Source organism: Rhinolophus hipposideros, assembly GCF_964194185.1.
Source record: "Rhinolophus hipposideros genome assembly, chromosome: 17".
Lineage (NCBI taxonomy): Eukaryota > Metazoa > Chordata > Mammalia > Chiroptera > Rhinolophidae > Rhinolophus > Rhinolophus hipposideros.
This window is the reverse complement of record NC_138063.1, coordinates 54386784-54530962: the sequence shown is the minus strand read 5'-3', so window position 1 is coordinate 54530962 and position 144179 is coordinate 54386784. Positions and strand designations below refer to the sequence as shown.

General features: G+C 37.9%; 1 protein-coding gene across 3 annotated transcripts; it reads left to right on the top strand.

Moving 5' to 3' along the window:
* The first annotated feature begins 56026 nt into the window (after positions 1 to 56026).
* Positions 56027 to 141408, top strand: PTPN2 (protein tyrosine phosphatase non-receptor type 2). 3 transcript variants are annotated; one of them, XM_081079138.1, is made up of 10 exons: positions 56027 to 56250; positions 81552 to 81642; positions 103237 to 103337; positions 109301 to 109399; positions 112294 to 112431; positions 120607 to 120816; positions 121746 to 121898; positions 127968 to 128149; positions 133212 to 133313; positions 141039 to 141408. In XM_081079138.1, exons 1-10 carry the CDS (start codon positions 56182 to 56184, stop codon positions 141058 to 141060), a joined length of 1167 nt encoding a protein of 388 aa, XP_080935264.1. In that variant the 5' UTR covers positions 56027 to 56181; the 3' UTR covers positions 141061 to 141408. The 3 variants fall into 3 exon arrangements, with proteins under 3 accessions (XP_080935264.1, XP_080935263.1, XP_080935265.1); XM_081079137.1 differs by lacking the exon at positions 141039 to 141408 and having other exon boundaries at positions 56068 to 56250; positions 133212 to 136539; XM_081079139.1 differs by lacking the exons at positions 81552 to 81642; positions 141039 to 141408 and having other exon boundaries at positions 56117 to 56250; positions 133212 to 136539.
* Positions 141409 to 144179: the final 2771 nt, after the last annotated feature.

Here is a 144179-nt window from a genome sequence, read left to right as displayed (position 1 = left end):
GGATGACATCAAGCATAGCAACATTTATATCATAAGGGTGTAAGTAGAAAAATAGAGGGAGCGACGGATTGAAAACTTATTAAAAAAAATAATGCCTGAAAACATCCCTAACCTGGTGAAGGAACTAGATATACAAGACCAGGAGGTAGAGAGTCCCAGAAAAGATAAACCCAAAGAGGCCCACACCAAGACATGTCATAATTAAATGCTAAAATTAAAGATGAAGAGAGAATCTTAAAAGTAGCAAGAGAAATGCAGTTAGTTACCTACAAGAAAGCTCCCATAAGACTGTCAGCTGATTTCTCAACAGAAACTTTGCAGACCAAATGGGATTGGCACAAAATATTCAAACTGATGAGAAGCAAGGACCTATAACCAAGATTACTATACCCAGCAAGGCTATCATTTAGAATTGAAGGAGAGATAAAGAGCTTCTCAGACAAGAAAAAGCTAAATGGATTCATCACTACCAAAACAGTACTACAAGAAATGTTAAAGGGACTATTTAAGAAGAAGAAGATTGTCACCCCAATAAATAAATAAATAAAAATAAAAATTTTTATATTGATTAAATATTGAAAGGATAATATAAAAAAGAAGATAAAAAATATGAATAATAAAATGGCAATGACTACATACCTATCAATAACTACTTTAAATATAAATGTTACAATAAAAAGACATGGGGTGGCAGAATAGAGAAGAAAACATAACACATACATATTCTGCCTACAAGAGAACCACTTCAGATCAAAAGACACACAGACTGAAGTAGTATGTCATAGAAATGGCAGCACGAGGAGTGCTTCTTGAAACCTCCTCTGGAAGATCAATTGTATCTTCAATTGATACAAATTGAACAGCTATAATTCAACAAAGGATTCCCTGTGAGGCACACAGGCACGTCTGACAGACCCACAAATCAAATCACCTGAAGATAGGCAAATTGGGCAAGTGGGGGAGGAGAGAAGAGGGAAGTGCAGAGACTAGGGCCAAAGGCCACAAGATGCAGACTAGAGCTCACTGCAGTCCGGAGCTTGCTGCAGTCGCAGAAGAGGGAAGAATTCACGCTGCGAGTGCACCCCATATGGTCCACAGTCATGCCTGAGTGATCAGTATGACTGATCAGCTGAACCCAGCATTTGCATCCAAGATCTCAAAGACTGAATACAGAAGGGTGAGAACAGAGGTTTAAACCCTCACTGCCAGACAGAAAACAAAGACACAAAGCCTGGCTGCCTCCCCTGGACCCTCGCAGAGCTCACCCCAACCACACCCTCCCAGGGTTAGAAGTGGGTTCCAGAGGGAATGGTAGCAGTGTCAGATTAAAGAACACAATATCTACAACCCTGACAACAGCAGTCCCAAAGCCACAGACTCACAGCGCAACTATTTCCATCAAAAGGGAAGAACTCTAGTGGCAAGAAAACTGCAGGTTGGTAGTTGCCATGGCTCAGAACCACCTCTCACAACCCACACTGCCCCCACGTTTCTGTGTGTATCCCTGCAGGAGCACCAGAGCCACTGAGACACACAGGCTCTGTATCAGGCTGCAGGGGGAGCATTGGGATTTCAAAAGCTCAGAACTCTATCACCCTCCTCATTGCCCCCATGGAGATGGTACTCTGAGACACAGGCAACCTGCTCACAGAGAAAACGAACACCTTCCAGGGAACCCCCCCATCGCATGACAAGCCAGAACAGTGCAAGAGAAAATATAATGATACAGCATTAAGAGAGAACAAAAGGCTGCAGCAGGAGAGAAAATAAAACATTCCAATACCTAATGGAATACAAAAGAAAGAAAGACCTCTTTATACAAATCTTCTGCAGAACCCACTCCTATAGATACCTAGGAAGAGGCATAATAATTCATTAATTGCCATGAATAACCAATGTAACAAGGCAGCTTAGAAAGAAAATGAAAAGACTCCAGAAAATGAACTTAAAGACATGGACATATGTGACTTAAATGACAGAGAATTCAAGATTGCAGTTCTGAAAAAAATCAACGAGATAGAAGAACACACAGACAGTTTAATGAACTCAGAAACACAATCAAAGAACAAAATGAACATTTTTTTTGTTTTCTTTTTTTTTTATTAAATTTATTAGGGTGACAATTGTTAGTAAATTTACATAGATTTCAGGTGTACAGTTCTGTATTACATCATCTATAAATCCCATTGTGTGTTCACCACCCAGAGTCAATTCTCCTTCCATCACCATATATTTGATCCCCCTTACCCTCATCACCCACCCTCCACCCCCTTACCCTCTGGTAACCACTAAATTATTGTCTGTGTCTATGAGTTTTTTTTTCTCATTTGTTTGTCTTGTTCCTTTGTTATTTTTGGTTTATATACCACATATCAGTGAAATCATAGGGTTCTCTGCTTTTTCTGTCTGACTTATTTCACTTAGCATTATACTCTCAAGATCCATCCATGTTGTCACAAATGCTCCTATATCATCTTTCCTTAACGCCGAATAGTATTCCATTGTGTATATGTACCACAACTTCTTTATCCATTCATCTATCGAAGGACATTTTCATTGTTCCATGTCTTGGCCACTGTAAACAAAGCTGCAATGAACATTGGAGTACATGTGTCTTTATAAAGAAATGTTTTCAGATTTTTTGGGTAGATACCCAGGAGAGGGATTGCTGGGTCATATGGTAATTCTATTCATAATTTCTTGAGGAACCTCCACACTGCCTTCCATAGCGGCTACACCAGTCTGCATTCCCACCAACAGTGTATGAGAGTTCCTTTTTCTCCACAGCCTCTCCAACACTTGTTACTATTTGTCTTGTTGATGAAAGCCCAAAATGAACATTTTACTAAAGAGATGGAAATTTTAAAACAGAATCAAATAGAAATTCTGGAGATTAAGAACTAAGTAAAAGACATCATAGGAATGGTGGCAGTGAGGTGGTCTTCTTGAGTTCTCCTCCGGAACTTACCGCAAATTGAACATCTATAACACATCAAAGGTCTCACTGCTCATCACACAGAACAGCTAAGAGACTCGTAGGATGATTACTTGAAGGTGGGCAAACTGGGCAAGCAGGGGAAGAGGGAAGAGAGTTGAGCGGAGACGCAGCCCACTGCCTGCATCCACAGCTGTGGAGACGCAGGGGGCCCCAGGACAGAACAGAGACCACGAGAGCCAGGAAGTGAGCTCTTTCCCTGCATCCCACATCTGATCTCTCCTCCCAAGAGAGCAGCATATCCAGCGTTTGAGGCAGTAATCTCAGCTGAGACATCCAGCTGGGCCCTAGGTTGGACAAAGGAAGTAAGCACCATACCTGGGCCCCTCCCCCACTCACCCAATCCTACCCCCACCCTTTCAGAGACAAAGAAACATGTCCCAAATAAAAGAACAGAAGAAACTTCCAGATTTGGAACCAAATGAAATAGAGGTAACCAACCTATCAGAGACAGAGTTCAGAACAGTGATGATAAGAATGTTTAAGGAGCTTAATGATGGCATAAAGAAGGATAGAGAAATCATAATGAACAACCAGCTAGAACTAAAGAATACAATAACTGAAATAAAGAACACACTTGAAGGAATTACCAGTAGGTTAAATGAGGCAGAGGATCAAATCAGCGACTTAGAAGACAAGTTAGCAGCGATCACCCAAGTGGAACAACAAAAAGAAAAAAGAATAAAAAACAATGAAAATGGTTTAAGAGACTTTTGGATGACATTAAGTGCAACAACATGCGCATCATGCTTCACCAGAAGGAGAAGAGAGGGAGCAAGGCATTGAGAACATATTTGACGTCATAATGACAGAAAACTTCCCTAACCTACTGAAGGAAACCGACATACAAGCCCAGGAAGTGCAGAGAGTTCCAACCAGGATAAACCCAAACAGGTCCACACCAAGACACATTATAGTTAAAACGGCAAAGGTTAAAGAGAGAATCCTAAAAGCAGCAAGAGAAAGACAGTGGGTTACATACAAGGGAACTCCTAGAAGACTGTCAAATGACTTTTCTACAGAAACATTGCAGGCCAGGAGGGAGTGGCAGGAGGTACTAAAAGTGATGGGACACAAAGGCCTAAAATCTAGATTGCTTTATCCAGCAAGGCTATCATTTAAAATTGAAGGAGGGATAAAGAGATTCCCAGAAAAGAATGAGCTAAAGGAATTTATTACCACCAAGCCAGCATTGCAGGAAATATTAAAAGAGAATCTGTAAGCAGAAGAAAGATGAAAACAATCTAACTACAAATAAAAAACGGCAATAACAATGTACCCATCAATAATCACTTTAAATGGATTAAATACTCCAGTCAAAAGACATAGGATGGCTGACTGGATAAGAAAACAAAACCCTTCCATATGCCATATACAAGAGACTCTCCTCAGATCAAACAACACACACAGGCTGAAAGTGAAGAGTTGGACTAAGACAGTTCATGCAAATGGAAATGAGAAAAAACTGGAATAGCAATAATTATATCTGACAAAATAGATTTTAAAATGATGAACATATTAAAAGACAAAGATGGACACTACATAATAATAAAAGGAATGATCCAACAAGAGGACATAACCGTAGTAAACATCTATGCACCCAACATAGGAGCACCTAAATATATAAAATATATATTGACTGACATAAAGACAGAGATCAACAGTAACACTGTCATATTAGGGGACTTCAACACAATACTGACAACAAGGGACAGGTCTTCCAGATGGAAAATAAATATGGAAACAGTGGTCTTAAATGACACATTGGACCAGATGAATTTAATCAATACTTTCAGAGCATTTCACCCCAAAGCCGCAGAATAAATGTTCTTCTCAGGTGCACATGGAACATTTTCCAAGATAGACCACATATTAGGCCACAAAAGAAGTCTTGATAAATTTAAGAAATTTGAAATTATACCAATTGTCTTCTCTAACCAAAGTGCTATGAAATTAAAAATCAACTACAGGAAAAAAACTGAAAGACACATATATACATGGAGGCTAAATAACGTTACCAAATAATGAATGTGTCAACAAGGGGATCAAGGAAGAAATCAATAGATATCTTGAGACAAATGAAAATGAAAACATGATAATCCAAAATCCATGAGACGCAGTGAAAGCAGTCCTAAGAGGGAAATTCATAGCAAGGCAGGCCTACCTAAAGAAACAAGAAAAATCACAAAGCAATAGTTTGTCCTTACACTTAAGGGATCTAGAAAAAGAATAGCAAAATAAGCCCAAAGGGAGTACAAGGAAAGAGATAATAAAGATCAGAGAAGAAATAAATGAAATAGAAACCAGAAAAACAATACAAAAGATCAATGAATCCAAGAGTTGGTTTTTCGAGAAGATAAACAAAATCGATTAACCTTCAGCCAGACTCATCAAAAAAAAGACAGAGGACTCAAATTAATAAAATCAGAACTGAAAGAGAAGTGAAAACAGACACCACAGAAATACAAAAAATTTTAAGAAATTACTATGAGCAACTATATGCCAACAAATTAGACAATCTAGAAGAAATGGAAAACTTTCTGGAAGCATACAACCTTCCAAGGGTAACTCAAGAAGAAACAGAAAACCTGAATAGACTGATTACCACCAGGGAAATTGAATCAGTAATCAACAGGCTCCCAACAAACAAAAGCCCTGGACCAGATGGCTTTACAAGTGCATTTTACAAAATATTCAGAAAAGAATTATCACCTATTCTCCTCAAACTATTCCAAAAATTCCAGAAGGACGGAAGGCTGCCAAACACTTTTCACGAGGCCACTATCACCCAGATCCCCAAATCAGACAAAGACATTAAAAAAAAAGAAAACTACACACCAATGTCCCTAATGAACATAGATGCAAAAATCCTCAACAAAATATTAGCAAACAGAATTCAGCAATATATTAAAAAGATCATACAACATGATCAGGTGGGATTCACTCCTGGTATGCAAGGTTGGTTCAACGTCCACAAATAAATTAATGTGATACGCCACATTAAGAAAATAAAACATAAAAATCATATAATCATATAAATAGATGCAGAAAAAGCATTTGACAAAATCCAGCAGCCATTTATGATAAATACTCTTAAGAAAGTGGGAATAGAGGGACCATATCTCAACATAAAAAAGGCCATATATGATAAACCCACAGCTAACATCATATTCAATGGGGAAAAGCTAAAAGCTTTTCCCCTTAAGGTCAGGAACAAGGCAAGATTGCATACTTTCTCCACTTCTATTCAACATAGTTCTGGAAGTTCTAGACACAGCAATCAGACAAGAAAGAGAAATAAAAGGCATATAAATTGGTAAAGAGGAAGTAAAATTGTCATTATATGCAGATGATTTGATACTATATACGGAGAACCCTAAAGACTCCACCAAAAAACTATTAGAACTGATAAATGAATTTAGTAAAGTAACAGGATACAAAATTAATATTCAGAAATCAGTTGCATTTGTATATACCAATAATAAAATCTGAGAAGTAGAAATTAAGAAAACAGTCGCATCTACAATTCCTTCAAAGACTATAAAATACTTAGGAATAAATTTAACTAAAGAAGTGAAAGACCTGTACTCAGAAAATTATAAGACACTGAAGAGGGAAATTAAAGAATATACAAATAGAGGGAAACAAATACCATGCTCATGGATGAGAACAATTAATATACTTAAAATGTCCATACTGCCTAAGACAATTTACAGATTCAACACAATTCTTATCAAACGACCAAGGATATTTTTCAGAGAAATAAAACATATAATCCTAAAATTTATATGGAACCCTAAAAGACCCTGGATAGCCTCGAAAATCTTGAGAAATAAGAATAAAGATGGAGGTATCACAATGCCTGACATCAAATTATACTACAAGCCTACAGTAATCAAAATAGTGTGGTACTGGCATAAAAACAGACACATAGATCAATGGAAAAGAATAGAGATTCCAGAAATAAATCCATGCCTCTGTAGTCATTTGATATATGACAATGGAATCAAGAATTTACAGTGGGGTAAAGACAGTCTATTCAATAAATGGTGCTGGGAAAACTGGACAGACACATGCAAAAAAATGAAGCTGGACCACCCCCATACACCATATACAAGAATAAATTCAAAATGGATTAAAGACTTAAAAGTAAGATCTGAAACCATAAAACTCCTAGAAGAAAATATAAAAAGAAAGCTTACAGACATTACCAAAAGTAAAACTTTTACTGTTATATCACATTAGGCAAGGGAAGTAAGAGAAAAAATAAAAGGATTACGTCAAACCAAAAAATTTTTCACAGCAAAGGAAACCATCAATAAAACAATATGGGATCCTACTGAATGGGAGAAGGTATTTGTTAATGATGCATCTGATAAGGGGTTAATAGCCAAAATTTATTTTAAAAACTCACTCAACTCAACTCCAAATAAACAACCCAATTAAAAAATTGGGATCAAAATGGTGGCGTGAGGTGAGCCTTTGTAAATCTCCCCTGGAATTTACAACTAATCGAAAAACTATAACTCCACAAAGGACTCCTTGCACAGCAGACAGGGAAGATGAAGAGGCCCACTACTGAATTCACCTAAAGGTGGGTGAATCGTGCGAGGGGGGTGGGGGGGGAAGAAGGGAGAAGTGCGGGGACGGAGCCCCGCGGGCGCAGGACGCAGACGAAGCTCAGTGCTCCAAGCTCACTTCTTCCCGGAACTACTGCAGCTGTGAAAGAGGGAAAAACTCAGACTGCTAGGCTTCGTTAATGGCCCACAGTATTGAAGGGACAGCATATAACACGGCTGAGACCTCAGAGAAAAGATTGAGGGAAGAAGGCTGAAAACAGTGGTTTAAGTTCTCACTGCCGAGAGCTCGCCCTGCCCCCACCTGCCCAGTGCTAGAACCAGAAGAGTAGCAGTGTCAGATCAAAAGAACAGAATATTTGCTATTCTGAGAACGGTGGACCTCAGACACAGATTCCCAGCCCAATTAGTTCCAGAAAAGGAGAGGGAGCTGTGGAAGCAGGATTGGCTGTGGTGGTGAACACCGCCATTGCTCTGGGCCACCTCTCACAGCTCACCCCAAACCTGGCCCCGCCTATCTGGGCGGATCCCTGCAGGAGTAAACAGAACTGCTGAAACATATGGGCTCTGAATCTGATGCAGGAAGAACTTTGGAATTTCAAAAGCTCTCTGCATACCCACAGGGACAATGCACCCTGTGACCCAGGTGAACTACTAACAGAGGAAAAGCCCATCTACGAGGGAATACCCCCATTGTGTGAGAAGCTGGAATAATGCAGAGAAAACATAGCACGACCATGTGTGAGAGAGAAAAAGGCTGCAGTCAAAAAGAAAATAAAACATTCTACCAATAAGTACTGGAAAACAAAAGAAAGACCTCTTCCTATCAACCTGTTGCAGAAGCTACTCCTGTAGATGGCTAGGAAGAGAAATAATAAATCAGTAACTGCCATGAATAACCAAGGCAACAAGACAGCTCAGAAAGAAAGTGAAAAGTCTCCAGAAAAGGAACTTCAAGATATGGAAAAGATATGGAAATTTCAAGATATGGAAATATGTGACTTAAATGACAGAGAATTCAAGATTGCAGTTCTGAAAAAACTCAATGAAATGCAAGAAAACACAGAAAGGCAATTTAATGAACTCAAAAATGCCATCAAAGAACAACATGAGCATTTTACAAAAGAGATTGAAATTTTAAAAAAGAACTAAATGGAATTTCTGGAGATTAAGAACTCAATAGAAGATATTAAGAATGAAATACCCAGCTTAGGTAGTAGAGTTGACCAGATGTAGGAAAGAATCAAAGACATCGAAGATAGAAACCTGGAAATGACATGGATGGAAGAAGAAAGAAACTTGAGATTTAAAAGAAATGAAAGAATTCTAAAAGAACTTTCTGACTCCATCAGAAAGAGCAATATAAGAATAATGTGCATACCAGAAGGAGAAGACAGAGAGAAGGGAACAGGCAATATATTCAAAGAAATTGTTGATGAGAACTTCCCAAACTTGTGGACAGAACTGGATATTCGAATCCAAGAAGCAAATAGAACACCTAATTACCTCAATCCCAGCAGGTCTTCTCCAAGGCACATTGTATTGAACCTGTCTAAAATCAACAAAAAAGAAAGAATCATCAAGGCAGCCAGGGAAAAGAAGATGGTAACCTACAAAGGAAAGCCCATTAGATTATCATCAGATTTTTCAGCAAAACTCTACAAGCCACGAGGGAGTGGAACCAAATATTCAAACTATTGAAAGACAGAAATTATGAGCCAAGAGTAATATATCCAGCAAAGATATCCTTTAGATATGAAGGAGGAATAGAGACCTTTCCAGCCATCCAGAAGCTGAAGGAATTTTCTAATACACGACCTGCACTACAACAAATACTAAAGAAGGCTATTAGACCACCATCAACAGGGACAACTTATGGCAACCAAAACATAAAAAGGGGGAGAGTAAGGCCTGAACTGGAATATGGGAATAGAGAAAGTAAGAGTGCTGAAGAAACTGGAATACTCTAAATATCAAACTTTATTTTACATAAACTTAAGGGTAACCACTCAAAAAAAACATCCAGAACTGAAATATATACTGTAATAAAAGAAGAAACAGAGAGAAACATCATAGAATGCCACCACACAGAAATAATAGACAACAACAAAAAGGCAAAGAAACAATGGAGACACAGCCTTACCAGAAAACTAAAGATAGAATGACAGGAAACCCTCACATATCAATAATCACCCTAAATGTAAATGGACTGAACTCACCAATAAGGAGACACAGAGTAGCAGATTGGATCAAAAAACTAATCCCAACCATATGCTGTGTCCAAGGCACACATCTCAGCTACAAGCACTAGCAAAGACTCAAAGTGAAAGGGTGGAAATTGACACTCCAAGCAAATGGCACCCAGACAAAATCAGGTGTAGCCATAATGATTTCCGATGAAACAGACTTCAGGGTAAAAAAGATAACAAGAGACAAAGATGGACATTTCATAATGGTAAAGGGGACTATACAACAAGAAGACATAACAGTCATCAATATTTATGCCCCCAATCAGGGAGCACCGAAACATACCAAGCAACTACTAACAGAACTAAAGGGAGAAATTGACCAAAACACAATTATACTAGGGGACTTAAATACATCATTGACAGCTATGGATAGATCATCCAAACAGAAGATAAATAACGAAATAGCAGCCCTAAATGACACATTAGATGAAATGGACATCATTGACATATATAGAGCATTTCATCCTAAAACATCAGACTATACATTGTTTTCTAGTGTACATGGAACATTCTCAAGGACAGACCATATATTGGGACATAAAATCAGCCTCAGCATTTTTAAGAAGATTGAAATCATACCAAGCATATTCTCTGATCACAAGACTTTAAAATTGGATATCAACTGCAAAAAGAAAGGAGGGAAAAACACAAATGCATGGAGATTAAACAACATACTTTTAAAGAACGACTGAGTCAAAGAGAAATTAGAGGAGTGTTCAAAAGATATATAGAAACAAATGACAATGAAAATACATCCTACCAAAATTTTTGGGATGCCGCGAAAGCAGTTTTAAGAGGGAAATTTATATCATTACAGGCCTATCTCAAAAAACAAGAAAAATCCCAAATAAATAACCTCATGTTACACCTTAAAGAACTAGAAAACGAAGAACAAGCGAAACCCAAGGTCAGCAGAAGAAAAGAGATAACAAAAAACAGAGCAGAACTAAATGAAATAGAGAACAAAAAGACAATAGAAAAAATTAATGTGACAAAGAGCTGGTCTTTGAAAAGATTAACAAAATTGACAGACCCTTGGCTAGACTCACTAAGATAAAAAGAGAGAAGACACTAATTAACAAAATCAGAAATGAAAAAGGGAAGTTGTCACGGACAGCACAGAAATACAAAGGATTATCCAAGAATACTATGAAGGACTATATGCCACCAAATTTAATAACCTAGAAGAAATGGACAAGTTCTTAGAAACATATAGCCTTCCTAGGGTGAACCATGAACAACTGGAAAATCTAAACAGACGGATCACCTGTAACGAAATTGAATCAGTCATCCAAAACCTTCCCAAAGCAAAGTCCTGGAGAGACGGCTTCACTAGTGAATTCTGCCAAACCTTCAAAGAGGATCTAATACCAATCCTGCTCAAAGTCTTCCAAAAAATTGAAGAAAAGACAATACTCCCTAACTCATCTTATGAGGCCAACTTTACCCTGATACCAAAACCTGGAAAGGACAACACAAACAAAGAAAACTACAGACAAATATCTCTGATGAATACAGATGAAAATATCCTAAACAAAATTCTAGCAAATCGAATACAACAATGCATTAAAAAGATTATTCATCTCAACCAAGTGGGGTTCATTCCCGGGCACAAGGATGGTTCAATATTTGCAAATCCATCAATGTGATACATCACATAAACAAAATAAAGGGCAAAAATTATATGATTGTATCAATTGATGCAGAAAAAGCATTTGACAAGATACAACATCCATTTATGATTATAACACTTAATAAAATATATATAGAAGGAAAATACCTTAACATAATAAAGGCCATATATGAAAAACCCTCAGCTAATCTCATAATTAACGGTGAAAAACTGAAGCCCTTTGCTCTATATTCAGGAACACGTCAGGACTGTCCCCTATCACCTCTGCTTTTCAACATAGTGTTGGAAGTCCTTGCCAGAGCAATAGGGCAAGAGAAAGAAATAAAAGGCATCCAAATTGGGAATGAAGAAGTTAAATTATCACTCTTTGCAGACGACATGATGCTATATATAGAAAACCCTAAAGACTCCATCAAAAAGCTCTTAGAAACAATCAACGAATACAGTAAAGTTGCTGGCTACAAAATCAACGTACAAAAGTCCATTGCATTCCTATATACTAACAATGAAATCTCAGAAAAAGAAATACAAAAAACAATTCCTTTTGCAATCGCAGCAAAAAGAATAAAATACCTAGGAATAAACTTAACCAAGGATGTGAAAGATCTCTATGCTGAAAAGTATAAGACATTTTTAAAAGAAATTGAAGACACAAAGAAATGGAAAGACATTCCGTGCTCGTGGATTGGAAGAATCAACATAGTTAAAATGGCCATATTACTCAAAGCAATATACAGATTTAATGCAATCCCCATCAAAATCCCAATGTCATTTTTTAAAGAAATAGAATGAAAAATCATCAGATTTGTTTGGAACCACAAAAGGCCCAGAATAGCCAAAGCAATCTTAAGAAAAAAGAACAATACTGGAGGTATCACACTCCCTGACTTTAGCTTGTACTACAGGGCTACAATAATCAAAACAGCATGATATTGGCAGAAAAACAGACACATAGACCAATAAAATAGAATTGGGAACCCAGAAATAAAACACATCAATATGGACAGACAATTTTTTTTTAAAGATTTTATTGGGCAAGGGGAACAGGACTTTATTGGGGAACAGTGTGTACTTCCAGGACTTTTTTTCAAGTCAAGTTGTTGTCCTTTCAATCTTACTTGTGGAGGTTGCTGTTCATCTTCAAGTTGTTGTCCTTTCAGTCTTAGTTGTGGAGGGTGCAGCTCAACTCTAGGTCCAGTTGCCGTTGCTTGTTGCAGGGGGCACAGCCCACCATACCTTGCCAGACTCAAGGAATTAAATTGGCAACGTTGTGGTTTGAGATCCCACTGGCCCATGTGGGAATCGAACAAGAAGCCTTCAGATTTAGGAGCATGGAGCTCTAACTGCCTGAGCCACCGGGCTGGCCCTGGAGAGATAATTTTTGACAAAGAAGCAAAATACAAACAATGCAGAAAAACAGCCTCTTCAAAAAATGGTGCTGGGAGAATTGGATAGCCATGTACAAAAGACGGAAACTGGACTGCTATCTGTCACCATGTACCAAAATTAATTCAAAATGAATCAAAGACTTAAGCATAAGACCTGACACAACAAACTGAATAGAAGAAAACTTAGGTACTAAAATTATGGACCTTGGGTTAAAAGAGCATTTTATGAATTTGACTCCAAAGGCAAGGGATGTAAAAACTAAAATAAACGAATGGGACTATATGAAACTTAAAAGCTTCTGCATGGCAAAAGAAACCATTGACAAAATAATGAGGCAACCAACTGAATTGGAGAAGATTTTTGCAAAGAGTGCCTCCGATAAGGGGCTAATATCCAAAGTATACAAGGAATTCATGCAACTCAACAACAAAATAACAAACAACCATTGAAAATTGGGCAGACGACCTAAAGAGACATTTCTCCAAAGAGGACATACAAATGGCAAATAGACATATGAAAAAATGCTCAACATCACTAATCATCAGAGAAATGCAAATAAAAACCACAATGAGATATCACCTCACCACAGTCAGAATGGCTATCATCAACAAGACAAATAGTAACAAGCGTTGGAGAGGCTGTGGAGAAAAAGGAACCCTCATACACTGTTGGTCGGAATGCAGACTGGTGCAGCCGCTATGGAAGGCAGTGTGGAGGTTCCTCAAGAAATTACGAATAGAATTACCATATGACCCAGCAATTGCTCTCCTGGGTATCTACCCAAAAAATCTGAAAACATTTATACATAAAGACACGTGTGCTCCGATGTTCATTGCAGCTTTGTTTATGGTGGCCAAGACATGGAAACAACCAAAATGTCCTTCAATAGATGAATAGATAAAGAAGTTGTGGTATATATACACAATGGAATACTATTTGGCGGTAAGAAAAGATGATATAGGAACATTTGTGACAACATGGATGGATCTTGAGAGTATAATGCTTAACGAATAAGTCAGGCAGAAAAAGCAGAAAACCATATGATTTCACTGATATGTGGTATATAAACCAGAAACAACAAAAAAATAAGACAAACAAATGAGAAACAAAAACTCATAGACACAAACAATAGTTTAGTGGTTACCAGAGGGTAAAGGGGTTGGGGGGTGGGATGAGGATTAGGGGGATCAAATATATTGTAATGGAAGGAGAACTGACTCTGGGTGTTGAACACACAATGGGATTTATAGGTGATGTAATACAGAATTGTACACCTGAAATCTATGTAATTTCACTAACAATTGTCACCCCAATACACTTTAATTAAAAAAATAATGATAATGAAACAACCATATTTGTTACCTTTAAAAAAAGAACAAAATAAACAAACAAACAAAAGCAAAGCAAACTCACAGATGCAGAGAACATACTGATGTTGCCAGATGGGAGGGGTTTAAGGGGCTGCATGAAAAAGGTGAAAGGAGTAAGAAGTACACATTGGCAATTACAAAATAGTCATGGGTGTGTAAAGTGCAGTATAGGGAATGTCAATAGTATTGTAATAACTATGTATGGTGCCAGGTGGATACTAGACTTACCAGGGGGATCACTTCATAAGTTACATATATAAATATCTAACCACTATGCTGTACAGCTAAACCTAATATAATATTGAATGTCAACTGTAATTGAAAAATAAAGATTCCAGATTAGAAATATGTTTGATCTTGAAAATGTGGACACTTGACAAATAAAATATATGAGAGCACACACACATACACAATACTTACTGTAAAGATACTATAATCAAGACAGTATGGTATTGACAATATAATATATAAATAGATCAATAGAACAGAATAGAGAGTCCAGAAATAGACCCACATAAATATAGTCAACTGATCTTTGCTGAAGGAGCAAAGGCATTAACAGTGAAGTAAAGGTATTCCTCTCAACAAATGGTGCTGGAACAACTGGAGATACACAGGCAAATAATGAATCTAGACACAGAACTCACATCCTTTACAAAAAATTAACTCAAAATGAATCACAGGCCTAAATGTAAAACGCAAAACTATAAAACTCCTAGAAGATAGTACAGGAGAAAACCTAGATGACCTTGGGTATGGTGATGACATTTTACATACAACACCAAAGGCATTATCTGTGAAACAAATAACTGATAAGCTGAACTTCACTAAAATTGAAAACTTCTGCTCTGTGAACAATGATGTCAAGTGAAGAAGACAAGCCACAGACGAGGAGAAACATTCGAAAAACACATGTGAAAAGACTTGTCCAAAAAAGATGTGATGATGGAAATAGAGATTTGAAGATGCTCTATTGCTGGTTTTCAAGATGAAGGAAGAAGCCGTGGACCAAGAAATACAGGAAGATGCTAAAAGCTAGAAAAATCAAGGCATGGATTCTTCCTTAAAGCTCCCAAAAGGAACATAGCCTTGCTGACACTCTGATTTTAGGATTTCTAACCTCCAGAATTGCAAGATGATAAATTTTCATTGTTTTAAGCCAAAAAGAAAAAAAGATTGTTGTCCAAAATACAAAAATAACTTTTAAAACTCAACAATAAGAGAACAAACAACCTGATTGAAAAATGAGCCAAAGACTTTAACAGGCACCTCACCAAATAAAATATACAGATGCCAAATAAGCATATGAAAAGATTGTCCACATCATATATCATCAGGGAAATAAAAACTAAAATAACAATGAGATACCACTACACATCTATTAGAATGGGCAAAATCTACTGACAACATCAAATGCTGGTGAAGATAGGGAGCAATGAAAACTCTCATGTATGGCTGGTGGGAATACAAAATGGTGCAGCCACTTTGGAAGGTAGTTCAGCAGTTTCAGTATATATATATATATGTGTGTGTGTGTGTGTGTGTGTGTGTGTGTGTGTGTGTGTGTGTGTGTGTGTGTGTATGTATATATGTATATATATATATAAAAAAATATATATATATATAATGTGGTATATCCAGAAAATATAATATTATTTAGCACTGAAAACAAATAAGCTATCAAGCCATAAAAAGACATAAAAGAAACTTCAATGCATATTACTAAGTAAAAGAAGCCAGTCTAAAAAGGCTACATACTATAATGACATTCTGGCAAAGGCAAACTTTAAAACAGTTAAAAGATCAATGGTTGCCAGGAAGGTCTTGGGGGAGGAGAGAGAGAGGGATGAATAGGCAGAGCACAGAGGATTTCTAGGGCAGTGAAAATACTCTGTATAATGCCATCATGATGGACACATATTACTATACATTTGTCCAAACCCATAGAATGCACAAGGTCTAACAATTAAGTTCGTCAACTTGTTGTAACAATGTTGCTAACCTTTTTTGATATCAGAGAAATTGTTCATTATAAATTTGTACCAACTGGACAGACAATTAACCAAGTTTACTATTTGGAAGTGCTGAAAAGACTGCGTGAAAAAGTTAGACCTGAACTGTTCGCCAACAATTCATGGCTCTTGCATCATGACAATGCAGCAGCTAACACGGCACTGTCTGTGGGAGAGTTTTTAGCCAGTAAACAAATAACTGTATTGGAGCACTCACCTGATCTGGCTCCAATGAGTTCTTTCTTTATCTGAAGATAAAGGAAATATTGAAAGGAAGACATTTGAATGACATTCAGTACATCAAGTGTAATACGACAAGAGTTGTGATGTCCATTCCAGAAAAAGAGTTCCAAAATTGCTTTGAAGGGTGGACTAGGCGCTGGTAGTGGTGCATAGCTTTTTAAGGGGAGTACTTCAAAAGTGACTGTAATTATATTCAGCAATAAGGTATATAGCACTTTTTCTAGGATGAGTTCCTGAACTTAATTATCTGCCCTTTGTATATCACCAAAAGTGAACCAAAATGCAAACTACAGGCTTCTGGTGATTATGATGTTTAATGTAGATTCATCCATTGTACAAATGTACCACTCTGGTGGGGCTGTTGATAATGGGGGAGGCTGTGCATGTGTGGGGTTAGAAATTTCTGTACCTTCCCTTCAATTTTGCTGTGAACCTAAACCTAAAAAAGCTCTTAAAAAACTGTCTTAAGAAAACAAAAACAAAAAACACTGTTGACTCAACACTGGATATTTTTTCTTTGCTTTTCGAAAACCAACTAATTTTTTTTAACAGTTTTGCTCAAATGGGGTTAGAAAACACTATCTGGTTGCTGATAAAATTTACCTGAAAATATCTTTAAAGCAAATGACAGACTTTGGACATGGCAAAAAAAGTTTTATATTTAGCTTCAAAGATAAAATTAGATTTATATTCCATTATATTGTTCAAAGGAAATTTTTATTTATTTACTTACATATATAAGAAACTTTTTAGCTGACACTGTTTTTTTTTTTTTTTTTTAATTAAGAATTTGGGTAAAGACCACTGCAAATTTGGAAATGAATTCATTTTATAAAAAAATAAAATAGCTTTGTATCTGCTTGTATCCAACAGAATTGTAGCAGCTTCAAACCTAAAACTGTTGTCTACCCACTACATACCTGTCTCACATGCCATATACATATGTGTTTGTACCTTGCTCTCATTGTAGAAAATATATTTACTTCTTATATATACTTTTAGCTGTTTATTCAAATCCTACAAATCTATGGCCTCCTTCATGCTGAGCGTAGTGAGCATGGTGGAAACTGCATTCTGTGGCAGCAGTTCTGTTTAGTATACCACCAGTTAAAAATTTGTTTTCTACGGTGGTAGCCGAAGACTTAGCTCTCTTAAAACACAACATCCTGGTCTCCCAATTTTTTTTCAAATCAATAATCATTGTTGATCTTATAATGATATGTTAAATATTGCCTATTGCTGAACCCTGTGGTATCTAATAATTATATTTCCTTTCTGTGACATTAATTTTTTATGTAGTTATTAATTGCATATTTTTAACTTTTATATACTCGTATAATACATATACCTATGTTTTGGCATGTCTGAAAACATATTTATTCTAACTATGATTGATAGTTTGAAAATCTCTGCTTCCCTCTTATGTGTGAGTCATTCTTCTCTAGCTTCGTACTTTCTCTGCTTCTCTGGTCTTAGTGGTGCAATATTGATATATTTTCATTCCATTCACCTGCTGAGACAGATCGGCTCAATTCTAAATTCCTGGGAGAAAGGTTCTGATTGGATCAACTCGAGTTTGGCATCCATCTCTGATCCAATCAGCTGCGCATATATTACTTTCTTAATGGAACAAAGAAATTACTTGTCACTATGTATAAAATCCTTAAATGCCTTTGTGCAGACACTATCCATAGTGTCTGTTTGTGTCTGCAGATCCATAGTCCACCCTTCTCTCCCTCTCCTGTGCTACAGAGTTTGACCTCTATAAACATCAGTGGTATCTTTGCCTCTACCTTCTTGTTTCTCAGCCAACAAGAGACATCAGCAGGATATCAGGGTCAAGAGAGAGAAGGTAGGGTATGTACAGCAGACAGAACAATGGTCCCCAAAGTGTCCACATCCTAATTCCTAACACCTGGCAAAAAGGACTTTTTAGATGTGGTTAAATTAAAGCTCTTGAGATAGGGAGATTATCTGGGTGGGCCCAATGTAATCACAAGGGTCCTTGAAAGATGGAATAAGGAAGCAAAAGGTCAGAATAAAAGGCTGATGTGACAATGGATACAGAGGTCAGAGCGATGCCATTGATGGAAGGGGCCATAAGCCAAAAAGTGTGGGCAAACGTTAGAAGCTGGAAGAGGCAAGAATCAGATTTTACCCTCCAATCTCCAGAAGGAATGCAGCCCTGTCAATACCTTGATTTTAGACTTGTAAAACACGTTTTCAGATATCTGACCTCCAGGATGGCACAGCTCACAATGGCCCAGCTCAGTGTTATTAGCACCATGCTCTAACCAACTGAGCTAACCAGCCACCCCCAAATTTGTGTTGTTTTAAACCACAAAGTTTACAGTAATTTTTTACAGCAACTGTCGTACACCAATACGGCATGTATTCCTACTGAAGTCAATGGATTGCAATGGTTGGGGTCCTCTGAAGAAAGCTCTCTCCTACCCACTCTCTGGGTTTTAGTAACTGCTCCTTCCCTTGTACCTTCAGACCTATAAGTGTAGCTAATTTAGTGTTTCACCCTGATTTATTAATTTCTTTTAATCTTGTCCACAACTTTGTAAATTGTCTTAACCTTAACCACTCTTTAATTACCCTTTCTGAGTGTACAAACTGTTTCCTACTGGGACATTGATGGACAGATTTTAAAAGATCAAAATAAATAAAAAGTCCTAGATTTGAAGAGTTAAGAAGACTTAAGAACCATCTGATATGTACAAAGGAATATAGTTGTAATAAAATATTAAAACCTAGTTACTTTAGAATTCTGGTCACAGTTACCTAGTTTTTGTCTTCCTTTACCTATTGTTTATTTTTCCTTCCCAGAATGCTTAAGGCAAAATTGTGATACATATCTTGCTGAAATGTTGAATTACATATTTATCTCCCTTGGGCAACTTCTCTTCCAAGAGATTTTTGTGCCATCTTTTGTCCTCCAGAGTGATTCAGTGTGGCTTGAGTTGCTAGAACCTTACTCCCTCCAGTCAAAATGTACCTGTTCGGCAGGGTGTAAGAACCGCAGTGGCTCCACGTTCTTGCAATTCTGGTTGGTGAGGGTTTTCTCACTGTAGATTTAATTTTCATTCTCTAGTGGCTAATGAGGTGGAGTACTTCTTCATATGTTTATTAGCCATTTGAATATCCTCTTCATAAAATTCTTATTCAGATTTCTTGTTCATTTTCCCATTTAGTTGTCTTTTACATACTGCTTTGTAGCCATTCTTTATGCATTCTGGACCTGAGTTATCTGTCAGGTGTATTCATTGCAACACTTCTCTCACTTTGTGGCTTACCATTTTCCTTTTTTAATATTGTGTTTGGCTGAACAGACGTTCTTAATTTTAAAGTAGCTCAATTTTTAATTTTTTCTTTGTTATATTTAATGTTTTTGTATCCCATTAAGGTTGTAAAAATATTCTTATTTATCTTTTTGGCTCTTTTACTTTCCACGTTTAAACCTTCAATCTGTCAAAATCATTTGTCGTGAATGGTCTCTGGTAGAAGGTCAAGATTCTTTTTTTTTTTTCTATATACACATTCAATTGACTCAGCCTCATTTATTTTATGTGTTTTTCCTTCCTTTTGACATGGTTATTAGGGTAGGGAGTCCATAAGATAGGGTAGTTGAATTCCACAGATATGTGTATCATTCCTTCATTCATTCAGTAATTAAATATTACATCAAAATATCAAGAAGAAAGTGTGAACTTTTCTTTGTGCAAAAGGTTAAATTTAGAAATGCAATTTTTAAAAATTTATTTATCAGAGTATCAGTCTGGGTCTCACCAAAAGAGGGAAGTTATACAATAATTTAAAGACAAAATTTAATATAAAGAAGTAACTATAAAAAGGGGTTGGAGTAACAAGAGATTTACTAGTAAAAACTACAGAGAATTGTAAAGAATATAGGAGTAGTAGGTATAAAAAGCAGCCATCACCCTTCTAACTAGGTATCCTCCACTGCCCTCTACTGACAAAGCTTACCATCATGTCAGCTGGCAGTGGTGAAATGTTTAAAGGGCCCAGATCCATTTTCACAGAGAAGGCAGAAGAGGAGACTTGGGACTTAAAGGCAATGAATTGATAACAGGCATATTCAGATGTCATGAGAGTTCATTTGAAAATCTACCACATATGCTGTGTAGTTGGGTTATGTAGTTATTTTTGAAAACATTTTTTAAATCATAATTTTTTTGGTGGGAGGCTATTACCAAAGCCATTTTTGGAGGCTGTGCATGAAGTTGCATAACTATTGTTGTGGCTGCTTGCTCGCAGGTTGTGAAGGCCTTCATGAGGCAGGTAGAAATACAGAAGGAAGATTTAGAAGATTTATTAAAATAAGAGGAGGGTAAGCTGGGCGGAGTCTGCTGGAGACTACTGCCTGGAGTATTTATTTCATCTGAAGTTTTATATTTTTTAACCAGGATGTAAATTGCTTCGGCCTGTAGTGGAATCTTCTGTTGTGTTTGGCTTTGTACATTGGAGTGGAGGAAGGTGTGGTTAAACTGTTTATCACCTTTTGCATATGTTATGGACATTTAAATTGGAGCCAGGAGTGAATCCCATACAGAGGCACAAACCTCTCCCAAGTCACTGGCCAGGCCTGCACGGCTGAAGTACATAGAAACATTGAAACTAGTATGAATAGTAAATGTATAGTAAACAAAATCGTTAAGTTTTGGTGGAAAGGAGGAAAAGAAAAGAAAGAAAAGAAAGCTTTCAAAAAGTCCTAAGCTAAATTACACTTGTGAAATCAAATTAAACCAGAGGTCCAAATCTCAAAATAGAACATTTAGTGCAGCATTTTTATTAGACACATTAATTGCATTTGATACAAATCTAGGCAGTAGATATAGTTTATGGCTTAAAAATATGAAATGAGTGAATCCCCATCTTAGTCTTATGAGCTATATATCTGTACTTTGTTATTGCTGGCAATTTAAGAGTGTCTAGATGCATTGTGTGGCTTTGGAAACTGTACACAGTCTTTCGCTATTTTCACTAGATGGCAGTTTATTAAATATCATGTGAGATATTGGGTGTAGTTTTTATTTCTAAATGAAACAGCACCATTAACTTTTATTTATTTAAATTTTAAAATGTTTATTGAGGTTAGCATACAACAATAAAGTGCAAAAATCTTAAATGTATAGCTCAATGAATTTCTACACACATACACACAAATATGTGTATATTCTATACACTCAGATTAAGATATGGAATATTTTCAGAATCCTGGAAGGTTCTCTTAGGCTCCTTTCAAGGCAACATCCCTGTCCCACCTCATCTGTTCTAGAAGTAAGCACTATTCTGTTGCTTGTTCTCCAACTTCATATAATCGTCATTTAAACATCTGCTACCTATTTATTAACTTAATATAAATGGAAACATATAGTAGTTACTCTTTTGGAACAAGCACCATTTGAAGACACTGTTATTTCCCCACTGTGCAAGTGTCAGCCTCTGAAACAAACACACATAAGACTGTATATGTGAGGGCCTATTGTAGGATTTTCTATTTAGCTCTACCGGTCAGCTTGTATAACCTTGCCTCAATACCACATTGTCTTTATAGTAGATCCTGATATCTGGAGAGATAAAGTCCTCCAGATCTTGGCTATTCTTGGAAACTTGTGTTTGTTTCTGCATTGTGTTCCATTTCATTTCTGTTCGTCTCTCTTTGTGCTGTTTTAATTATTGTAGCTTTAGAATGTGTAGAATTAATATCTGGTAGACGAAAACCTCCAGTTTTCTCTTCCTCAAGATTATTTTGACTATTCTTGGCCTTTGCATTTTTATGTAAACATTAGATTCAGCTTGTCAATTTCCACTGTTAAAATATTCAGACTAGGCCCAAAATGGAGTTGCTCTTGCTAAGCCCCACATCAGCAAACCAGAACTTACCTAAGTTTCTATACTTGGCTCTCAGAAAAGGAAGGCCTAGGTCAATCAATCAGCACTTGCTTGTTCAGCACAAGTTATCTGACCTGGCTCTAAGACTTCCCTTTCCTCTATATAAGGAAAGTAACTCTGCTTTAACCAATCAGCAAATGCCCAATATAGCTTCCTTGTTCCCAACTCACTTTGGTCTATAAGAATCTCTCACCTTGTATAGCTCCTAATAGATTCTTTCTTTGTGCTAAATTGAATGCTACCCAATTCATGAACTGCTGAATAAAAACCTACTAGTGCAGTAAATTGAGGAAATTTTTCTTTTAACACCACCAATAAAATCTGTGGTATTTTTATTGAGATTGCATTAAATTCAAGTTACTTTAGGAAGTATTAGTAACTTTAAAATACTAAAGTTTTTAAGCCACGAACATCATATAGCCTTACATTTATTTAGTTCTTTCATTTCTCTCAGTAATAGTTCATAGTTTTTCAGCCTAGAGGTTTTCCTAATCTTTTGTTAAATCTTTTCCTGATAATTTATATTAAACTTTAAAAAATTTTTCTATTTGTTTGTGGCTGTTATATAGAATTGTAATAGATTTTTTAAAAATATTAACTTAGTATTCAATGACATTGCTAAATTCACTTATTAATCTAATAGTTTGCCCATAGATAACTTTGGATTTTTCTATTTGTATAATATATTGTAATAATTTCATCCTTTGTATTATACTATTTCTTAAATTTACTCATTTGTTGCTCTGTCTGTAGAATGTTGAATATTAGTGATGATAGTGGGCATCATTGGTCTGTGTCCAATCTCAGGGAAATACAATCATTCAGAAAACATTTCAGCAATATATGGTAAAGCCAAACATACAGGTACACTATGACCCAGCACTATGACCCAGATCTATGCCTAAGAGAAATGAGTGTATATGTCCACCAAAAGACAAGTACAAGAATGTTCATAACAGTACTCTTCATGATAACCCCAAATAGGAAACAACCAAATTTAGAACAAATAAATAAATTGTGGTATAATCAAACAATTAAGTGCTATTTAGCAACAGGAATGAATGAACTATTTCTATATGCAACAATTTGGATGAATCCCGCAAACAACTTGAGTGAAAAAAGTTAGACACGAAAAAGCATACACTATAAATTTAAATAAAGTTCAAAAAAAGGCAAAACTAACCTGTGGTGTTAGAGAGCAGATACGAGTAATATTTAGGATGCAACTAGAAGGGTTTTCTGGAGTTCCTGCTCTTGACCTAAGTATTGGTATACAGCTGTGTTTACTTTGTAAAAACTTGCTGAGTTACACACTTGTGATTTGTGTACATTTATGTATGCATATTTCAATAAAAGATTTATTGAAAAAATATGTATGTCCTTAACTAACATTCCAGCCTCACTGTAAATTACACAACATAAAAAAATGTTTGCCCAGTTCTGTAAATGTACATCTCCTATACAGCAGTGGCTTTTAGATTGTATTTTGATATGTTTATCCCTTTGAAATTCTAGTTATGGGTGTTAAGTATTTGTTGTCACGCAGCAGCCTACCTGTGTCCCCTCGTACCTACCCCTAAAGAAAGGAGAGTCTGTGAGACTAATCCTTTCAGGGACTTTGCTTCACCTTTGTGCTTACACCTTATATCTCCCTGTTTGGCCCCAGGGGATGGCTGGTCAGCCAATGATGGGTAAGATTCCCCATGGAAGGGACAAACCAAGCCAGGCACAGCCGAGTGGGGACCAACAGGAGAACCCATGGGGTTGACAGAGGTGGGCATAGACCCCCACCTTTCCCCAGCTAAGGAGAGCTTCTGCCTTTGTGGCTGCATTCCCTCCCACAATCTGCTTAGGAAGAGATTCAATGATGTGATAACATCAGTTCTCCATCTATCCGTTTCAGTAAGTTTCAGCATAAAAGTTTTGTCCCTTGGGGATGTACATCCTGAAACTGACGGTTGACTGCTTGCAGGCATGGGTAATTAGTTCGAATCAGTTTCCTAGTATGATGTGTGAAATTCACAGACCGTGGAGAAAACATTGTTGCTTTCTTTTGTGTGCATCAATAAAAGCCACAAGGCGCCCTGATTAGGGGCTCTCAGTTCTTTGAGGCTGTGAGACCCTTGGCCCCCTGTTTCCTAACTTTTTTGATTTCTGTTTCTTTCTTAACCCTTCGCTGCCCCTTCTCATTTGCTCACTGCCTGTGTTGCGCTGGACACAACAAGTATTGTTTAAAAAGGGACAGCAGGCCCCAAATGGAATCACTTGTATTAAGCAAATGTTAACAAGCCAAGACTTAATATCTAACATAATTGAGTTTCAGCCTCTTCCCGGGAATGCAATATTAACTGGAGTTTCCTGGTCAACACTAGTTAGGTAATCCACCTGATATGCTCTTGTCATCCCCCAAAAGGAAGGTGACCTTGCCTGAAATAATCAGCTCTTTGCTATAATAACTTCCTTGTCCTGCCTTCTTCTGCCTATAAAGTCTTCCATTTTGCACATCTCTTCAGAACTCCTTTCTATTTGTTAGATGGGATGCTGCTTGATTCATGAATCATTGAATAAAGTCAATTAGATCTTTAAAGTTGAATTTTGAAAATTCAGTTGAATTTTGTTTTTTAACAGATTTGGTGGCAATGGTGAGATCTAAAGGACACTGCTAATGGTTTTAGGGACCGAGTCCCTGGACTGGATGGCTGAATGCCAATTAGCTTTTGACACAAAGAAAAATTAATGTCAGCCCCAGCTCTAGTTTTACCCAATCTCAGAAAGCCATTCAAGTTATACGTGCAGGAGAAAATGGGAATAGGGTTAAGAGTTCTTGTCCAGATACTGGGAGACTCACTACAACCTATAACCTACTTCTCCAAGAGACTTGATCAAAGGATACAAGGATGGCCACCTTTCCTGTGGGCAGTTGCAGCTACCTGTGACATCCTGCAGGAGGCAGAAAACTTGATTCTAGGTCATTGAGTGATGGTATTTATACCGCACCAAGTCCTGGCCCTGTTGGAGCAGAAAGGAGGGTATTGGCTAACTTCTGGGCACATGGGCTGACATCAAGCCATCTTACCAGACAATCCTTATGTGGTCCTGCAGACCACCATGTCATTAAACCTGGCCACCCTGCTTCCAGCTACAGATGCAGACCCTTTTTGGGCACACGATTGTCTGGAAATTCTAGATTTAGTCTATTCCAGCCAACCGGACCTCTCTGATCTGCCCCTACCAGACCTGGAATGGGAACTCTACGCCAATGGGAGCATCTGCATGTACAATGGACAGCGTAAAGCTGTATATACTGTAGTGACGCTGGGCAAGGTAGCAGAATCCCGTGCCCTTCCTGCTGGCATCTCTGCACAACAGGCCAAATTAATTGCTCTTATAAAGGCCCTAGAACTGTCCTAGGACAGATGAGCAAACATATATACTGACTCTTAATATGCTTTTATACAGTCTATGCTCACGGCACCATATGGAAAGAAAGAGGACTTTATCTCAGGAAATAAAGAGATTAAATATGCCAGAGAAATATTGGCCTTTGTCAAAACCTTGAACCTGCCTCACCAAATTACCATTGTAAATTGCCCAGGGCATCAGAAGGATGACACTCAGATCATTCAAGGAAACCAGGCAGCCGATAAAGCAGTGAAACAAACTGCTTGAGACACCCCGATGTTAGTGGCTCTGATGACCCATGTAAACCTATCAGAATTTAGGCCTCCATATTCAGAAGGAAAGGAGGAACAGCTCAGGAATGGGGAGTTACAAATACTGACCCCAACTTAATGTGGAAAATTAACACTCATGGCCTGATATTACTTCCTGAGGCCTTGGTATGCCCCCCACCTTTTTTTTTTGTTAAGGAGGGCGCAGCTCATGGTGGCCCATGTGGTGATTGAACCGACAATGTTGGTGTTATGAGCACCATGCTCTAACCAGCTGACCTAACCAGCCACCCTGGTATATCCCTTTTTAAAACATTTACATGAAGGAACTCACAGTGGCAGAGACGCACTAATGGACTTGATTCGGCCTCACTTGAAAGGACCGTGTTTGTTTAAGTCTGTTCAGCGAATTACTCAAGGATGACAATTATGTGCTAAAAATAATCCAAAATCCCTACTGAACAAGGGGTGCAATACGTCCAGGGCTTAGAGGTCTCCTGACAAAACTTTCTCCAGAGCTTTTTTAAGCCTGATTGTCTCATTTTACTTTTCCTCCAAGGTATACACCATTGGCAAGAAATAGGCTGAGTATGAACCGCAATCACATCTAGCATCAGTGGTTAAGACAGAGTAAGTGGCTCCTATATTAATCAGGAAATTAACAGACTTACCTGCCATGTCAGGAGTCACCCACAGTTCCACCCCTGTGATGAGCATGGCCTTTTTCTTCTTGGGAGATTGTCATGCGGGGGTGTCAGGTGGTGTCTCTTCTGGGGGGGTCTCTAGTCCCGCTCCCCGCATAAGAACACAGGACATGGTGAGGCCAAAAAGGAACACCCACGGAGCCATAGGTGGGGGAGTCATATCACTATATTCTCGCTGGAGGCTGGGTTGGAAAACCAGGAAGCAGGAGCCACACAATCTGCAACACACCGTCCATTTGTCTTCGCCAACCAACCTCACTTGCTAGCTGCAATCCTCTTCTCTGCAATCTGCAATCCACACTCCACCGCACCACACCTCGCCAACACCACACCATGCTGCTTAGCCATGGCACTTATATCAGTGGCTAATGGCTAACCGGTAACAACCGATGGCCAATTAGTCACAGCTGATGGCCATCTACTACCTGAGCCAGCACATTTCTATGTGAAGCCGAGAGCCTGGAAACTGCTCTCTAGGACTCTGTCCCCACAGAGATGCTGGGAACCTGTGGGGACAAAGCCCCAAAAAGCAGTTTCCAGGCTCTCGGCCTCACATAGAAAGGTGCTGGCTTGGGTAGTAAACGGCCATCAACTGTGATCAGATGGCCAGCAGCTGTGGCTAGTTGGCCGTCATCTGTAACCCGTAAGCCATTGGCCACTAATATAACGGCTGTGGCTACGCTAGCAAAAAAATAATGGGGCTAGCAAGAGCAGATTGCAGAGAGGCGGATGCCGCCGGTGAAAATATAGTGATATGATTCCCCTACTTACGGCTCCGTGGGTGTTCCTTTTTGGCCTTACCGTGTCCTGCGTTCTTATGTGGGGAGCGGGAGAAGAGACCCCACCTTACACCCCGCAGGCCACCCCGCACAACAGACCCTCAGGCCCATTAGTCGATCACAGCCATTTGTGGGGAAGGAGTTGATCCCTGTTCTCTTCAGAATGGGGGGCATCCCTCCTCCAGTGCCCTTTTAGTTTGCACAGGGGGCATGGCTGCTTTGGAGGATTAGGATACTCCTTACTCCAATGGTCTGAGCTTCCACATCCAAAGCAGACTCCTTTAACTGGGGTTCCTCTTCTGGGGCTACTAGAGTAGCCCTGAGGTGACTTTGACCTTGGGCTGTTGTCATGCGAGGCGTCTGGCGGGGTCTCAGCTCCTGCTCCCCACATAAGAACGCAGAACATGGTGAGGTCAAAAAGGAACACCCACGGAGCCATAAGTAGGGGAGTCATATCACTATATTCTCACCGGCGGCATCCGCCTCTCTGCAATCCGCTCTTGCTAGCCCCCATCCTCTCTGCTAGTGTAGCCACAGCCGTTATATTAGTGGCCAATGGCTCCCTGGTTACAGCTGACGGCCAACTAGCCACAGCTGATGGCCATCCAATCACAGTTGATGGCCATTTACTACCTGAGCCAGCACCTTTCTATGTGAGGCCGAGAGCCTGGAAACTGCTTTCTGGGATTCTGTCCCCACAGCTGTCTATATCTGCAGCCAAAAGTCTGGCTTATCTCAGGCCTTGTTTTTCCTGTCTTGGTTGTTAAAGACATTTAAATAAATTCCCTGGCCTTTTTAGGATCTGAGCCTCTTTATCAGGGATGTAACAGGGGGCCAGAACTATTATAGTACCTTGAATGGTTAGGGAAAATATCAAGCTAAGCTTCCTTGTATTCGCCTATATCTGACACTGAGAAGGGCACATGAACCTTAGCAGTAACAAAACTTAGTTCTTAGATTTAGTTTTCCTGAGTAACCAAAGACCTAATTAAGATAATATAAAATATAGATTATTTTGATAACACAGATCTTTGTTTATTAGAAAATGAAACTTTTTTATATTAGTAGCGCAGACCAATAGTCTAACAAACTTTGTCTTACCAGACAGAAAACTTAACTCTAATTTTATACCAGCTTACTTTTGATATTCAAGTTTATTTACTTAATTAATCCATAATCTTTAAAACCTTAATTTTTACTGAAAACCAAAAGCAAGCAATTTAGCATTTCTATTGTCTAATCCAAGAATATATTTTGTAACCTTCAAAAGCGTAGGCTTTTGCAATAAAATATAAGATATATTTATTAACAGATCTTAATCTATATTTTCACGGTACTGTGACAAGAAGCCAGAAATAAATGAACTTAGATCTATCTAATAATTAATATTTCAGCATTTCATTATTTTGAAATACATAGATATTTAATAATTTTTATTATTTAACACAACTTAGCAAAACTGAAATCTTAAGTTACCAACAGAAGCTTGGAAACTACGTCTAAGCATCCACATTATATAATTATTACTGAAAAGTTTTATCTAAAACTTCTTTTAGTTACTTCTTATTAGTTCTTTTTTTTTAAGATTTTATTGGGGAAGGGGAACAGGACTTTATTGGGGAACAGTGTGTACTTCTAGGACTTTTTTCCAAGTCAAGTTGTTGTCCTTTCAGTCTTAGTTGTGGAGGGCGCAGCTCAGCTCCAGGTCCAGTTGCCTGTTGCTAGTTGCTAGTTGCAAGGGGCGCAGCCCACCATCCCTTAAGGGAGTTGAGGAGTCCAACCAGCAACCTTGTGGTTGAGAGCCCACTGGCCCACGTGGAAATCAAACCGGAAGCCTTTGGCATTAGGAGCACGGAGCTCCAACCTCTTGAGCCACCGGGCCTGCCAGACCTAAGATCTTTTAATTGCCCCTAATAGGACAGTTTTAAAGAAGCTGGAACAAAAATGTGAACAAAATCTGGCTTGAGAGACTAGCTGTTTGTGTTTCTTTTTAAAAGTGCCTCTTTTTTTTTTTTTTTTTTTTTTTTTTTTTTTAAAGAGAGAGCAAGAAAAGTTTTATTGAAAGTCAGGCAGAGAGAGAGAGAAGAATTTAGATGGGGAACGAGTCACTGAAAAAAACTATAGAGAGTAGCCAGTGGGGAAGGGGACTGTGTGTCTTTGATTTGTGTGCCTGTCCGATGAGCAGTTCTTTGATTTGCGCCCGTCCCACCAGGCGCGAATCAAACTAGTCTTTAGTCCTGGACCATTACCAGGTCATCCAGTCACAGAAGACTTTTTAAAAGTGGTGGACGCCCTAGAGGTGTTTACATGTCTGTCCCATGCCCACTCAGAGTGCAGCCAAGGTGACTCACCTGTTTTCCAAGAAATAGAAAGGAGCCTCACACCGAGTTTGGCAATGGGATTCCCCAACTAACAGAGAAGTCCGACTTTTGATTCCCCCCGGAAAGTAGCCTGGAAACATCAATTTCCAACTCTCAAGGGAGGAGATCCCCAAGAGGGTCTGGAGAGCCCCCGGGGGAAACCCCAGGTGTTGGAGAGAACGAGGTAGAGTTGAACTCCCGGAGAAGAGGAGGTAGAGTTCACCTCCTGGGTTTCGGTACCAAAGTGTCCTGGTGTAGAATTACCCCTGCTCATTTGCAAAATTGAAAGAATTCACGAGACTCTACAAAGGGAGAGAGCAAGAAAATATTTATTGAAAGTGAGAGACAGAGAGAGAGAGAGAGAGAGAGAGAGAGAGAGAGAGAGAGAGAGAGAGAGTTAGTTCTGTTTGCAAGAGAAATAATGGCAAAAGGAGTTTGCCAGGGTAGAGTCTGTTAGGGATAGCTGCAGAGGGTTTCTGTTTAGCGGGGTTTTGTTTTTCCATGCAGGATGTAGAGTGCTTGTCAGCTTGTCAGCAGGGGTCTGCTATTACAATTGTGTTCTCCTGGGAATTGTCTGGTTCCTATCTATGATGGGTGTTTGTTAACTTCCAGGGGATTGCCATTGCGATTGAGAAGTGTTCTGTTTCCACCTATGATGGATAGAAGGTGCTTGTCAGCTTGCAGGTGCAGTGCTAGCCAGGGGATTCAGAGCCAAGCAGGTAACTTTTAAGCTCGTTCCTGCTAGCTCACAAGCTCTCTCTGGTTAATTCTTTGCCTGTCCCATCCTGCCAGATCACAAGCCCACTCCTATTAACTCTTTACTTGTCTCATCACTTCCCTCATGCATTACTCTGATTTTATGGAAATAAAATGAACATATGACAGGGGAATGTAAGGGTGAAACTTGGAAAATTAATGACTTAGTTAGGCTTAGTTAGCTTACAGCTTGATTCACCTCATAGCTTGCTGTTCACCTGTTTTCTCTTTGTTTTTCCCCCATCACTGTTCAATTTAATGATTCTGCTTCGTTCCCTTTCTTAAGACTATACATACCTTGTCGATCTAATTATTCAGCAGAGCAATAACCTGGAAAGAACAACTTCTCAATTCTCAGGCGCCTGGACACTGAGATCCATGGTTACAACTCCCTTGCAGTTTTTGCTAATGACGCATAAAACACTCCAGCCATGAGTGCTGCGTTCAAGATAACATTATGAAGCCGAGCAGGTCCCAGGAGGAGATTTCTCAACTGTCACCACTGAAGCTTACATGACCGACTCACACTTTTCTTCATTCTTTCCCCACTTGCCTGCCTAACTATAAAACCTCTTGATTATTCTCAGTTCAGGAAAGATGGTTTTTCTTGAACAGTCTGCCATCTTTCCTAGCTGCCAGCATCTAGAATGCAGAAAATGCCTTTTCTCTCACAACTCTTATCGCTCGAGTTTTGAGTTTCATGCAACAAGTGGCACTGTATGTATGTTCGCTAACAGACCTACTAGAAGGCATTTATGAATTAGGAATTGCTTCCTTTGGCAAGGCCCATATCTTCCTGGTTAGGAATAGATACAAATGGTAGTATGATCTCTTGGAGACATTTCAGATTCTATCGCTAAGCTGTTAGCTGCCCAGCAAAGATCTTTAGACTCTGTGACCAAAGTTGTTGAAAACAGAATAGCCCTTGATTGTCTTTAGCTGAGCAAAGAGGTGTCTGTGCTTTGGCCAACACCATCTGCTGTACTTGGATCAACACTTCTGGAGAAGTCAAAACTCAGTTACATAGGGCCAGCCCGGTGGATCAGGCGGTTGGAGCTCCGTACTCCTAATGCTGAAGGCTGTCGGTTCGATTCCCACATTGTCCAGTGGGCTCTCAACCACACGGTTGCCGGTTCGATTCCTTGACTCCCGCAAGGGATGGTGGGCTTTGCCCCCTGCAACTAAGATTGAACACAGCACCTTGAGCTGACCTGCCACTGCGCTCCCAGATGTCTCAGTTGTTTGGAGCGCATCCTCTCAACCACAAAGGTGCCAGTTCGATTCCTCCACTCCTACAAGGGATGGTGGGCTGCGCACCGTGCAACTAACAATGGCAACTGGACCTGGAGCTGAGCTGCGCCCTCCACAACTAAGATTAAAAAGACAGCAAATTGACTTGGAAAAAGTCCTGGAAGTACACACTGTTCCCCAATAAAGTCCTGTTCCCCTTCCCCAATAAAATCTTAAAAACAAACAAACAAACAAAAAAAAAGCACTCAGTTACATAAGATCATTGAGCAAGCCATTTAGCTTAAAAAGAATGACTCCTTCAATGAGATCTTTCTTTCGTTTGGATCTGGGGACTATGGTTCCAAAGTGCACTCCAAATATTGGAAGTTATCCTGCTTATAATTATCATAATAATCTCCCTGGCATTGTTGTATTCTCTCAAAAAGCTTTAAATGTTTATAGCCACTTACTACCAAGCAAATAATTTCCCTAAGACTGGCACATCAAAAAGGGAACAAACAGAATTACTGATTTAAGGATTATGAACCTGGAACCATGTCCTTGTGAATGTCACAGAGATTAAGCAAAAATATCATGTCACACTGAGCATCAACAGAGCTGCAGAGCAGTAGCTAAGAGTGACACTATTGCCTTAATTTTTAATCACATCTCTCAGTTTAGCTGAGAGATATGATCAAAAGAGTGGAATTGATATGGGCCAACAAGTAGCCCCCCCGCCACTGAAACACTTTAAGTTTTCTTTCCTATAGAAATTTTAAGTTTCCATCTCCTTAAAGTTTCCTTTTTCCCCATTTTTTAGCTACTACCCCGTGCTTTAGATAATTACCCTAAAACTTGTGATTTACACTTGATTGTAATCATTGAAGTCTAATGTTCTTCCCAATCTGTTCGGGGCAGCTCCTGGACAATTGTCACCTGAATAACCGGTTAAGTGGCCACAGACTCCATAGAGCAGATGGATGTCCCATCACATAGCCACCTCACATGAATAGCTTCGAGCTCTGCTCTTTAAGAAATGTATTAATTAAAATCTATTTTTCCTCATTCAGGGCCTTGGGGATACAGAGGATACCCCAGCAAGATTACCAGTCCTAACCAGAGAATCCAACACGGTCTTCCAGGCAAATCTTGAGACCTCTTCCTCTCATCTAAGATCAGATAGGGCGAGAGTTCCGTGAATCCCCCACTAGGTAGGGACAGCTCTATGCCCCTGCCCAGCAGGAAGCAGACACAGAAGAAAAGACCTTCTGTCCCTCGACTTCCCATAGAGATTTTATGGGGATCCTGTCTCTCAAGGGGAAAACAAGGCAGGCAGTTAGAGATAGTCATGGGGTCTCTGCATTCTTGCACGTCCAACACAATCGACAGAATGCGACCACCCAAAAGATTTCTCTTCTTCACCCAGAACTTTCCCTTTTCATGGTAATTATCTACCCCTATGAAGAAACAAATGGGTACAAAATACCCAACTAGATTAAACCGGTCACTCACACCTGCGCAGTAAAGACCACAATGACCTTCATCATACCATCATTATAATGTCATGCTTATGCCCAGGAGTTCATTAATATCATTATAACAGACTGAATTCTGGGAAGGAACATGCGCAGTTTAAAAAGATGGGGTAATAGCCTCTTGTCAATCACAGGTGTCAATCAAGTCCGGAAAGGAAAAGCCCATTCTAGAAAAAAAAAGGGATAAAAACTCCAAGTCCTCGCCAGTCAGTGTATCTTGAGCCTTGCCTTTGCTTGGGGCCTGCTCCATACCGTTTAGAGTGTACTTTTTCTCCTAGTAATGCCACCTTGGGCCCTTGAGCCCCTTGGGCCTTTGAGCCTTTTGAACCCATCCTTTTGCTCTGGCCTGCTCCAAACTCTTTGGAGTGTACTTTCTCTTCTAATAATGGCCCTTGAGCCATTCTCTACTGCTCAGGTCTGCTCCTATTTCTTTGGAGTGTACTATTATTACCTGAGAGTGGGCCCTCCTCCACGCAGTGTGCAGGTTCTTTGTGTCTTGAGCAAAGAAATGATTGAGACATGGTAATAAAGTGGTGAAAGAGCCGTTTATTAGAAGAGATAGTACATTTCAAAGAGTTTGGAGCGGACCCCAAGCAAAGGCAAGGCTCGAGAGGCTTAAAGTGGCATTTTTAGGAGAAAAAGTACAGTCCAAAGGATTTGGAGTGGACCCAGAGCAAAGGCAAGGATCAAAGGCATTGACTGGAAAGGGGAGGAGCTAAGATGGCAGAATAGATGGGAGCTCTGCCAACTGCCTCCCAGGATCACACCAAAATTACAAACACTTTATACAACATTCAACCTCGGAATTCATTTGAACGCTAGCTGAACAGACCCTCTAAACTAAGGATTTAAAGAAGAGGACACCATGTGGAGACTAGTAAGAGGGACAGAGACATGAGGCAGGCTGACTCCAGGCCCACGGAGAAAGGACAAACCCTGCGAGAGGCACCTCAGTGGCGGAGGCTTCCCCTGTTGGGGGAAGGACCCTCCGGCTCCAGGTTGGACTCCCCAGCCCAGCGTCCCTTTACCCGGAAGGAGAGTTCCATGATAAATGGCAGTAGAAATCAGTGAGGACTCTCTTTGTTCAACTCGGTGGGGCTGAGAGCAACTAGAGAACCAGTCACCCTCCTGTGGAGCCAGCACATGGATTTGCTGGCTGGTGAGCACTCATCCGGTCCCTGGCAGAGGGAGTGACTTCGAGAGGGCCCAGGAGTCCGCAGAAAACGACTGAACTGAGCACCTGTGGCATGAGAGCTGGAGGTTTTGGGACCATTGTTCCCCCTGTGTGGAGCTTACACGTGAGTGATATACAGGAGGGTGCCATTTTTTCAGGGTTAAGCCTGCCCATAGAGGGTCAGGTTCAGGACCACATTGATCTGGTGTGTGCATGTGCTGCCTTGGGTCCAGGCCCTGCAGATGGCTTGTGTAGCAGTGCCAGGGTGGTGATTCTCTGTTGGGCTGCTCTGCCTGACCCACGGGCTGCTGATTGGGACAGGTAGAGACTGAGAGTTTTCCTGAGTGTTGGGCTGGGAACTGCATGGCAGTTATCTGGCCAAGGCATTCGTGGTGCCTTTGGGAGGGCTGGTTGCCTGAGCAGGAGTGCATGCTGCTCGGACTTGGTGGGGGCCACTGACCACACCCAGTGGTGTCTTGGGGGCCTGCCCCGCCCATCTAGAACTGTGTTGCTGGGAACACCCTGGGCCCTGGTTCCTGGCCCCCACCTCCATAGGCCACACAGGGTTTTTGCAGCAGCGGACAGCCCGCAGCAACCTGTGGGGTGGGAATTTTTAGTGGTGAGCACACCCCCAGAGCCCACGGCAGCCAGTTATGGGCAGCTCACTATAAGCCTGAGAGGGAGGCCAGTGCAGGAGGTGCTGGGCCCTTCCCCTCAATACATCTGGTGCAGAGTCGCCTGGAGACTATTGCTGAGCAAGTGGCCTGCAGATTAAAGTGGGGCTGGGAGCCTTTTTTATTCTTTTTCTTATTTCTTTTTTTTCCTATTTTTTATTTTCTCTTTCTTTTGCTGTTGTTATTGTTGCTGTTGTTGTTTTTGGTTTTCTTTTTACTTTTCTTATAGTCCATCTCTTTTTTCTTACCACCTCCCCTTTTTTATTATTGTTACTGTTTTTCCCTTTTTCATTTCATCCCTTTTTTTCTTTTCTTTTCTTTCTCTTTCATCTTTTCTGTTCCTATTTCTTTGTTGCGACCTACACAACAAAAGCAATGGGAAGGCGAGGGAGGCGGCGAGGGTTAAACTATAATAAAAAGACAAAGACTCAAATAAAATTAAATCACAGAGGACCAAGGGACTCACAGCCTCAAAGGACTGGGGCCCCGAATCGGGTCACTGTGGGTATTTATTGATTTTTTACAATAGAAATCACATGATTAGGGGCAGGGTCTGTGAAACTCTTACACCATACAATAATCATTTATTCCAAATCCCATAATCATCCCAAAGCAACCGATGCATACCATCCCCCAAATGACCAAGGTGTGGTGCATACAATCCCTGGGGGAACAAGTCTCACAAGGTAAGATTATCCCATGAGCCAAACAGGAGGAGCGAGATAACGATGTTATCGCTCTAATGGGTCCATTACACCTGAGGGTATAGGACAACAGTTGAGATATGCGTCAGCAGCTTCTCAGAAGAGGAGGGGCACAGCTACCTCTTAACTTTACTTTAGCTCATGGGGGTCCCGTCTGGCTTAAGTTGTTCCTCCCATGAGGAAACTTACTCTTCTTTGACTGCAGACCCTGCTTACAAGGACCAAACATGGAGACTTAGGGTAGCATAAACTCAACCCCAATGAGGGACAATCCCGCAGGGTCACCTTTCCCTAAGGAAAGATTGGAGGGGACAGACTGCTAGGCTGCTGTGTGACTACATTTCCTCTTTTTCTTTCGTCTGTTTTCTTTTTGTTGTAGTTGTTTCCCAGATTTGTTTATCTTGTTATTGCTTTGGTTACTGTTTTTCGGTCTTATTCTGCTGTTTTTGCCTCTTTTGTATATTGTTGTTTTTCCTGTCTGATCATTGTTTATCACGTTTTTGCAGGGGTGTATTTGTTTGTTGGTGTTGTTGGTTTGCCCAGCTTTGTTTTTGTTTTGCAAAGTGGACAAGGGCCTAGCACTGGTTCAGGAGCTGAGACTACACCAAATTTGTCGAAACCACTGACCACAGCCTTTACCCATCTGTAACGCCACCTCGCCCTCCTATAGCTGCATTGCCAGGGGCACCCCGGTTGTCTGTGTGACTGAATCCACCCCCACAAACTGAAAAAGGTACAACAGCAGATGGTCCACAGAGCCCTGCGGTCATCTTCATGGTGTTCAGCAACCCCAAACCTACACCACAGCCACTTGGGAGCAGCTCTTGGGAATTTGTGAGATTGAGGTGGAGGCTAGCTGTAGTGCCCTTGGGATGCTGTACAAAGGGGTCACAGGCCACATATTGGCAAAAGACCTGGATCTGCATTAACGTCTTGAAAACCACCAATCACGTCTCATAACTCATTTGAACTTCATCCTGCACAGCTAGTGCCACATTGCCTAGGTCACCCCAAACTCTGGGTCAAGTAGCCAGACACATGCTCCTAAAGAGCCTCTTTTAACAGTTGGGACTTACGGGCAACTGTAGGGTGGCAACAGGCCTACGGGACTCTGGTCCTTTTGCTAAACTGCCTCAGGACCAATATTGGTGGCAGCCATCCTCAATTCACAGAGATCACCCCCCACATGACTCCAAGACCAGCATGGGCAGCAGCCAATGGCACACAGCTCTAAGACAACCAATGGAATACAGCTCTGTGGCTACCAGGTGGCCACAGCCCAGTAACAGACAGCCCTTAAACAGTCCTGAGTGGGAGCCCCACCCAAGAGACACCAGAACCAACACACCCAGAAGCCAGTGACAGACCAAACCAGAGTACTACCTGTCTGAACCTATAAGTGCACTCTCAAAGGAAAGTTTCCACAGGCACAGCAGCCTGCAGGGGCCAAGCCTCCTCTGAGGGGATCAACCTCTACACAGCAGCTCATACACTGTGAGCAGTGCTAATTCTCCAGCTAATCAGCCTGAGGGGCAATCCCACCTCCAGACAAGCATTTAAAGATCAACTACAATGGTAACACCTCTGGAATACACAAGACAGAAGAATAGAGAGACTGTGCAATACAAATATAGAGGACACATACTACATGAGACCACCCAACATTGACTGAGATGTAGGTGATCTACCTAATACATCAAAGCAATCACAGAGCGACAGCCAGAATAAGGAAACAAAGAAACATATCCCAAATTAAAGATCAGAAGAAACCTCTAGAAATGGAACTAAATGAAACAGAGGTATCCAACCTATCAGAGACAAAGTTTAGAACACTGATGATAAGAATGTTTGAGGAACTTAGTTAGTGAGGACATAAAGAAAGATAGAGAAATCATAAAAAGCAACCAATTAGAACTAAAGAACAAAATAACTAAAACGAAGAACACACTCGAAGGAATCACCAGTAGATTAGATAAAGCAGACGATCGGATCAGCAGTTTAGAGGACAACATAGCAGAAATCACAAAATCGGATCAACAAAAAGAAAAAAGATAAAAAGCAATGAAAATAGTTTAAGAGACTTGTGTGACAACGTCAAGCACAACAACGAACAACATTTGCATCATAAGAATACCAGGAGAAAAAAAGGAACAAGGTATCGAGAACATATTTGTAGAATTAATGATCAAAATGTCGACGTGAGGTGAGCCTCTGTAAAGCTCTCCTGGAATTTACAACTAATTAGACAACAATAACTCCACAAAGGACTCCCTGCACAGCACACAGGCAAGACGAACAGGCCCGCTACTGAATTCACCTAACGGTGGGAGAATCGCGCGAACTGGGGAGGAGGGAAGGGAAAAGTGCGGGGACGGAGCTGAGTGGGCGCAGGACGCAGACCTAGCTCAGTGCTCAGAGCTCGCTGCATCCCGAAACTACTGCAGCTGCGGGAGAGGGAAGAACTCGGACTGCTAGGGCTCCGCTAATGGCCCACAGGGCTGAGCGGGCAGCATATAACACGGCTGAACCCGATGCTCACGGCAGACACTTCGGAGCAAAACTGAGGGAAGAAGGCGGAAAACTGGTTTAAGCCCTCACTGCCGAGCGGAGAACGGAAGCCTTAGGCACTGAGACTAGCTGCCCCTCCCTACCCTCCCAGAGCTCGCCCCGCCCCCACCTGCCTGGTGCTAGAAGTGATAAAGTAGCAGTCAGATCAAAAGTACAGGATTTTTGCTGTTCTGAGAACTGTGAGCGCAAACACAGATTCGCAGCCCAACTAGTTCCGGCAAAGGGGAGGGAGCTGTGGAAGCAGGACTGGCTGTGGTGGTGGTCGCCACCATTCCTCTGGGCCACCTCTGACAACTCACCCCGCCCCTGGCCCCACCTATCTGGGCAAATCCCTGCAGGAGTAAACAGAACTGCTGAAACATACGGGCTCTGAATCGGGTGCAGAAAGAGCTTTGGAACTCCAAAAGCTCTCTGCACCCCCACATGGACGTGGTGCCCTATGACCCAGGTGAACTGTTAACAGAGGAGAGGCCCGTCTCCCAGGGAATCCCCCCATTGTGTGAGAAGCTGGAAAAGTGCAGAGAAAATATAGCACTACTGTGTCAGAGAGAAAAAAAAAGGCTACAGTCAGAGAGAAAATAAAACATTCTTCCAACAAGTATTGGAAAACAAAAGAAAGACCTCTTCCTATCAACCTGTTGCAGAAGCCACTCCTGTAGATGTCTAGGAAGAGAAATAATAAATCAGTAATTGCCATGAATAACCAAGGCAACAAGACAGCTCAGAAAGAAAGTGAAAAGTCTCCAGAAAAGGAACTTAAAGATATGGAAATATGTGACTTAAATGATAGAGAATTCAAGATTGCAGTTCTGAAAAACCTCAAAGAGATGCAAGAAAACACAGAAAGGCAATTTAATGAACTCAGAAACGCAATCAAAGAACAACATGAGCATTTCACGAAAGAGATTGAAATTTTAAAAAAGAACCAAATGGAATTTCTGGAGCTTAAGAACTCAATAGAAGAAATCAACAATGAAATAACCAACTTAGGTAGTAGAGTTGACCAGATGGAGGAAAGAATCAATGACATCGAAGATAGAAACCTGGAAATTACACAGATGGAAGAAGAAAGAGACTTGAGACGTAAAAGAAATGAAAGAACTTTACAAGAACTTTCTGACTCCATCAGAAAGAGCAATATAAGAATAATGGGCATACCAAAAGGAGAAGAAAGAGAGAAGGGAACAGAGAATATACTCAAAGAAATTGTTAATGAGAACTTCCCAAATTTGTGGACAGAACTGGATCCTCGAATCCAAGAAGCAAATAGAACACCTAACTACCTCAATCCCAACAGGCCTTCTCCAAGGCACATTGTATTGAGGCTGTCTAAAATTAACACCAAAGAAAGAATCCTCAAGTCAGCCAGGGAAAAGACGATGGTAAGCTACAAAGGAAAGCCCATTAGATTATCATCAGATTTTTCAGCAGAAACTCTACAAGCCAGGAGGGAGTGGAACCAAATATTCAAACTATTGAAAGAGAGAAATCATGAGCCAAGAATAATATATCCAGCAAAGATATCCTTTAGATATGAAGGAGGAATAAAGACCTTTGCAGACATACAGAAGCTGAGGGAATTTTCTAATACATGACCTGCACTACAAGAAATACGCAGGAAATATTCAAAGTGATGAAAAACCAAGGCCTACAACAAAGATTGCTCTACCCAGCAAGACTATCACTTAAAATCGAAGGAGAGATAAAGAGCTTCTCAGAAAAGAATGAGCTAAAGGAATTCATTACCACCAAACCAGTATTGCAGGAAGTGTTAAAAGGGCTTTTCTAAACAGAAGAAAGGGGAAAACAAACTAACAAATGAAGACCAGAAATATGAATAACAAAATGGCAATAAATATGTACCTAACAATAATCAGTTTCAATGTGAATGGGCTAATCAAAAGACAGTGTGGCGGAGTGGATAAGAAAACAAGACCCATGCACAGGCTGTTTACAAGAGACTCATCTCAGATCAAAAGACACACACAGATTGAAAGTAAAGGGATGGAATAAGATATTTCACACAAATAAAAACGAGAAAAAAGATGGGTTAGCAATACTTATTTTAGACAAAATAGACTTTAAAATTAAGACTACAATAAAAGACAAAGAAGGGCACTACATAACTATAAAGGGACCAATTCAACAAGAGGACATAACCCTAGTAAATATCTATGCACCCAACATAGGAGCTCCTAAATATATAAAACAGGTTATGACTGACATAAAGTCAGAGATCAACAGTAGCACGATCGTAGTAGAGGACTTCAACACCCCATTGTCACCAATGGACAGATCCTCCAGACAAAAAAATCAACATGGAAACAGTGGCCTTCATTACATTTTAGACTAGTTGGATAAAACCGATATTTTTAGAGCATTTCACCCCAAAGCTGCAGAATATACATTCTTCTCAAGTATACATGGAACATTTTCCAAGGTAGACCACATGCTGGGCCACAAAACAAGCTCAATAAATTTAAGAATCATATCAAGCATCTTCTCTGACCACAATGCTATGAAACTAGAAACCAATTATAAGAAGAAATCCAGAAAACACACAAACACATGGAGTCTGAATAACATGCTACTAAATAGCAAGTGGGTCAATAATGAGATGAAGGAAGAAATAAAAAGATACCTCGAGATAAATGAAAATGAAATCACAACTACCTAAAATCTGTAGGATGCAGCGAAAAAAGTCCTAAGAGGGAAATTCATAGTAATGCAGGCCTATCTCAAGAAACAAGAAAAATCTCAAATCAACAGGGTATCTTTACATCTAAGGGAACTGGAAAAAGAACAGCAAAATAAGCCCAAAGGGAGTACAAGGAAGGAGATAATAAAGATCAGAGCAGAAATAAATAAAATAGAGAACCCCCCCAAAAAAACCCACAACAATATAAAAGATCAATGAATCCAAGAGCTGGTTTTTCAAGAAGATAAACAAAATCGACAAATCCTTAGCCAGACTCACCAAGAAAAAGAGAGAGAGGACCCAAATTAATAAAATCAGAAATGAAAGAGAAGTGACAGCAGGTAACATAGAAATACAGAAAATTTTAAGAAAATACTATGAGCAACTATATGCCAACAAATTAGACAATCTGGAAGAAATGGAAAATTTTCTAGAAGCATATAATCTTTCAAGACTGAGTCAAGAAGAAACAGAAACTCTGAACAGACCACAGTTCTGTTCTATCAAAGACATTGAATCAGTAATCAACAGGCTCCCAACAAGCAAAAGTCCTGGACCAGAAGTCTTCACAGGTGAATTTTATAAAACATTGAAAAAGAATTAACAGCTATTCTCCTCAAATTATTCCAAAAAATCCAGGAAGAGGAAAGGCTCCCAAACACATTTTACAACGCCACTGTTACTCTGATCCCAAAACCCGACAAAGACATTACAAAAAAAGAAAACTACAGGCTGATAGCCCTAATGAACATAGACACAAAAATCCTCAACAAAATACTAGCAAACCGGATTCAGCAAAACAGTAAAAAGATCATATACTACAAACAAGTGGGATTCATTCCTGGTATTCAAGTTTGGTTCAATATCCACAAATCAATTAATGTGATACACCACATTAACAAAATGAAAAATAAAAACCATATGATCATATTAATGGACTCAGAAAAAGCATTTGACAAAATCCAGCAGCCATTTTTGATGAAAACTCTTAGCAAAGTGGAAATAGAAGGATCACATCTCAACATAATAAAGGCCATATATGATAAACCCACAGCTAATATCTTACTCATCGAAGAAAGGCTTAAAATCAGGAAAAAGACAAGCCTGCCCACTTTCACCACTTTTATTCAACCCAGTACCGGAAGTTCTACCCACAGCAATCAGACAAGAAAAAGAAATGAAAGGTATCCAAATTGGAAAGGAGGAAGTAAAATTGTCTTTATAGCAGATGACATGATACTATAGAGAGAGAACCCCAAAGACTAGACCAAAAAACATTTTTTCCCCTTTTTCTGCCTCCCCCCCGACTCTGGTTCAAGCTGTTGTTTTTCAGTCTAGTTGTGTAGGACATAGCTCCCTGACCCATGCTGGTATTATGAGCCTTGCGCTCCCACCTGGGTGAGGTAGTCGGTCACCGGTCATTGGTTGGTCACTCACAGCAGTTCACTGGATCTCTCACTGACTGCTGGCTGCTCACAATGGCCAAAAAACTAGAACTGATAAATGAATGTAGTAAAGTAGCAGGATACAAAATTAATATTCAGAAATCAGTTGCATTTGTATACACCAATAATAAACTATGAGGAGAAATCAAGAAATCAATCCCATTTACAATTACTTCAAAAACAATGAAATACCTAGAAATAAATTTAACCAAAGATGTAAAAGACCTGTACTCAGAAAATTATAAGACACTGAAAAGAAAAATCAAAGAAGATATAAATAAATGGAAACACATACCATATTCATGGATAGGAAGAACTAATATAGTTAAAATGACAATACCTATGGCAATATATAGATTCAATAAACTTCCTATGAAACTACCAATAACATTTTTCTCAGAACTAGAACATATAATCCTAAAATTTATGTGGAACCATAAAAGACCCCAAATATCCACGGTAATCTTGAGAAATAGGAACAAAGTGGGAGGTATCACGCTACATGTCATCAAGTCATATTAAAAGGCTATAGTAATCAAAACAGTATGATACTGGCATAAAGAGAGACACATAGATCAATGGAACAGAATAGAGAGCCCAGAAATAAATCCATTCAAATATGGTCATTTAATCTATGACAAGGGAAGCAAGAATTTACATTGGCGTAAAGACAGTCTGTTTAATAAATGGTGCTGGGAAAACTGGACTGACACATGCAAAAAAATGAAACTGGACCACCATCCTTATGCTAAACACGAGAACAAATTTGAAATGAATTAAAGACTTAAATGTAAGACCTGAAACCAAAAAAATCCTAGAAGAAAATATAGGGAGTAAATTTGCAGACATTACTCTGAGTAATATTTTTACTGATATATCCCCTCAGGCAAGGGAAGTAAAAGAAAAAATAAATATATAGGATTACTTCAAACTTAAATTTTTTTCCACAATAAAGGAAGCCATCAATAAAACAAAAAGGCAGCCTACTGAATGGGAGAAGATAATTGTCAAAGATACATCTGATAAGGCATTAATATCCAAAATTTATAAAACACTCATTCAGCTCAACACCAAAAAAACAAGCAACCCAATTAAAAAATGGGCAGAGAACATGAAAAGACATTTCTCTAAAGAGAACATTCAGATGGCCAACAGACATATGAAAAAAATGCTCAACTTCACTAATCATTAGAGAAATGCAAATAAAAACCACAATGAGATACCATCTCACTCCAGTAAGAATGGCTATCATCAGTAAATCAACAAACAAGTGATGGTGAAGTTGTAGAGAAAAGGAGACCCTGGTGCGCTGTTGGTGAGATTGCAGTTTGGTGCAGCCACTATCGAAATCAGTATGGAGGCATCTCAAAAAACTGAAAATGGAACTACCTTATGACCCAGCAATTCCACTCTTAGGTATCTGTCCAGAGAAATCCAAGATACTAATTCAAAAAAATATATGCACCCCTATGTTTATTGCAGCACTATTTACAATAGCTAAAACTTGGAAACAACTGAAATGCCCATTGGTAGATGACTGGATTAAGAAACTGTCGTACATTTATACAACGGAGTATTACTCGGCTATAAAGAAGAATGAAATCTTACCGTTTGCAATGATATGGATGGAGCTAGAGAACATTATGCTAAGTGAAATAAGTCAGTCAGAGAAAGATGAATACCATACGATCTAACTGATATGTGGAATCTAAAGATCTGAATAAATGAGCAAAGTAAACAGAAATAGTCTCAGAGATAAAGAGGAAAAACTGTTATAATGATAGTAATAAACTTCCAGGCATATGCATGATATTATAATGATGGTATAATGAGGCCCACATGAAATGAAGGTCGTTGTGGCCTATAGTGACCGGTTTAATCTAGTTGGGTATTTTGTACCCATTTGTTTCCTCATAGAGGTAGATAATTACCATGAAAAGGGGAAGTTCTGGGCAGAGAGGGAAGGTCTTTTGGGCTGTCGCCTTCTGTCAGTTGTGTTGGACATGCAAGAATGCAGAGACCCAATGACTATCTCTAACTGCCTGCTTTGTTTTCCCCTTGAGAGATAGGATCCCCATAAAATCCCTATGGGAAGTTGAAGGACAGAAGGTCTTTTCTTCTGTATTTGCTTCCTGCTGGGCAGGGGCATATAGCTGTCCCTCTCTAGTGGGGGATTCAAGGAACTCTCACCCTATTTGATCTCAGATGAGAGGAAGGGGTCTCAAAATCCACCTGGAAGAATGCGTTGGCTCTTTTGGTTGGGACTGGTAAACTTACCGGGGTACCACCTGTTCCCCAAGGACCCTGAATGAGGAAAGATAGATTTTAATTAATAAATTTAAAAGTGTTGACTTTAAAGAGCAGAACTCAAACCTATGAATGTAAGGTGGCTACATGATAGAAAATCCATCAGCTCTATGGAGCTTGTGGCCACTTAACTGGTTATTCAGGTGGCAATAATTGTCCAGGAACTAGGTCCGGAACTGGTTAGAAAGAACATTAGGCTTTATGATTATAATCAACAAGTATGAATTTCAAGTTTTAGGGCAATTATCTAAAGCAGAGGATAGGACATTTCTATGAATTAGATTAAAAGCAATCTATTGTCTATGATTAAGGAAAAAACTATTATAATCAGGGGTTATAAAGTTAAACCACTGGAGAAAAGAAAGTTTAGAATTTCTATAATAAAAGCCCTCTTCATTTGGCCTGTATCACTATCTCGTCTATCTCGAAACTACTTTTTCATCACTTTATTTCTGTGTCTAGTTCAGTTCTTTCCTCGAGACACCAAGAACCTGGACACCGTGCCTAGGAGGGCCCACTCTCTGGTAACAAAATTGTTAAAGAGAAAAACATAGGCTCACATGGCATCACTTGTGTTAAAGCCCATGATACCAAACCTAGATTTAATACCTGATCTAATTTCTGTTTCAACCTCTCCCAGAAACATAGTCTGGAATTTTCTGGTCAACACAAAGGAGGTAATCTGTCAAGTTGGTCATCTCCCTTCTCCATAGAAAGAAGAGGCAATTTACATAATAAAAACCCTTCCCCCTTCTTCCAGGCTAAAAAATAATTTTTTCTTTTTTTGTGTGTGTTAATTGCTCCCTTATCCCGCCCTTCTTCCTATAAACACCTTCCATTTTATATAACCCCTTGGAACACCTTTCTAGTTGCTAGATGGGTATTGCCTGTTTCATGAATGACTTAATAAAGCCATTTAGATCTTTTTTCTTGTTGTTGTTAAATATTTTATTGGGGAAGGGGAACAGGACTTTATTGGGGAACAGTGTGTACTTCCAGGACTTTTTTTTCCAAGTCAAGCTGTTGTCCTTTCAATCTTAGTTGTGGAGGGCGCAGCTCAGCTCCAGGTCCAGTTGCCCTTGCTAGTTGCAGGGGGCGCAGCCCACCATTCCTTGCAGGAGTCGAACTGGCAACCTTGTGGTTGAGAGGATGCGCTCCAACCAACTGAGCCATTGGGAGCTCAGCAGCAGCTCAGCTCAAGGTGCCGTGTTCAATCTTAGTTGCAGGGGGTGCTGCCCATCATCCTTTGCAGGACTCGAGGAATCAAACTGGCAATCTTGTGGTTGAGAGCCCACTGGCCCATGTGGGAATCGAACTGGCAGCCTTTGGAGTTAGGAGCATGGAGCTCCAACAGCCTGAGCAACCGGGCCGGCCTGTCATTTAGATCTTTAGATTTACTCAGTTTTGTTTTTTAACAGCAGTTAAGTAGAGTTTGCCCTGAAAGAGGTATAAATTCCCAATATTTTCATTTAAGAGAAGAGGCACTTCTTAGATAGGAAACTAAAATTCAAAAGGCAGGCTTTTTCCAGTAAGAAAGATTCTAAACTATTGCCATTTCTCATTCCCTTTGGTCTAGACTAGTGGTTCCCTACCAGTGGGCTGCTGAAGCTGAAGGGACCAAGACATTACTATGAATTCTGAATAACCAATCCACCAAGCATTGTCTGTAAAATGAATAAGTATCTCATATTACTGTTATTTTAAAATACACAGGGCCACTTTTTTAAAAAATTAAAATTCATTTAAAAATAATTTCTAGGGGCGGCCAGTTAGCTCAGTTGATTAGAGCGCAATGCTCCTAATACAACGGTTGTCCATTCAATCCCGGCATGGTCCAATATGAGTTGGGCCCTCCACAACTAGACTGAAACAACTACTTGACTTAGAGCTGATGGGTCCTGGAAAAACACACTTAAAATAAATAAAAGTTTTTAAATAATAATAATTTCTAAATACTAGAATTTGCTCATTCTGTATCTTCTCAAATACATAAAAAGTTCGTACATAAAAGTATAGCTACCATGTTTCCCCGAAAATAAGACCTAGCTGGACAATCAGCTCTAATGCGTCTTTTGGAACAAAAATTAATATAAGACCCGGTCTTATTTTACTATAATATAAGCTGGGTCTTTATAATATATAATATAATATAATTAATATAATTAATATAATATAATGTAATATAATATAATACCAGGTCTTACATTAATTTTTGCTCAAAAAGACGCATTAGAGCTGATTGTCTGGCTAGGTCTTATTTTCGGGAAAACAGGTTACTATCAAGGGGACTCAACAATTAGGGGATTGACAAAAGAACTTTCATAAAATTTATTTATTTTATTTTTAAATTCGACCGTGATAACCTAAATATAAAATTTATTTGGGGGCGGCCAGTTTGCTCAATGGTTGGAGCGTAGTGCTCATAACACCAAGGTCACGGGTTAGATTCCCACATGGGCCAGTGAGCTGCACCCTTCACAACTACATTAAAAACAATGACTTGACCTGGAGCTGAGATGCGTCCCCACACAAGATTGAAAACAATGACTTGACATGGAGCTGATGGGTCCTGGAAAAACACACTGTTCCCCAATATTCCCCAATAAAAATTAAAAAGAAAAATTATTTGAACCAAACAAGATAAACCTGAACGCAATCTCAACAGACTGAAAAAACGCTTCACAAAATGATGGCTTGCATCTTCTTTTATGCATTTGGAATTAAGGAGGGAACATAAGGAAGATTACATGAAGATGGGAGAAACCTAGGCAGGGGTTGGATCACAGGGTAGTTAATAAAATTATGTGCTCTCTTTGTTGCAGATAAACGGGTTCTTGTTCATGCTGTAGGAAAGAATTCAAGGACACACTGAATAAGCCAAGCAATCAAAGCTGAGCAAGCAGTGGATTTATTGGGGGGAAAAAGGAGATAGTACACTCCCAAAATGACAGGAGCAGGCAGGCCAGAAGAGCAACAGCCTGAAGAACAAAGAGGCTTAGAATTTTATTAGAATGAGAGAGAAAAATATTCAAAATTTAGGGGTGGCTTTACAGGCATTTCAAAGCGAGTGCTTGCTGACTACTCCTTCCTGTTGGAAAGTGGGATTCCCCTGTCCTTACTTGGCCCTTGTCAGAACAGTCATCCTGACAGAGGTGGGGGTGGGGGTGGAGATTTATCCCTACGCCCAATACTAATGGTATTATAATCCATTGCAGTTAGCTCAAGTTCACCTTGAGAGGCAAGATGATGTCCTGGGTCTGTTCTTGGTCACCAAAATCTAGTTTGGGCCAGAATGGTAGCTGCTGCTTTTCTTATGAATTATCTTGTCTCCTTTCTTTGTCTCCCCTCACATCTTTCTTCCTTTTCTCCCCCTCTCTCCCAGCGGCCCTATTCTTTCTGCCTATGGTAAAATCTTGAGGGTGATCTGAAAAGAGGGTTGCTTTTGTTCTAGTTTTTTACCCTTAATTATTAAAAAAACTTTTTTTTTTTTCTTGAAAAGATGTGCTAACCGAGGTGCAGAGAGAAAATGGAAGGACTTGCTTAAGGCAAAGATAAACCATTTACTAAAGAAGTTACATGCCTGGGATGTGACTACCTACCACGACAGGCCCTGTTAGGAATCACCCATGAAGTTACTTTCCATAGAACCCCTTTTTCATCCACAGGGGTGAAGGTGAACCCAACACTTAAAAATCTTGAAACCTTCTAATCTTGGCTTCAAATTGGGTAAAGTCTAGTTTTGGTGTCTTTGGAAATGCAAAGTATGAACTAGATGACTTGGGCATTATATGCCAGAGAGAATAAGCAGTATTTTCTAAGTAGAATATCTCCAAGCAAGTTATTGTCAGTTGTTTTCTTTCCATCTCTGAGCTTTAGGAAAGCCTTGGAAAGCAATTTTTTCTAGAGCAATAATTTTCAAACTTTAATATGCATAAGAATCCCCTGGTGAGCTTGTTAATGCTGTTTCCTGGACTCCATCACCACAGATTCTGATTCAGTAGGTTGGGGTTGGATCTGAAATTTGCATTTCTAGCAAGCTAACAATTCTGCAAATGATGCTGGTGTGAGAACCAGTGCCTTAGGGTCTTACCTGTACCCAGAACTAAGACAAACTGTTAGTAGGGCAAACACTGCTCCCCAAACCAGGGATATTGACAAGTGAGTTCCAAAGGAACTCACTGGTAGAAATCTGGTGAAAATAATTGTTGCTTTGAGACCAAGATGCTCTTCCCTTCAGGGAAATACCCCCTCACCACCATCAATTTTGCTAAACTTGGAGGAAATCAGTTGATTTTAAGGGGGTAAATGAGTTGTCTTTCCTTTATAGAACAGTATATATTTTGCTGTTGGAAAGCAATCTGATGAGCTGATTGATGCTACAATCATGAGGTAACCTGGGAGATACCATGCCTTTAATCTAAATAACCAGTTTTGTTTAAGAAAAAAGCCATGGGCCCAAAATGGTGTCACTCCTGTTAAAAGCCCATGACACCAAACCTAGATTTAATATCTAATCTAACTGCAGTTACACCTTCTCCCAGAAACATAATCTTAATCAACCTGTATGGAATTTTCTGGTCAAGCACAGTCAGGTAATTGACCTGTGGGTCCTCTCCATCCTCCATAGGAAGAAGAGTCAATCTATGTAACAAAAACTCCTCTTCCCCCATAGAAAGATGTCCCAGCCCTGAAATAATCCTTTTTCTTTCGAGCTCTTTTGCCCCACCCTTTTTCCTATAAATTCCTTCCATTTTGTACAACTGCTGTAAATGCCCTTCTAGTTGCTAGATGGGATAGTGCCTGATTCATGAACCACTTAAAAAGCCAATTAGATCTTCGAATATACTCAGTTGAATATAGTTTTTTCAAGTTTCAATGACATAATTTCAGAAACCAGGACAATCAGATTATAGGGTATTTCTGGAGGGCGCTTTCATGTACAGTAAGTCCTCAATTAACATCTTCAATAGGTTCTGTGACTTTAAGTGAAACAATGTATCCCAAAACCAGTTGTACCATAAGCTAATTGATATAAACAAGACTTAATTTCCTATGGTACTTCATCCACCTTACAAAACGATGTTGAATGAAACATTATTCGAGGATTTGCTGTATTCCTAAATTGCACTATTTAAAGAAAAAGGCTGGTTGACTGTTTGATAGTCTGTTACTAAGATTTCTTCTAGTTACCATAGCTTACTATTCTTTCTGATCAGTGTTTCCATTATTTTACATGTCTAAGGACATTTCTTTGCCCCAAGTATTTTAATCTTCTCAGGCAGTTCTGTCCCATAGAACTTTGATGATATGTGTGTTGCGATACATTAGCCACTAGCTACATGTGGCTATTGAACATTTAAAATGTGACTTATGTCATCGTCAGAAACTTCCCAACCCGTAGAGAACTTTTATGAGTTTATTTGAACCAAATTGATGGCATGCCAGGAAGGAAGATCTTGAATGCTCTGGAGAATGACAGTATTGCAGTTTCTTTTATATATTTAGTATTAAGGAGGGAACTAAGAAAGATTACTTGTTGACAATATTATGTGCTCTTTTGAGAGTGGTGTAGGGGTTCGGAACGAGCCACCCCAAGATGTGCCTCAGTGGTATGTGGATTGTTTTGAGCTAAAGGAAATGTTAGCTTCAGTCTCAAGAGAAATTTCTGCCCCTCCCTTTAATTACCTAGAAAAACTTGAATTAGGGGGTCTTCTCTATAATAAGAGATTATCAGCAATAACTTTTTTTTTTTACCCTCCCTCCATCTGGCAGTGAAAACTTTTGTTTACTAAACATTTGCTCTTCTTATAATTCTGCGTTGACGCTTTGAAGCTCCTAAGGTGCGTTACCTCATTCCTAGCTCAGGATGTCTCATATGCCTCAAACCTCCTTTCTATCTCTGAAGCTCTCATGCAAGTGCGGTCTCTGTCTTTCTCACGTATGTGGGGTTCCTATACATATGTATTAAATTTGGTTATTTTCTCTTGCTAAGCTGGCTCATGTCTATTTGATTATTAGACCAGCCAGAAAAACTTTGAGGGTAAAGGAAAGTTTGTTCCTCCCCCACAGTGATTATGTCTTTGAGGGTCTGAAAAAAGAGGATTAGTGCGGATTTCAAAGGTGTGTTAACCTAGATGCACAAGAACAGTGGACAGGGCTTGCTTAAGGCAAAGATAAACCTTTTTATAGCCCTGGGACATGACTAACCACCAGCACCTGCCCAGTTAGGAATTTTATGATTAGATCACTTTGTGAGGTTACTTTCAGTCAGATTTATTACAGAACCTCCCTTTTTTTTTTTTTTTAACACCAGTGCAACTAAGCAACTAAAATTTTAATTGTTAAAGAAAAAATATTCATGATGCTTGTTGAGGATGAGGTGAGGGAGACTTTATCCACGGGTGGAGGGGAACTATTGTTATAGTAGGTATAGGGACCATTGCAATGAGTCTTCTAGTGGAAGTGAGATCGGGCTTGTTAAAAAACACAATTTAACAAAATGGTGTCACTTGTGCCAAAGCCCAAGGTACCAAACCCAGATTTAATACCTGACCTAATTGCTATTTCAACTGTTACCGGAGAGTGGGCCTTCCTTGGCACAGTGTCCGGGTTCTTGGCGTCTCGAGCAAAGAATTGAACGAGATACCGAGGTAAAGTAGTAAAAAAGCAGTTTGTTAGAAGAGATAGTACACTCCGAGGAAATGGGAGTGGACCCGAGCAGTAAAGAATGGCTCAAGGGCACAAGGTGGCATTATTAGGAGAAAAAGTACACTCCAAAGGATTTGGAGCAGGCTGAGCAAAAGAAGAGGCTCAAAGGCCCAAAGTCTCAAAGGCCCGAAGGTGGCATTATTAGGAGAAAATTACACTCCAAAGGGTTGGGAGCAGGCCCCAAGCAAAGGCAAAGCTCAAGAGGCTCAAGAAAGAAAAAAGGGCCTGACTGGGGAGGACTTGGAGTTTTTATCCTTTTTTGTCTAAACTGGGCTACTCCTCCCATCCCTGTGTGAGACCACTTGATTGACACCTGTGATTGACAAGAGGCTATTATTACCTCATCTTTTTAGACTGTGCATGTTCTTTCCCAGAACTCAGTCTGTTATAATGAACTTCCAGGCGTACATATGATATAATGATGGTATAATGAGGCCCAGGTGAAATGAAGGTCATTGTGGCCTCTACTGCGCAGGTGTAAATGATTGGTGTAATCTAGTTGGGTATTTTGTACCCATTTGTTCCTCATAGGGGTAGAGAATTATGATGAAAAGGGGAAGTTTTGGACAGAGATGGGAGGTCTTCTGGGCGGTCGCAGCCTGTGGGTTGTGTTGGACATGCAGGAATGCAGAATCCCAATGTCTGTCTCTAACTGCCTGCCTTGTTTTCCCCTTGAGAGACGTGGTGATCCCCATAAAATAAATCTCTATGGGAAGTTGAGGGACAGGGAGTCTTTTCTTCTGTATCTGCTCCCTGCTGGGCAGGGGCTTAGAACTGTCCCTACCTATTGGGGAATTCACGGAACTCTCGCCCTATCTGATCTTAGATGTGAGGAAGGGGTCTTGAGTCCGCCTGGAAGACCGTGTTGGCTTCTCTGGTTGTGGCTGGCAATCTTGCTGGGGTATCCTCTGTATCCCCATGGCCCCTAAATGAAGAAAAGTAGATTTTAATTAATAAATCCATTAGCTCTATAGAGCCTGTAGTCATTCAACCACTCATTCAGGTGGTGTCAGTTGTCCAGGAGCTAGGCCCAGAATGTGTTGGAAAGAACATTAGGCTCAACGATTACAATCAACAAGTACACTGGCCTGGGGGAATGTTAAAACCTATTTGGTCTCTGGAATGGAATTATGCAACAGTTAGGTACAGAATGGCTTGGGGAATGTTGAGAAGGAAGCAGTGGTATTCTAGGATTCAGAAACTGATTAGAAGAATAATCAAAACCAGGACCTAAGGAGCTCTGAAACTACATACGTATAGGGAAAAGGAGACTTAAAATTTCTATAGTGAGGGAGCTCTCCCATATCACAGCCTCTTCCAGAAACATAATCAGAGCCTGGAATTTTCTGGTCAGTACCAATGAGGTAATCTGTCAAGTGAACCCTCTCCATCCCTACACCCCAGAAAGAAGAGGCAATCTGCATGATAAAAACCCTTGCCTTTCCCTTCATCCAGGAAAAAGACATCCTGGAGTGAAAATAATCCTTTCTTTTCTTTTAATAGCTCCCTTGCTCCAATTTCCTTTCTAAGAAACCTTCCATTTTGTACAACCCCTTAGAAAACCTTTCCAATTGCTAGATGGGATCCTGCCCAATTCATTAATTGTTTAATAAAGACAATTTAGATCTTCAGATTTATTTAATTTTTAACAAACCCTTCACATTTCTTAAGGAGATATTATTGTGGGGACAGAGCCAGGAATGCAGTTTCCAGGCTCTTGGCCTTACGTGGAAAGGTGCTGGCTCAGGTAGTAAATGGCCATCAACTGTGATTGGATGGCCATCAGCTGTGGTTAGTTGGCCGTCAGCTGTAACCTGTGAGCCATTGGCCACTAATATAACTGCCGTGGCTATGCTAGCAGCAAATGGGGGCTAGCAAGAAGATGGTGGCTGAGCTAGCAAGCACGGATTGCAGTTAGCACGGAGGATTGCAGTTAGCACGTGGGGTTGGTTGGTTGGCAGAGAAGTGGACAGAAGGTTACAGATCGTGTGGATCCTGTTTCCTGTGTCTGCAACCCAGCTGCCAGCGAGACTATAGTGGTATGACTCCCCTATCTATGGCTCCTTTGGTGTTCCTTTTTGGCCTCACCATATCCTGCTTTCTTATGTGGGGAGCGGGACCAGAGACCCTGCATGACACCCTGCATGACACATGGCGCAGTGAGCAGGGTATGGTGCGGCCAAAGCTCTCCGAAGGGCGTTGGAGCAGTTTGTGCGTATGAAAGCTCAGTCTCAGGAAAACCAGGAGCAGCTGCTGGAGAGCTGGACCCCTGTGGACGGGTGGGAAGACGTGGATAGTTCTCTGACCAGCATTGGCTGGAGAAAGCAAAGGTTGTTGTGGCCCTGTGGGCTGGGAAGTGCTTGCTGAGGCCCTCACCCCCAGGTTGGGGAGGACTTGGAGCTCTTGCCCTGTGGAAAGGGCATTGTGAGGCCAATGCGCAGCCCTGGGAATGACTGTGGACTATGAGAATTGCCTTCCATTCCTGATTTGATGGACTGCTTGACTGTTTGCTTGGGAATGTACCACCATGTAGTGGAACCGGTGGATGTTTATGTGGGGACAGAGCCAGGAGTGCAGTTTCCAGGCTCTCAGCATCACGTGGAAAAGTGCTGGCTCAGGTAGTAAATGACCATCAACTGTGATTGGATGGCCATCAGCTGTGGCTAGTTGGCCGTCAGCTGTAACCAGTGAGCCATTGGGCACCAATATAACTGCCGTGGCTACGCTAGCAGCAAATGGGGTCTAGCAAGAAGATGGTGACTGAGCTAGAAAGCGCGGATTGCAGTTTGGACGGCAGGTTGCGGACAGTGTGGCTCCTGCTTCCTGTGTCTCCAACCCAGCTGCCACAAGAATATAGTGGTATGACTCCCCTGTCTATGGCTCCGTGGGTGTTCCTTTTTGGCCTCACCATGTCCTGCGTTCTTATGTGGGGAGCGGGAGTTGAGACCCCACACGACAGTTTGTTTTGACAGGCCGCCATCAAGAATATGTAAGTACCTTGACTGTGAGCTGCTGCTGTTCCTGCAAGGTACCCTGAGGGGCCCAGAGAGAGTGGCAGTGCCATGAGAGGCCCTGGCTGTGCCCGGGGAGACTGGTGGTACCCTAAGAAGCCCAGGAAGTCTGGTTGTGCCCAGAAGGACTGGTGGTGCCCTGAGAAACCCTGGCTGTGTCCAGAGAGACTAGCTGTGTCCAGGAGACTGCATTCACCTCCAGGCTCCTCACACAGGGCCCCTCGCGGAAGACCCTTGTCACATAGATTGTGAGGTGAGACCCTGTAGAGGTGGAGTGTGGGGAAAGAGCCAGGAGTGGTTTCCAGGCTCTCGGCCTCACGTGGAAAGGTGCTCACTCGTGTAGTAAATGGCCATCAACTGTGATTGGATGGCCATCAGCTGTGACTAGTTGGCCGTCAGCTGTAACCAGTGAGCCATTGGCCACTAATATAACTGCTGTGGCTACGCTAGCAGAAAAAGAAATGGGGGCTAGCAAGAAGATGGTGGCTGAACTAGCAAGCTCGGGTTGCAGTTAGCAAGTGGGGTTGGTTGGTTAGCAGAGAAGTGGACAGAAGGTTACAGATCGTATGGATCCTGTTTCCTGTGTCTGCAACCCAGCTGCCAGTGAGACTATAGTGATATGACTCCCCTATTTATGGCTCTGCTGGTCTTCCTTTTTGGCCTCACCATATCCTGCTTTCTTACGTGGGGAGCAGGACCAGAGACCCCGCATGACACCCTGCATGACAATTATAAACACAAGTTCACCAACAATGAATTATCTTAATCTGAAGTGAGATGATTTCTGTAACCAGTGTGTTTGTTTGGTAAACAATGATACGCTCTTTTTACACTTTTAAATTGTATAACCTTTACTTAAGCTGTATTCTCCCTAATTCCAGGATAGGTTGCCTCTCCTTTGGCTATAGTGATGTGTCACAAAACCCCCAGGCATTAAGTAGCTGGCATCAGGGCTGGTTTATATTCTCTGAAAATGCTAAGAAATTTGTTCTAAAGTTGGACACGGCCGCTTAACTGACGAAAGTGATGTTTAAAATAAAATAACGGGAAAGCAAAAAGGAAGAAGGTTTTAGGGGACTTTCTTGGCCTGCTCCATTCATGTGAACCTCGTGTACTCCACATCCTCCCCAGGGCCTTTTCTCTCTAGTCCGGCGGGAGGACCAACTCCTGCCCAAGGATCTGGGACTACCGCCTCTGGGGTGGTCCCCTTGGCTCCGCCCCTACCCACCTGGGCGCCCTCTGAACCACTCCTCCCGAGAGCGCTCCGCCCCGCCGCCGGACCTTGCGACGTGCATTTCGACGCGCTGACGTCATACGCTGCAGGTACTTTCCCCGCAGTCGGTCGGACTCGGCGTGGAGGCGGGGCGGGACACGGAGCGCGCATGCGCCACAGTGCCAGCACGCTCCCCGGATAGTGCGGGGGCCTGAGCCTCTCCGCCGGCACAGGCTCCGCTCGCTCCAGCGGCCATGTCTACCACCGCCGAGCGGGAATTTGAGGAGCTGGATGCCCAGAATCGTTGGCAGCAGTTGTACTTGGTGAGTTGAGGGCTCGCGCGACAGCCGCCGTACTCCGCGGTGGACCTGGGCTCGCGACCCCCCGGTTCCCTCTAGCCTCCCCCGCCTCCCGCTCAGGGCGGAAGTGGCGGCGCGCAGGCCGCGTCAGGGCTGCGCCTGCGCCGACCGAATGTCTGGTCCCTTTTGAAAAAAAGACTAGCTGGGGGGGTTCGGGGTGTGGGAGGGGGTGCCTATCTTTAGCGCAAGCGCAGTGTTAGTTTTGGAATGTGGCGCTACAGCGGCGCCTTGTGGCGGGCATAGTTGTGTTTCTCTGTCCGCGGGCGTGGGGGGCGGGGAGCTCGAGTGGCCGAGAGGCGGGTGGGTGAGGGGACCGGTGAGGCCCGCAGGCGCTCTGGGTGACGGCGGGAACGGGAAGTGGTGAAATCCCCGCGGGGGACCGTGGAGAGGGGCGGGGGCGGTGAGGCATTGGGGTCTCGCCGAGCACCTCGGCCTCGCGGTCGCTTTCCCGCCTCTGTGCCTGTCTTTGCCCGCGGACACCTTTTTTAGCAGGCTAGGTGTTTTGTGGCCCAGCAGGCAGAGGCCGGCCGTGACCCCCATTTCCGAAGGTGCTGCCAGCTCTTGCCTTGGTGGTGGGTGGTACCTGGGCCTCTCGAAATGGGAGTGCCTCAACCGTAATGCTGGCGAGAGCTCCTGGGCGATCGACAGTCGTAATTATTTCAGAGAGCCCAGTGTCTCAGCGTGTGGGTTGTCTTCCACAAAGAGGTCAGGAACAAACACCACCTCAATCAAAATAACCTTTGTGTCACCCCAGAAGGTGCTGTCATCCCCCCTGTCCACCCTATGGGCCACCGCGGTCCTGGTTTTTCATCACCATAGGATAAACTTGCCTTGTTCTGGAACTCCTGTAAATGGACTCATAGTTGAACTCTTGTGGCTAGCTTCTGTAGCTCAACTAGAGAACCTTTTAATTCAAACAATTTGATTTTATCTCTTTTAAAATGACTTAATTGCCTGTTCCCTACTGTTTAATTATTAGCTTATTATTCCCAAAATTGAATTGAGTGGCTGTGCGTTAAATGCTGCTGCTGCTGTTCGCTTCACTGTACAGGAAAAGAAGGAAAAAATAAAAGCTTTCCTGTAAATCTCCATGGGCCTGGGTTTTCCCCCATACCATTTAATTAGATGACAGTAAAAAAAAAAAAAAAAGGTTTTTTTGGTCATTATGTTCAGAATGTAACATTTTCCTCTTGAACCCGTTAGCCGGTAGTAAATACCGTGGTTCACAGGGGTACAGAGTATGTTAGACTCGGGAACTGACTTTAAAGAATGCTGGTAAGGACTTTTCCAATTATAGAAAATTTGAACTGGAAGTTCTAGTAGGAATCTATGTGAGAGCTTGCCAGCTGTGATTTTTCCAGTTTTTTTTTTTTCCTTAGCAGAGGCTACTGTCCAAGTTGCTAGTCATATGTACAAAATACAGATTTGAGAAGAGAAAGGTGAATGCTGCCAGTTAATTCAGCTTAACCTTTTGGTTAAGCGGTTTGATTTTGTGTGTGTGTGTGGGGGGGTGTATAGTATCCTTGAAAATTCAATGAAAACTGTAATCTTTCTCATAAAAAAATTCCCTTAACATCCACTGAAAATTTCATATTTAGTTTCAGGAAGTTCAGGAAACCCTTCCATGGACTTCTGCCTAGGAATCCTTTAGAGGATTGGTCAATGCTCTTATTATTTTCTTCTTAATGGAAGAACAAGGGTATTAGTTTGGTCAGGTCAGGGAAGATCATGCGATACACATTAGTGTTATAGTAAAAGTAGGTCACAAACCAAGAAAGTTAGTAATGGAAAGCAAACTTAGAAAGAGTTTAAGAGTGTTTCCTTTTGGCTTTAGAGTATCTATATAGCCATTCTACCGATACATGCTGAGCACCCATGGAGTGCTAGCCCCTGCTCTGGGTCTTGGAGATTCAGCAGAGAATGCTGGTGACAAAGTTCCTGTTCTTTAGGACCTCACATTCTAGGACTTGTTCTCTTGAGGGCTTCATTGCAATTCATTCATTTACTCATAGTGCGTCTGTTATGTGCCAGTGTTAAACTGAGTTCCTGCTCTCAAGGATACAGCCTAGTGGGGAGTAGTAAATTGGTAAGCAGATGAAAGTGTAAAAGTACTAAGTGCAATAGCTAGTGTTAAGCACAGGGTGCTTTATTTTCCCCAAAGGGGTGCACCGGGAGTTCTGGTGAAGCAAGTGTATGCTGCTCTTTTAAGAATCCCAACTTGATGGGATTGAGTGGGGAAAGGTAGCTAAAATGAAGCATGACTATGTGACTTCTCTACTTTCCCATTGCTGGTAATGTAAGTTTTAAACACCTCCTATGGCTCACAACACCACAGATCCTGCCTTCCTGTATTTCTTTCTTCTCTCTTTTCCACTAGGTTCTGTTCCTTTAAATGTGCATGTCTGTTCTTCCCTTAGGCTTTTATAAATGTAATTCTCTGCATAATCACAACTTTTCCCCTTTTGCTTAACTGCCTCCTACTCATCCCTGAAGTCTCACTTCCTTAGAGGGTGCCTTCCTGACGCTCCCCTACAGAGTATGAAGTCTCTCCCCATACATTTCTGTAGCATCCCATGACTTCCCTTTTCGTAGCAGTGCATGGAGTCTAATGTAGCAGCAGATTTTATTTAGGGAACACAATTTGCGTTTTGCAAACTACTTTTGCTTGAGTAGGGGAAAAGTGTTTAAGTGGGCTTTCTGCTTTGTATAGCACAACAGTGGGTGATACTTACGATAATGTGTGAGGAGAGTTGTGCTTTTTTGACAGTGCTAACTGGACTAGGAAAAGAAAGGCTTTACTTGAGCAAAAACTGAATATAACTGGACTTGCTTAGTGGTATGACAACTTTTAATTTCATTTTATTGAAAGGCTTGCAGGAAAATGAATTTATTAGTTTGAGTCTGAAACTCTGGCCCCTTACTTCTTTTTACCTTCCTTAAACAGTGGCTTTTATAACAACATAACTTTTGATAATGGAGGTTTCTTAGGAATGAATTATTAGGATTGAGCAAAACTGATTATCATTTTGAGGTTTATCTTCTCCACGACCTCCTCAGAGCTTCATGCAGGCAGTGCCAATACTTTGCACAGAATCAGGCACCTAGTAGGTACTTGATAAATATTTGTTGAATAATGACTTCTTACCAAAGAAAGGTGACTTGATATGTTTACATGATTGTGCGGGTGGATACGCATAAAGAGAGATTGGAGCTTGAAGAATTAGGAGGGATGATTGTTGGAGCCAGAAACATCAGAAAGCAGGCACGAGCAAGAGCACATAGGTGGAAGGAAGAATTGGCCTCGAAAGGGCACAATTGGCAGAAGTGAGATTGCTGTAAAAGTCCAATTTGGTCGGACTGACTAATGTTATTAATGTCATCTGACATTAATTTTGGCTTTTTGCGGAATGTTCATGATCACTTTTTTGCCTTTCCTTTGGTCACTACTGATTGCTGTCTGAATTAGGCTGGGACATGAGAAGGGCCTAGAAAAGGAATGGAGTTTTGTAAGCCTGTCTGGAAACTGTAGGGAAATGGCAAAAAACTAAGTCATGGAATAATGTTTCTAGTACATGGTGGCTCAGAAAGAATTCGGTTGATTGTAATCAGAGTTTTGAAACTATGGAACTCAATTGACTGCTCAGTTTTATTTATTAGAAATTTGTAGTTCAAATATTGTGAGAGTAAGATCAGTTTTTATCATTTGTGAGTCAGCTACTTTTTAGAAGTTAACAAACTATTCTAGTACTTATTGTGGTCAGCCAGTTAGGCAGGGTAAATCAAAGCTGTCTTATTCTAAAACACTTCCCTTCCAGTGTCTACTACATTTTCTCCTACTATTGTTTAATCTTAGTGCTCAGTGCTTTTACATGGTTACACAGTTTCTTGTATCACAGCTTGGCTTTCCTTGAAAATCGCCTGCTTTCTCACACCTTGGAGTCTGCATATGTTGGATATATTCTATGCATACCTTATCTATCTGGGAAATATCTTCAAGACTAGACTGCAGTTTACCTGAGCAAAATTATATACTCTTCCTTCTCTGATTCCTGAGCTCGCTATATTCCTTTATTAGAGTTAATCGCATTGATTTATTCTGTCTACTTGTCTAACTCCTTAAGGGTTACTTCATTTTTCTTTGTTTCCCCACCATCTGCCTGTAGTCCTGAGGCATGTTAGATGCCAATAGGTATTCACTAAACAATAGAATACCGCTTTTAAATGCTCCGCTTTTAAATGTCAGCACCTTGCTTTATTCCAAGCCCCTCATTCACAGTTGAGGAGATACCTGTCCAACGTGAGGTTGTGACTTATGTAAGATTGCCATATCCATTAATGACACAGCTGGGACCCAAATCTAGTCCTTGCGATTCTCATTTTAGCGTTGTATTAATTTGCCAATGTAACTGTCTACATTTCTATCTTCTTATGATCTATTTGAGATTAATGGCACTAAGGGAATCATTTAAATTTTTGATGGCAAGGAGTGAATGGAATGTGTTATAATAGGTAGGTGATCATTTTGGGATTGGAGGAGACCTTTAAAACAGTGTCTGGGATCCATGGGTCAGGCTGAAAAGGGATTTCCAAGTCTCCTGAAACTATGCTAAATTATATGTGTGTGTACACATATATATGGGTACCCATATATGGGTATTTAGTTTCTAGGTGTTTCCATAGCTTTTTTGTCAGATTTTTACTAAATAGATCTCTGTGACTCTTCAAAAGGTAAGGACCATTGCTTTAAGGGAAAGGAGGCTTGGAAATGGTGCCCCAGTAGAAAATATATAACTAGAAATTATACTGTGTTTTGCCTTTGACATACATTCTGTAGGTTACTGATACCTATAATGAAAGTCTAGATAGTTGCATTTGTCCATTAGCCTGTCTGGCTTGCCTCTTGTTCAATATCTTCAATATCTTGATTTTAACCAGAATGTCCAACAACCTTTTTATGGCTTCTCCCACATCACTGTTATTCACAGAATTCCTTATTCCCAGTTGGAGAAATATTATAGCCCTTGCAGTCTCCTGCTGTTCTGTCTTCCTGCCTGATCTCTTTGTTCTCTTCCTCCGCTCACTCTTCCAGAGAGTAAACTAGAGATATGGACAAATAAGATACAAAAATGCAAAACTAAAATTAACAAGCATGTTTTTCACTTTCTGAAATAAGTACACATATCATTTTCCCCTGGAAATTACTATCTAGATTCTCTATGTTCTCTGTTTCCTGTGGTAATTCCACTTAGTGCTTCATTAAAGTCATTATTTCTTGTTGGAAAGCTCTTAGGGGCAGAGAATATTTAAACCAACTAGTGAATTAGAACTTTTGATAACACTCTCCATTACTTTGGATAATAGTGAGTAGCCATATACTAAGTAGCATATAAAATTTTAAAACAGCAGCTGGTACCTGAGGAAGAGAGACAGTTCAGCAGGTTAATTTTAAAGACTATAAATTCTGACTTTACTGTTCTTAGTAGAATATAAACTTTTCTGTTATGTTCTTAATTGGAATGTTCTACCTTGCCAGGTAGTTGTCTGTAATAGCTATTAAAAATGAATGTAGTGATATTTTAGATGTATTTAATGTAGTTAATGTTCTATTTATTGTAGAGTAGTAGCAATGGGTCAGGAAGTTGTTTTGACTTAACCGTGAAATCTTTGTTTTTAAAATCATAGACACCTTTTGACACTTGAGATGGAACTGTGAAAGCGAGAAATGTCCACATACACAAAATCCTACAAAATTTAGTGGTTTTGTCATTTCAGGGGTTTTATAGGTCCCCTAAGTGGTTGGGGTTGATGACCTCCAGGAAAGAAATCCTGGTCAAGAAACTAATTTAAGATTAGATGCTTTTATCTTCTGGTATCTTTTTCAATGTAGTAGTTTGATGTTTGTTTGATTGTTTTAATGTGCTCTTATTCCTTTCACAATCCAGAATGTCTGATTTAATATGCTTTTTGTTCTGTCAGTTTTATTTGGTCATGTAACTAATCATTTGTAACTTTGATTCAAACCTCTTTCATTCCTCTGAAGAAAATCTTATACTGAATTATTTTGTTTCTTTCACTATGTTTAAACAGTTTTATACTATGAAAGCTATCAGTTCCTCTTAATAATTTCTTATTAAGTGCTTCTAGGAATTCTTGAGGTGGGTTGGAGTAAGGTTGTATGGCTCCTAGCGTGTGCACCACTCTGTTCCTTCCTAGTCAAGGGCTGGTATGCTGGGATAACTTTAGAAAATTGCAATCACTCCATGACAATCAGAATTGTTTCTGCACTGATTTATGTTTTATCTAGTGAACTTACAAAACATAGGTTCTCATTTCAAATCTTAAAGATTTTATTCTTTAAATCTATTACTGTAGTAGGAATTCCATTAATCTTTATTACTGTAACTTAATTTCCATCATTGTCAGGGTGAAATAGTTATTTTATAATATTTTGTTATATAATATCAAATAATACATTTGCACTTGGTACATAGCTTTGTTCTATATAGTGTACAGAAAATTATATCCTTGTACTATGGAATATTCTACCTTTAACTGTTGTGATGCAGCAGCAAATAAGAATTAGGAAATTGGAAAAGAGTAATCTTAATCTTACAAGAAAAAAGCAGGGCTTTAAAATAATCCCACATTGATAGATTTTCTACTTATGGGAGAACATACCTAAATTTCCTGTTTTAAATTTAATGTCCCTAAGTGAATACTGAATTATATGATTGTTAAGCGTTTACTTTCTTTTATTAGTCAAATGTTTATGCATATACTCTGTACAAAGATTGTGGAAGGCATACTTCCACAATATTTGGCATACTTCAAAGAACATTATTTTAGTGTGCTCAGTTTTGGTTGTAGCCCTTAAAATGCCTATCGCAGGTTAGGGAGATAAAATTCCTGGTGCAGTAAGTTCTGTGCATCACACTTCTCTTTGAAAAGCTCTCATCTTTCAGGAAGAGAGATTAACAAGAACTAAATAACTAATCTTGAATGAGCTCTTAGTATGTAGAGTCCGTGTTTTAAGAAATAAATAAATTGGTTAGAATGACATGAACATAGCAAAACTTAAAACAATGCAGAAGGATATGTAGTAGGAAAAAGTAAGTTACTGCCCCCATTCTCCCTAGTTTCTTTATTTCTATAAGCAATCACTATAGCCAGTTTCTTGTGTATCTTTCCAGAGATCCTTTATCCATATGTAAATTGTCCCCCGCCCACCTCCCTATTTGCTTTTTGCCCAGCCCATGGTCCAGATGACTTTCTCCTAGGTTTTTCTTACAGAAGTCGTATAGTTTTAGTCCTTAACTTTAGCTCTATTATCTACCTTGAGTTACTCTTTATGTATGTTGTGTGGTAAGGGTCAAAGTTAATTTTTTTTTTGCATTTTGATACTCAGTTTTCCAAGCATGTTTATTAAAAAATTATCCTTTCCTTACTGAATTATCTTGGCACCTCTGTCAAAAATCAACCATTCCCTTTTACAGTAAATATTATTTTACATTTTTGTATCTGCATTTTAAATTTTGTGCCTGTATGTTTATATTTCATCTCCCTTCAATTCTAAACCTTAATAACTTCCATCATTTAAAGATCACAGTGTAGACTGGCTCTAGATAATCTACCGGAATAAAAGTTAGAAGCCATATCATAATTTTGGGAAGTGGAAAGTATACTTGGAACTTGGACTTCAACTTTCGTTTTAAGTAAAATTATATTCTATTGTACTATGATTGTGCACTGAGAATTTATTTTTAATTTATGTTAGTATTTTCTGTGTTTAATATTCTGTAAATTAGAGAAACCCAATACATATTCCATCTCATAATATATTCAGCATGTACTGAATTTTAATATAAGACCAGGTAAAATATAATTAACATAATATAATATAACCGGATCTTATATAAGACCGGGTCTTCTATTAATTTTTGCTCCAAAAGACACATTAGAGCTGATGGTCTGGCTAGGTCTTCTTATTTTCAGGAAAACACGGTACTATATTGGAAATTCTTCCATATAGATCTCATGTGTTCGTATTAACAGTTAAATAGTGTTCGTTATTTAATCATTCATCTGTAATGACGTGTACAGGTTATTTCTAGTCCTTAGCTATATAAACAATGCTGTAATGAATAACCTTCCAAAGTTGTGTCAGTGTACACGTCCACCAATAGTGTAAGTGCCTGTTTCCCTATATCTTCACCAACCCAGTTATATTATCAAACTTTTGATCTTTGTCTGAAAGGTGAAAAGTTACTGTAATAACTTTGTAATTCTTTCATTATGAATGAAGTTGAACAGCTTCTCTTATTTTTAAAAGCCATTTGTTTTTTTCTTTATTGGTATGTAGGAGGAGCTCTTTACATGTTATGGATGTTAAGCATTTCTTGTGTATTGCAAATATTTTTTCAATTTATTGATTATCTTTTGACCTTATTTATGGTATTTTCTATCAATTTCTGAGTTATGGGCCGAGTACGCTTCCACTGCACCACTCTGCAACGGGATATTTATGGTATATTTTATGTAGAAAATTTAAATTTTTATGAAGTCAAATTAATCAGTCTTATTTTTTTGTGCCATGGCTTAAAAGTCCTTCTCTATTCTATGATTACAAAAAATTTTCTCAGTGTTTTCTTATACAACTTTATGGTTTCATTTATGTTGAAATCGTTGCTCAGCTAGGATTTTTATTTTGGTATAAGGAATGAGATAGACATCCAATTAAATGTTTTTTGTGATATATATAGCAAAGCTTGACATTTTAACCATTTTTAAGTGTACAATTCAATGCCATTGATTCCATTTGCAGTGTTGTGCAACTATCACCACTATTTCCAAAACCCTTTCAGCACCCCAAACAGAAACTCTGTACCCATTAAGCAATAACTCCCTCCCCCAACCCCTGGTTACCTCTACTCTACTTATGTCTCTTAAGATTTTGCCTATTCTAGGTACCTCATACAAGTGGAATCACACTATTTGTCCCTTTGTGTCTGGCTTATTCCACTTGTATATTGTTGTTAAGATTGACCCATGTTGTAGCCCATATCAACTTAATTTTTGTTTTATGGCTAATATTTTTTTGTATGTATATACCACATGTTGTTTTACCTATTCACCTATTAGTGGACACTTGGGTTATTTTTCCCTTTTCGCTATTGTGGAAAATGCTGCTGTGAACGTTGGTATGCAAATATCCATTGGAGCCCCTGATTTTAATTCTTTTGGATTTGGACCTAGAAATGGAATGGCTGGATAATGTGATACTGTGTTTAGCTTTTTGAGGAACTGCTAAACTGTTTTCCACAGTGGCTGCAGCATTATACATTCCCACCAGCAATGTTCTAGCATTCTGATTTCTTCACATGCTCACTAACACTTGTTATTTTTCATTTTAAAAAAATTATAGTCATGCTAGTAGGTGTGAAGTGGTACCTCATTGTGATTTAGATTTGCATTTCCCTATTATTAAGGATGTTGAGCATCTTTTTCTTCTGCTTATTGACCACTTGTATATCTTTGGAGACATGTCTATTCAAGTCCTTTGCCATGTTTTTTTTATTGAGACTTTTTTAGTACAGTTGTAGGTTCACAGCAAAATTGAAGAGAAGATACAGAGATTTCCTGTCTACCCCCACACGTGCATAGCTTCCCCCATTATTAAAAATCCCCACCAGAGTGGTACATTTATTAAAATTTACGAACCTACTCATACACTGACACATCATAATCACCTAAAGTCCATCATTTACCTCAGGGTTGATTCTTGGTGGCATACATTCTATGGGTTTGGACAAATGTACGTATATTCATAATTACGGCACCATACAGAGTAATTTTTTCACTGTCCAAAAAAATCCTCTGTGGTCCGCCTTTTTATTCTTCCTTCCCACTCCTCAAACTCTGGCAACCACTGATCTTTATACTGTCTCCATAGATTTGCCTTTTCCAGAATGTTGTATAGTTGGAATCATAGGTAGCTTTTTCAGGTTGGCTTCTTTTACTTAGTAATATGCATTTAACGGTTCTTCATGTCTTTTCAGGGCTTGATAGCTCATTTCTTTTTGGTGCTGAATAGTATTTCATTGTCTAGATGTACCACAGTTGAACCATTCACCTGCTCAGGGACATCTTGGTTGCTTTCAAGTTTTGGCAATTATGAATAAAGCTGCTATAAATGTCTGTGTGCATGTTTTTGTGTGGACATAAGTTTTCAACTCTTTTGGGTGAATATCAAGGAGCATGATTGCTGGGTCATATGGTAAGATATGTTTAGTTTTGTAAGAAACTCAAATTGTCTTCCAAAGTGGCTATACCATTTTGCATTCCCATCAGCAATGAATGAGAGTTCCTGTTGCTCCACATCCTCACCAGCATTTGGTGGTGTTATCAGTGTTCTGGATTTTGGCCATTCTAATAAGTATCTTGCCTAATTTTTAATTGTTTTTGTCCTTTCATTGTTGAATTGTGGGAGTTATTTATATATTCTGGTTATTAATCCTTTGTCAGATGACATGCCAATTTTTCCCCAATTTGTGGTTTTTCTTTTCACTGTATAGTGTCTTTTGATGCATAGTTTTTAATTTTGATGAAGTCTAATTTATTTTTTTTGCCACCTGTGCTTTTGGTGTCATAATTTAACAAACCATTGCCAAATCCAAGATCATGAAGATTTTCAATCCCTATGTTTTCTTGTAAGACTGTTATAGTTTTAACTCTTACATTTAGGTCTTTGATCCATTTTCAATTTTTGTATATGATATTTGGTAAAGGTCCAACTTTGTTCTTTTGCATGTAGATATCCAGTTTTCCCAACACTGTTGAAAAGAAAAGACTGCCCTTTTCACCTTGGCGCCCCCCCCCCCCCCCCCGTCAAAAATAAGTTGAATGTAGATCTGAGGGTTTATTTCTGAACGTTGTGATATTCCATCGATCTGTCTGTCTTTATGCGATACCACACTGATTTGATTACTGTAGCTTTTTAGTAAGTTTTATAATCGGGAAGAGTGAGTCTTCCAACGTTGTTAATTATTTTTGAGATTGTTTTGACTATTCAAGGTCCCTTGAAATTGTATATGAATTTCAGGATGAGATTTTCATCCAAAATTCTTACTGGAATTTTGATAGGGATTACATTGAATCAGTATATAGCCTTGGGTAACTTTGTCATCTTAATATTAAGTCTTTCAATTCATGAACACAAGATGTCTTTCTGTTTATTTAGGTTGTCTTTAATTTCTTTAAGCAGTGTTTCATAGTTTTCAGTGTACACTTCTTTCACCTTGGTTGAGTTTATCCTTAAGTATCTTTTTGATTTTATTGTAAATGGGATTGTTTTCTTAATTTCCTCTTTTGGATTGTTCATTGCTAGTGTATGGAAATACAACTGATTTTTGCATGTTAATTTTTGTGTTTTGCAACTTTGCTGGATTTATTTACTAGCTCTAACAGTTTTTTTGTGTGGATTCTTTATAGTTTTCCTACATATAAGGTTATGTAATTTGGGAATAGAGATAGTTGAACAACTTCCTTTGCAATTTGGATGCCTATTTCCTTTTTTGCCTAATTGCTCTGGTTAGAACTTCCAGTACTGTGTGAAATAGAACTGGTAAAATGGGAATCTTTCCTTGTCTTGTCCATGACCAATTAGTTTTTCCCCTCAATAAACTGTGTGCTTTTATCATATTGTTGAATAAACCATCCTTCCTCCCCTTGTCCCCCCATTTATAATGCTAATTTTGTAATTTGGAGAATTCCTATATGTGTGTTAGGTAAACTAAGTGGTAACAGTGCCTGCGTAATCTGACCTCTCTGTACCTGTGCATTCTCATTGCTTGCATTTCCCTCGCATAGACCACAAGTCTTGTGTTGCTTATACTTCTTGCAAGACATCAGTTATTCATTCTTTCATTCATTTATTTTTTATGTACTTTCACATATTTGTGACTTTGTACAAGCTGTTCTTTTCTGCTTGGATCCATCTTTTCTTACTTGTTTATATGGCATACTCCTTCCTGTTCGTTCTTCAGGTTTATTCATGCACTGTGCCCTTCACTCCCTTAGGCGAAAATAAATTCTCTTCCTGTGTTCACTTTAAATGTGAGCATACTTTTTTTATGGCACTTATTATACTGGCTCTTTGAGTCTCAAAGAAAACTCAGAGGTCTGATTTTAAAAAGAAAGTCATCAGACAATTGTACAAATAGGTGTAAAGCTATAGTAAGAATAGTTACGGAAAATGAGAAATGGATATAATTTTTCAGGTCCTTAATCCCATGCAGTAGAACCTTTTTTGTTGTTTTATTTATCATTGAAATGACTGAAACACAGTGATTAAAAAAATATGCATTATTAACATTAGAAAAGGGTCCTACCCGCATATTTGAGGTTTAGGAAATTTTGGTAGTAAACAGTGTGAGCATCTACAAAAGCTTGGTTAAGGGCTGATGCCTGTATTTTTTTTCCGGAAAGATGAACAAACAAATATTAGACACGTGAAAAACTACAAAAAATGAGACTAATTGGATCATTTATAGCATGTGAAATACCGAGGGTGCCAAAAAAATGTATACAAGTGGACACTTTGGTCAGTGTTGCTCAAACAGTAGTTTGCTGTGATCAGAAGTGTCTGGACGCTGATAGTAACCACTTTGAGCACCTCTTGTTGCTGAAGTCAAACATGACTTGTACTCATCTTTTGTTACCGGTATATATTGAGTATTACAATTTTAATACAGTTTTCCTTTCTTAAAATGCGTATACATTTTTTTGGCATCCTCTGTGGTAGTATGAGAAATAGAGAAAACTGGAATCCAGATTCCCAAAATGGTAAGAGCAGGATATAAAAATCAACTAAGAATTAAGAACTTTAAGAGTTCGTAAAGTTATAAAACGTAATTGTTAAAAGATTCAGGACTCACTATCAAAATAGATATTGCAGAATACCAAGTTAGCTTGAGAAAACTCAGAATTCAGGAAAAATATTTTAATAATGAATTTTATGAAGAGTATTTAAACCACATGACAGTCTGTGATAAGAGTTCTTGGAAGAACGGGAAACTGAGATGAACTAGTGGAAGACTATCTCTGACCTTGAAAACCTTGAAGTTCAAGATCAAAGGGAACATAGGGGACTAGGAATGTATTTATAAAGCATGGAACACTGATGAATTTTCTTTTTTGTTTTTTTACAATTTTGCAGTTTATCAAGAGTTTTAACATAGTTTATCATATCTTCACAACAACCCTATGAAATATATTACTATATTTTTTTAATTAAAGTTCATTGGGGTGACAACTGTCTGTAAAGTTACATCGGTTTCAGGTGCACAAGTCTGCAATACATCATTTACATAACACATTGTGTGTTCACCCAGAGTCAGTTCTCTTTCCATCACTATATATTTGATCCCCCTGACCCTCATCTACCACCCTCCTCCCCTCTTACCCTCTGGTAACCACCAAACTATTGTCTGTGACTATGTGTTTTTGTTTACTCATTTGTTTGTCTTGTTCTTTTGTTGTTTCAGTTTTATATACCACATATCAGTGAAATCATATGGTTCTGTACTTTTTCTGTCTGATTTATTTCACTTAGCATTATAATCTCAAGATCTATCCATGAATTTTCTAAGTACTCAAGATAAAGACAAAACACTACACTGCAGAAACAGTAGTGATCTTTAGAGAAGAACAAATCAGATTTGCTCTAATATTAAATGCCTGAAGATAATGGAGTCATGTCACCCAAGTACTGAGAGAAATGGAATAGGTATAGGAATTGGGTTTGGCAATAAAGCCAACTAAAATGTAGAGTTAATGCTAAATAATTACATGGTTGTGAACCTTACTGCAAATGTTAAGAACTATTTTTGAAATAATTGAAAATGTAAAAGAAAATATGGATCCAAATTTTAGATTATTTTAAGAAAATATGGGGGGTTGGGCTGTAGGAAGAGGGACGTAAAATCTGGCACAGTTCCCATATTAATAGGTGCTTTTCACGTGCAGAAGAAACTAGACTGCTGCCTGTCCTATGCACCAAAATTAACTCAAAATGGATCAAAGACCTAAATATAAGACCTTAATCGCATAGAAGAAAACACCGGTAATAAGCTTATGGACCTTGGGTTAGTGAGGATTTTATGAATTTGGCTTCAAAGGTAAGGGAAATAAAAGCAAAAATAAATGAAAGAGACTATATTAAACTAAAAAGCTTCTGCACAGCAAAAGAAACCATTAATAAAACAAAGAGACAACCAACTGAGTGGGAGAAGAGTTTTGCAAACAATGCCTCCGATAAAGGGCTGATATCCAAAATATGTAAAGAACTCATACAACTCAACAACAACAAAAGAACAATCCAATTAAAAAATGGACAGACGACCTGAACAGACACTTCTAAGAAGACATACAAATGGTCAAATGATATATGAAAAAATACTCAACTTCACTAGCTATTAGGGAAATGCAAATCAAAACCACAATGAGATGTATCATCTCACACCTGTTAGAATAGCGATTACCAATAAGACAAGTAATAACAAATGGAGTGGTTGTGGAGAAAAAGGAACCCTCGTGCACTGCTGGTGGGAATGTAAATTGGTACAGTATTATGTAAAACAGTATGGAGGCTCCTCAAAAAATTAAGAATAGAATTACCATATGACCCTTTTCTGGTTATCTACCCCAAAAATCTGAAAATTTATTCATAAAGATATATGTACCTCTATATTCATTGCAGCATTATTCACGGTGTCCAAGACGTGGAAGTGTTCTTTGATAGATGATCGGGTAAAGAAGATGTGGTATATATACAAGGGAATATTACTCAGCCATAAGAAATGGTGAAATACTGCCATTTGCACCAACATGGATAGATCTTGAGATTATCACACAAAGTGAAATAAGTCAGAAAAAGTCAAGAGCCATATGATTTCACTAGTGGGATATGAAACTGAAAGTGACAAATGGAAAGACAATAATAAAAAACTCATACACACAGACAAGTTTAGTGGTTACCAGAGGATAAGGGGGGGAGGGGTAAAGGTAGAAGAAGGTAAAGGATGTCACATATATGGTGATAGAAGGAGATTTGACTGGGTGGTGAACACACAATGCAATATATAAATGGCATATTATAAAATTGTATATTTGCCTATATAATTTTATATAAATTTAATAAAAATAGTGCTTTTTGCATTAGTTAAAAAATACAAGTTCAAACATGGTTTTACAAAATTTTAAGACTAATCCCCATTAGAATAGAAACTATTACTAGAGAGAAGCAGAAACAAACAACTTGATTAATATAGCAAAAATAAAAATGGGGAAAAGGAAATAAGGAAGCATAATGTATAGAAAGCAGCAATCTTTATTAATCACTTCTGGGTGAAAGAAGAAATCAATACATACTGCCATTAGAGAGACTCTAAAATAATGGAATGACAGTATTATAAACAGGATTTGGCCAGTTTTTAAAGAAAGAAAAAAAGTAACGAATTAAGCATTTCATTCAAGCTAGAAAAATAACAGTGAAATGAAAGCTTTAGAAGGACTAATTGAATACAAATGAAAGGTAGAAATAAATGACTTAAACCACCCCTTCTCCTTCGAATGGGCAGTTCAATTTGACTTATAGTCCCAAGATTCTCATGTATCATCAACATATATTTCTAGATAACATCTAGAAATTTAGTATAAAACACCATCCCCAAATTTATTCTGGGAATATAAAGATGGTCAATATGAGAGAGTGTAATACTATGATTAATCTTAATTGGTTAAAGGAGAAAAAAACATACACGTATCAGTCAAAATAGCAACAAAAATTTTTCAATACTTAAGAATAAACTTAAGAAACCTGTCAGGTTTACTTAAATTAAAAAAAACAAGGAAGACTTAAATGGAAGAGTTGGTATAGTAAAGATGTCAGTTCTCCCTAAATTGACATGTAATTGAAAAAAAAAAATTAGCCTAAAGAAGATTTAAATTTAAGGTTCATCTGAAAGAGTAAACACTGCAGAAAAAACAAGGCAACTTTTGAGAACAAAGAAAAAAGGACTTTAGTCCAACTGGCAAAGCCTCGCTCCTAACCTTTCTTGAAAAATACTGGCAAAATGCGCTCATCATCCAAGAGTTCCATTTTTAGAGGGTTATCAAGAAATACTTTGAAATGTATATATGTAAGGCCATACTTAAGGATATTCATCACATCGTTTTTAAAAATTGTGAAGTTCTGGAGATCTTCTAATTGTCTAGAGCAAAATAAATTGTGGTATATTTTGTTATAGAACCTGTAACAAAAGGTTCTTGATTCAGAGTCATTAAAAATGATGATGGGGTGTATTGACAGGAAAAAATAACCATGCTATTTTAAGAGATTAAAGCAGGCATATAAACAGTATGCTTGTGTAGTTCATTCTTATTAAAGTTTATTTTTTTAAAACTTTTATTTATTTTAAGTGGTTTCTCCAGGACCCATCAGCTTCAAGTCAAGTAGTTTCAATCTAGTTGTGAAGGGTGTAGCTCAGGGTGGCCCATGTGGGGATCGCACCGAACCAGCAACCTTGTTGTTAAGAGTACCATGCTGTAACCAACTGAGCTAACCGGCCACCCCTAATGTTTATTTTAAAGTATACATTGTCTATTTGTCATAAAGTAAAAAGTCCAAAAAATTTAAATTATCTCTGAATTGTGTGGTAGTGGATAATTTTCCTTTTTGCTGACTTATATAGAGTCCTAAGTTCTGACAATGAATATATATTAAAAGGTAAATACATTTTTTTCTCTTATAGCAAATCACATATAAAAACTCAAAGTAAAGCACTTGGTGGCCACTTAGTATAGAGACAAACAACTGTATTCATTTTGATAATCTCCTAAGGCTGTAATTATGTTATTGCCTAGTAGATTAATGTGTGTGATGACTCATGAAAAGGTTAAATGATATTTCCTATGTTCATGTTTTAGGAAACAAATATCTAATACATTTTAGAAATATTTTCATTAAAATTTAAATATTTTTCACTTTTAAAACTATCAGTTACTTGGAAATTTTACTTTTGAAAGAATTCCTGGGGCCGCTGGTTAGCTCAGTTGGTTAGAGCATGGAGCGCCTAACAACAAGGTTGCCAGTTCGATCCCCACATGGGCCACTGTGAGCTACGCCTTCCACAACTAGATTGAAACAACTACTTGACTTGGAGCTGATGGGTCCTGGAAAAACACACTTAAATTAAAATGTTTGAAAAGATGAATAGGGGCAGCCCGGTGGCTCAGGAGGTTGGAGTGCCGTGCTCCTAAAGCTGAAGGCCACTGGTTCGATTCCCACATGGGCCAGTGAGCTGCGCCCTCTACAGCTAAGACTGTGAACAAAGGCTCTCCTGGAGTTAGGCTGCTGTGAACAGCCGTAGATGGTTGTGAGCTGCTGTGAGCGGCTGACCAACCACCAGCGACCACTGCCTCAGCCGGGTGGAGCGCAAGGCTCACACTACCAGTATGGGCCAGGGAGCTGCACACTACAACTAGACCGAGAATGGCTTAAAAATGAGGGGGCGAGGGTGGGGGCAGTAAAATAAATTAACTAATTAAAAGACCTTAAAAAAGTTTATATTAAAAAAGAATACCCGATAAGGCTAGGTGAGTGAAATCTTAGTCCATTAGGGTTAACAAGATTGTAAAAGAAATGTTCAATAACTTAAGAGACAGACTAACATTTTATAGGCATATTCATTTAAAACTAAATGTTTACATTTTCAAATATATAACTTAAATCTTAAAGATATGTAGCAGAAAATATTTGGTTATTTCACTTCCAGTAACTATAATGGAAATTTTTTTCAAAGAGCTTGTAATTCAGACTATTTGTAACGCAGTTAGTTTATAAGAACTCTCTCCATAAGAAATAAATACATATTAAACACTGCTTGTTCTTACATTTAAGAATTTCTCATTCTCTTATTCTTAATCTTACAAAGTAAGGAGGTTTTAAAACCATATTTTCCCTTTTTGTCCTGTTTTATATCCAGGAAAGTAAACTTTTTGATGAGTTAAATGGTTTTATATGGGGCTTATAAAAACTTGCCATTCAAGCTCTATCAAAAATATGAGCCGTAGTTTGCCATTCAGTGCTGTGACTGGCATTCAAGGATTCATCAGAATAGGTGATTGTTGCTTATGAAACGAAGAGCAGCTGGATGCTACACAAGAAAGTGTCGTCTTCTTGCATTTCAGTCTGGCCTTATCTGAGCCTCAGCAAATTTGTTTCTCTAGTACATAGTCAGTTTTCCTTACTTCAAACCATGTCAAAATAAATTTGAAGACAGATTAAATGTTATGTGTATAAAACTATTAAGAGATGAAATAATAGGAGAAAGTAAATACGTTGAAAGTAAATGTGTTCAGAATTTAAAATTATAATCTACTGATTGGAGATAAATGAGAAGACCACTGGTTGGAGTGGATTGTTTTATAATGTTCTAAAAATTAGGGTTCATAGAAAAGGAGGTGATGGGTAATCTTAATCTTACTTAAGGGTCAACTCACATGGGTATATAAATTTCTAATACAGCCAAGGAGCTAAATGAATTTTTCTCCCAAATACCAAATAGTGGCTTAGTTGTTTGTATCGGTTTGTTATTGCTTTGTAATTATCATATGTTATCATTCCAAGAGATTATATGAATTTATGCTGCCACTGACATGATATGAGTACCTGTTTTTTAAATGGCTGCATAATATTCAATTGGACGTACCACAATTTATTCAACCAATTTTTTTCCCTGTCATTGGACAGTTAGGTTATTTCTGTTCTTACAACATTCTAAATAACTCTGTGAAAGGTATGTTTGTGCATGAGTTACTTACATTTTGGATCATTGTCACTAAAAAAAAACAATTACTGAGTTATTCTTAGTTTTGATTTTGAGGGAAAATCATATAAAAATAAATTGGATTTTTAAAAATTTTGGTTAAATTATTTTTTAAAACAAAGATCCTTCCCACTTAAATTTAACTTTAATTAAAGGTAAGAGTTGGTATTAGATTAGAACAGTGGTTCTCAACTGTGTGTTGGTGGGGGCATACTTCTTTTGGATTTTGCTGCCCAGGGACACTTGGCAATGCCTGAAGAGACTTGGCTGTCACAGCTGGGAGGACGGACACTACTGGCATCTAATGAGTAGAGGCCAGGGATGTTCCTGTTAAACATCTTGTGATGCACAGGACAGCCCCCACGACAAAGAATTACTTAGCCCAGGATACCAGTAGCGCTGAGGGTGAGAAACCTTGATTAGCAGGCTTTACTGCTGACTGGGAACATTCTTGATGTGGTCTTTAGGGCCACTAGAAAACTGGGTCCTCTCTGCTGTAGGAGGGGAATGTTTTATTTGGCATCAGAACATCAGTAGAGGCTGATTTTGCCAAATATGGTAGAGCTAGGGAATAATTTAATGCCTGCTTCTCAAAATGGAGAAATACCATCTATTTTATTGCTTACATAAAATGCTTATAAAATTATTTTTTTGTGTTGGGTATTCCTGAAAATCCTTCCTTACTGTCAGATCTAGTTGTTGAGATTTGGCTATATTGTGTGAGTTAGAGACCTGCATTTAGCTACGTGGGAAAGAAAGTCAAGCAATATCTGACTTAACAAATAGGGGCTTATTTTTCTCATGTAATAATTCTGGAGATCAGAGTCTCCAGAGTTGTTAACCTTGGCTCCGTGATGTCGTAGATGACCTATTCTCTATTTCTGCTTAGCTTTCCTTAGACTATGCTTTTTACCTTGTGGTCACAGGATAGCTCCTGCCCATTCCTATCCCTCACTCCCCACATCAAAACCTGTACTCTGGGTAGGCAAAAGTGAGGACACTGGTCAACTGAGCCAGCCCTTTCTATGAAAGCTTTCCTGCAGCCCAGCCCAGTGATTTCTGCTTTTTCCCATTGGCCAGAACTGTGTACCATGACCATTCTTAGCTGCCCAGGAGGCTGGGCAGTATAGGTTTTCAGTTGGGCTTATTGTTCAGTCAGTAAATAAAATCAGAAACCTTTAGTAAGAAAGAATAGATATTGGAATAGGCAAGTAATATGTACCTTTGACCTGCTTTTAAAGTATTGGGTGTTCTCGTCTTTCTAAATGCACCAAAATTAGTGAAAGGTAAAGGAGAACAAATAATAACATTGGAGATTTGAGAGATTGTACTTTGTAGAGTTATTTCGTTTTTGGTAATTAACCAAGAAAACAAAATGTTTCTTAACCCCAAGGACTTGGCTGTTTTAGGATGTTTTGTAAATTAAAATCTCTTTCCTACCCCTATACTTGGGCCCTACTCTATTTTAACTTATTTTTTTCTTTGCAGTATCAATTATTATTTGTTTCTTTAGGATAAAAATTGGAATCAGCAACTGACAATGGACTTAAATGTGGAAAATAGGTGTATATGTATAATAGAAGTATTGAAGAAGGGCTGGTATGATGGAGGGAGTCACACCATCTTTGCCCATTGTTAATTTTTTAAAAACTGTAATTCTTTGTATAGTCTGGATATTAATCTCTTATCAAGTATTTGATTTGCAACTATTATTCCCACCCTGTGGGTCACACAAACCTTTTGATGTGATTTAAAAACTGTATGTTAGCATTAGGATTGGTATTATACTGGTATTTATTAGTATTTTAGTTAATTTTAAAGTAATGTATGAACGAAAGACTATATGAATATGTGGTTTAAAATTCAAATGGCATAAAAGGTCTCCAATAAAAAGCAATTAAAAGGACAAAAGGTTACTTTGGAAAAATGAAAGGGGCAGGGATAGGGAAAAGCCTTTAGCTGTATCTGATATGTTTTATTCTTTTTCTAAGAAAAGAGATTGGAAGCAAATATGCCCAAAGTGGCAATACATGTTTAATCTCACTGGTGGGAACATGGGTGTCATATTATCAGTATTTTTCTGTTTGAAATATTTTATAATTAAAATACTTTTTAGTTACATAAATCTCTACCCTTCTCTAGATGTCTGGTTCCCCCAGTCTTCATTCCCAGAAGTTACTAATTTCTTGTCTTCTATAATTACTCATTGTATTCTCAGGCATATTTATGTTTGAGTGGAGTCCCCCTCCCTCCCTGAAATGGGACGTACTAAACATATCCTTTGTACCTTTTATTCACTATGCAGTATATCTTTGAGATTGTTTCATATCAGTGTATTTTCATGGTTCCCATGTATTCCACTGCATTAGTGCATTATCACTCATATCACCAGTTCACTCCTGAAAGACATTTAGATTGTTGCCAGTTTTTCACTATTATGCAGAGTGGACATCCTTGTGCATAAATCTTTGCACATAGGTATGTGACTATATGTGATATAAATTTCTGGCAGTGAAATTGGTGGTTCAAATTTATGATCTTATCAAATTGTTCTCGGAAAAACCATTGTGCCAATGTATATTCCCTCAGTAATGTATGAGTATCTCTCTCTCTCTCACCTACTTAGTGTTATCGGAATTTTTTATTCTTGTCAATCTTTTTTTTCTGCACTTGATACAGAAGAACTGTCAACAGATGGTGCAGCCACTATGGAAAACAGTATGGATGGTCCTCAAAAAATTAAACATAGATCTACCTTATGATCCAGCAATTCCACTCCTGGGTATTTGTCCAAAGAAATCTAACATTAATTCTAAAATATATATGCACCCTTATATTTATTGCAGTGCTATTCACAATAGCCAAGATTTGGAACAAACTGAAATGCCCGTTAATAGGCGATTGGATAAAGAAACTGGTACATTTATACAATGGAGTGTTACTCGGCCATAAAAAAGAATGAAGTCTTACCATTTGCAACAACATGGATGGACCTAGAGAATATGATGCTAAGTGAAATAAGTCAGACTGACAAAGACAAATACCGTATGGTCTCACCTATATGTGGAATCTAAAGAACAGAATAAACGAGCAAACAAAACAAATAGACTCATAGATACAGGGAAAAAACATGGGTGGGAATAGGGGAGAAGGTGAGGGGATTGGAAAATACAAATTGGTAGTCAATATAGTCACGGGGATATGAAATACAGTATGGGGAATATAATCAATAATGTAAGGATTGTGTAGGGTGCCAGGTGGGCACTGAACTTATCAGGGGGATCACGTCACAGACTGTGTAGATGCCTGACCAATGCACTATACACCTGAAGCTGAAGTAGAATAATATTGAATGTCATCTATAATTAAATATATGCTTTTTTTCCCACAGGATGTAAAGTAAAGCATAGGGCATATAGTCAATGGTATTGTAACAGCTATGTACAATGTCAGCGGGGTAGTAGATTTGGGGGGGATGTAAATGTCTGTTACGTAGCTTTGTATACCTGAAACTAATAAAAGATAATAAAATCTCAACAGAAAAATGTATGTGTTATTTTAAATTAATATTTTTCTTTTATATCAGTTACCAATTTGCAGTATATTAAAATTACCTATACCTTGCATTGTTTTAGCTCTACATAAAGTGTTTGAGGTTTTGCAAACAAATACAAGCCTAGACCTGAATTTTAATTTTACATATAAATTTAAAAAAAATTTTTTTATTGGGGAATATTGGGGAACAGTGTGTTTTTCCAGGATCTATCAGGCCCAAGTCACGTGGTTTTCAGTCTAGTTGTGGAGGGCCGGCAGCCTTGGTGTTACGAGCACTGCGCTCTAACGAACTGAGCCAACCGGCCATCCGACATACGTAATTTATTATTTGACATTATAAAACTTTTATAATTAATGTGTGGAAATGGTTGAAGCTTTTTTCTCTTTTCAGCCAGTAACAATAATTTGTTATAGTATGCTTTCATGGAAAAATATTTGAAACTGAAAGATACTATTTCTGACTTATATGATGAGGCTGGTGTAATTTTGATACTAAAACTGAATAAATTGTATGATAAACAATATTAGGGCCGGCTCTGTGGCTCAGGCGGTTGGAGCTCCATGCTCCTAATGCCGAAGGCTGCCAGTTCGATTCCCACATGGGCCAGTGAGCTCTCAACCACAAGCTTGCCAGTTCGACTCCTTAACTCCGGCAAGGGATGGTGGGCTGCACCCCCTGCAGCTAAGATTGAACACGGCACCTTGAGCTGAGCTGCTGCTGAGCTCCCAGATGTCTCAGTTGTTTGGAGCGTGTCTTCTCAACCATAAAGGTGCCGGATCGTTTTCCGCAGGATCGTTTTCCGCAGGGGATGGTGGGCTGCGCCCCCTGCAACTAGCAAGGGCAACTGGACCTGGAGCTGAGCTGCGCCCTCCACAACTCAGACTGAAAGGACAACAACTTGACTTGGAAAAAGTTCTGGAAGTACACACTGTTCCCCAATAAAGTCCTGTTCCCCTTCCCCAATAAAATCTTAAAAATATATATATATATTAGTGGTCAGTCCAACTTAAAAATACGGATGCACATATTTTAAATAAAATAGTGCTGGTACATCCAGATAATGAAATGTTATTCAGCCCTGAAAGGAAACAAGCTAATCAAACCATAAGAAGATGTGGAGAAACCTTAAATGCATATTAGTAAGTGAAAATCTATTACTGTAATTCAACATATTACCAGATTAAAGGAGAAAAGCTATGTGATCATCTCCATGAATACAGGGGAAAACATTGAATAAAATTCAGCACCCATTCTTGATGAAAAATATTTACCAAACTAGAATTTGTTTTGTAAATTTGAAACTAGAAATTAAAGAGATGCTTTAACTTGAACAGCCTACCTATCTACTAGAAACCTAAAGCAGTATTACCTTTAGTGGTTAAACCTTAGAAGCAGGTCTTTCAAAATCGGGAAAAAATATTTCTATTTGACATTGAATAGGAGGTCCTAGTCCATGCAGTTAGATAAGGAAAAGAAATACAAGGTATGAATAAATAAGAAATATGAAGTATAAGGAAGAGACAGAAGTATCACAGCTGCTACTGTAAACTTCACAGAATTATCACTGCTGATACTGAGAAGTTCAGAACCAGCTAAAAAATGTTCCGAAGGTCAGCAAGATTGCTGGATGTAACCGTAGCATTAAAAAGTCAACAGTAGCAATTGTTACGTGTGTACAGTGTGTATTTCTGTTTGTGTGTGGCAGATTGCATTTTCCAAAATGACTGTACCAACATATGTTGCATCCCACTTGCTTTGCAAAATGTGAATGAGACTCCTCCCATTGAGAGGTAGTCTGTGTTACCTTCTCTTGCACCTTGGAAAGCCCAATGTTAAAAATATGAAATAGAAATTTTCCATTCTGGGGCTGGTAAGGGTGGTGGCAGGCAAGACAGTGGGGAACCCACAGTAAGGGTATTCGGTAAGAAATGAATAATTTATTTATGCTTTATATGTGGTGCTTAACTTTTAAAATGCTTTTTCCTCACGTGGTAAATAGTATGAGCAACAACACAAATTAATTTTTGCTGTTAATGCATACTTTTTTTTGGTTATGTTTCTGTTTTTACTTGAATTCTTAGAATTATATTTCATTTGAGAGGAAAAAACCTGGCCACGTTGTATATACCAAGTAGCTGAGTGCCTAGTCAGGGATCCCCTCACAGAACTTGTTCTCTGGTGGATTGGAATACAGAGAATTGGAATAAGGGTCCTAAAATGGGCATCAGGCCTACACTTGTTGCTAAATATTTATAACTCTAGAAATAAAATTTGAGGATATTTCTGGCCTCAAAATAAAGTAAAAGTTATAGGGCATGAAGCTAAATAAGTAGGTTAAGCTTTTAAGATAGAAACTCTAAAATATAGGTAGATATTATTAAGAGAATTTAGTCAGAAGTTTCAGTGTGATATAGTAGTTAATGTTAGGTACCTCCATGGCATTAATTTTGTGTTAAATAAAGTGTTTAATGTTGCTTGTAGGTGTTGAATATAGAATGGCAGGAAATAAATATATCAAGAGCAGAGACTTAGGTGCCTGAAGGACTGAGCTTGGTTCAATCCTGGGGTCTGCCACTTACTAGCTTTGTGACCTCTGTCAGATTGTTTAACCTCTTATAGCCTATCATCCTTCACATATAAAGTGGGGAAGGTAATCGTTCCCATTGGTGTGAGAATTGAATGAGATAAAGTAGATAGTATGTTTTGCATAGTATTTGGCATATCATAAGTACTCAATAAATGTTATTTTATACTGGATGGGAAAATATTTCTTTTGCTATATAAAATTTAAGAACAATATTGAAATATATTTTTGTTACTTTAAGGAAATTCGCAATGAGTCCCATGATTATCCTCATAGAGTGGCCAAGTTTCCAGAAAACAGAAATCGAAACAGATACAGAGATGTAAGCCCATGTAAGTACCTGTGGGTTTGTGTTCATATGTATGTTTGTTGGTTTATTTAAGGAGGCAGGATACAGTGAAAAAAAAGGTTTGGTGTCAGTTATAATTACTGTAATAAGTACAGTAATTTTTTTCATATTAACATGATGTACATTCTTGAAAGAAAACTTTGAAGGCATAGAATAGTAGAAGGAAGGATGGAACGGAAGTAGAAGGAAGGAAGGAAGGAAGGACGGACGGACAGTTTTATGGAAAACTGTCCATAATTATTTCATCCACACAGACACCATTATTTTGATGTATTTCCTACCAATTTTTTTGTATGTATAATTTTTCTTTTAAAATAATTGTAGTCATATATGTGTGTGTGTGTAGTCACATATATGTATACTTTTCACATTATTCCATAGCCTTTATTAATATTACTTAAAATATTTATTGATGTATTGTTTCTTTTCCCCCAAATTACAAAAGTAGTATGTACTTACTGTAGAAAACTTCTAAAGTATAGAAATGTGTAAAGGAAAAAAACCCCACTATTTGAAAACAAATTAAAATTTTGGGATTTATATTCTTTTGATATTTTTTCTGTATAAGTATAAATTCAAAATTAGAATCTTGCACATACTAATTTGTAGCTCTTTTCCTACTTAGCAGTACATTGTAAACATTTTCCTATCATAAACACTCTTTTTAATGGCACTAATAGTGCCATTTGACATGCCATTCTTTTATGTGACAGTTCCCCTTTAGATTCCCGTCTGTACACACACACACACACACACACACACAATTTTATGAATAATTGTAATATCAGGGTTTTTTAAATGTGTTCATCATTCGGTGATTTTATTTTCGTTCTAATTGATACCACTTGTTCAGATATTAAATTGGGCTGTGTTACGACTCCATAATGTTTCCCCATGTTTGATTTTAGTCGGCTAAGCATAGGTATTCTCTCGTGGCTTCTTGTTAATAGAAACTTTAAAAAAACTATTGAATCTGAAAAAAAAAAAAAAAAAAAAAAGAACCATTGAATCTGTTGCATTTTGATTTCTGCTCATTCGTGGGTTTTTCCTCTAGTTGATGAGGGTATCGTGCTAGGTGCCAAGGCCTCTTGTCTAGGCTGAATAATCTTACTCTGCTCAAGGCCACAGGCATACCTTCATAGACATTGTATTTCTTGTTAGGTGGGTATGTGTATACCACTGAAAATCTACCAATTACTAGGGAAAAAGTGCATACTTTTATTTTTGTATGAACAGAATGGTTTTTATGTTGACCAAGTACATTTACATGAAGAGTGCATCAACTGATTTTGGACAAATCAAATGAGAAGTAATTTCTTAATGTTTATTATAAATTGCTTATTAAATGTTATGTTTCTTTTACTTTTTTCCTTTCCAGTTAGAAGTGTTTGTAAAGATTAGTAGCTAGAAGAGAGTGGTTTTCCATTCTATTTCAGTCGCAGCGCACTTGAAGGTATGACAAACTTCCTGTGAAACCTGTGGCTCGCTATGGCAATAGTTCTGGTATAGGTGTGTTCAGGGAATGGAGGCATGGGCAGTAGTTCTAACACTTAGGTACCCTTTCACTACCACCTCCACCCCCCAAATTTTTGGCTGAGAATCACTGAGCTAGAGAGACTGATTCTCTAGTGTTTGCCATGAGTTTTGAAGACAATATTTTCCAGTTGTACATCTTGCTTTGTTGCTTTTAATTAAAAAGAAAACCTTTTTATTTTGATAATTCTAGATTTGCGTGTAGTTGTAAGAAATAATACTGAGATCTTGTATACCCTTCATCTGATTTCCCCCAGTGGTAACGTCTTGCATAACTATAGTAAGGTACACAACCAGATAATCGACATTGATACAATCCATCCAGTTTCACATGAACTCATTTATGGATGTGTTTAGTTCAGTGCAGTTATGTCACATGTGTAGATTTGTGTGATCTCCATGTCAGTCCGAGTATAGACCAGTGGAATGGTTCCATCACAACGTCCCTCCTACTATTCTTGAATGGCCATAGTCACCTTGCTCCTTTCCTCTATCCCTCAGCCCCGTGTTGCCTTTAATTTTTACATATCTGTTGTAATTGCAATCATTGGTTGTGATTAGCTACATTTGCATCCCCTCATTAGTTTTATCAAATTGCTCTAAATGTAGGAATTTTTGAAAATGGAATTGATGTATTTGTTGTCAGCTTCAGTCTAGGCTTAGTTACAGTTAAGTTCTGTTTACTGTGTGGCTGTATTTTTTAATTACCTCACAAATGATCTGGTTATTTCTGGCATTTGTGAACTTTTAGTTATTTCAGGAGTTGCTCATAATAAATAATTTAAAATTTTGTTGAATGGAGACAATTTTTTTAAACTTGGAAACATGAATTATTTTTGTAATAATTTTTTAAAAGGCCATGAACACAAATGTTTTCAGCTACTGTAAGAGTTACCTAAAGCCACATTTTATTTTCCTCTTCTCTGTATTCTTTGTAACAGAAATCAATACACTTTTAAAGATAATTGTTTAACCATTATTAAAATAACGGAAAGATTATTTGATACTATGAAATCTATGTACAAGTAAGTCAGGCTTTTTAAAACAACAAAACAGGCTTTTATTTAAAACAAGGATAGGGTTTCTAGGCATCTTAAAATGAAAAAAGTTTTGGTATATGCATTGTTAGGCTTATATTGAATTACTTTTCCAAAATGATGGCCATCACAGTCACCTAGAACATGTTTATTGTGCCCTCTAATTTACCCAATAAAGCTCTTGAAATTTTCATTCTCAGTTTGAAGAGTCTAAGAAAGGTATTCAGCATGTACATTCTTGACAACTCTTAACCACAGCTCAAGTTGCTATAGAAAATTTCAATACATTTTCTCAATTTCTTTCATGTCTAATTTTGTTTTTAATAATTATAGGAGAGAATGTTTTAAGGGAAGAGCCTTTCCCTCTTAGATGCTAGTGTAACACGTAAAATTTAATGGTACAAGGTTTCTTTTTGGAGTGGTAAAAATGTTCTAAAATTGGATTGTGGTGATGGTTGCATAACTCCGAATATACTAAAAACTATTGAATTGTACACTTTAAATGGGTGTGTTTTATGGTATGTGAATTATATATCAATAAAGTTGTTAAAATTTTAAAAAATTGGAACTGAGACATTTGCAGCTTAAATTTCTCTCAAATATATGTCAATAAAATTCTTGTGATTTTTCTTCTGAGTGTTAAACTTAACATACGTGACGGCCTGTTGTATATCTCCAGTTGAAGGCTGCAAGGAGACCTCTGTTGACATTCTACGTATCAACCTTGATTCATACTCATTAGCTCGGGCTCTTCTTCCTGTATGCCTTCTCAGGAAGAGAGCTGTTCACCTTGTGTCAGTACCTGGTATTAGGAAAAGGTGTTTCTTCCTTGGAGGAGATGCTACTGTGTGCCTTCTTTTGGCCTCCCCTGTTGCCTTTATTCCACAGTGTCCCCTGGAGCTACACTGCTGTGAGCATGCCAGGCAGTGAGTGAATCTTCTCCCCACTTCTTTGTCCTAGTTGAAGCCTGACTCTCCCCTGAGTAAATAATGTTTCTATTTTCTCAGGTGGAGGCTGCTCATTATTGTTTCCCATGTAACCAGAGAGTTCGTAGTCTAAGCCATTATTCTTCAGTTTACAAATTACAATGATTTCCTCTAAGGCTGAGGCTGTCCAGACACATCACATTACCACTGTTGGATCTATCCTTTCCCAACTTCATAGTCAGTGCCTGTCTTGCAGCCCCTTCTCACATGTTTGCTGTAGGTTTGAGTGCTGAGGATGTTATTCATTACCTTTCTCTTTGCCCTCCTCTTCCCTCAATACGTGCTTCGTCCTGGGTGATGTCATGTCTCTGGGAGAGAACCACATGATGCTAGATCTCAAGACCTCTTCAGCTCTCATCCTTCAGTGAGATCCAACCCAGAAATCGTAAATGCTACTACTTTGAGGGCTACTTTCTATCTTTCCAGATCTTTGACTTCATTAAGATCTTTAGGTCTTTGACTTTTTCATTATTGTAGTACATTCCTTCCCTACCCTACTTATTATTTAATAACTTTCTTACATTCTTACATATTAAAAAAGTAATCTCTGTGGATCTTTAATTCTATCCCCCTTGTGAAACCCCAACCCTGGAATGGTCAGTTTGTGTATTCCAGCTTCTCAAACCTTTGGGTTACTGTGTGTGTGCCTTGGGTAGCTCCTGTATTAGCTGGGCTTGGTGTTGCCTTGGTATCCTGCATACATACCTTTACTAATCCCACTGCCATTCTACTCTGGTTCTTCCCTGAGTAAACCCCCACTCAGACCCCACCCTCTCCCTCTCCCCACTCTCCTACTGTGATGTTGCCTTCAATTCTGCAGGAAAAAAATTTATGTTAGAAAATAACTCTTCAACTTCATGTTCTATCACCTGGAAACTTATTTCTGTTTGCACTCATCTTTTCCTGAAGTCCCAGGAGAAAAGCCTTCCTTCCTTCTATCCTAGCTTTGTATCCCGATTCCTCATTTGTCCTCATGGACCTTACTGTCCGCTATCACCACTCTTTGTGTCTTCATCCTCTTTTCTCTAGTAACTCTTTTCCCTTATTATATAAGTGTGCTCCAGTATTTTTCTATCTCAACCCTCAGTTCTCACCTCATTCCCTACTTACCCTGTCACCTATACAGACACATGCACTTGCATGGCATGCACACACACGTACACAGAATCTTAAAAGAGTACACCGAACGATTTGTCCTTCTATCCTTATCACCTGTGGATTCTTCAGCCCATGATTCCACCCCAACCTCTCCACTAGAACTTTTATTCTAAGGTACTATTGGGTATCTAGTTTTCAAATGAAATGAGGGACTCTCCGTTGGTTTCTTATCCCTCTGACTTTTGACATTGTTGACCATTCCTCCCTTTCTTAGCTGTATTTTTTCTAATTTTGCTGCTGTTGCTTCTGTGGCTGATCACCCATTCTCAGAGCTTCTCTTCCTCAGTCTGCCTTTGTCTTCTTCAGGGTTCTGTTGGTCTCCCTCTCCTTCTCATTCCAAGATTTGTATGAATGATCTCATCTTCTATGCATTCAGTTACATCTCTCTGCTTGTGACCCTAAATCTCATCTGTAGCCTAGTTCTTAGCTAGAGACCCATTTATGCAAGTCACCCATCTTTGTCTGGGTGTCCTATAGCCACCTTAGACTCACTATGTGTAGACGCTGAGCTAGAATTCCTTTCCCACATAATCCATTGATTCTAACCCTAAACCTGCTCTTCATACATTATTCCCCATGGTTCCATTATTCACACATTTGCTACAGCTAGAAACTTAGACTTCTCTTTCCTTTAGCTCCCATATCTAGTTAGTAACTAAGTAATTATAATTCCATTTTCACAATATATTTTACATCTGTTCTATACTCTGTTCATACTGTCTTGGTTCAGGCCCATACTACTCCTTTCCTGGGTGATTACAATAGCCTTTTGACTAGTGTTCATGTCCCACTTCAGTAGTGTTCTATTCCCGCTTCAATCTATTCCAGAGTAATCTTTGTATAATGCACTCCCCTCTCCAATAGTTCTCCACAAGTTTGATGAAGAGTTCAAGTTTTTTAGCATTATTATACATGGCCTTTTGGGAACTGACCCTTTACACACCTTTCAAGTTTTTCTAGACATTTTCCTATAAATTAATTCATTTTGGTAAAACTGAATCACTTGGAGTTCTCCCAGTTTCTTGAATATATCATTCCCTTTTTGGAATACTCTTCCTCTGACCTACTTCAATCAAAGCCCTCTTCCTCCAAATATCATCTCAGCCACCACTTTCTCATGGATGTTATTCTCACACAGTAGAGGTGGTCATGGAAGTGGTCCAGACTCTCTTTCACTAAATCCAAATGGGCCCAGGAATGTGTATTTTTAAAAGCTCTCATGATGTACCTTTCCTGATGGAGAGTCATTATATCACTTTAAAATGTATTTCTGTACATAGTATTTTTAGTTGTTGGTTTGGTTCAGAAAACGTATTGAAAACCAGCTACATGTATGGCAATAGGCTATGCCCTGAGAATACCATAAATATATGCACTCTGCCCTCTAATAAGTTACAGCAAAGTGGAGGGGATACATACTACCTACTGTGTTGTACAAACATGAGATATGACACTGTTTTGGTGGAGCTAAGAGGCACTTAGCTCTGCCTAAAACATTAGGAATGGCTTTTAAGAGAATAAGTGATAGCCAGCTAGGTAGATAAAGGGGAACCAAAAAGGAATTGTTTTTTCAAATTCAGAGTCCCCGATATTTTCTACACTTAGATTCAGTAGGTTTGGAAATCTATATTTTTAAAGTGTTTTTCATGATTCTTACATACGTAACTTGACACCAGTCCTTAGACTGACGTATAGAAACTGACAGTTTTCATAGCCCATCCCTTATTGCTACAAAACAAAGAGATTCTCAATAAACATACTTTTTAAATAAGTTGTTAGGTATGGAGGAAATAAGACTTCCAGGCTTCCTCTGCCCTCCCCCTCCTAAAAAAAAAATCTCAGCAGATGGCAAAGCTATTCTGATTACAAATGCCAGTATCAGCTCTGAGATTTTATTCACCTAATAAAATAGCTTCAAGCTATATTAAGCAAAAATAAATAGAATTGTTGGAAGAAATTGACAAATCCACATCCATGAACTTCTTCGTAAGACAAAATATTAGTAAAGAAATAGAAGATTTGAACCACATAATTAAGCTTAATGTAATAATAAAAATACACAGATCTTTATATCCAACATTAGAGAACCCACATTCTTTTAGGATTTCCTGGAATATTTATAAAAAACAGATCATCAAAAAAAAAAAAAAAAAAAAAAACAGATCATCAGACTGTAAAGTAAATCCTAACAATTTAAGAATTGCTGTCTTATAGGCATGTTCTTTGACTGTGTACAATTAAATTATAGATTGCTACCGTGTTTCCCCGAAAATAAGACTGATCTTATATTAATTTTTGCTCCAAAAGAAGCATTAGTGCTGATTGTCCAGTTAGGTCTTATTTTTGGGGAAACATGGTATTTACATATATTAGAATAGATGCTATTTTATTATAAATTACTTTCCATTTTTCTTTCCTATTTCAGTTGGGGCATTATTGATGTTCAAAAGATTATAGTTTATCTTATCTCTAAACAGTAGGGGTATTAAAGATAGTAAGTTTCCCCTGCTCTCTCCCTCAGTAATTTCAGTCTACAAGTCCTGGGTGTTGTGGTCCCACATGTAGAAGGCATGTAAGTAAGTGTGGTGTCCTAGAAGGAGGGGCCTATGTTTGAAGAGTCAAAGAAAGCTAGAGTGAACCTTGTGATGTTGGATTAGAATTAGTATATTAGCATGTAAACACATGGTTTTTCAGTGAATATAGTTGTACAGATACAGAGATAATAGGTATGTATGTATACATATATTTCTTTGCCCTGACCACTGAGAAGTCTTGTGAACGATGACAGCCTAATAGCATTGTGCATACCTAGCTTCTGATATACAAATTTTATTCTTCACTAAAGAAAACAGGCCTCCTTGGAAAAATGGCTGATTCCAGGGTTGTGGCAAGGAAAATATAAGAATAGTTTGGAATATCTTGTAGTCCCAGAAAGTAAGGACATGCTCAGGAAACGATGAGGACATGTCAGAAGGACACAGAAAGCAGCTTGAAGCCCACTGGCCAAATCGGGGGTTAATTTGAGCATTGAAATAAATGACTATAACCTACTGAATAAAATAGGAATCCATGAGTTTATACTGATGTAAAGAAACAAATTAAGTGGGGAGATAGAAAAAGATACACCTTAGTGTAGGATGGTAACTAATCCATGTTGAAATAGATATTAAATTTGGTGTGTGAGAATTTGATGAGAAACAAGATACTTACATAGTCTTCAAGTGTCCCCTGTACAAAATGCTTACCAAATACAAGATGGGAATAGTAACTGCAGAGGGGAGAAGTCTGGCAGACACCAACCTTAAACAAGTGATGAAGACCAATAATAGAATATACCACATTGAAATCCAGGACCACTCCATAGATGCGCTGAGCACAGAGCATCTCTCTGCTGAACCTGCCAGAAGTGTACAATGAATGAGTATTCATGGGGAAATATCAGGCAATCAAAGGGATTGTCACTCTATAATCTTTACAATGTTATGAAAACCTTTCCCAGGAAAGACTAAAGAATGGTTCCAGGTTGAAGGAGACTAAAGAAATACGACATCTAATACAACATGTGATCCTATACTGGATCCTTTCGTTTAAAGGACACTCGTGTCTAGATTAGTAAAGCATCACTGTTAATTTTATGATTCTTTTTTTTTATTAGTTTCAGGTGTACAAAGCAACGTAAACGACATTTAAACCCCTCATAAAGTGATAACCCACCCCCTCAAGCTACTACCGCTCTGACATCTTATATAGCTGTTACAATACCATTGACTATCTTCCCTATGCTGTACTCCACATTCCCTTAACTATATATACCTATATATGTAGTTATAGTTGACATTCAATACTATTCTACTTCAGCTCTTCATGTGTACAGCACATTGGGCAGGCATCTGCACAGTCTATGACGTGATCCCCCTGATAAGTCCAGTGCCCGTCAGGCACCTTACATGATCTTTACAACATTGTTGATTATATTCCCCATATTGTGTTAACTATCAACTTATATTTCTTAATGCCTTCACCTTTTTCACCCTGACCCCAACCAACCCCATTCCCATCTATCATCCTGATAGCTCTAGTACCTACCTGGCACCATACCTAGTTATTACAATATTATTGACTATATTCCTTATGCTATAATCTACATCCCATGACTACTGTATAACACCCAATTTGTTCTTCTTAATCCCTTCCCCTTTCACCTGTCCTTAGCCCCCCTCCCATCTTAAAGAAGTCCCTCTAAGAGTCCTTGTAATACTGGTTTGGTGGTGATGAACTCCTTCAGCTTTTTCTTGTCTGGGAAGCTCTTTACCTGTCCTTCAATTCTAAATGGCAGCCTTGCTGGGTAGAGCAATCTTGGTTGTATGTTGTTGCTTTTCATCACTTGGAGTATTTCCTGCCACTCCCTTCTTGCCTGCAAAGTTTCTGTTGAGAAATCAGCTGGCACTCTTATGGGGGTTCCCTTGTAGGTAACTAACTGCTTTTGTCTTGCTGCTTTTAAGATTCTCTCTTTGTATTTAACCTTTGGCATTTGAATTATGATGTGTCTTGGTGTTGGTCTCTTTGGGTTTATCTTGTTTGGGATTCTCTGTGCCTCCTGAGCTTGTATGTCTATTTCCTTCACCAGGATAGGGAAGTTTTCTATCGTCATTTCTTCAAATAGGTTTTCAATTCCTTGCTCTCTCTCTTCTTCCGGTACCCCTATAATGTGAATGTTGGTACGCTTGATATTGTCCCAGAGGCCCCTTAAACTCTCCTCAATTTTTTGGATTCTTTTTTCTTTTTGCTGTTTTGACTTTTACTATCTAATGATACCATAGGTCCATGAAATGATACACAATGAAAGCAATAAACACAATACACTGTACTGTAAAAGCAATAATAAACACAATGTAAAAACAGTAATGTAGATGATAAAAATGAAAATGTAATTTTTTCTTACCTGCCATGATGATAGTCATGCTTTGGATGGGGGTCCCCTTCAGTAATCACAATAGGTGACTGTTCTTCAGGTGTTCTGTGGTCCTCTTCCATAATCGCAATAGGTATGTGTTGTTCAAGTGTTCTGTAGCCCTCTTCCATAATGACTGTAGGTAACTCCTCTCCTGCCATTCCTTCCCTGGATTTTTTTACACCACTGACACGTGGTTTAGACTCACCAGATCTTTTCCTCACTAAAAGTTTTTTAATTGACATTTGCTTTTTCCAATGTTTTAAAATTTGACTGACATGAGACATAGCATTATCTTTGGAAGTGTTAGTGGCATGACTAATAGCAGCTTCATCGGGGTGATTTTTTTCAACAAAAATTTGCACTTCAACCCTTTTTGCACACATTTCATTGATCAGTGCAGTAGAAACACTTTCTCTTCCCTCCTCCTCTGAAGACAATTCCTCAGTTGCCGCCTGTTGCTGCTTTGTCACAATGTGAAGTTCTTCTGTGGTGAGTTCAGTCCTGGGGTCTTCTACTAACTCCTCCACATCATCAGCACTCACTTCCAAGCCCATGGACGTTCCCAGAGACACAATATCCTCAACAATAGGAGCATCCTCTCCAACATCCTCAAATACACTTTCAGGGACAGCGTCTGGCCACAGTTTCTTCCGTGCTGACGTCATTGTTCTGTGAGACACATCCCTCCATGCTTTGTCTATGAGATGTAAGTAATGTAAGATATTGAAATGATTCTTCCAGAACTGTCTGAGGGTTAGCCCTGTGTCCAAAGTCACCTTTGGAATAGTGCTTTGGTGTAAAGCTTCTTAAAATTAGACATGACCTGCTGGTCCGTGGGCTGGATGAGAGGAGTCGTGTTGGGGGGCAAAAGCTTTACATTGATGAAACTGAACTCTTCTATCAACTCATCCTCCAAGCCTGGGGGGTGAGCTGGAGCATTATCCATAACAAGAAGGCACTTCATTGGAAGACTTTTGTCTTGGAGTTATTTTTTTACACTTGGCCCGAACACTTCATGAACCCACTCAATAAAAAATTGCCTGGTATTCATGCTTTGCAGTTTGCCCTCCACATCACATGCAATTTGCTTTTTATGACACTGTTTTTCTTAAATACACCAGGGTTCTCAGAATGGTAGACGAGCAAAGGCTTCAACTTAAAATCCCCACTTGCATTCCCACAAAATAAAAGGGTTAGCCTGTCTTTCATGGGCTTGTGTCCTGGTAATGATTTCTCCTCCTTTCTTATGTAGGTCCTCTTTGGCATTTTCTTCCAAAAGAGGCCTGTCTCATCACAGTTGAAACTTGTTGGGGAAGGAAACCCCCTGCCTCTGCATAATCTTTAAATTCCAAAACAAATTGGTCGGTGTCATCTTTGTTAGCACTGGCAGCTTCACCATGTCTCACCACATTGTGTATGCCACTTCTCCTCTTCAACTTTTCAAACCACCCTCTACTTACCTTGAAAATAGCACTCTCAGCACTTGTTGCAGGGGTGTTTTTGATGAGGTCAACATGCAAATGTAAAGCTTTTTCACAAATTATGCTCTCAGAAATGCTGTCAATGGCCAACTATTTTTCATTTACTCATATGAAAAGCAATTTTCCTACTTCTTCAATTGTCTGTGTTCTTTGTCTTGTGTTTTAACACCTCGTGCAACATTAGCTCCTTTAATGGCTTCTTTATTTTTTAAGATGGTACAAATTGTAGATTTGACAGTACCAAACTGCATTGCCAGGTCACATACAAGGACACCACTCTCATGTTTGGAAATAATTTCCTTCTTCACCTCTATTGTTCTGTTAATGGTTCTCTTGGCTTTGCGGCTTTTATCCATTTCTCACAGCAAAGGGTGATTGGCAGAGGGCCCCTGAGATGACATGAACACAGATTGAGTGCACACAGTCATAAAGATGAAAGTTTAAGAGGAGAAGTGGCTACTTAGATTAGATGAACACAGATTTATGCACTGGGTTCCACACAGTCACAAGACACGAGATGAGCACAGACTGATCGCTCAGTCATCAAATAGGCCCAAATATCATCTCCATGTTGCGCGGTGCTCAGGACTCAACAGCCGACAGCCGGGCCTCAGGATCTTACACTCAGCGGAAGCCGCGTGACATGTTCGACTTCCGAGGCGTGTTCGAAAACCGAAGCATTTACTTCCAGGTTTATCGCGTCAGCATTCATAAACCAAAATGTTTCTCAATGTAGACGTTCGAAAACCAAGGTACTACTGTACTAGTAATGAACATGTGGGAAACAAGATTAAAAACACAATGCCATTTTATACTTGCTCTAGGAAAATGAAATCTTTTGGAATAGATCTCACAAGACATGTATAGGACCTATATGTTGAAATAAACAAAACACTAATACTGTGTTTTCCCAAAATAAGATTAGCTGAACCATCAGCGCTAATGCGTCTTTTGGAGCATTTTGGAGCAAAAATTAAGACCCTGTATTATATTATCTTATATTACATTATATTATATAAGACCAGGTCTTATATTAATTTTTGCTTCAAAAGACGCATTAGAGTTGATGGCCCAGCTAGGTCTTATTTTCGGGGAAAACACGATAAGAGAAAGCCAAGGAGATCTAAAGAAATGGAGAGAGATGCCGTGCTCATGGATTCGAAGTCTCACATAGTGAAGATGTCAGTTCTCCCAAAATTGTTGTATAGGTTTAACACAATTCTTATCAAAATCTCAGGAGGATGTTTTCATATATATAAACAAGTTTATTCTTAAATTTGCTGTTAGCCCTCCACATCATATGCAATTTGTGTGGAAAGGCATTGGAACTAAGATAAAATAGCTAAAACAATTCCGAAAAAGAGTACAATGAGGAGGAATCACTGCCCAATTTCAAGACTTACAGTTGACTGTTGAACAGCACAAGTTTGAACTGCACAGGTCCACTTACATGCAGTTTTTTTCCCCAATAAAATACTGTAAATGTATTTTTTTTATTCAAATTTATTGGGGTGACAGTGGTTAGTAAAATTACATAAGTTTCATGTATACAATTTTGTAATACATCATCTATGTATCACATTGTGTGTTCACAGTGTGTGTTCACAAAGTCAGTTTTCCTTCCATCACCATATATTTGACCCCTTTTACCCACTTCTACCACCTCCTTACACCCTTGTCAATGTATTTTTTATTCCTTATGTTTCTCTTAACATTTTCTTTTCCCTAGCTTTATTGTAAGAATACAATATATAATACTTGTACAAAATATGTATTAATTGTTTGTTATCAGTAAGGCTTTCGGTCAACAGTAGGCTATTAGTAGTTAAGTTTGGGGGAGTCAAAAGTTATATGCAGATTTTTGACTGAGCAGGGAGGATCGGCACCCGTAACCCCCACATTATTCAAGGGTCAATTGTACTGTATAATTATAGTTATCAAAGCAATGTGATAAAAAAGAGACAATGTGGTGTTGATAGTGGGTTAGAAACATAGATTGGTGAAACAGAATAGAGAACCCAGAAATGATTTTTGACAAAGGTGCTAAGCATTTTAGTGGTGGAAGGACAGTCTTTTCAATAGTTAGTATTGGAGCAACTGGACATCTACGGGGAATAAAATGAATTTCAACCTAAACCTGACACTATACAAAAATTAACGTAAAGTAGACCATAGACTTATGTAAAGTGTGAAGTATAAAACTTGTAGAAGAGAACAGGAGAAAATTCAGGACCTAAGGCTAGGTGAAGAGTTGGTAACATTACAACGAAAGCACAATTCAGAAAAGAAAAAAAAGCAGTAAACTGGACTAAACCAAAATTAAAAACTTTCGCTCTGTGAAAAGATCCTGTTACGAGGATGAAAAGACAAGGAGAAAATATTTATAAATCACAAAGAACTCATATCTAGAATATGTACAGAACTCTCAAAATTGAATATACAGAACTCTCAAAATTGAACGGATTGAACCGTAAAGAAACCAGTCTAGTTGGGGGATGGGCAAAAGATTATGAACACAGATAGCAGATAAGCACATAGGCATATGAAAAACATCATTATCCATTAGGGGAACATCATTAACTACTCGGGAAATGCAAATTAAAAACTTGATAGTGAAAGATCACTACACACCTACTAAAACAGCTGAAATAATGAGGCCGCAGTACTCACAGAAAGATTTGAGGATGCAGAGAAACTATCATACAAGGCTAGTGAGAATGTAAAATGGTTATGGCCACTCTGAAAAATAGTTTGGCAGTTTTTAAAAAAACTGAAAATAGACTTACCTTATACAATGTAGCCATTGCACTCCCGGACATATATCACAGAGAAATGTAATCTCATGTCCACACAGAGATGTGTACAGCTTTGTTTGTAATAGCCCCAAATTGGAAACAACTCAAATGTCTTTCAGTGGGTAAGTGGTTAGCAAATTGTGGTATATTCACACCATAGAATACTGTACTCATTAATAAACACGCAACAACTTGGATCTCAAAGGACTCATGCTAAGTACAAAAATCCAATGTCCAAAGGTATTGTATGATTCCATTTATATAGCATTCTTGCAGTGATAAAATTGTAGAGGTGGAGAATTGCAGAGGTGTTAGGGGAAGAGTGTGGTGACTAAAGGGGGAACACAGAGGATCTTTGTGGTGATGGAACAGGTCTATAACTTGATTGTGTTGGTTACATGAATCTACACATAAAATTGCCTACAAGTGCACGCACACACACACACACGTAAACAAGTGCCTCTAAAACAGGAAATTGGAACAAGGTCTGTGGGTTATACCAGAATCCTTCCTGGTCTCATTTGATGGCCTTCTTGAATTGGGTACTGGGCAGGGCCCTGTGCTAGGCAGTGGGAATACAAGGTGAACATGACAGTTGCTGGTCACAAAGAGCTCAACCCTAGCAAAGAAGGCTGCAAGTGGCTGCCACCTACTGAGTGGGCTGAATGGATCAAAATCTTGCCATAACAGTAGCCTTTAACACAGGCCCATAGTGTAGCCAGAGCTCATCACTTGGGAAGCTCTCCTGTAGGGTACTTATGCTGGAGACTGGAGTGAGGATCAGAAGTGTACAGGAAGAGTACTTCAAGTCATGGGGAAAACATGGCACATCTTTCAGGACCATCAGTTATATTCAGAATTAGAGGGGGGTAGGTTGGTTGTTTATGTATTGAAATACAGATACATAATGAAGTAGAATTTTTATATTCATGGTAATTTTTAAAATAAAATAGGACTTTTACGGGAATTTTGCACTTGATACTTTTAGGGTATTAATGAGGGTCAGTCAGTGAAAATATTAATAATTGAGAAGGATGGATCCAGTCTAGCCATTTTATTTTACAGGCAAGAAACCTGAGACCCCAGGGGCACTAGTGATTTGGCTGTTATCATAGGTCGTAGTGTCTAAGTAGCTTGGATACTAATAATGTTTCTTGGTTACTGTTTTCTATGTCTGTAGTCACTTATGCTGGTAGAGCCAGAGCAGACTTCAGAACCCACAACTTTAGGTGCCTTTAGCCTCTTCTCACCCATTTTCTTCCGTCTGTACCAGAGGATTCCAGTTATCTATACTAAAAAGTCCTGAAGTTTCTTTTCTTCTTTTTTGCTGAATTAGTTTCCTCTTCAAGTCAGTTAACATATCCTGCTTGTGTTTCAGAATGTTTAATAGTGACTTGTTATTCTGACAAAATTGTACTGCAGCTTAACAACTTGATTATGAAAATTTTCTGAAATTCATTATATAAACAGTGCTTGAACATTTGGCAACCTAAATCGTTACAACACTGTACTAGGCAGGCACTATGAGAAAGTGAAAGTAGAAACCGTTTTCTCTGATAGTCAAATTTAGGACGTGAGGCTAATGAAATAAGACTAATGAATCAGTATAGGATTTCTCAACTCTGAACCTAAATTGCAAGCTGCTTTGTGTTTCCCTTTGTTCACTGGGCTCAAACCATGTTCTTTGTGTCCCTCAGACACTTTAGATATATACCCACCTTAGGGCATTTGCTCTTCTCTGTGCATATCCATCCATATGATGGACCTCCTCCAAATCTTTGCTTAAATGTCACTGTCTCAGTAAGGCCCACCCTGACCACCCTGTTTAGAATTGCAACCTGCCCACCTCCCCAGCACAACGTGACTGCTCTTTTTTTCTCATAGCACTTATAACTGTATAACATATACTAATCTACTTAGTTGTTTTGGTTATTGTTATCTCCCTTTGTGAGAAGGCAAGCTCCACAAGGGTATGGATGGGTTCCAAGTGACTAGACCAGCGCTTGGAAAGTAGAAGATATTAAATACTAAATAAGTATTTGGTTTGCATGGTGTCCCATGGACTTTTGGATGTAAGGAAAGTAACAGGCTTTACCTCAATTCCCTCTATCCTCAATTTTTAAGATTCTGTCTCTCCTCGAAAGAGAGATTCTGAGTTTCAAGGAGAATGGTGAGATGCTTAATGATTACTAAGCTGAAGCTTAGTATGTCTTAGTTTATACACTCTACAAAGAGGAAAGGTGGCCACATTCCAGACTACATTAATGAATTTTACCCATTTTATAAGGACACTTCCCAGGTGTTCTTTTCATTTCAGAGAGACTTGGGGATAAATTAAAGAGGCCCTTTTTAGTGGGAAGATATATGGAAACAGAATTTAATCAGTTGACATTCTCCTATCAAGTTTAGGAACTTGAAATCATGATGGATTGAAAGAGATCGAAGTCATCAAAAACAGTCAATCTATTTGTAAAAGGCCGAACCTACCAGATGACTCCAAAACAACATACACTTTATTAACAACTCCATGATGGTGGGTACCTGGGAAATGCTTTGTTTCCATTCTCACTGCCACTGCTTGGGTCAGTACTTATCTCTTCTTCATTAAATTGTTAGTGTGTCAGTGTATTAAGATGTCTTCCTCCTTGTTTCAGTCTCTCCTCTACACTGCTAGTAGTGATTTCAGCCTACTGAGTGGGCTGAATGGATCAAAATCTTGCCATAGTGGTTTCAGCCTACTGAGTGGGCTGAATGGATCAAATCAGACATGCTCGTGTCAGTCCTGTAAAGAGCTTCACTGAGTTTGTGTGCCTGCAGCCCAATACATAAGTTCTTAAGCCCAGTTTCAACATATTTTGGGACTTCTCTCTTGTCCACCCAGCTCTTTGACCTTTCTGAATTTGCCAGTCCTTCATGATCTGCCATTTCCTTTTATTCCTCTTTATGTGTGCTCCTTCTGCTGGAATTTATCTTTTCTTTCACCGAGGTAACAAAGCCTGATGATGTCACTAGGCGTACTCAGGCAGGCATCAGTTTGTTAGCTTTTTCCCCACAACACATAATGCAATAAAGTACAGTACTGGGAGTTATTGCTTAATCGATTTTTTATTTCTTGTAAAAAGCTTTAAACAAATAATGTCCCTGTTGCCTGGCTCCCAAAATATATTTGTTAACTGAAAATTGTGTGTGAGTGTTGAAGGTATTAAATATAAAGAACACAGTGGGGGGGGGGTTCCATCAAAGAGGCTATATAGAGAAATTAGGTCATAGGCTGGACCTTCAAGGAAGTGAGATTGTGTGACAAGAGATGAAGATGGAAATCATACCTGAGGTGAAGAATAGTGTGTGCGGAAAGGATGGTAAAGGAACTGGCTTGGATGTGTCCAAGAGAGACCATGTAGTATGGGAAATATGTAGTATCTTAAATCACACAAATCTAGGTTTGAATCTGCTCTTGTGCTTCTCTAGTGTGTTATCTTAGGCTAATGAACTTCCCCGAGTGTCAGTAAAATGAGCATAACACCAACTTCATTGAGTTGTGAGGATTGCGAAGGATCAGTAAGGTGTGTCATCAAGTACGTGACACATCATAGGCAACTAAAGAAACAGTCCTATACAGTGGTTGTATTTGGTGATGTGGTCAGCAACGGAACCATTCATCAAATAAAGTTTTCTTTGCAGAGTAAACAAATGAATTGTTAATACTATGTATGTACTAAGGTTTGTTTTTCTTCTTCATTAATATGGTAGTACTGTGGCGACTTGGATTTTAGTTCTAGCTTTGCTTTTGGCTCATTGCTTGATTTATGAGAGAAAATTCATATTATTGCCTCAAGTATTTTACTTGTAGGATTGAAGAGGGTTGACTCATTTATATAATGCTTTTTGTTCTTGGCAGGGAAGTACCACATAAGTATGAACATCAGTGTTTAAAAACTTGCTGTTTCCCCCTATGGTTGAGAATAGAAGAAAGGGGGAAAGTCTGTTATGTTAATGCTGTATTGATGAAGTCAGTCTTCTCCTTGCCCAATTTATGTTAATTCTTGATCTTTGCCTTAGTGTGAACTGTTGAGGGTGGTTATGATGAATGTGAATCCTCCATACTATTTAACCTGGAAAACTTTCCAAAAGGAAGTATCTTTACAATAATGATAAACTAGGTGAAACCAGAGGAGTGGGGTATTAAGGGGGAAAAAAGTGCTTATTGTAACAGTACTGAAAGAGGAAGCAAATCTGTATTGTCAGCTCAGGCCACAGCTAGAGCTGGTTGTTTCTTGACAGATGAAACCATTTCTCAGAAAACATACTGTTTTCGCCTCCCTCAGGTGGGAGGTGAGGGAATCTTCATCAGAAGTTTAATTTTTATCCAACTTACAAGACACAGTTCTACTGAGTATTGCATTTCTTCATGCACTCAGTGTCAAGAATTAAGAACAGATGACACTCCCATAGAACAAAGTATATATTGTTGATAGTTCTGCTGTTGGTGTTATTAGATGTTGAAAAATAAGATCTCCTGTGAAATGTGGTTTGGTTGCTTTTGTGGTGTATCATGCAATACAGTTTTAACCATCATCATTTTTTTCCCTTTGCTGGATCCTTTAAAAGATAAGAAAGAAGGAGATAACCATAAAGTACTGTGAGCCTTGGGACTTACAGCCCAGAGGTTATGGGCCTCTGTCATTTTGATAATCTCATTTCAGAGGTTCCTAAGCAGAATAAACTGTGGGAGAGAAGAAAAAGCATGTGTGTGTGTGTGTGTGTGTGTCTGTTTTAATTAAGAAGTCAAAAGTTTGGTTTGGAATGAACAGTTCACATATTTTGGGCTAATTGTTAGTAATGGGTCAGGAAAAGGAGACATTTGACTCTCAGTTGTAAGGGGATGACCTGTGTCCACGCTCACAGATATTTTAACCCATACGTTAAATTATTTTTAATTGGAAAAGAGGCGTTGTTCCTTTTTGTTATCTTTGCTAGAGAATATAAATCATAAAATCACAGTTTCTCATAAAAGAGCTTTGATAGTTTAAATTCCTGAAATGTGTATACTTAGCTATCTTTGTGGATAGTTTTAAAGTGATATGTTTTATTTAATACCGGAAACTCTTACATATTTTTGTCTACACAGATTCTCTTCTGAATCAAAATACACTTTTTAAGTTTTTATTAGTCATCTTAATAGAACAGAAGAAATAAAATAAATATCTAATGATGTAGGTGTATTTCAAAGTTTTGTTTTTAATCAGTCTTAAGGAGAAAATATGAGTAGGTTCAGCCAAAACTCTACAGGCAGTTCTAAATAGCTATAGAGGTTTTCAAAGGATTACCTTCCTTTTTTAGTCTTATCTGCTAACAAAATTAAAAAATATATTGTTTTCCTAAGAAAATTCAGTGTTCCTTTGCTTCTACTGTCTCTATGTGAATAAATGTTAGACAGGCAGGGCCACTGCCTGGGGCCAGACTCTGCATGACCATGTCAGGTAGCACCCTGCTCCCCATTAGTCAGACACCGTAGTCTCCAAGGAGTAGACCTGCGCTTCAACAGTATGTGATTCCAGTGTGATTAATGAATTAGAGTGACACCTGGTATAGATTCTAAAGCTAAGGGAAAATAACAGTAAATTCAGAGTCCTACGGGCAGGATATCAAATACGCTTAAAAACACACTGCTGAAGGTCTCTCTAGGCTTATTCCCTCCATAGCTGTGGAAGGGCCTGGGATGATGGCATGCAGGATAACTGAATTCCCAGCATCATGGAGAGGAACTTCCCAGTGTTTTTTTTGTTGGTGTTGTTTTTTATGGTTTCTTGCTTCTATTGGCTAAATGGATTTTTTCTGTTGTTGTGCAATAGATATGATTAACCTTTGGGGTTTGTGTTCTTTTCTGTGATTATAACATGAGGAAATACATTCCTTTTGTGTTATATTTTAGTGTTGAATTTTAGGGATTCTGTAACATTCTAAAAACATGCATTATTCTCCTGATATGTGTTATTTAGGAGATAGATGGTCTTTATTTTTTACTAATTAGGTAGCTGACCTTTTTACTACCTCACATAATATAACAGTTAAAGGGTGATGAAACTGTTAAAAAAAAGTGATTGTTTAAAAAAAAGTGCTTGTTGACATCATCTTTCCGGGAACACTAGTATAAGTAATTTACTATAACAAGATCTGTTTTTCCTGTTAGCAAATGACATGTAATATTTACAGAGGTCTTGGGTTCACTCCAGCAGAAACATCTCCAATGAATTGATGTGTGAAACTAAAGCCATTTAATGTTTTCTTTAATATGGAGATAATGTAAACAATTTTTTTTTAGTTTAAAAGTAGGGAGAGAATGGATATTTAGTATAGATTTCCTTAAGTGAAGCAGCTTATAATAGAATGTGTCCTCCAAAGTTAAATATCAAACGTGTTCAGTTTATAATTCAGTTGTATGCTTCTGACAGTTGTGTATTTAGTATTCTAAGTTAATTTTAATTATGTTCTTATGCATGTGTTTTCTTTCCTTGCGTCATGCTTCTCCTCCTTTCCCATCAAAATGATAACAAAGTAGTTTTGTACTCCACATATTTCAATTAGCATAAATTCTAAATCTATGATTTTTACTTTAAAAAACTAGAAATATATTTACACTATTATAACACAAGTAATGAAGCATCTTTAGTTATCTTTTAAAAAATTGGAATATTCCAACTGTATTTAGGTATTTTTAGCATTCAATTTATCATTAAGTGCTAAAAAAATATTTAAATATACGGTAGTCCTCCCCTTATCCATGGTTTCTTTGAGGTTTCAGTTACCCATGGTCAACCCTGGTCAGAAAATATTAAATGGAAAATTCCAGAAACAAACAATTCCTAAGTTTTAAATTGTGTACCCTCCTGAGTAACTTGAAATTTCATGCCATTCCACTCCACCCTACCCAAGAAGTGACTCATCCTTTTGTCCAGCATCTCCACACTGTAGATACTATCCACTATATTGTTATAATTGTTCTATTATTAGTTATTGTTAATCAAGTGTCCCTATTTTATAAAATAAACTTCACCATAGGTGTGTGTGTATAGGAAAAAACGTACTATACATAGAGTTCAGTACTATCTGCAGTTTCAGGCATCCACTGGGGGAACTTGAAACATATCCTCAATAGGTAAGTGGGGACTACTGCAGTAGTAGTTGAATGCAGATCTGTTGAGGAATGGAGAAAATGAAATGCAATTACTGTGGAAATCTAGTCTCGTCTGTTTGAGGCCAGTTTTGTTTTGTTTGTTTGTTTGGACCTATCAGGTTGTAGGCACTAAGAATCTAAATAATCCTTTTACTTTTAGGAAGGCAGGTACTTTATTTCTTTTACTATGTTTTACATCTTGGTTGATTTTTTTCTAGTTACAGTCGCTAATCTATGAACAAAGACATTTCCCTTCCAACACCACAGTAACAAACAAAAGGATTACATTTTTGTACTTCCTTTTAAAAAGAATAATTTGAGATTCGACTCAACTCTTCTGTGGTGCTAATTTATTTTTTCTTTGTTTCTCCTATCATTTTATAAGTACCTAAAACAGTAATATTAAAAAGAAATGACTATTTTGAAATGACAGTTATGGCTTATCATTGTCTTTTTCAGATGATCACAGTCGTGTTAAACTACAGAATGCTGAAAATGATTATATTAATGCCAGCTTAGTTGACATAGAAGAGGCACAAAGAAGTTACATCTTAACACAGGCAAGTGTGATGTGGAGCAGATGCCTGACAATGCAGTTTTTGTGATTGGTCTGCTTTAAAACACAGCCGAAAGTATGTCTTGACTTCTTGGGAAATGAAATGCTATTTCAGTTTCCTCTGTTATTATGTAATGAATGAATTGTAGACATTATAATGTTTTGCAGCTTTGCATATTTAAGGTGAAAATAAAGTTATTTTTAACGTTATACATTCCATAAAGGAACATTTTTTTAATGAAATAGCTTAGACCGGTTCTTTTCAGTCAAATTATCTTCCTTTGTATTTGATACAAAGCCTTTGTTACTATTAACTTCTTCCGTTTCTCTTCACATAACCTGTATTATATAAACAGAGACCCTTTGAAAGCTTTTCTCTACCCCCCTCTCTGGCATATATTTTCTGAGAGTACAGATGCCCTAGATGGTGTCTGGCCTTTCTTCAGGGCAGAGTGAGGATGCTGAGACGAGCTGCCCAGAGGACTGAGAAGGAGACTAGAGAGCCTGGCAGTTCCCTTTGGCATTCTGCCTGATTGCTTCTTGACACATTGGCCACACCTGTATTCCAGCACTGCTTTTCTTCCATTCTGAGATAATAGAAATTATTTGGGTTTATCTGCACCAGCTACCCTTTATTTATCAAGTAACAGAGACTTAATTAATACTGATGTCATTTCCCTCAGTTAATGATTTTTTTAAAGATTTTATTGGGGGAGAGGAACAGAACTTTATTGGGGAACAATGTGTTTTTTCCCAGGACCCATCAGCTCCAAGTCAAGTTGTTGTCCTTTCAATCTTAGTTGCAGGGGGCACAGCCCACCATCCCTTGGGAGTCGAACAACCTTGTGGTTGAGAGCATGTGCTGTAACCAACTGAGCCGTCCGGCCTCCTGGGAGCTCAGCAGCAGGTCAGCTGCAGCTCATTGACTTCATTCCAGTTGCAGAGGGTGTAGCTCGCTGGCCCATGTGGGAATCCAACCCACAGCCCTGTTGCCCAGAGATTGCGCTCTAACCAACTGAGCCACCCGTCCACCCCTAGTTAATGATTTAAATACTCACAAGATAAGTTGTATATTCATAATACTGAGATTTTTAAAAAGCAGTTTGGATCAGGCTATGGAAAAAAGATATTCAGAGAAATGTAACTCTAAGCTATTAGACTATTTCTAATTCACAGGAACTGAAAATTATTTTACTTGAAGTAAAACATTTCCTGTAAATCAAAAAGAAAAAAAGAAACATTCTGTGAAAAAAACTGGTAAAGAACATAAATTCAGAATTCAAAGGAAAAAAATTGGACAGTATACATATAAAAAGATCTTCAATGTTTTTAGTAATTAGGGAATATAAATTTAAACCATCAATCAGTTACCACCTGTTAGAACAGCAGAGACTTAAAAGTTTATAATACTCACTGGTGAGATATGTACAGACATAGATATATGTGAGGATGCTTATTTTAATAGCATAGGACAAAAAATAATAGGACTGAAATAATCTGTAAGGGACTGGCTAAATAAACTATACATATACCATTAGTACTGGTTGTTTTTGGGAACTGGGAATAGAGACTTAATTTGCCATTTTCTGCCTTTTTGTAATATTTGAAGTTTTTCTTAAGAGCATTAATGATGTTTTTTAATAAACCCCATTCTTAGAGTCAAAGAAATGTACTTTCTATTTGGAAAAACTATAATGTTTAAAAATAGAAAATAATTAAAGAGAAAAGAATAATTATTCTAGATCTTTATCAGAGCCCTTTCTGTTTTTTTTCCTAGTCTCATTTAGTGTTTTTTTTCGTTGTTTTTTCCCCCCCTTATCTTAGTCTTTAAAAATGTAGGAGTTTCTCAAGATTCTGATTTAGGGGTTTTTTTAATCCCCTTCCAGTCCACACTCATGACTTCAGCTCTCTGGAACTGTATTTTGAACCTTTGTGTTTTAAGAGGGAGTGATGCAAACTTAGGAATTACAGTATCTATTCTCAAATCCTGGTCCCACTACTTCACTGGATATTCATTCATCAGATTTGTTGAGTATTTATTGTGACAGGCATTGTTCAAATAAAACAGGCATTAACAAAAATCCTGCCATTATAAACTTTATATCCTAGTGGGAAGTAAAATTAATAACTGTAAGCAATATTGTAACCTTTTCCTGTATTTTACGCGTTTCCTATAATTTCAGCCTCATGATAACTTTCTGTGGTAAATACTGTTACTATCTGTATGTTATACATGGGAAATCATCTGAGGAGGTGCAGGGATATTAAAATAACTTTACTAAGGTCATACACGTCTGATGAGGCCTGAATTTAAAGCCACAGTCTCCACAGAATCCATGGTTTATGCTCTTAATCATTCAATTCCATTACCTTAAAATTGCTATGTGACCTTGGACAAGTTACTTAACTCCTCAATCTTATGTCTGTATTAGTGCAATATATATGTTATCTATAGAACAATGTTTAGAGAAACTCATAGTGCCTGGTGCTATTGTAAGCACTCCATGGATTATTTGTTGTGATATTTGTTAGTGCTTTTTATTAGTAGCAGTAATAATGTTATTAATGTTAATAACAATCCTTTTATAAAACACTGCAAATCTCATCGTGATAAAGAAAATGCCTGATTAATACCCTGATGATTGTGTTTAAACCTCCTGTCGCAGTAGGTCGCCAGTTGTTGGTGAGCCGCTCACAGCCAGCGGCTCATGGCGGCACACAGTAGCCCATAGCAGCACATGGTAGCCCATAGCACCTCCCACCGGTTGCCAGCCACAGCTGCTCATGGTCGCCCATGGCAGCACTCAGCAGCCCTGGCAGCCCCGCTCCAGGGAGAGCTGTTGTTCACAATCTTAGCTATAGAGGGCGCAGCTCATTGGCCCATGTGGAATCCAACCGGCGACCTTGATGTTAGGAGCACAGTGCTCCATCCGCCTGAGCCACTGGGCTGGCCCCAGCTTTTCTGAATTCCTCCCCTATATTTTCCAGGTCTCTACTGGATATTTTTATCCCAGATGACCCAATGACATTACAAATTCCACATTTTCTTTGTCTAACTCGTTTTTGTTTTCTTTTTGCTTTTTTTTGTTAACCTATTTTTTTACCAAGTTTTTTTTTTTTACACTCATTTTTCTATTTTTTTTAATCTGGGTTAAAGTTATTCTTATTATCTACCAAACCCTTTGCTTTCTTTTGCTGTCCCTTCCCTTTTTCAGATCTCTCTTAAGTTTTGTCTGTACTAATACAACAGTTTTGTAACTTATTTCCTTGCCCATCAGTCCATCTTTAACAATGCCACTAGAATTGTTTTTATAACATACAAATTTGATCATATAACTTTACTTCTTAAATAAAGTTTAGTGAGTGTTTCCTGAATTGAAGACCCTTCACACTCTACAGGTGTAGTTTTCTATTGCATATGTCATGCGGGCAGCCTGCGGGGTCTCAGCTCCTGCTCCCCACACAAGAACACAGGATGTGGCTGGGCCAAACAGGAACACCCACGGAGCCATAGATAGGGGAGTCAAACCAATATATTCTCGCTGGCGACTGGGCTGGAGACACAGGAAGCAGGATCTACATAATCTGCAACCCGCCGTCCTAACAGCGGTCCATGCTTGCCAGCCACCATCTTCTTGCTAGCCCCCATTTTTTTTCTTTTGCTAGCGTAGCCACAGCAGTTATATTAGTGGCCAGTGGCTCACTGCTTACAGCTTACGGCCAACTAGCCACAGCTGCTGGCCATCCAATCACAGTTGATGGCCATTTACTACCTGAGCCAGTACCTTTCTATGTGAGGCCGAGAGCCTGGAAACTGCTTTTTGGGATTCTGTCCCCACAGCATACTTCCACTTCACCCTCACCAATCTATTTGTCTTTTCTAAGATGTGCCTTAAATTTGCATGTGACTTGCTGTGGGGAACTGAGCCGGGAGTGCAGTTTCTAGGCTCTCAGCCTCACGTGGAAAGGTGCTGGCTCAGGTAGTAAATGGCCATCAACTGTGATTGGATGGCCATCAGCTGTGGCTAGTTTGCCGTCAGCTGTAACCAGTGAGCCATTGGCCACTAATATAACAGCTATGGCTACGCTAGCAGCAGATGGGGGCTAGCAAGAAGATGGTGGCTGAGTTAGCAAGCACGGACTGCAGTTAGCACGGCGGAGTAGATTGCAGAGAAGTGGACAGCAGGTTGCGGATAATGGCTTCTGCTTCCCGTGTCTCCAACCCAGTCGCCAGCGAGGATATAGTGGTATGACTCCCCTATCTATGGCTCCGTGGGTGTTCCTTTTTGGCCTCACCATGTCCTGCGTTCTTATGTGGGGAGTGGGAGCTGAGACGCCGCATGACTCCCGGCATGACACTTGCTATGCTTGGAATGGCCCTGACCTCCTTCTCACCCTTCTCCTCCCTGTCCCTGTGCCAGTGCCCTCCTCATATTAAGGCTTTGCTGTAATATCCTTCTTACTCCCAAAGATCTGATGGTTTACCCCTTACTCTTGTGGCACTGATGTGTTTCAGTTTAAGTGGAAGGAAGAGCTGAGAGATAAACCCTGGGCCCCTTTTAGAACCATTAACGGAAAATGGAGTGGCGGGGGCGGGGTGGTAGAGCACGTGCACACACAACAAGGAGTGATTTCACAGGTGAATTGATACACCCATTTTTTTTTTTTAGTTGAAACAAAACGTATTCACTTTACTAGGGATTTATTCATTGTTCTTTTGTAGTGGATCAAGCAGTAGGTAATACATGTTGAGTGAGAACAGTATCCTCAAACATTAGGTTGTAGTTTCTCTGGATTCCCAGTAGATTTCTAGTATTTTCATAATTTAGAAGCTTAGAGTTTATTAATTCAAATAATAGTTATAAAGTATCTGCTACACACCATGGAATACAACTGCCCTAAAGATGCTTTCAGTCTGGAACCACTCGAATCAACTTGTTTTTGCTTGTGGAGCTGAAGCTCCAGGCTGACCTGGCCCCAGCATCCTCACTCTGCCCTTTACTCACCACTCTACCACATGCCATGTGAGGTGAATGCATATTGAGGTACATTAGGTACAGTAAAGGCTCATTTATTTTCATCTTCACTCATTTAAAATTAGTTATAATTTGGGCATGGCCTTTTCACCTTTTGCCCTTTCTTCTGCCCTATGCTACCATTAAACACAATGTGAAGATGATTGGAAGTACAAAATACAATTTGATTTTTTTTCCTATGGCAATATTGTAATATGAACCATTCCCCCTTTTAAGTCTGCTATTGAGGTCACACATTCTATAGTTTTGTAGATTAACAGTTTTATAGTGGTTCAGGTACTTTGAAATTTCTGCTTTTTCTGGAAATCTTTTTGTAGTTAAGTTGGGTTCATTGCCTCGCCAGTGACGGTGAAAATTTCCACTTTTGCTGGACTGCCATGATTTGTGGGAGGCAGGTCCTACCTTTCTGCTGTGAAAGCTGAAGGGGACAGAAATATCCTTTGCCTACCTCCTCTGCAGCTAGAACATGACCAGTCAGATATTTCTGCCTGTGATTTTTAACTCTGGTTTGCTTATAGGTTATGTATGAATACTGCAGCTACCTTAGTATGGTAATACCAGCAAAGCAAAGTGATTAGAAGTGACAGTATGAGGAGCATTGTCCCAAGCTGACTCTGCTTTGGGCAGAATCTTGCCTTGACACTTGTTTCTACCCAAGCTTGGTTGCCCAGCCCTCAACTCTGAAAACCACCTGATAGCCTGAAAAATTCCTTTTCTGCCTAAGTAAATAAAAGTCAGTTTTGATCATTTATAACTGATAATCCTAACTAATACAGACATATTTTTTAATCAAGTGGATTTAACATCTTAATTTACTTACTATGATCCAATACATTGTTCTCAAACCAGAAGTATACTTGAAGGAATTTTCCTTGAGTTTTACTCCTTACCCTTTTTCTCTTATCTACTTTTTCTTTTTGCTATTTTACAGGGTCCACTTCCTAATACAGCTTGCCATTTCTGGCTCATGGTTTGGCAGCAAAAGACCAAAGCAGTTGTCATGCTAAACCGAGTTGTAGAGAAAGAATCGGTGAGTAAGACTTAATATTTACATCTTCCTTTACTGCTTGTGATCATTAGCTCATAAATGTTCTCATATTTCTTTTGAGATATTCATTCATTAGTTTTGACCTGTAATTGCTAAAGGCTAGTAGTGGTTAGGGTGTTTCTGACCCAACGAACTAATGTATCCTTTTTCCATTATTACCTTAAATATGTAAGTAACAGTTGCAGACCACTACCCTCCAAGTTATAAATGTGATGGAACTAATACTGACAAGTAGTGATACACTGACTTTTTGAGCCCCTAAGCTTTATTAGAATCCTTACAATTTATTATTATAAAAATAGTCTTGGAAATTTTGTAAAAGATCAAAGTGACATGGTTTTTTAATCTTTATAATTATCATCGGCTCTTCAGTCATTAGATAGTAAGTATAGGAGAAATTTTGAAATTTGAAGTATAATCTAAACACAGTGTTAATTAGTGGTATAACTTTGGTTAAGTCTTAACTTCTGTAGCTTTAGGTTCCTTTTCTGTCAAACAAGCAAATTGTAAAGTATTATCATTAAGGTCTCTTTCAGCCTTAAGATCTTGGATTGTTTTACTTCTTCAGATTCCTGATTTTTACTTTTCTTTAAATTTATAGTTGCTGGTTTTTAATGGTGATGAAATTTTTCCCATTTATTTCTAGTCTGAAGTGGCAGTAATGTACCAGAATGTCCAACAGTCATTTACAGTTTTTCATGGTTTCCAGTATGATTTAAAAATTAAGTGATGATGACATTGTCAGTTTGAACAGTTTCAGCAGCATTGCAAACTAGATGATTTCTAAGTTTCATCCCTCCTTTTGGAGTATTATTATTGTATTAATAAGATAAGATTGCCACCAGAAACTAGAGTGGCTGGATCTAGATGCTTAATAAGATTCATGTTTAATTATTTTGGGGATGATTACTTTATAGGCGGTGGTGTGTTTATCAGCAGCCCTATGATGATCTTTCTTTTTATGATGTTAGCAGCCATTGCTGGTCAGTCCTTAGTTCCTTAATTAATTAGGGGTTACAAAATAGTGGTATTTCAGTTTTATCATTCCTTCTTGAGATTTTGTTGGATTATATCTACAAAAAAATTGCCCAGTCTAGTTAGTTGACCACTTTTATAGGTAAAGCGGTTTTCAAAACAGGATTTGTTCCCTAGTGTCCTCAACAGGTGATCAATTAGGTTTCTTTGGTGTGGGGGAGGGATATGAGGGGATCAATTATTATGAACTCATAGATTTAAACATACTTTTTGTTTTCTCTCCGTTGTGGTTACTATCCTTGTTAGTTAGTCAAATTGTTCCTACATTAGCTAGCAGGAATCTCTTCAAGTTGAACCCAAAGTCCTTTTCACACAAACCTGAGAGTCTTTAATAGCATTCTTTTATCTGGAATAACTACATATTGAGGGCTCATCTTAAACTCTTCATAAAATCAGCCATTTCTTTAAGGAAGCTGGCTACTGGATTGGTCATTGTTTTTATAGTTTTTCAGTAAACAGAGCTAAGAAAAAATATGTTTGTGTGTTAAAATAATGATACCTCAAGAGTTCATACTGGTGTTTCCAATTCAACATCAAATGAAGATCTTATTTCCTTTATAAATGACTTGTTCTTTTCACCTAGGCCACCTAAAGGATTTTTTTCCCTTCAAATTCCATTAATTTTACCCAAATATGTCTTAGTGCTGGTCACTTGGGGTGAGTTTTGCCAGGTGCTTAGTGTACTCTTTCAATATGTTATTTCAAATATTTTTTTCTTTTTTAAAGAAAAATTTATTGAGTCATACTTTTAATATTTATTTTGTTCCCTTGCATGTTTGGTATTCTTTGACTTCTATTTATACATATGTTAGATTTTCTTTGCCTATTTTTATATTTGTCACAATGTCTTCCTAATCCTATTTGTCACTGTCTTCATTTCTTTTTAAAAAAAATTGCCTCCTTTTCCTCTTCTTTATCTCTTAAGGCATTATCTGTTCTGTTTATTACTGCCTCTGTTCTTTAATTAGTCTTTTCTGAAATGATGTGTTTTCTTATTTCTAATTCATTTCTGTCTTCTATCACCTCATTTCTGAGTTGCTCTGATCTCATTTATGCTCTTTCACTTCTTGCATCATTTTTGAAATGTCTTAACACCTTTTGAAGCAGTAGCTCAAAGTATTCATTTGTTGTAGAGGTATATGTGTTGATTGTTATTTGTAGCCATTTGTGATTTAGAAAAGGAGAAATGGCCATATTTTACAAGCATCTCTTTTTGGTGTTTTTTCCTAATAAAATGACTTTATTTTACCATGCGTCAGTCTGCTGGCTTCATAATTTGTCTTTTGGGAAGATGCATTTATTGTCACAAATATGTATTTCATGTCAGTAGTTCTGCCAAAATGTAACAACTCTAGGTAAAGGGGACTTATCTTCTGGTTCTTTCCCCTGCCTTAATTTTAGTAAGTAAATATGCAGGTTATTTCTAGATATATAATATTTAGTAGCAGATTCACAGGTATTTATGGAAAATACTTGTAAAATAAAGCCTTTTCAATACTGTTTGAAGATAAGATTTGTGCAAGAGTTTGATACTTTTGTAGACAAAGTGAATGCCAGCATGATATTAAAATATAGGTTATCATGCTTTAGAGATGACAAATTCATTTTTGCTTTATGAACATATCTGTATATGGCTTTTTTAGTGTATAAGTTACAGGAACATTTCACAAAACTGCTTTTATAGAATGTCAATCTAATTAAACATCAAATATGGTGTGACTGTTCTTAGATTTGGGTAGTTGAAAAAAATAGCATGTATATATGGTTTGTTTTCTTTTTCCAACTTTTTATGGTTTCATAATGTCTATATACTAAAAAAAAATACATATTCTTAAATTTAGGTTAAATGTGCACAGTACTGGCCAACAAAAGACGACCGAGAGATGCTGTTTAAAGAAACAGGATTCAGTGTGAAGTTCTTGTCAGAAGATGTGAAGTCATATTATACAGTACATCTACTACAATTAGAAAATATAAATGTAAGACTTTTCATGCCCAAAAGATTGGACTTTATATGATTTTAAGAATTACTCTGTTATTAGATTTTTTAAAATTACAGTTGACATACAATATTATATTACTTTCAGGTGTTCTTTGGTTTTAGGTTTGAGGTTTAGGGCAGCTCATACATTTTGATAATACACGATCGTATGTAGTCATAACCAGTTGTTTTTAGATTGTGTTCCTATATATGGTAGCTCTCTAAGGCCTCTCAAGAAATCCTAGAAATTAAGAATTTTAAAGTTTAAGTTGAAATTTAAGATTGAAAATAATTTATTAAAATTGAGGATTAAGAGAGATGGCTTTAGAATCAGGCCTACCTGGAATCAAATCCCAGCTCTGCTACACAGAAGTGTCCTTGGGATCTGTTGCTCAACCTCCCTAAGCCTCTCCTCATCTGTCAAATGGAGATAATACCTTGTGGAGATCAAATGAAGAAGTGTATGCAAAGCACCTGATGGCGAATAAGGACCCAATGAATAGCAGTGCCTGGTGCTTAAAGCCACTGTTCAGAGTAGCAAGCTGTTGAAGAAAATAACTTACTGGAATGTTGTTAATGCAAGTTATTCACCACACAAAAATGTGTCCTTATTGAATTGGGGAAAATGGTGCGTATGGTCTCAAGAATATATAGTTGAATTTTCTCCAGAAATATAAGAACTGTGCTTTTATACTTGGTTGAGATAGATGTACGTGTTGTTAATCTAGGGGTAAAGACATTTCTCCCCCTTTACCTTTTTTGCCTTCTTTATGTTGTAATTAGAATAACTAGAAAATATGAAATGAGAGTCATTCTGAAATGCTACGAGAAACTAGGAAAACTAGAAAATAGGAAAATGTTTGTTTGCCAAAATATGACTTTAGGAATGGAATGTGTCTAGTCTATAAAGCAAGATAACTGTTTTAGTTAACCATTAAGTACATTAAGGATTAATATGATTATTAATCAAAAAAGCGCTATAGAGAAGAGAAGGGATATACATAAAAGTACTTTTTAGATATGTAGAATTATCTTTTATGACTGATCTCTTGGAACACCTCTGTTTTTATTGCCTGCTGTAAGCACAGGTGCATACTATGTGCTTAAGATCTAGCTTCCCGTGACCTCCATAATTAAGCTTTTATGTGATCTCTTTAGGTCATCTAAGAAGGCCTAGCGTTGGGAATTACAAGGCTTAGAGTTACTTGTAAATTTCCCTTAACTGTGTTTAATATGCACCAACTGTTCATTTACATAAGTCTTAAGCTGCACTGAGCTACATCACCGGCTATTTGATACTGGTTTACATTGCTTATTCCCAGAAATAGAACAGTATTTTCATAAAATTCTCATGGTTCTCTGAATCATCTTGGTATTTATCCCAGGTACCTCATCTACTTACAGCCTTAAAATTGATTTAGATGGAGAAGGGCATAGATGTTTTTCTGTTTCCGAAACCTAATTGAGAATTGATTATACCTCAAATGATAATAAAATAGAATGACTTCTGTATTTTATCAGTTTGCAAAGCACTTTTCACATACATTATCATTTGACCCACAGTCTTCATCACCATATAGTTGATCCCCTTTATCCTCATCTGCTACTCCCCTCCTCACTTAGATTTTTGGTTCTGTGGGGACAAAGCCCCAAAAAACAGTTTCCAGGCTCTCGGCCTCACATAGAAAGGTGCTGGCTCAGGTAGTAAACGGCCATCAACTGTGATCAGATGGCCGTCAGCTGTAACCCGTAAGCCACTGGCAACTAATATAACTGCCGTGGCTACGCTAGAAGGAATGGGGGCTAGCAAGAAAATGGTGGCTGGCAAGTGCGGACTGCTGTTAGGCAGATTATGTAGACCCTGCTTCCTGTGTCTCCAGCCCAGCCACCAGCGAGAATATATTGGTTTGATTTCCCTATCTATGGCTCCGTGGGTGTTCCTTTCTGGCCTTACCGTGTCCTGCGTTCTTATGTGGGGAGCGGGAGTAGAGACCCCGCCAGGCCAGACGCCCTGCACGACAGGTTCTAAACCATCTTTTTGAAACTGAGGTCACCATGTGAGCTGGCCAACCATTATATTTTAGTTTCTAGTAACTGTGTAATTTCTTACTGGTCTGAGTTCAGAGTCTACCATAATTAAATAGCAACAGTTTATTTATGTTCTACTTTACAATCTTTAGTAAGAACTAGAAATGTTAGAAGAATAAAGTAGCATTTCAGTATGAGAGTCAGAATTCCATTTGGTTAAATATTTAGACTCTAGAACCAGATTGCTTGAGTTTAAATCACAGCTCTACCACTCCTGGCTGTGTGCCTTACTTAAGCTATGTGCCTTAATTTTCTCATCTACAAAGTGAGGGTAATGATGTACCTACCTCATAGGGTTGTTACTAGGATCAAGTGAATTAATACTGTAACAGTGCTTAAGACTAAATGCAGGATCACAATTATTAGCTTTAGTTGTCTATATCTGTTTCCTTTGTAATGTTAATAAATTGGGAAGGACTGCAGGAGCCAGGGCAATTGAAAAGAACAAGTTGAGGGAGAAAGAAATAACAAGGAGAGAAGGTGATGATGAAGTAGGAAGTGATAGCCAACCTCATCTGCAGATCTTTGCTGGGATTCCTGAACTGCAGAGAAGCAGTTGGTTTCTGAAGGAGTCTAGCTTGTATCTATTCACAGATTTAGGGCCAAAGCTGTCTGTGCAGGCCCTGCTTTATTACAGACCTTTTGTCTAATGGAGCAGTAAAACTACATACCAGCAGTCCTTTCTAGTTTCTTGATTAGAGCTAAGAGTTTGAACTTTTGCCCCTGAATGAAGAGATTCCATCTCTGCTTTTAAAGTAGCCCTTTATGTTTATCAAGTTCCAGGAATACTATTGTAATGCTCACTGCTTTCTGTTTCTCTGTCCCTGTAGATATGCCCAAAACAGGATGAGTGCCTAATTATTATGAGGCTCAGCTGGGATCTGAGTCAGTATAGCTTAAAGGGTTTATCCCACCTGGAATGTTGTCTCTCTGCCTATTTATAGCCTACCCATCTTTCAGGTGCTACCACCTTGTGCCCCATTTCTTACTTAGGTCTTTCTTAATGGATCTGTGACACATTCATTTCTAACATTTATGATCTTCTCTCCATAATTTTAATTTTAACATTTTACTGACTTGTTCAGTTCTTACATATGTATATATTTTGACTCCATAACAAGATTTTCAACTCCTCATGGGCAGGGTCCTTACCTGTTGCTTTTGAACTCTCCTCTCCCGTTGCACTGAGTACATTGTTAATCACATTTAATCACATAAAAATCTCATTTACATTTTTGAAGGAGAATTCTAAATTTAAAGTCTTTGAATAAGTATATCAAGCTCACTATATATGGAGGCCAGGAAGATAATCTATGAGTTGAGTAGGTATAAGGCAACAGGGAGTTGTTAGGCTTATGGCAATTTAAGTGGGTTATTCTAAAACACAGGCATGGTGCTTCCAGGATGCTTTTAAAAATCCTTCCGTGGCCAGTGCAGATGTCTGTGACCCACCCCATCCTGGCCCTTTCCTCTGTCTGTCTCATCTCTTTCAGGCACTCAGGATTTGTTCTTGCTAAAAGACTTAGACTTCTCAAGTAGGTTGTTCCTGGAGGGCCCATGCCTCTGTATATTGCTTTTGTCTTTGCTTAGAATGAAAGACCCATGCCTAGCAATTCCTGTCACTTTCCTCTCCAGATCTGGTGAGTTAATTAATCTTTTCAAAATAAATTACAGTAAGTAAATACAAACATGGACAGTATAATGATCCTGGCAAAAATTAATTAGAGACTGAACTAAGTCAGTGACAATGAGGGTACAGATTTCATATATCAACTCTGTATTTAGGAGGTAGGGTTAACAAATTTTGCTATTCTTCAGGTGTAGAGGTAATAGTAAGTGAAGAGATTGAACATGCAGAGTTTCACAACTGATTGGAGCTTATTCAGGGTGACAATAAAGGCAATTAGTGAGTATAATATTTTCAGAAATAGCTAGTATCTGTTAAGCATTTACCATGTGCAAGCATATGTTAGGTACTTTACATTCGTTATTTTATTTATTCCTCACAATAACTTTATAAGGTTAGGACAATTTTTAACGCCATTTACAGATGACAAAATTGGGGCTTATGAATGTCTTTTGGAAACATAATCTTGGTAGCTTCTATATATGCCTAAAAGTGTAAAAATAATTAGGCCTGAAGGCATAAAGCTGTATAGATTTTTATATTAGAAAATCTATAATCTTGTGTATATTGATGATAAAAATAATAGTTAACTTGAATAGCTTTAGACAGCATACACTTAAATTGCCATAAGCCTAACAACTCCCTGTTGTCTTATACCTACTCAACTCATAGATTATCTTCCTGGCCTCCATATATAATGAGCTTGATATCCTTATTCAAAGACTTTAAATTTAGAATTCTCCTTCAAAATTGTAAATGAGATTTTTGCCTGTCCTGCGGGGGACCCTGCTCGCTGCGCCATTTGTCGTGCAGGGTCTCAGCTCCCACTCCCCGCCCAAGAACGCAGGACACGGTAAGGCCAAAAAGGAACACCCATGGAGCCATAAGTAGGGGAGTCAAACCAATATATTCTCGCTGGAGGCTTGGCTGGAGACATAGGAAGCAGGATCTACATAATCTGCCTAACAGCAGTCCGCGCTTGCCAGCCACCATCTTCTCGCTAGCCCCCATTCCTTTCCTGCTAGCGTAGCCACAGCCGTTATATTAGTGGCCAATGGCCTACGGGTTACAGCTGACGGCCAACTAGCCACAGCTGCTGGCCATCTGATCACAGTTGATGGCCATTTACTACCCGAGCCAGCACCTTTCTATGTGAGGCCGAGAGCCTGGAAACTGTTTTTTGGGGTTTTGTCCCCACATTGCCTTAAAAAGAACGGTGAACCACTGACATTTTGTGTAGAGTCTGGTATACATAATTGTTGCGTCCCGCACCACAAGGGTTGTGGGGAGCTGAGGAGGGCGGCTCAGGGTTAAGAAAAGACAGTAGCCTTGAATAGAGAGTTAAGTGGGCGAATTGCGCCTATGCATTAGCTTTTATTAGTTAGGTGAGGATAAAGCTTGTCATTCTCAAGATCTGTGAATCCTATACATCATAATGGGAAACTGATTCAAGCCAATCACCCTTGCCTGCAGACAGCTGAACGGTAAGTCCTAAGATGTATGTACTTCCCCAAGGGACAAAACCTATATGCATATGAATAGATGGAGAGCACATCATTGAGTCACTTCCCCTGCAGGTTTTGGGAAGGAATGCAGCCACAGAGGCAGAGGCTCTCCTTAGCCGGGGGATGGTGGGGGGCTGTGCCCATCTCTGTGAATCCCGTGGATTCTCCTGTTGGTCCCCAGTCGACTGCATCTGGCTTCAGTTGTGTCCCCCGTGGGGAATCTTACTCGTCATTGACTGACTAGCCATCTTTCTGGGGCCAAACAGGGAGACATAAGGTGCAAACATAAAGGTGAAGCAAAGTCCCTGAAAGGATCTGTCTCACAGACTCTCCTTGCTTTAGGGGCCGGTAGGAGGAGGCAGACGGGTAGGCTGCTGCGTGGCTACACATAATGCAGCTTTTTACAAAGAACCCTTGATAGGCATGTATGGAGCAGCTAGAGAAGGGGACAGCGTGCGATTGTGCATGCAACCTGGGTGTGTGGGCGTGAGGTGCAGCAGTGGGAGAGAGATGGGAGGTATGTAGTGGGCATCACAGACGGAGAACTCACGTGACTTAGGGGAAGGAAAGGGTGCTTCCACAGTTCTGAAATAAGGAGTTTGTCAAATATTGTAAAGTCTAAATGTGGAGCTTGTTTGGAATAAAGATGAATTTTGTTCCGGCTCTCCATCCTTGGGCAACCTTTTTTACCTCTCATTTTTTTTCCAGCATGAAAAAGAGGGACCGGAGGTCCAATTATGCATGTAAACATTTCTTTTATACCGTAGAGTGAACATATGGCTCTTACTGCTTCATGTAGTCTTTTGGGAGTTACATGATTTTGTGTTTTTAGTCTGTTCTGGTAGTGGAAGAAAAAGACTGGTTTTCAAAAATCTATTAATGAGGAAGACAAATAGTCGTGAGTATTTCTTGGAACTGGCTATGTGTATCCCAGACAGCGTGACCTGAATTTGAAAAAAATGAATAAACAAGGGACCACTAATCTTGAGCGAAAATCATACAAGCAAAGAAAAAGCAAGCAGTTGCTCAGGATTGTAGGGTAACCATAGGTTTTGAGCCAGGAGGTGATGCAATAATTGAGCATACAACCACAGAGGAATACTGGGCCACACCCTAAAGAGCACACACAGCTCATATGCAAGCAGGATCCTGGGGCCACCTCCCACTGGAATCTTGGACCCCATTTAAAGGAAAAGGAGACTTTGAGTTAACTATACCTTTAAGCTGATCAAGAACCAGCCTCTTTATCCCATTCCTATCTTGGTATTATGTTGTTACCTGTCCACTTAAGACTTTGTAAAAGCCTTCTTAGTTTGGAATGTTTTATACACCTTTTTTTAACACAGTAAATTTAATTCCCTTTTTACATACAGTAAGATGTATGTAAACATACAATCTGTTTGGTGTATAGTTCTATGAGTTACAACAGTGCATTCAGTTGTGTAACACCCCCCTGCCATCAAGATATATAACAGTTCTAGCACCACCAATCTCCATCCTCGTTTTCTCATGCTCTTTGTGTATAATCAGGCCTACTCCCTACTCCCAGATTATCGAGTAAGTGCGATCATACAGTATATATCTTTCAGAGACTGGCTTTTTTCATTTAGCATACTTAATTTGGAATTTAAAAGGAAATGTTTTGAAATCTAGTCATCATAATGATCATTTCAATTAGTGATAGGAAAATCTTCTCGTACCTTCAGTATATTGAGAACCTACGGATCATGTATATTTGGAATTATGAAAACTGGATGTTAGGAAAAATTAGTCACTAAAACTATATTACAAAAAATGTTTAAATATACTTTTTAAATTCTTGTATGTGTTTTATCAATGCTATACCTGACATAACTCAGTCTGGGACTTAGGACTCTATAATGAAAAAGGGATGTCGAGCAAGTGCAAGCAAAAGCAGGATACTTATAACCATTAAAAAAACCATCTTTTTTTATGTTGCTTCTGTGGCTTCTCCCTCAAAAAAAGTCTTATAATAAAATGAAAAATTGTGCAAAGGCATGTTAGAGGATTACTGCTTCATTTACAGAAATGAAGAATATAAGGCACAGAAGTGCTTCTTGGGTCAGAAGGCAATTGGCAAAAGCTAAGGAACATTTTCATAATTAGTTAGTCAGAAATATAAGATCATCAGGAATATCCAGGAAGTGATAGTGAATGCCAGGCAGGATTTAAGAGACAGGAAATATTTAGTATGTTGGTAAACCATTTTAGCACATCAGCAGAGGCATATAAACAGTTTTATGATTGGAAATTATTACCATGGGGAAAAGCAGCAATTAGAAGAGAAATTTCAATTAAAAATGTAAAGATTGTTTTTTTAAATCAATTCTTGAATTGTTCCTCTGTGCCAGTATAGCAGAATCTAAAAGATAACTCATAGAATGGGAAAGAGTATATCTGAAATAATTTTGGAATTCTTAAAAAGGAAACTGTTATAGAATGTAAAATTATACTGGAAATATATGGGGAAAAGGAAAAAAGAATCCACTTATTATGTATGAATTAAAGAAAATATTGGCAACACACATGGTACAAGTTAGCAGTTAAGAATCCAAATACTACACCAGATTGCTTCTTCAAATCCAGGCTCTGCCATTTCTAAATGTGTGACCTTGAATAAATTACTTAACCTTGTGCCTCAGTTTTGTCATCTGGAAAATGGCTTTTAAAAGGATTATTGTATCATTAATACAAAAAGCTTAGAACATGCCTGCAAACTAATGTTAGCTTTGGCTAATATATTCTAAATTCTCCTAAAGTTTGGAAATCTTCCAAACTTGTATAAATGATTATCAAAAACCAAAGAGGAAAATCATGGTACAAAAACTCCATGGGATTAAAAGCATTACACAAAACACAAAATCTTTCTGAAGTGGTTTTTAAAAAGAAAAAAAGTAGAATTAACTTTTCCCCCTTTATTTTTACGTTTTAGAGTGGTGAAACCAGAACAATATCTCACTTTCATTATACTACCTGGCCAGATTTTGGAGTCCCCGAATCACCAGCTTCATTTCTGAATTTCTTATTTAAAGTGAGAGAATCTGGTTCCTTGAATCCTGAACATGGCCCTGCAGTGATCCACTGTAGTGCAGGCATTGGGCGATCAGGCACCTTTTCTCTAGTAGATACCTGTCTTGTTCTGGTAAGTGCTTCTTATGATCTAATTTTAGCCTTGTCTGCTTTTGGTATTGTTCCCACTGGCAAAAATTAGCTCTAATGTCAGTATCCCAAAACTATGTTTTTCAAACTTAACCTTCTGCCTTCTTTTGGAAAAACCTGAAAATCTCATTTATACTCTTTCGTTAGGGTATAGGAATAGTTATTTCTTAACACATGTACTGTATTTACCACTCTGCCTATGTATATAGTACTTTAATCAAAAATTGGATTGTTACATTAAAATGAACTTTGACAGGTTTAAAATTCTGTCTATTTTGTTAGTGGGGAATATTAAAGATGGATTGTGTTTGCGCCCGTTCCCTGCCAAATGTAACTCCAGCAACGTTTTTGCTTTTTCAGTTGGGGGGTGGGCTGTGGAGGTTATAATTACAGATCAGTAGTCCAGGGCAGGTGCGGTGGCTCAGCAGTGTCGTTGTGGACGTAGGCTCGGTTTTCCTGCTCTACCATGTCCATATGTCTGCCGTACACAGAAATGGAGGTGCAAGGGCCCTGGACAAAAAGATTTACTCCTGCCAAGACCGTAAAAAAAAAAAAAAGCACGGATTTCAGTGGATTTATCCTTACATTAAGCCAGAACTGGTCATAAATCCTTCCTTAGACCAAACACTGGCCAAAGTGAATGAGACTTACTGTGATTGGTTTGGAATGAATTGTAAATCAGCTAGAGGACCAGACGTCCTCTGTCTACTACTTGAACAGTTGAGGTGTGAGGAGAATGGGTGTTTTGGGATGGCGGTTTTGGACATAAAGTTACAGCTTCGGTGGTAAATTATCCTTGTTCTTGAGGAATGCAACACATAGCAAACTGTTAGCAAGTATCCTGTATTGCTTCTCTTTCCTGGGCTCTGTGAACAAAAGTCTTGAATAATTTTCTTTCTACTTTTCTTGTAGATGGAAAAAGGAGATGATATTAACATTAAACAACTGTTACTGAATATGAGAAAATATCGAATGGGACTTATTCAGACACCAGATCAACTCCGATTTTCATATATGACTATAATAGAAGGAGCAAAGTTTATAAAAGGAGATTCAAATATACAGGTAAACCTTTTTAGGGGAATAATAATACTTGTGTAATAAATACAATTAGTATCAAATAATTCCTTGCCATTTAAGCACTTATCCTCTCCCTTCCAAAACATATTTACATTAATGTGGTAAATCCAGCTGGCCATCTTAAAATTATAAAATTTAAGCTCACTTCCTCATATATACCTCAGCCTCATGTGAAGTCCTTTCTGTTACTCAGAAGCCCTACTGGGAACAAGATTTCACTCAAGAAAGTGAAATTTTCGTTTAAGGAGGGTTTACTCATTTAATCATTAAAATAAACCAGAAATTGTAGGTACTTTTACCCCATTAAAAACTTGACCTGGGATTATAGAATACTTAGTTTATATAATAGACACTTTATAACAAGGAGCAGCTTGAGTACTTACAGCAGACATGAAATTCCAGTAAAATGTTACATTTTCTCAGGTTGATGGCTTTATTCTCAAAGATATTCTTACTCCACATTTGCAAAAGCGAAGTTTAAAGACTGATTATCAGAAGTTGTGTTATATAGTACTAACGTGAAATGTACAATAGAAACACAGAAGCCACAATCGATCCCCATTTCTTCTCTGATCTAATCACATAGTATTGGGCAAAAGTTGATAGAATCTCTTTCTTTATGTTTCTCTTTTATGAACACATTTACTAGGTCTGTAATATCTGTGATTACTAGCTAAAACAAGAATTTTTTTTTTTAAGGAGGGTGCAGCTCACAGTGGCCCATGCGTGGATCGCACCGGCAACCTTGGTGTTATTAGCACCATGCTGTAACCAACTGAGCTAACCAGCCACCACAAGAATATTCTTTATAAGCCTTTTATAACTTAGGTCAGAATCTATCATAATGGAATTAAGTATAAGTAGTTACGTGTTATATATTTCAAAAACATAGTAAAATATTCTTAAGCAATTCTATTTATCAGTAGCTAAAAACTTTTCTTGTTCTGATCATTAACGCTATTTGAACTAAATACTTAAGACAACTACTGATCAATACAGTTTTTTAGTTTCATTGAAAAGTTTTTTTTCAAACCTTTAAATAACGTTAAGAATTTTTTTTAAAAAAAATTTATGTAAGTGTGTTTTTCCAGGACCCATCAGCTCCAAGTCAAGTGGTTGTTCAATCTAGCTGTGGAGGGCACAGTTCACAGTGGCCCATGTGGGGATCGAACCGGCAACCTTGTAGTTAAGAGCACTGCGCCTTAACCAACTGAGCCACCTGGCCGCCCCTAAGAATAATTTTTATTGAAGAGAAACATTAGGTTACTCAGTGCCATCAGTCAGTAAAATAGTGTGTAGAAGATTAAGCCCCACAGAAGTCAGACCCTACTTCAGAAGCCAGACTTTAAAAACATTGGATTTGCTTGGCAGTGAACAGTGATTTAGAAGTAAAAGTTACCTCAAATGTTTTAAGATTAGGAAAATGTCTCTCTCCTTTTTATCTCAGTGAGCTTCCACCACTTTAAATCTGGAATTTAAAAAAAGTTAAATACTTACACTAAAATTTTTCCACCTCCTTTGTAGCTTCCCTAGTGGCCATTATTTCCTGGTTGTTTTCACAGACTAATTGCAGGGAAAGTGTTCTATCCTTTGGATAGTATCCCTACCTGCACTTTAAATTTTTTTCAAACTTTGTTTTCTTAGTTTTAGACTATATATGAACTTTGAGGATCTTTATGAAATACTGTGAATTTGTTTTATTATAAAAACAATTAATACAGAGTATATGTTGAATTATAAAAGAATTCACAGAATATGGAAGTATGTCATGTACAAAGTGGAAGTCCTCGTTAACTCATCTACCCCAAAGTTGTAATCCTTTTGGTGTGTATGTATTCTTCCAGGCATGTGTATTTATGTATATGGATTTGTTTATTTTACGTAGATATTTTTCTCTTCCTAGAACTCCACTGTCCAACTCTATAGCTGTTAACGCAGCACTACTGAGTACAGGTTTCCCTGCTATCTGAAAGTAGAGCATTCCTGTGAAACCTTTTGTAAGCCAATTTGGTATAAAAAGAAGAAGCAATCACACATTAATTTGTATGGAAACATTTTGAGCATTCCCAGACCCAAAAAATAACCCGCCAAACCATACCAAATAACACATAAAACCTAAAATAACACTAACATACAGTAAAAGCAGTGCCACTTTTGCTGCTTAGGGTGCACGCTACCTATAGCCGCTCACTGCAAAACAAACACTGAATGCTATTTTCATAAAACTGAAAATCCTCTTCAGATTTTTTTCAGTAAACAGAAACAAGTACTGATATAGGTCTTTCATAAAAAGTGAAGTGGCGAAATGCAAATTTTTGAAAAGTGGGGGTGGGGGATACGTGTATTGGAAATATGGTTGGTCTGAATTGAGATCTGCTTAAAATGTAAAATACACACCAGATTTTGAAGATTAAATACAGGGAGAAAAAGTGTAAAATAATCTCAATTTAAAAAATATTAATTATATGTTCAAATGGCAATATTTTTTATATATTGAGTGAAATAAAGCATTGTTAAAATTCAACTTTTTTTAACATGGCTACTATAATTTTAAAATTATACATGTGGCTCACATATTTCATTGGATAGTGCTGAACTAGAACCTTAACTTAGAAATCTAAGAAAAGTAAAGTTCTCTGAAACCTTAAATCTTAAAACTTTACTGTTACAAAGATCTAAAATTACTTTTTATATGTAGAAGCCCCAAACTGCATAAATGTAACTGTAGCCCATTGAAGGTATCCCTTTTGACATAAACGGATGTGAGAGCCAATTTATGAAACTTTTATTTCTCTTCATCTAATTCCTCCTCTTTGCCTCTAGTTTTTAGGAAAAATTAATATTTGTAAGAATGAAGGAATCTTCTTTTCTAGTGAGCATGATGGCAGTGGGTGGGGGGCAGGGGATATTTCCTGAACCTGTGTATCTCCAGAGAGCTGTCTTTTTATTGGCACCCAACCCATGTAATTCTTCATTTCTGGTACTTTCTCCTAAAAGGAGACATCTGTTTTCACCTTCAGTCTTAATTTAGATTTTTATGATGCTAGTGATATTTTTATTACTGCAAACAGTTTTAAGTGAAGGTCTCTGGCATATGTGGACATAAAGTGATTTAGAACCTGTTGGGACAGGAGAACTGTTAATATTCACATCTAAAGTATATATGAAATCAGTAAATATCTTTCCTATTTCAACAGGTTCTATAATTATAATAACAGCACATATTCACTTATAGAAATCTCCAATGACCTTGACCTACCTAGATTAATATGGATAACTTCTAGTTGTCTCTCATAATGGTATAATTTATCTTACATTTTTCTTGGCGTAAAGTCAGACATAAATACACAATATAGTTGCTGATATTACCGCGTACTTATTAGCACACTCCCAGTATCAGTGATGACAATAAACCTCGCAGAGTCACTAGTTTGGCAATTCAGAATTGGTCTTGTAAGATTTCTAGCTGGTAATTTGACACTACTAATAAAGTATTAAGTGAATGATATACTTGCAATGAATTACGGTGGGTTTCAAGTTTAATTATATCACTTCTCCTTTGAGGAGCTTTCTTCAGTGAGAAATGGGTAGGGTTGCAGAGAGTGGGTGGGGCCTTATTGCTCAGTAGCACGTGGCATGCTGGCATGTGGTTCAACATGAGTATAGAATTAGAAAGATGAAAAACTGTCCATCTAGATAGCTGTACTTCAGGCCTCGGAATGAGGGCTTGAACAAGGTTGTAGCTAAGTGCAGTATTGATTCCTTGGTTTCCCCAGTCAGTACTGACAAGCCAAGACAGGTGATATTGGAGTGCCTGCTTAGTTGAGTGAGTTTGCTGCCAGAAAAATGGCAAAATAACATTGCCTTTTTTTTTTTTAAATCACTAGCATTAAATATCTCTTTCGCTGTCCCCCACCTTTGCTGAGTGCTTTCCTTGTTGACATATTCTGAATTTGTTGCATATTCTGGGATGTAGTCCAGTAAGACTTGATTTTTGGCATCATCAGTTTATTGACATTGTTTGAGTTTTGTCCAAATATGAGGCCAAGTTGCTATAACCAGGTTTTGGTAAAGGATGGAAACTTCATAAATTGACCAGCATAAATTCTGGAGACAACATTTTTACTGGGTGTTTTCTTAAACTATATGGTGTCTGAAATTGATGTACTTTTTACTGGAGGGTTATTCACAAGGGTTATAGGCTAGTTAACCCAAACTACCTGGGTTAAAATTCTGGTCCTAGTGTTCACTAGCTGTGTAGCCTTGGGCTAATTACTTCAACTCTCTCAACCCATCTCATCCGTATAAAGGGTATTATAATAATAGTGGTACCTGCCTCCAGTGGTTCTTGTGAGGATTAAGGACTAGTACATTTGAAGCATTAGAACAGTGGGGTGCAGTGAGTGCTCAGTAAGTATCTTGTTTCCCCACTTGCATCTTCTTCAATATAGAAACAAATGCTATTTAGACTGAGTAACAAAAATGGAAAACAGGGAAGAAAGCAAAATGACAGCCATCTAAAGTGAAAACATCTTACTTTTATGTTTCATTATAGTAGTTTCTCAACTGTTGGCAAAATATTCTTTCTGGATGTGGTTTAAGTCTTCTTAGATCCTTGCTCTGGAGAGTTCAGTTCCACCTCAGTTGTTTCTGAAAAGAAGTTAGAGACCCCTTGCCTTGAGGTCTGCTTCCTTTCTGAGCTTGTCTCAGAGTCCAGCTCTACGTGCTCTCACCTTCTAGCCAGCATACTGACCCTAATTTCTGGAGACAACATTCACTGTCTTCCAAATATAAAAAATTAGAGAATTTTACATTCTATAAGTCTCCTATGAATCAACTACTATAAAACATACATTAATATGCAACTTAATAAAATAGACACGTATAAGAAAGATGGACTGTAGTAAAATGCCTTTTTCTTTTTACTTCCTCTGTTGTGTGATGATGACAAGTTAGAAACTAGTTTATCAGTGTATCAGTAAATTTACCAGGGATTTTTTTAAATCAAAATATACAAGCGTTGTTTTTAGCAATGCCATTTTGCACTAAAGTAACTCCAGGATTGAGCTTTTCATAATTCCAGAAAAGTGTAAGTTGCGCTATTAACATTTCTGTTCAAATCATTAAAATCCTGAGACAATAAGCTATAGAGTTCCTTATTCATTAGATTCGAGACTCCATCCTTCCATAATAAGATCTTCAAAGAACCACCCGTCTATACCAGTCATTTTACGCCAGTGTCAGAGTTATAAATAATCCAAACTATTGGCTCTCTCTGCTGCCTCCTTTATTTTGTTATTGGCAAGGAGATAGATGGTTGTGTTCCCAGCCCTTACAGACTTGAGAGCCAGTGGTTGTACGGACTTGAGAGCTTCTGTGTTGAGGTTGTACTTGCCGCCTTCTCTCTCTCTGCACCTCTTCTTCCTCTCCCTCTCTCTCTAGGGATCGTGGAAGTGAGGGCAAAACAAAACAAATTAATTGACGTTTGCCAGGCATGATGCTAGGCCTTTTCACATGTCATCTTATTAATCACAATAGGCTTCCAGGGTAGGTGTTGACATTCCAGTTTCATAGATGAAGAAAATGTAATTTCTCTTCATCATGGTCTAAATCCTGCCTGCTTTGAAGTCCAGACATGCTAGAGTTTTTCCTAACGCGCAGGTGGACTAGCTGCCTGGAGCTACTAGTACTTATGGTAAGGACAACCAAATTAAAGTTCTGGCATCATGGGGACCTGCTTGGAGATCTCACCGTAGGTTCTGCATTAGATTAGACAATCGCAGCGACCAAGGAGATACACTAGATCACATTCAAATGCCGTCTTGGTCATCATTTCCAATGTTACGTACCTCTGGATTTAGGAGGCCAGCAAAATGTGGCTTTGGCTAAAATCTTCCTACTATGACTAATATTTTAGTGAGATCTTTTTTCATTCATCTGTTTGAATCACGAGGTTTTCTTAACTATTGAATTTCAGTTCATAAATCCTTTTAATATTAAGGAAAACCAAAATTTTAGTGTTTGCATTTGTTTTTATTTCTCTTCCTTACCTAGAAACAGTGGAAAGAACTTTCTAAAGAAGACTTATGTCCTGCTTTTGATCATTCACCAAACAAAATAATGACTGAAAAATACAATGGGAACAGGATAGGACTAGAGGAAGAAAAACTGACAGGTGACAGATATACAGGACTATCCTCTAAAACACAAGATACTATGGAGGAGAACAGCGAGAGGTAAGTAAGAATAACATTCTTGAAAAGACAAGACTTTATTTTAAAATGGTCAGTAGATGTGAACTAATATAGGCCCTTTGTTTATCGAATTAATGTATCCTTTATTACGTAAGGGTATTTAAGTAGCATATGATGACATTAATTTTAAAGAGCTTTTGTTTTATTAAGAGGCCAATATTTATAGACAGATACCAGTTAGAAAATGGTTTAACAAAATAACTAATTGAGTACATATAATTAAATGCTAAAATATGTAGTATGGTACCGAAAATAAATGGTATGAATACCTGCTGTTTGTAGAATTATGTAGTGTTCATAATATAGTTATAATGTATTTATTTGTAATATGCCTTTAATAAAATTATGAAATGTTTATTGAATATTAAAACTTTATTGCATTATTGGAAGAGGAAAACCTTTTTTTCCCCAAAAAAATCATACGAAGTGCATTTCTATACCTTTTGAGTTATAGAAATGTGTGAAATGAGCTCTTTTACATCCTCTCTTTTGTGTCTGAATGACCTTTTTCTTTTCTTTTTGTCACATATGCTTTTTATTGGGGGGAAACCTTATGCTGTAGTTACATCTTTTATATTGAGATCTTGAGATGTGCTGTGAAAATCATTAAGGTCTCCTATACATATGGCTTCACTTTCATATTTCCCCAATATAAAAATTACCTGCATTTTATAAAAGGTAACATTGCAATACATAGTATATGTGTTATTATATATTATATTGAAGAGTCTATTATGTGCTATTCCTTATGGCTTTTGAGGTTTTAGACTACAAGTTAAAGCATAAAGTTGTTTATTTTTCCCTTCTTTCACCTTAAATATTTATATCAAGATATAGTATTGTTTTAAATTACCTTATCTTTTTTAGTAATAAGATTCTCAGGTTCCTGGTGTTACAGTTTTGCTTCGTACTACTTGGAGAATTTAATAGAAAACAGGCTTGATGATAGAATTGGTGCCCATAGCATTTCAATGGTGTTGAGTTTTAATCTTTAAGGACACAGGCCAACCGTATTAACAGTTGCAGCAAGGTAAATCACCCAAGTTTGACAGTACAGAGTAGATCAATAAAACCACTCAGGAGTTACAGAGTGATTGCAGAAGGTGGTTTTCGGAGGTGAGGGGGCAGTGTACACATATGTTGTGTTCTTCCTTCGGGGATAGCCGTAGCCAGAGCCTGTTTGAAAGCAAACAGAGGGTCCTAATGGGAAAGTAAGGACTGTGAGCGGAGGGGACTAATTGAGGGAGCAAGGTTATAGAAAAGTGAAGAAGCATAAAATAAAGATTACCCTAAAAATTTTTGTTGTTCCGTCCTAGCAAATTTTAATACTGATCTACAGCTTTGCATTAGAGATGCTAATAAGATAATTCAAAATTTTATTGAAAGGATTTCAGTTTCAAAGGAATAGAACACAATACTTTCTTCATTTTCATTATTAAATATCCTCCAAATCAGTGTTTCTTATATTAAAGATCACATTCCCACAGTCATGAAATCTACTTAGTTATAAAAAGCATTTTAAAAATAATAGAATACATAAAATAGAAATCAGAATTAAATTATAAAATAAAATAGGTCAGAGCACACAAATAGTAACCTAAGTATTTTAACATTTTTATATATGTACATGTATGTAAATTATATAGATAGTGTACATATTTAAAAGTGTGTTTGTGTGGGATTACTCTGTTGAGATGGTAAGATATTTCTTGCTGTAGGTTGCCATCAAGGTTTGAAAGCCAGTGTTCTCAATTATAGTACAAGCCATAAACCCAGATGACTGAGAGTGGTGAACAGTTTGGATAAGTGAAAGATTATTTGGCTCCTTCCCCAGTGAATTTGCGTTGTGTGAATGACACCTGTTGAGACATGTATTGGCAGTAGCCTGCTGTGTGTGCCACTCCACCATGAAGAATTTCACGTGTTCTTTCACAGGCAGGGATCCACAGGAGGCATTCCCTGCCAGTTTATGGCCTACATTGTATAAACACATAGGAAAACCTGGCCGGGTCCCACTTGGCATATTCTTACATACACCTAATCTCCTAAGGCCTACTTTAAATATTTTTTATTGAATCACAAATTGAGAATAGTCCTTGCTTCTCTGGAATTGCATTCTTAAACTAAGTAATGGCATCCCTTGGCACTTGTATTCATTCCATTCCTGAAAACATATGTATAATACATTTTTGGAAAGCCAGAGGCTTTATTTTGTTATTTCAAATGGGAAAATTTGTGTGTTCTCAGCCCAATCAAAACCATAACCAATTCCCCCCAAATCATAAAAATCCTCTTAAACACCTATAGAACAAAGTATTTAAAGTATAATTATATAGTCATGTAACACTCAGTGAACTCATTAGGTTTATATGGTAAATGACAATTGTTTTCTACACTGCAATGTTAGAGATTCCATCAAAATTGAAACCTGGTTGTTGATGGCCCCAGGTTCCTGGCAGAAGTAAATATGGGGACCTATGAAAGGCTATCCCCTTGGGTCAGAGCTCTATATATTTTTACATATTTTATATATGTTTTCCCTACACTTGAATACAAGTTAAATTTTTTCACTGGCAGGTACCCACATATTTGTTATAGTGAATTTTCAATTCAGAGAGTGAATTCTGGGTAATCATTTTTGCAAGTCATTATAGCAGATGTTCAGGTTGACAGACAACCAAAAATACCTGTGTTTATAATAAATAAAAGTGGAAAAGACATTAAGAATCACTACAAGGCATACAGAGGTAAGCAAAATAAAGTCTCCAAGTTGCTAATATATTATAAAACAAGAACCCAAATTAACAAATTATTTACTATTAGTTAATTACCATAAGATAAAGAATATAAGGGTTTTAAGAGAAGAGGGAGAATTGAAGAATAGAATTGAAATGAGAGGACCAGCGAGAAGAAAACGTTTCTAATTTAGAGGGTAACAGATTCAAAGAAAAGCAAAAACCATTTGACAAGAACAGAGTTGTACACAGCAGAAGAATTTTAGAAAGTTTTTGCGTGGGTATATGTTTTCAGCTCTCCTGGGTATTTCAGCTCTCCTAGGAGGGCAATTGCTGGTTCTTATGGTAACTCTATGCTTAAAATTTTAGGAACTGCCAAATAGTTTTCCACAGCAGCTACATCATTTTACATTCCCACCAACAATGTCCAAAGAAAGTTCCAAAAGTCTGAAGAAATTTAACATTGATAAAGTAACGTAGTCTATATTCAGATTTCTCTAGCTATCAAAAAAATCCACATAACTTTATTGAGATATAATTTGCATATCATAAATTTCATTCATTTGAAGTGTACACAATTCTATAGATCTAGTATATTTACAGAGTTGTGTAAACATTGCCATAATCTAACTTTGGAACATTTTCATGATTCCAATCTCTATAGCAGTTTAAAAAAATAATTCAGGATCTGATTGAGGACCATGCTATTTGGTAACATGATTCTTTACTTTAATCTGGAACTGTTTGCCACTTTTTTTTCCTTGCTTGACACTGGCATTCTTGCAGCTTCTAAACTCGTTACCATTTCGAATGCCCCACAATATGGATTATTCTGTTTCTCATTATTAAATTCAGATTAAACATTTTGGCTAAGAAAAAAGTTGGCTCTTAATGCAGTAGTAGACACTGAAAAGGTATTCAAGATATTTAATCAAGCTACATGATCAGAGCTATGGTTTAGGAAAATTACTGTGGTGATGTTTAATTTGGAGGCAGGGAAACTGGTTAGGTTTTTGCTCTAATACTGGCAGTAGTAACTTACATGTTGCCATTAGCCATTCTTTCTTATGTAGTCCTAGGACCATGTATTTTGGGAGTTAAGGAAACAAAAATTCTATTTTGAATAGGAAAAGGGGAGTTAGAAATATATATGGACAGACAGAGCAAAACAGAATATCTTATAGAAATATTAAGTTGATAGCTCTTATTGAGGGCCTTTGTCACAAATCAAATGTAAACACAACAGGATCAGATGCTAGGGGACTCACTTGTCTTCCCACTTTTGCTATCTGGTTAACAAAGAAAGAAAACGGACAGTCATCAGTTCACATTTCAAAAAAGACAATAGGAATGGAAAAGGATCTCTCAAATACATTCATGATTCATTTGTTTCAAGAGCACTAAATCATTGCCTTCCAGTGCTCCACTCCTGCTTGGTTTCCTCTTAATGTCCTACTAATAATGCACAACTCAAAGACAACTTGAGTTTATATCTTAATTGTTTTTTCCAAAACTGGATATTTAAAGACTGGATAAAAGTAAATGTGAAACGTGTTTTAAATTGCTCCAACGTATACTTGAGCAAAGTATGAAGGATCCCACTATCTGGAATATATTTACATCACCTTTGTAATACCCATAGCCTATGGAATAATATTCAGCCATAAGAAAAGATGAAATAGTGCCATTTGCGACAACATGGATGGATCTTGAGATTATTATGCTAAGCGAAGTAAGTCAGATAGAAAAAGTCAAGAGCCATGTGATTTCACTGATATGTGGGATATAAAACTGAAAGCAACAAAGAAACAAGACAAACAAAGAAACAAAAACTCATAGACACAGTCAACAGTTTAGTCATTACCATTGGATAAGGGGGAGAGGAGTGGTAGATGAGGGAAAATGGGGTCAAATATATGGTGATGGAAGGAGAACTGACTTGGGGTGGTAAACAATGTGATATATAGATGATGTATTACAGAATTATACACTTGAAACCTATGTAATTTTACTAACCATTGTCACCCCAATAAATTTTAATTAAAAAAAAGAAAGAGAAACCACCATGCTTATTTTCAGGTCCTACTAAAAGTGTTTATTAATATAAAACTATATCAGACATTGTCACTGAATTATTAGAATACATCTCCAGGCCATTTAGAATATTGAGGCTTTTTTCCTTCTTTTTTTGCAATATTTGAATGAGTTGAAAAATGTATGGGGGGTAGATATTTGAGCTCACGTTCATCCTCTGTATTAGAGTAATTAAGTCCTGCCAAACACTTCCTTTTATTTGTTTTTATTCATAGTGTACTACGGAAACGAATTCGAGAAGACAGAAAAGCTAACACAGCTCAGAAGGTGCAGCAGATGAAACAGAGGCTAAATGAGACTGAACGAAAAAGGAAAAGGTGGTTATATTGGCAACCTATTCTCACTAAGATGGGGTTTGTGTCAGTCATTTTGATTGGTGCTTTTGTTGGCTGGACACTGTTTTTTCAGCAAAATGTCCTATAAATAAACAATTTTGCCCAGCAAGCTGCTGCACTAGTAGCTGACAGTGTTGCGTTAATATCAAGGGTTTGTCTGTTAGCAAACTCCTCATAACCCAAAAATGGAGCGGTAGAATAGACACCAACCAGGTAAATGATATATTCAGTTCTGAGCCCTACATCTCAGGGCACTGCCTCCAAACTGTAAACGGCTATCTAAAATAAAGACTTTAATACCTGTTAAAAACTGGTACATTTTGGAACTGTATTCACACATGCTAAACGTAATATTTCACCTGACCAGATTGAGAAATCCTTTATCACAAGGGTTTGTTTTTGAGGCTATCTGGATTTTAACCTGCACTTGATATAAGCAATAAATATCATGGTTTTATCTACATTATTACTGGAAAGAAAATGACCTTTAAATAATGCGTGTAATGTATAATGTACTATTGATGTGGGTGGGCATCAACATTTTATATTCTTAACCGTTTCAAGGTAAATATATTTTATAAGTACCTATTTAATCTTTTGTAGTTAAATGTACTTTTTTAAAAAGCTCAATTTGAAAAATCTGTTACCATAAAAAATAAATTGTATGTTGATTCATTTGTACTGGATACATTTTCATAAACAGAAGTTTGATATGAGCAGTTAGAACTCTGAATAAGCATTTTCTACTACATATTTGCATTTGTTTTATGTTTTACAGTTTTCCCAATTTTAAAAAGAAAAAGAAACAAAAATTTTCCCTAAAAATATCTTTGAAAGAAAATCTCCTTACTGGCATAGTCAGGTAACAGTTGGTCAAGACTTTGTAAACAATTGGTTTCTGTAAAGCCCATTATTAATACTGTTTATTTTTCATGAAAATTGAATATAATTACCCTAATTTATAATTGGGGTAAATCATAATTTAGGAAATAAAAATAAGGAGCAGCATTTTACTATCCATGATTTCAGTTTATTAGACTGAAGTTTTGAAGTAAAATTTTTTTCAAGTTCTTTCTACGTCAATAAATAGTATGATGATGTACAAACCTTATATTGTCCCTTTAACTTCTTAATGGGTATTTTAAAAGTGTATTATTTAATGAATTTAAATGCTCGTTTGAATGCTAGCTTTCTTCAGATTCCAACATTCCAGTAAGTGTTTAGCTTGTTTAACTTAATAGTTGTTATACATTTAATTGCTGAAATAATGAAATCACATTATTTCAGTGGTTTTCAAACTATGCTCGTTGGATTCCTAAGGGATCACCAAGAGGTGTTAGGAAGGACTCCAAGCTATCAACTTGGGCTTTGAACCAGACCACGTCTCCTTCGTTTATTTTATAGACTGCATAAGATTTCTGCATGAGGTTTAATTATTTTAATAGATCAGTTGTAATTTAAAAAACAGTTTGAAAACCATTGGTATAGATATTTTTAATTGACTTGAGTATCCTTGAATGTGTTAAATTATGCTGCAAGTATGAAAGAGGATGTAGGTGGTACTACATATTAAATAAACTTGTGCCTGTGTCCTAATTCAGTATTATTGTGTCCTGTAACCTTTAAATGGAGAGGAGGTAAGAGGGACATTTTCTTATGTCTGTCTGCATTACACCTGTGTTCGGGCGCCAAGACCTTTATGTGTAAGGTCATTATTGGTTTAAAATCTTTATTTCCAATTTGCCTGCGTTTATATTTGCTAAAATACAGGATATTATTCTGCAAGTCAAATATGGATAGATGCTATTAAATTTCTAATGGAAGATAGCCTTGCTTTAAACAAAAAGGTAAAGACTTCTTAGAGAAAACGATGCTGATAATGAAGCACATTGCCCCTTTGCGTGGTGGATGTGCTTTACTGGATTCACTCTTGCAGCTTTGCTTTTTGTCTGCCTTCTGTCCTTCTGGGTGGTGTTTGTTGTAACATATTTTTAATCATAGTGTAGTAAACATTTGTTGATGAACTTCTGCAAGGGTTAGTCATCTTACCTCTTCCAAGCAGATCCTTAAGGGGATAGTATGTTAAGTTTTTACCCGTAATAATATTTTTGGTGGGTGCCATGTACTGATTATTGAAAAGATACGGCAACTTGCTATGGTGCCTATTATCATCATCCTGACCCTTTATTAAATGAGGTGTTCTAGTCAGAGAGAGGAACCAGACCTGACTCCTGCCTGCTCAGGTAACAGCCAGAGGAAAAAGTTAGCAATTCGTGATGGGTTCTACATCTTTACAAAATTTGTGTATCCTTAGGTCTTCATAATATTTTCTAATTATAACAAATTTTAAAGTCAGTTGTGCAGTTTGACTTTACTGAGGTAATATTTTTTAATAGGTTAAGGAAGAAAAAAAAGTTGTTTTTTTTTTAAAGCCAGAGGCTTTATTATTGACATTAAGAAAAGGATATTTACATTGATATCTAGTTCATGTATTTTTATATCTATTCCTGTGCTAAACTGACAGCAACCTTGGATTTAACGCCATCTTCTCTGGCTACACAAGCTGGTTACACACGTTTCCAAGTTTAGCCGAGTATTTTATGCTGTCCTACTACTGATTTTTATTTATACTTGCCCATATATGTAAAAATGTAATTCTCTGCATTTAGTTTATCCATATGTAAAAATTAAAATAAGACTGTTTCCCTGTATTCTTAGAGGGTTAAAAAATGTAATATACAAGTGCATAGGGAACTTTAGAAAAATATAAAGACAATATTTGATGTTCAGAGGATTTTTTAGATATATAAACTTTATTGGGGGACATTAGGGAACAGTGTTTCTCCAGGACCCATCAGCTCCAAGTCGTTGTCCTTCAGTCTGGTTGTGGAGGGCGCAGCTCAGCTCCAAGTCCAGTCGCCATTTTCAATCTTCAGTTACAGGGGACACAGCCCACCATCCCATGCAGGAATTGGACCTTGTTAAACACTCGCTATCTAACAGGATATCTAACAGGGTAGCCGCCCCTCCAGAAGCTCAGCGGCAGCTTGTTGTCTTCAATCTAGTTGTGGAGGGCGCAGCTCACTGGCCCATGTGGGAATTGAACCGGCAACCCTGTGTTCAGAGGATATTTTATATATTTGCTCTGTCCTTTTCCTTTTTTATCTTTTTTGTCCATTTCTGTGTGTATTGATATTTTTTACCAAGGAAAGAGAAATGAAATTAAAAACAAAAAAACTTGTTTATTAAAAAAAGTAGTTCTGCTTAACAGGTATGTCAGATGAAAGAGTTTCAACTCTTAAGTTAATTTTATGTGCACTTGTGCTTGTCCCTTTGTTTTATTTAAACTAGAATTAATGGTGTGACCCAAAAACTACATATTGGTTTAAAAAGTAGTTTATGACGTGGAGCAGTCCTCCAGTTTTACTACCAATTCTTTCTTTGCTTTCAGCATCAATTCAGAGTGATGGTTGCTGCCATTTATTGATTGTTTACTGTGTGCCAGGCACTGTGCCGAGCACTTTCTATATATTATCCTATCTAATCCTCACAAATTTGAGGTATGTAAGTATTGTTATTATTAAGCCATAATCGGCCTGAGACTTGACATTTCCACATTCATTTATGGTGCTATCATTGAAAGTCTCAAAGAAAGACTTACCTTCTGGAAGTCATTTCCCTCTTAGAAAAATATCTCTGATTAGATTCTATATGAATAGACACAGGCCAGAACCTGATTATATTAGAAATATTTTTATTAACCATTATACACTCTATTTTAATGAGTACCTCTTTTTCCAAAGTGCCTGCCTGGTTATTGTACAGATTTTTAAATCTAGTTGTCCTTGATTTTTACTTTTAGATACAAATATTACAGAAATTTTGTTAATGTAGTCTACTATAAGTCTAATGCCATTATGTATATCATCCATTTTTTTCTGTGTTCAGGAAGAGTCTACCTAGGAGTCACTCCTTCTGGCAACATTGATTGCCTGCCCCCCAGCGGGTCCATGTGGGTCTGTCAGTGGGGTAGAGAATGTGGATCTCTTACTGTGCTGCATGATATAGCGGAGTTTGAAGGGTGGCTGAGGTCAGAACTTGGGGCAGCGATCCCAATCTGGAACTAAGTATATAGCAGAAAAGTCTGTTCTGTGTTCTCATTTCTACATTAATAGCTAATTAGGTCTCTTACTTTAAGATACCCTTGTTTGGCTTTGACTTACTTAGATGATAGAGGCACAAAATCTTACAAAATTTTGAAAAATAGAAACAGTAATTTTCCACATAATAAAATTACATTCTCCTGCCTTAAAATAGAGGTCTTAGTTGGTCATTCTTTGGATGATTTATTCCGGAAGCGACCTGTTTTTTTCATCTTTTTCTCTAGTTCATTTGTTTGGATTTGATTCAATTTTTCTTATATCTGTCTTCAAAGCACTGTTTATGGGACAACACCAACAGCCCCTACAACAGTGGATATGTTAGAAATTGCAGCCATCTCTGCCATTGAATATGTATAAGTAATAACATGCCTTGGTGGGAAGAAACTCAGGTTGTATAAGCTCCATAATGCCTCTTCTACCCAGGAATCCTCAGTGCAGATACTGCTATCCACTTACTGGCTATATTCCATGTACCCGGCCATAATGTAGTTATTTCATTATTCATCATTTGAGAATTTAACAATTTAAGCTTCTAAGATTTGAAAATTTTATGCTACCCACTTTGATAGGTAGTGTTCTAAAGAAAAAACCATTTTTTAGGAAAATGGTATGAATTTGGCTATCTCATTTTTGCCTTAGCAGTAGGAATTTTCTCAATATTCACCACATTCAGAGTGCTCCAAGAACAGCATTGAGCAATTCTACACAAATGTTTTTCTCTCAGCACTCTGCAGAGAAACGGTTATCTCCTTTGGCTACTGGATTCTGGGAACTGCACGGGGGAGAATTTTTCCTCACTGTCACTACCGATCCTTTTCTCTTGTTGTATGCCTCTACTCCATCACAGAGTATTGCCAAGTATAAGCAGTGAATCAGACAAGAAGCCACTGCTTGGTTTGAGAGGCTTTGTCTTTATTAGTAACAACCTGACAATGAAAACAATTTTAAAAAGCTCTTAACAATCACTGTGCAGTCCATTGGGAGGATGGAAAGTTTAATCTTTTGAATTCTTTATATTTTGGTTTTATAATTTAGAGTGGAATATGGAAATTATAGGATTTAGTGAGGGTATTACTTATACAGTCTACTATTGTCTGGTTTTCTAGTACCTAGTATGTTTTCAGTAGGCTATAAGGAGAATTGCATAGGATTTTTTTTTTCTTCAGAGAGACCATTTCTTAAAGAAGAACATCAGTTCTTTATTCTAATTTGGCATAGATGTTTTAGACTCATGCAATATTTCAGTTTATTGTAAAAAAAAGTTATTTTGAGTTTGGTAAATTCAGGAGAGGGAAACTAGGTAAGTTAATTTTATTTATAAGGCAATGCTTTGCTTACCTTAGAGAAGTTTTTGTTATTTTTCAGTAAAATATTAGTGTGAATATCTGGTGGCAAAAAGTATTTTGGGTGCATTTTTGACTTCTTGTTAGGTCAGGTGTGGAACCACCTTAGGAAGGTTTTTCTCTGCCTGTAAAAGCCAGACCTCTTACCCATTCCAGCATTAGGACGGTTGGCAGTATGTGAGGGCCACTTCTCCAAAGAAAGTGCCTAGCAGGGCAAATTCCACTTGATTTGTTTGAACCCATTTTACTTTCACCTTGTTAAATAAAATGGCAAAAAATGATTGAGGTGAACATATTTTTTTCCTAAAATGAAACCCATTTGTCTTTTCAGTCTTGCAAATAAACATAGTCTTTTAAAATAGTTAAGACTACCAATGATTTCATCTTATTATTTCCCAGAATAATACAAAGAAAAAAATAAGTGAATCTTTAAAAACACTGTCAAGTTCTTTTAGTTGTTGTAAGTGGCCAGTCATTCTTGGTAAGTGTGTCTTTAATACCCTGCTGGGGAAGGCAACATTGTAATGAACAGGTCTGCCAGTTAGTTTAAATACATAACCTAAATTTAATCTGATAACACCTTTTCTAGATACATCGTGCTATCCCTATTTTCAGATAAGAATACTGAGTCAAAGGATAAGTAACTTGCCCAAAATTGCACAGCTAATACATGACAGAGCTGAGATTCAAACTCCAGTCTGTAGAATTCCAAAACTTCAGACCTCATACTTTTTCCAGTATGTCACACTGATTCTGTTTTTATGCAATATTTAAGCCAAATATTTAAATTGGAAAACATTAGACAACTACTTTTACCTGTTAAAATTTAAAATAACCCTTTATTTCTTAAGTGAAACAAATCAGATTTTTCCGTCTAAAAACTTTAGTGAAACGGTTTGCACTACATACCACTGGACCAGAATATCAGAATGTTCTCCAAACTATTGTTTACTTTGATTGGTTGGATTAAGTTTCTTTCTTTTAATGAGTAGTTTTCTGGATGCGTGGGAAATAAATATGTATTTTACAGTAGTCAGAATCATTAATAACCTTTCCTTCAGCCACTTGGGTTCAGGGTTTTATAGATCCTGCATTAAGCAGTCCACAGACATCTAGTGAGAACAATTTCTTAATTATTTGACATGTTTCTATCAGTGCTCGAAAATCAGAGAAAAGGGTATTCAGAACACTCAGGTGCTTGGTACTGTTATTCTTTACTTCAGTAAGGAGCCAGTAGTCAGGAAAAAGCTCAATTTATAGCATTTGGGGATTTTTGACTAAATGTTTTGGATAAATATATGGATATGATTTATATTTCCTGTTTATATATGTGGAGATACAATAATGATGAGTATTTAGATTATGGGGTTATTTTGTCATAGTGAAGGAAGTTGGTGGAAGAATGGAAATACCATTTACCTCCTTAAAAGTTCGGCTATTTGCAAATATTGTGAAATAACATCAAAAACTCAACTGCCCTTAAAATAGTTATTTCATTTGTCTATCGCTTGTTTAAACTCTCATTTATCTTTACTTTTTGGCATTAAAATACAATAAATCTGTCAATTACCTTATGTCTGTGTTTTCTTTTATATTGATAGTAACTAAATTGTGTCACTTCCGTTCTATGTTGCTATAATCATTAGTATTATCCTTCAGGACAAAAAGCATGCTGGTAACAGTCCGTGATTTAAAGATATAAGCCAACTTTATGTTCAAACGTTACGCTCACAGTATTTTTAGCAGTATGATACAGTGGAGGTCCAAATTGGATTAGACTTTTGAATTGAATGCCAAAGTATTGGTAAGTGTTAGCATATCCTGTATAATCTTGCTAAACTGTTGTGGATACATTTTTTTAAACCTGTCTGTCTGTCAGTATCTCACATGGAGGTCATTTCTTGAGTATACAGGATGACCTACAAAATTCATAATTAGTAATTCTTGAAAAATAATATGAGTTATGGTGCTTTAATGTGAGTCTACCTCACACCACCAATTCTGTTTGAAAATTGAGTACTTAAGCAGTTTTACCAAGATGACAGTGAAGCACTTAGTGTGGTTGAATGTGATATGTTGGAATGTTTTTTGGTTGCCTTTTTTAGTTCATTGTTAGTCCTTTTATGTTTGTGTGTATCTGTGTACGTCTGTGTGTTTGGTAAATATGAATTGAATAGATGACTTTTTATTTTATGTTTTAGGCCAAGATTGACAGACACCTAAATATTCATGACTTGAGAATATTCTACAGCTATAAATTTTGAACCATTGATGTGCAAAGCAAGACCTGAAGCCCACTCTGGAAACTAAAGTGAGGCTTGATAAATCTATAGATTGCCTCACACTTGTCTGTTTACAAAGTAAACTTTACATCCAGGGAATGAAGAGCACCACCAGCAGAAGACTTTGCAGAATCCTCTAATTTGATGTATTGTTAAGTTTTTTAATGCGTGTATGAAATGTGGAAAGATGTAAAAGAAATAAATTAGGAGAGATTACTTTGTACTGTACTGCCATTCCCACTGTATTTTTATACTTTTTGGCAGCATTAAATATTTTTATTAAATAGACTGTGTTGGTTTGTGTGCATTATCTTAGGGCAGTTCTGCTTCAAATGATGTTTTAAGGATTTACTCTCAATTTTTTATAACAATTGACATTTAAATTGAAATTGGTTCATAAGGCTGGTTACTTGCTTCTTAAGATTTTTTTTTTTAGTTGCCCCTCAGTAATCTATCAATATAGGTTAGGTGAAAACAACAAAAGAAAAGTTACCGTGTTTCCCCAAAAATAATACCTAGCTGGCCAGTCAGCTCTCATGTGTCTTTTGGAGCAAAAATTAATATAAGACCCGGTCTTACTTTACTATAAGACCGGGTCTTACATAATATATAATATAATACCAGGTCTTATATTAGTTTTTTACGTATTTTACTATAAGTCGGTATAATATAAATAATGTAATACCAGGTCTTATATTTTTGCTCCAAAAGACACATTATAATTGATTGTATGGCTAGGTCTTATTTTTGGGGAAACACAGTATTTCTTTTGTTGCTTGGAAAAATACCAATATGGATAGTGGTATTAATTTCAAGTAAGTACAACAACTCCATGCAGTTTTTAAAAATCACAGTGTTATTGTGTTAGATGTTGTGCTTTCCCCCAAACATTTCCTGTTATAAAGAGACCAAAGATTTCCTTCCTGAGTGAGACTTTTGACTTCTTCACCATTAATTTTCCAACTAAGCAATGGGTTTGGGCTGTGTATTCAGTCACTTGTCAGGTAATTGGTGATGTTCTTGTTTTCCAAAGACGCTCAAGCCTCTGCATCACACAGACATCACCTTAACGGTGTAACAACTCATAATTGTTTTGCACATTTAAAGTTTTACACTGTTCATTGAATACGTCTGTTTCATCTTTAAAAATTTAGTAACTCACCTTACATTGTTTTTGCCTTGTTTTCCAGGGATTTTTGGTTTATTTTAGTAAGCAAACTATTATCCCTGCTAAATCTTTCCTAAAGAATGCATGGAAAGTTTATTGTACCACAAAGGAGTATAGCAAAGATAATCCTTGCATTGTGTTAGCAAAGCTTCAAAGAGTTATCTGCATTCAATTACGTATTTCCTCACTTTCCATGTTTACCCCACTATTTTAGGAGCAAGCAGGCTATTTATCCCTGCTAAATATATATATATATATACACACACACACATATAATATATAATGTATAAATATATATATAATATGTATATAATATATATATATATAAATGGAGTCATCCAGTATTTCACTTTCTGTGACCTTATCTTGTATCATTCCAGAAATGACCCAGAAAAGTCATCTTAACTCATACTGTAGCCAAATATAGTTGACACGCTTCAATTCTACCTTATATGTCTTGACACTGATTAAGAATTCCTTTTCTGAAGCTTTCTTTTTAGACTTAGACCTCCCTCTGGATTTTCTTCATCTTAGTCTTTTGCCTGACTCACGCACGCACTGTTTTGTTTTTGGTAGGAATACAACATGAAACCTACCCTCTTTAACAAATTTTTAAGTGTACACAGTTGTATAGTTACAGTGTTGTACAGCAGATCTCTAGAGCATTTTCATCTGGCTTAACTGAAATTTTACGCTTATTGATTAGTAACTCCTATTTTCCCCTCCTTCCCAGACCCAGCATTCCACTCTTTGATTTTATTAGACTGTTTTAGATACTTTACATAAAGTATAAATGAAATCATCTAGTATTTTGCTTTCTGTGACTAGCTTGTTTCACTTAGCATAGTATTCTTAAGGTTCACCCATATTTACATACTGCATAATTTCCTTTTTTAATACTGAATAGTATTCTATTCTATGTATATGCCACATTAGCCATTCATCTGTCTGTGGACTTTCAGGTTGTTTCCACATCTGGACTATTGTGAATTGTGCTGCAGTGAACACAGGAGTGCTGATATCTCTTAGAGATACTGATTTCAATTCTTTGGGATAAATACCCAGAAATCGGATTGCTAAATCATGTGGGAGTGTTTGGGTTTTTGAGGTACCTCCATTCTGTTTTTCATAAGAGCTGTATCATTTTACATTCTCACCAACAGAGTGCAAAAGTTCTAATTTCTCCACATGCTCACCAACACTTTTTTTTATAATAACCATCCTGACAGATTAAAAAGTGGTATCTCATTGTAGTTTTTGTTGGCTTTTCCTGATTACTAGTGGTGATTAGTATTTTTTCATACATTTGTATGTCTGTCTTGGAAAAAAATGTCTTCATGTTTTTGGGCCTTTAATGGGTTAATAGCTTTACTGTTGAGTTAGCAACTGCCAGTGTGTGGCAGTCCCTTACAAATTTTGGAGACAAACCCTTTATCACATATGGTTTGCAAATATTTTCTCTTATTCAGTAGGTTATCTTTTTACCATGATTGTGTTTCTTTTGCCTGACCCTGAATATTGGAGTTCCCAAGGACTTCATCTTTGGGCCTTTGATTTTAATTTTAATGCACTTACCTTGGATGATCTCATCTTTGCCCAAGTTAATACCTCTGAGCTGGTTATATGCAATTTCTTTAACTCCCAGCCAGATGACACTTCTGAGTTTTAAATCATATATCCCGTTGACCTTAAATAGACAACCAGATATTTCTTAAGCAAAATGGGTTTATTCGGGAATAACAATGAATTGCAATTTGGACATATGGTGAACCATGCACAATTCCAGAGAAACAAAGAAGAGGAATGCTCTTATGGTTTTGGTAGGCTGCTGTAAGCTTAAGAGTCCATTGAAGGAAACTGAAAGTTCGAAGTATAGTGACTTTTTATTGGCT

What these genes read in the sequence shown, in the direction of transcription:
- PTPN2 (XM_081079137.1), top strand. Translation starts at nt 56,182, where the DNA reads ATGTCTACCACCGCCGAGCGGGAATTTGAGGAGCTGGATGCCCAGAAT. An exon ending in TACAATTAGAAAATATAAAT is followed by an intron (nt 112,432 to 120,606) that starts GTAAGACTTTTC and finishes TTTACGTTTTAG; the next exon opens with AGTGGTGAAACCAGAACAAT. An exon ending in TAGATACCTGTCTTGTTCTG is followed by an intron (nt 120,817 to 121,745) that starts GTAAGTGCTTCT and finishes CTTTTCTTGTAG; the next exon opens with ATGGAAAAAGGAGATGATAT.